This window comes from Cyprinus carpio, chromosome B9 (assembly GCF_018340385.1).
Source record: "Cyprinus carpio isolate SPL01 chromosome B9, ASM1834038v1, whole genome shotgun sequence".
NCBI classification, from domain to species: Eukaryota; Metazoa; Chordata; class Actinopteri; order Cypriniformes; family Cyprinidae; genus Cyprinus; species Cyprinus carpio.
In genome coordinates, this window is record NC_056605.1 from 33,713,890 (window position 1) to 33,858,068 (window position 144,179).

Below are 144,179 nucleotides of genomic sequence, written 5' to 3' on the forward strand. Positions count from 1 at the left end.
CACCAGTTTTGGCCATATTTCAGAGCTGCAACATCACTGGAGTGCCCAAAAGCACAAGGTGTGCAATACTCAGAGACATGGCCAAGGTAAGAAAGGCTGAAAAACGACCACCCCTGAACAAGACACACATGCTGAAACGTCAAGACTGGGCAAAGAAATATCTCAAGACTGATTTTTCTAAGGTTTTATGGACTGGTGAAATGAGAGTGAGTCTTGATGGGCCAGATGGATGGGCCCGTGGCTGGATCGGTAAAGGGCAGAGAGCTCCAGTCCGACTCAGACGCCAGCAAGGTGGAGGGGGAGTACTGGGTTTGGGCTGCTATCATCAAAGATGAGCTTGTGGGGCCTTTTCGGGTTGAGGATGGAGTCAAGCTCAACTCCCAGTCCTACTGCCAGTTTCTGGAAGACACCTTCTTCAAGCAGTGGTACAGGAAGAAGTCTGCATCCTTCAAGAAAAACATGATTTTCATGCAGGACAATGCTCCATCACACGTGGTCCAAGTACTCCACAGCGTGGCTGGCAAGAAAGGGTCTAAAAGACGAAAAAACTAATGACTTGGCCTCCTTGTTCACCTGATCTGAACCCCATAGAGAACCTGTGGTCCATCATGAAATGTGAGATTTACAAGGAGGGAAAACAGTACACCTCTCTGAACAGTGTCTGGGAGGCTGTGGTTGCTGCTGCACGCAATGTTGATGGTGAACAGATCAAAACACTGACAGAATCCATGGATGGCAGGCTTTTGAGTGTCCTTGCAAAGAAAGGTGGCTATATTGGTCACTGATTTGTTTTTGTTTTGTTTTTGAATGTCAGAAATGTATATTTGTGAATGTTGAGATGTTATATTGGTTTCACTGCTGAAAATAAATAATTGAAAAATGGGTATATATATTGTTTTTTGTTAAGTTGCCTAATAATTATGCACAGTAATATCGTCATCTGCACACACAGATATCCTCCTAAAATAGCTACAACTAAAAACAAACTAAAAACTACTTCCAAAACTATTCAGCTTTGATATTAATGAGTTTTTGGAATCATTGAGAACATGGTTGTTGTTCAATAATAAAATTATTCCTCAAAAATACAACTTGCCTAATAATTCTGCACTCCCTGTACTCTTTAAAAATGCATTCACTTTTACAGTGTAGATGAGCAGAAGCACATGCACATTTTCCTCATTGCAAATGTTTGCACTTACTATACTTGCTCTTGTTTCAGTCTGCGCGTGTGGTGCATGTAATAACATCCTAAATCATCTGCACACTTCCTTGAGAAGCACATACTGGGAATGTATTTCTCGCATTTCTCAGTATGTCCCTGCATAGAGAGGCGTGTGTCTAATCGTGTGTTGTGCGTCGACGTTTCCTCTTGTTCTGCTGTATCGCAGGTTAGTAACGTGTCTCCGGTCTTCAGATGTTCTCATGCTCTCGTGGGATGTGGGATCTCTCAGCGGCGCTGGTGTCCTCATGTGGAGTCAGTTATGCCGTATTTTGACCTCGTGAAGGTCGTCAAACCCTTTTTGTTGTGAGAGTTTTATGTTTTTTGGGTTTTTTTTCTTGTGATCTATATGTTATTATGTGTTTTGGGAATTTTTGTACTTTTTAGTACTTTAAAAAAAGAGTATTTAACATAATATACTTAAGTGCAAACTGGATGTAATGTTTTCATACACTTAACTGCATGTTATTCAGAATTGAATGAAAATGTATTAGAGTTTAAACTTATATTAAATGCAGTAAGTTGTTTTTTGCCCCACTTTTATATGTAATTTCATAATTACTTCTATTGTCTTTGAAATAAGGTTAAAGAAGAAATGTGTGGCATAAACACAAATCTTTAAGTAAATTACTCAGTTATTTAATTGAATTTTTAAAGAAATAATAATAACTGAAATATAAGTTTGATTTACACACAACATTAAGTTACATTATTATTATGTCAACAGAACCCTTCAAAATAATGTTTGCAACTTAAGAGGTTTAATTAAATCAATACATTGGAGTTTTTTAACTTGCAGCCTTGCATTAAGTTGTATGTGTGTGTTTATTGTGTGTGTGTGTGTGTGTCGTGATTCAGTTGTTTAAAGCGTGTCTCCATCAGCGCTCCTCTGTTTCTGCTCAAGTTCAAGGCCTGATGATTAATGATAATAATCACCTCAGCACTGAGAGGTAATTAACACCACGGGCTCATTATCTGTCACACCTCACATCCTGATACTATTTTGCAATTTTCTGTTGTCAAAGGTATGAAAGGTTTGAGATTCCAGCAGCTGCTTCCCATTTAGTCCCAATTAAACCACTGAGTTGTGTTCCTGTCAGAAGAAAGAAGCAGTTTTGTTTTCTGTTGCCAACTGGGTCATAGCATAATATCCACTTACAATAAACTTTTAGATGTTGAGCTTCCCTTTAATAGATAAAAAAAAATTAACAGACGTTTGACAATTTTCTTTAATCAGAATCATGATGAACATTTTCACTGTTCAGAATCAGCACTGATTGTGTGGTCGAAACGACATTTAAAATATTTTTGGAGTTAAATGGCTTGTCTTTTGAAGGCTAATTTAGTCCTAAATGCACACAAAGTGTAGGATAAGTTCAAAACAATAAAATAAAATAAATGAACTATAGTTTAAACTGAAATTAAATGCAATTAGTGGGACTTTGGAGTGTTGTTTTTGACATATTTAAGTAGGACTTAAGTACATCTTTATATGCAATTTCATTATTACATCTATTGGCTGTGATTTGTGGTTAGGGACGTACTGACAAGCATTCATGCTAAACTAAAAAATATTTTAACGCCATTTCTCATGTATTTAAATGTGTTTGTAATTGCACATTTGTAATGTTTAGTACAATCTAGTACAAAATATATATTTATTGCATTTAAATATTTATTTAAAAATGTACTGTCAATGTAAAATGTAATATGTAATACAATACATTAATATTATATTACATGAAGATGCAATATAATACTTTACACATGCTTTTATATGTTAACATCAAAATAAAACACAATCAAAAACACATAAAAGGCATTTGAATGGCGAAGGCATGGAGAAAGTTTCTACTCTGAATATAACAAGAAAGAAATTGAAATCTGTGATGTTAACAGCCCTGATAGTTGAAGAACAGACCTTTCAGAGATCCAGCACTGGATCTCTTGACTATAATAAAGCATGCTGTGTAGCTGCTGATGGTTTTGTGACGGTCTCTCAGGTCTCTGTTTCTGGCAGCAGCGAGGCTCAGACTCATTTACTGCAGAACCCCAGTGTAAATATTTATCTGTCATTTCACTGCCAGCGTCTCAAAATCCTCCTCGTTCAGTCTGTTTGCTTTATGATCGTTTGTCTGTCTGTTTTTCATGTTTATATCACCTACTCAGCAGAGGTGGCAATCAAATCTTTCTAAATCAAATCTGTTTTGATTTCTGTTGAGGACGGTGGTGGTATGTTGTTAAGAGAGAGTCCATCAATTCCTGAAATGAGAATTTAGGCCTGTGTGTGTGCTGGCAGTTCACAGCATCTTCTACATCAGAACCACAGGAAAAGTGACAATCGTAGTTCAGTTTGATAATGAAGTGCTGAAATTAATACTGTAATAACACAACAGTGAAAAAAAAAAAGAAGAAGAAGAAAACCTCAGACTCACACAAAATGTTTGTAGACTTTATTTACGTTTATGCATTTTACATTTGTGTATTTAGCAGACACTTTCATCCAATACAACTTAACATAGAGCATAAACAATTCCTAACAGAGCTTACAATATTCATAGTATACAATACCATGTTTAGGGCCCTACGATTTCCACAGTGAGGAAAAATAAACAATAATAATAGTGATAAATGAACGCAGTTGATTCGATTTTTTTGGTCATTAAAATTTAGATAGCTTAAATTTTATTAAATTCCATTAAGATGGAATCCAGAAAAAGTCAAATGCAAAAAAATAATAAATAATAATAATAATTTGAGGGGAAAAAAATGTATTTTGTAAAATGTTTAATTGTTTGTGTCATGATTTCAATTCATTTTACGTGCTTTTTGAGTACTAAACATTTTATTTAACCATTAAAACAGTACAGAAACATTTTAACACTGGAAAAAGAAAAAAAGAAAAATGATCAGGAAAAATCAAAATAGGAATTTGGACAAAATAAAACTGATTTCATAAGGCCATATAACATCAGGTTTATTAGATTGCAAGATTTAAAAAAAAAGAAAAGAAAAAAAAGTCTAATTCAATATATATATATATAGGGGAGAAAATGTTATTTTGTTAAATTTTTAATTGTTTAAGTGTCATGATTTTAACTCATTATACGTGCTTTTTGAGTACTAAACATTTATTTAACCATTAAAACAGAGTACAGAAAAATGTAAAAACTGAAAAAAAAAGAAGAATAAAACTAAAATCTGGAAAAATTTTAATATGAATTTGGAAAAAAACAAGGCCCTGTAACATCAGGTTTATTAGAATTCTAGATAAAAAAATAAAATAAAAAAAAATAAAAAACACCTCTGTAGAGCGGAGGAGAAATGCATTGCTTTTGTTGCATGTGTGTTGTTGTTGAGTGATAAATGCTGGTAGAATAGCTGTGTTCAGTTGATTCTTGAACGCTGTGATGGTTTCACCAGAGAGGAGCAGAAACGCTGAAGGGTCTGGAGCGTGTCTTTGTGATTTGTTCTGAAGGAACAGCAAAGAGTTGCATGATCAGAAGTTCTGTCCGTCCACAACTAAATACTGATTACTGATTATTTCACAGCCATAATAACTTGGATACCTAGTACAGTAGCTGCTAAAACTCTGGATATGTGGTATCTGGCAGAGATTTGTTCTTGTTTTAAGCAAACACTTGGTTAAATTTGATCTTTTATGTTCAAGACTGAATGTTAAGTTATTTTGCTATGTGTTTTATGGATGTGTCTTTAAGAATATACTGAAAAATCATTTGTAACAATTTACTTAAATGTAAATCTTGTTTAAATTAAAAGGCATATCTTTTCACAAGTAGATGTAACGAAAGTTAAAATGCATTATAATTTTTGCAGATTTATTTTTGTTACTTCTGAAATTGGTTGTTTTAATGCATTTTACTTTCAGAAATTGTAATAAGGAATATATATTATAACTATATAATTATTCATGGGATCATATAATGCATTATAATGTGTGCATTAGAATGCATCAAAATACTTTCATAATGCGTTATGTATAAAGACTTCAAGTAAATTCTTATGCAAATAATTTAATAATTTTGCACCAAAACAGTAATGATTTACTTTTATATGACCTTTCCTTTTGCTGTATATTATATATTACAGTATATTTTCATCTATGTATTAGTACAGAACAATTTCCATCTAAAAAGAATGAACAAAAAAGACTGTTTGATTCGTTCATAGTTTGATATTGCGCCTGAACCCGGCTGCTGAAACTCTGCTGGATTCTCTGAAGGATATTTTTTGGTAGGATTGTTTGGTGGTGATGTTGAGTTTGTGCTGATGTTTTACACCCGTCTCAGCGAACACGCAATCTCTCAAAGCGGTTACACCCAAACACACATCTTCTGACCTCCACACACAACACACACACACACACACACACACACACACACACACACACACACACACACACACACACACACACACACACACACGTTTAACACGTAAAGACACGACAGTTCACGTGAAATGAAAATGCAGTCAGCATTGACTCAGCCTCATTCCCATTCAGTGGTTTTCTGGGCCCCGATGTTCACACAATTTAATTTGGAAAATGGCATGTTTTTCTTTCAGGATCAGGAAGTTTCGTGACAGTTTCTCAATGCAGCATTAGATGGATCACTATGATCCTGATACAAAATGTCCCAAATATGCCAGAGCTCTAAATGAGGCCACAGATCTCCCATTTTCAGTTTCTTTTAAAGAATAATTATCACAATTATATATTTATTGCGATGAAACAGTCATCAACGTTGAACCATTTAAAAGTGCATCTCTTTTTTGCATGTGCACAACCAGTCAAAAGTTTAGTTTTTATTTATTTATTTATTTTATTATTATTATTGTTGTTTCTGAAAGACGTTTTCTCTGCTCACCAAGGCTGTATTTATTTGATCAAAAATACAGTAAAAGCAGTAAAATGGTGAAATAGTTTTACAATTTAAAATAACTGGTTTCTATTTGAATGTATTTTAAAATGTAATTTATTTAGAGCATATTAGGATCAATTTCTGAAGGATCATGTGACACTGAAGACTGCAGTAATGATTTTTGCATCACCGGAAGAAATTATATTTTACAGTATATACACATGTAAAACATTTATTTAAATCATAATAATATTTCACTATTTTGCTGTTTTTTACTTTTAACTTTTAATCAAATAAATTGGTGAGCACAAAGGGATTAATTCAAAAACAGTGAAAATATTTATTTATCGTAAACGTGTGACGACTTGTGTACAAACAATAAAAATATATATATTTTTCTTCTTTACTGAAAGGCATTATAGATAACTTTCTACTTAATCACTGCAGTGTGTAAACAAAATAGAAATGTGTATGCGAAAATAAATAAACAAAAAATTCTGGGATCAGGATAATCCTGATTTGTTTAATTTATTTATGTTTTAATATATTTTCCAATCCTTTTAAAAAGCTTTGAGCAACACATACTGAAGGTTTAATCCAGATAAGAACCAAGACTGAATTGCATGATCTAATCCAAGTTCATCATTCTTCTTGTTTTCTTTTGAACAGCCCATTTTTTATGATTTGATCCGATCTGATAGCAGAAATCTAATTAAATGTCTTTTGAACAATGGTCTGTGATGTTTTGCATGTTTGAGGATCTGTTTTCCATTCAGTGAAGTGGATGATGTGTACTGCTCCAGAAAGCTTTTTATATTGTCTTAAATGAACTTAAATGTCATTCTGTTTCTCAAACACAACACATGATTAGGAACATACACTGTAAAAAAAATAGTATTAGTGTGTTTGACAAGAAATTACTGTGTATGTCTTTCTTCAAAATTACTATATAATTACTTTATGACACGCTATGTTTTCAGTGTAGTTCATATGAGCTAATGTAATAAATTCTAAGGGGTTTTTCACTTTTTTTAAAGCTTGATCAGTACAAGTCTCCATCCACAATCTCAGACGTTCTGCCTAACATCGGATGACTTGAGTGAAGTCTGTAAGTTTAAAGTCTGTAAGTGTGTACAGTATGTTGTTCAGTGAGTTTCAGATGCTGTTGACTCTTGGCTGCTTTTATCTTTTGCAGATCGTATGGTTTATGTGCATCAACATGCTCCTATAAACCCTGTTTTAGGCTTGAGTTTAGGGTTTGGACTGGAGTTTGAGGTCAAATAAGAGTACAGATGCATTGAATGGCACATTCTTGATCAGTTTTGATTTACAGGTCTGTGTCTTCTCAGTTCTTTCATGCACATATAAACAGACCTTGTAATCATCTTGCAATCAATATTTAATTGTTTCATTGTTTATTAAAGGAATAGTTCAGATTTAGTCTCGCAATCCAGCATTTTTAATTACACAAACTCAAAACTGACAGATAATATTATTTTGATTTATGCCTGATATGAAGAGCCAGGCTAGAGTTATTGCTTTATTTCTGCTGCGGTGGAAGAGAAGATTATCAGTGAATAATGACTTGTTTGTGTCTGATTCTTACACAGAGCATCCTGTGAGCTGGAAAACACTGATTTATGATGCTTTTTGTTCTTCTGCTCATGTCTTCCAGTGAAGGATGATAATCACAGGTTTGGATTTCCATTGACTTAACCGGATCTTTAAGCTTAATCAGTGCATTCTTGGTAATTTAAGTAATTCAAAAAAAGTTAATTGAACTGTGAAGACCACGTAACACAAGTTAATGATAATATCTAGGGTTATTATCATCAACTAAACATAAAACTATTTCAATTAAAATTCATTATTTCAAAAAATAAAATAAAATAAAAGAATGAAAAACCTAAACTTATTTTATTTCCGCTAGTTGCCAAGGCAACATTTCTCATTTCTGTTTAGAAATGTTTGTTCTTCAAATAAACCATCATGTTTGTTCTTAAAAAAAAAAAAAATAATAATAACTGAAATAAATTTGTATTTAAAAATATTACTTTTAATAATAATTTAATTATTAAATATTATATAATTATTCAAATTTCATTTTAATCTGAAGTACTGAAAGAACTATAACTAAATATAAACTAAAGCTATTAAATAACACACACACACACACACACACACACACACACACACACACACACACATACATATATATATATATAAATAAAAAGTTGTTTTTTTTGTGTATGTTTTTTTTTGCCCAAATAAAAACTATATATTCTATATATATAGTTATATATATATATAATATATATATTTATATATATATCTATATATATATATATATATATAAATATATAAATATTAGTTTTAGTTTAAATTTAGTTTTATTTTAGTTTATTTAAATGTTCAGTTTTGGTATTCTCTCTCTCTAGGTGTGTTTGTGTGTGTGCACACTAATAAAATTGCACAACAAAATTACTTTAAATTACATTTAAATTTTATTAAACACAAACACAAAAAACAAAAGATAAAAGTAACATGTAATTCAAAATATTAACAAAAATATAATAGTCAGTTTTTTTGTTTGTTTTGTTTTTTTGACTCAAGATTATGTTTGAATTTTTAATAATTTATAATCTTTAAATGAACAGATTCTCTAAGGCTAAGACTAATTTGATAAAGAAAGGTTTGTCTCATTTGAAAACCAATGTCTTTTCTCTTGTTCATAACCATTATAGAAATGATGGATCTAGAAATATCAGTCTGTTTTCTGTTTGCAGATATTGGTTGAAGCTGTCAGATGGTGAGACTGTTTTTTGATTAAGAACCATCAGCGTTTTAATGTCATATTCTGATTTTATAGGATTCAAGTGTCTCATTAGAGAAAGCAAAACAACAAACAGCCTCAGTAATGATATTAATATGGTCTGCAGCTCATTAGTTTTTATTAGATGGAGATCTCTGTGATTTTCCTCCAGTTCTTCTGAGAAGATGTTGGCCATCTGCAGGTTTCATCTGCTCTGCCAATGAGATGAGACAGATGCGTTAAACATAAACAGAAGTAAATGACCCTACACGTTAAACGGGATCGCATGTCAAGGCCTGATCTGAATGACAGGTCTGTCCTTTACTAGCATTTTTATTCATCTCAGAGGAGTTTGATCAGGATCTTCATAAGGACGTGATCAGTCAGAAACACACATCATTCACTGTGAGCCTGCTGAGCAAATATAACAGGATTTTCACTAATGGAGTATTTAAAGGCCGTGCATTTAGCATTATTTAGTCATTCTTATGCACAACGTGAAACCACTAAATTGGCTTATTGCTATTATGGAACATCTGAAAACAGTAAAAAAAATAAAATGCAAAAATGTTTGATATATGTGACCCGGCAGCACAAAACCAGTCATAAGTGTCAATTTTTCAAAATGGAGATTTATACATCATCTGAGATCTGAATAAATCATCTTTCCATTGATGTATGGTTTGTTAGGAGGACAATATTTGTCTGAGATACAACTATTTGAAAATCTGGAACCTGAGGGTGCAAAAAAATCTAAATATTGAGAAAATCATCTTTAAAGTTGTTCAAATAAAGTTCTTAGCAATGCATATTACTAATCAAAAATTAAGATTTGATATATATTTACTTTTGGAAATGTACAAAATATCTTCATGGAACATGATCTTTACTTAATATCCTAATGATTTTTGGCATAAAAGAAAAATCTATAATTTTGACCCATACAATGTATTGTTGTCTATTGCTACAAATATTCCTTTCCTACTTATGACTGCTTTTGTGCTGCAGGAACACAAATAATTAAAAAAGGTAACACTTTACAGTCAGGTTCCAGCATGAACAGATGCAACTTTTGATTTTATTAATTTATCAGTAAATGTTGAAATTAACATTAACCAAGAATATACGTTTTATAAGTAATTTTCATTGCCTGTTCATGTTATTTAATGTGTTATAATTATATTGATATAAATGTATTGCTTATTGTTCGTTACATGATTATGAATCTGGAATTACGACTCAGAATTGTGAGAAAGAAGTCCAATTTGTAAGATTAAAAAAGTCAAAATCAGCTTTATTTATTTTATAATTCCATGGTGGGAGCAAGTTATAAAATGTAGCTCATTCAATCAGAACATAATTTATATATCATATGTGACTATAAAACATTATATGACTATAAAATGTGAATTGCTTGAATCTCAGTTGCTAATTAAAGTACTTATGTAGAAAATGTCTTGTGCAACTCTTCCTAAAGTAAGTTGCATTGCAAAGGAATTATCTGCCAGGAAAATAAATGCAAATAAAAATAATAGAAAGGGCTTGTGTATTATTTCAGTGCTCTATAGTGATTTAACACACAGCTCTGTTGTTGTTGTGTAAAATAGGTAATAAAAGCAGCAGTCCGGTGTATTTTTAACCCAGTGTTTGAATCAGTGCTGGACCAAGAAGCGTTCACTGAACCGCTGACTAAACAATCACATCAGTACACTACATACTTTCATATCCACCTTCCGTTTGAAAAGATGCGAATGCTTTTGGTGTTTGAAACAAATAGTGACCAATAGTTCATTCTTTGCCACAATTATTTCTAGTAAAGAATGGTCTCGGATTGCAGAGGGTCAGCAGACGGACTTCAAATAGACTGCGGTGTAATCACGACTTTAAAAGACAATGTTTCTAACTTGAATCAAGTTATTAGTTATACATACTGATGTCATAAATGAATATATTTGTTTATGCATGAAAACATCAGTTTGTTTTAGTATTATGATCCAGTGCAATTGCCTTGAAACAAACTCCAAAACTTCTCAAAATGAATAATAAATGCACTCCTCGTTGTTAATGTTATGCATTAACCAATATGACCTCATTTCTAAAGTGCTACCTTCAAATGATCATAAAAAATCTCAATGTGTTTGATTTTATGCATGAAAAACTGTTTCCATTTGAGTATTATGTTCTCGTGCAATTGTCTTAAAACAAACTCTCAACAAAATTGCTCTAAATAAAATCATGTGATCTGTTCTGTGTGTGTGTGTGTTTAATTGATGGTGTTTCAGTAGCAGAAGCAGTAGATGGGTGCTTGCACTGTTTTCAGAGGAGGGCTGAGGATCTGAGGGGGTTTCTCTTGGTTAGCTCCTCCTTACTCAGGCTTGGCTTTCGCAGTCACTTCTCTCCAGCTCTACTCTTGAGTTTCTGTGCAGACAGTGAAGCACCTCACAGAGTTTATCATATGAGGCTTTGAAAAAGAAACCTGCTTTTATACCTGCTTTTTTTACCTGCTGCTGTTTGGTTCTGTTGCATTTATCAAGTATATGAAAACAGGGTGAACATTTATAAGGATGCTGTGATATTTTATTCTGGTGTGAAGCTGATCTAAGAGAGAACTGCTTGAAGGAAATGAAGGCTCGGAAGGCAGTCATTCACAAGAACATTAAGGTAAGTTTCATTTCATTTCATTCTGTTTTGTTTTCTTAGAATCCGCTCCGTGGTTTTAAGTGAAAACTTTACTTATCGAAATGTTTTTTTTTTTTTCTCTTGGTTCTGTTGCTGTATTGCACATATATAATATAATAATAATAGTAATATTTTAAATATTTATTTGTCATTAAATTTATTTATATATGTTTATTCATAAATATAATTAATTTCATTTATAACCATTTTTAAGCCATTGCAGTGCGCACCGAAAATAAAAATGTCACTTAAAAATGATTGTATATAAATTAATTAGTTTTATTCAAAATATTTTAAATATTATTTAATATTGCTGAATAAACCTATATGCATTCATTTATACTGACAACATTTTAAGGGTTAAATTGGGTAGAACAAATTTCTATAAATACTATTCTATATATTTCTATGTGTATAGATGTATATACTAAATTATTGTGGAATCATGCATTCAGTCTTTAATTGCTGATGAATGACTGTTGGGCTCTTTTATTTGGCTTTAGCTGGCTTAATTTAATTCCTAATGAGCTTTTGAAACGAGTTATCCTTAAGGAATGCAGAAGGAATTCTTGCATAGTTTAGAACTAACCCAAAGACCTTGAGGAGTCAAACAAGATCCTGCTGAAGGAACTGTGCGAAAAAATAAACTTAAGATAGTTCAGTTAATCCAGTAGGATAGTGTTTGATTCCATAGATGTTGATAGATACTGTATTTAAATTACTTTGTGTTGTAGCTCAAACAATAGTGGACTGTGCTTGCAATGCCAAGGTCATGGGTTCGATTCACAGGGAATGCATGAATTGATTAATTGTAAATATTAAATGGATAAAAGTGTCTGCCAAATGCATGCATGTGAATGTTTTTGTGGACACCTGTTGGCTGTGTGTGAGGTGTGATTCTGTGTTTCAGCACTAGAGGGCCGTGAAGGCTTCAGAAGCAGGCATCATGGGCTCTTCATGCATGAGGCGGATGCTGATGCTGATGCTGATGCTGCTGGTCAGTTTTCGTGGCTCCGGTGGGGTTTGTCCACGGCTGTGTGCCTGCTCTGCTCCTGCTGAAGTGCACTGCACCTTCCGTGCACTCCTGACCATTCCCACGGGCATCTCCAGACAGGTCCAGCGCATTAACTTTGGGTAAGTCATGGCAGAAACTGGAGGTTCATCATAGGATCGTGTATATGAAATATTAAGAAATTGCACGCATTTTACTCCTGTAAAGGTAAACTTGTCAGTCAAGCCACATTTATTTCAGTTGAACTTATGCAATACAGATTGTTTCAAAGCAGCTGCACAGTAATTTAATGATGCAAATTTGATAAGTTATGAAACTAATTACAGCAGTTCCACAGAAAACAATATTCAGTTCAATAACATACGAGGTATTATCAAGCTCAATTCAGTTCGTATTTTGTTCTCATCTGATTATTAAATACTAATTGTCTTTTAAACCATTTTAAACATTTAGTTTCTGTACAGGCTCAAACCTTAAAGTCTTGATTTAAAAGAGAGAAAAAAACAGTTAATGTAACACTCATTGACACTATAAGTAAGTTGACATATTTGACTGACTATTATAAGAGGCGCAAGACAAAAAATTTATTTCAGCAAAACTTAAACTAAAGCGATTATTAGATTTACTGAAGAAACTGAGGGCAGTTCTATTCAAGTAAAAGTATTCTGGTCTCAGGAAAAATCTCGGGTCTCTCGTGTATGTAAAAATCTTGAGTCTTGCAAACTTTAAGACTGTATTAGTGTTTAGGGGTGTGATTGCAGGATAGAATTAAAAGAAAAAAGGCATTATTAGACAGTTTTCAACCACATATTTGAAATCAACATGCAAAACCACTGCAAAAAAGAAAATAAGACTTTTTGCTCAAAACCGCACAGTTGCTGAGATATTGTAGACCTTGAGACAACTTCTATGTGACAACTAGCCCCGACCTTACATACTATATATGTGTACGTAAAAATTTAGCATTTATATTTATGCATTTAGTAAACATTTTTATCCAGAGTGAGTTACGAAAGAGGAACAACAATAATTTTACACTTCAGCATAAACTTTGTTTGAAAACAGTATTGATAACAATGCATTTGCGCTCTAACAGGTTTAACACTATAAATCACATCTCAGACGTCTCCTTTGCTGGCCTTCGAAAACTAGAGCTACTCATGATGCACGGCAACAACGTGCAGAAAATACCTGAAGCTGCTTTTCAGGATCTGGTTTCATTACAGGTAAAACCACAGTCATCTGGTGAAGCGCACTATAAGTCCTTAATTTACGTAGTTCTAATTAATTAGTTCTAACTTAAAAAGATTCAAAGTAAAACTATGGTGTTGTGTTAGATATCAAATGCTAAACAGACTACAGCTGTAAGCCATGCCTTGTTTATGTCAAAATGACTCAGAGTTCACTGTGTTTCCTGCAGGTTTTAAAAATGAGCTACAACAAACTACGAGTCATTACCAGTCACACCTTCTCTGGTTTGACGGCCCTTGTTAGACTCCATCTGGACAACAACCGCATCGAGTTCATCCACCCGGATGCGTTCAGTGGGCTGACCTCACTGCGTCTGCTCCATCTAGAGGCCAACCATCTACAGAAACTCCATCCTGCTACTTTCAGTACGTTCTCGCTGCTGCAGCGTTTCCCCGTGTCCACCCTGAAGCATCTGTACCTCTCTGAAAACCTCCTCAACATGCTGCCCAGAAACATGCTGGAGAACATGCCGCAGCTGGAGAACCTCTTTTTATATGGAAACCCATGGAGCTGTGACTGCCGGATGAGCTGGTTACAGGACTGGAGCGCACGAAATCCAGGTAATTAAACTGTTTTTGAGTGCTTTAGATGATCGGTGTCCAGATATCACTCTGTATAAACTTAGATATCAACTATATCTGAATTTCCTGAAGGAAATCTCTGTGAAATTTTAGGTCAGCTCAGGTTGTAGTCTTTGGTTCTGTGTAAATAAAATGCTGCCAAACATATTCAGAATTTAGAATGCAAATAGATTGCAATTTAATTTTCGAAAGAAATAAAGAAAATTTTTCACAAACTTCTATTATAATAATAAAAAATGATTTGTGTGTGTGTGTATATATAATTACAGTACGTGTGTGTGTGTGTGTGTGTATATATATATATATATATATATATATATATATATATATATATATATATATATATATAGGATATATATTAAGTATAGTCAAAAACAATAAATTTATTATTAGTCTTATTTTGTGTTTTTGTGTAAACTTACTGTTTAATGCTCAGTTATTTTTAATTTTTATGGGGTTTTAATTATTGTTATTTATATTGATGTATGGTTTGTTAGGAGGACAGTATTTGGCCTAAAATCTTTATCTTTCTAAAAAATTTTGAAATTTTGGATTTTGGGGTTGGGAAAATTTTAAATATTGTGAGAATTTTTTTTTTAGTTGTTTGTATGAATTTATTTGTTATGAATGTTTATTACTAATCAAAAATAAAATTTCGATATATTTACGGTAGGAAATTTACAAAATGTCTTCATGGAACACAATCTTTTCTTAATATCCTAATGATTTTGGCATAAAAAAAATGAAAAAGATCAAAAAATGATGATTAGAGATGTTTGAAAATTTAGAACATTGAGTTAAGAACAAATTCCATCTTCTAAAGTCTGGATTTGTTTTATTTTGCTAGGAGTGATGAAATGCAAAAAGGACAGATCATTTGCCAGCGGTCAGCTCTGTCCACTGTGCGCATCTCCTAAACACCTTAAAGGACAAGACATCTTGGATCTCAAAGAGTTCATCTGCTCTGGACCAGCTATCAGCTCTCCAGGAAAGAACGTCTCACATGAGGACAACATGAGTGAACTTCTGCCCATTGACAGGATCAAACCACCTTTTGGAAACGTCTCCCTTGGTTTATCCGACGAGCATGGGACTAAAGTGGACTTGATCTGCCAAATACTTGAACCAAGAGAATCCACTAAAATCAGCTGGAATTATACAAAATCTCTGGAGATCGCTGCTAACGTGACTCTCTTCTTTGACCTGGAGTGTCCTGTGGACAGAGACAACTATGAGAGCTTTTGGAGGCTTCTTGCATACTATAGTGAAGTGCCTGTGCATCTGAGAAGGGATATAATGCTAAGCAGAGAGCCGGAGCTGAGCTATAGATACAGACAGGACATCGAAAGGGACTCCTATTTTTACACTGGGGTCCGAGCCAATGTTGTAGCCCGTCCATCTTGGCTCATGCAGTCCTTCATGAACATCAAATTAAACAGGCCTTATTCCTCCTCCAAGAGTATGAGACTCATTCTTAACACTCATCTGACTACCACCACAGACAAGGAGCCTGTCAGATCTTGGGTCATGATTGAACATGACAATAAAACCCAGACGAGCTTCAGTTCTGTTGTGGGTGGTATGGTTGAAATGGACTGCCGTGTGCAAAGCTCAGGAAACGCTGCTGTTCACTGGATGACCCCCGATGGGTCAAAGATTAAAGCTGTGTTCGACTCGACCAACAAAAGAGTGACTGTTTCTAGCAGTGGCAAACTTCACATTAAATCTGTCGAGCACAGAGACTCTGGAGTTTATTATTGCATTGCTGAGGTTGCAGGAGATGTTGATGTTCTGCCTTTCCGTTTTTCCGTTATAGAGTCCTCAACCCCACTTCCAGGTGAAGAATTTGGAAACGCTTTAACAAAGTTTGTTGGCGAGTCTGCATCTTTGCCGTGTCTTACTACAGCGACTCCAGATGCTGTGGTGAATTGGATATTTCCAGATGGCAGTGTACTGAATGCCAAAGCCAATTCATCCAGGGCTTTAGTCTTTCCCAACGGGACTTTGTTCATTCCTTATAGTCAGCTCAACAATAATGGATATCACAAATGTGTCGCCATGAACCAACATGGTGTGGATGTACTGGCTACTAAACTAACTGTTATGAGACGGAAAGGAATCCAGCCACTGCGACAGTATCCAATCAGGCCGCAGTCTGCTGCGGGAGTGTCCACTAAGGTAAAAGCCTATTTGGAGGATGTAGAGGAATCTTCCGGAGATGAAACTCAACTACCAAACAGAAGTTTTATTAATCGAAGGAAGGGTCCAAATGCAAGAACTCAAGGACGTTATTTTGGCAACATACGCCATAGGCGACCCTTTAGAAAGGGCATGCATGGCCAACCAACCAGAACTGGCTTAACAAACCAAAGAACTGTTAATACCAAGAACAATATAGACCCTCAGAAGTGGGCCGTTCTTTTGGCCAAAATTCGTGAGAAGACCTCTCCGAAGAACTCATCAGTTAACATTGTCCAACATGGCGCTGCAGAGATGGTGAATGTAGATCGTCCGGGGTCGATTGACGACATTGAGAGTTCTTCTGGAGACTCCAGTCCACAGGAAGAGTCAAACACTTTCAGCACGCCACACCTAAGGGATGTTTACCACAGGCATGCAATTAAACCTCATATCAAGGGACAAAATGATAACGTATACATAACAGCCCCTCCAGAATTACAAACTAGCTCGGACAAGGTGCCTTACATCTCAAATCCCACATCTGGAAACCATTATGTTATGACAGAGGTGAATGTTGAAGAAAGAGGGCATGTGAGCACTATAAGTGCTGAAAATGACCAAGTAAATTCCAGGTCTGTCATCAAACCGGAGTCTGAGAAAGAAAATGAGCTTAATTTCTCCGGAAAGGCCAGCGTCCAGTCACAGATTGGGGGTTTTGATTTTGGACTGCCTGACAGCAATTCATTTGCTACCACATTAATCCCACGTGCTTTACAGAGTTCAGCACCGTCCAGAGCAAAAGATCACTGGAGCTCCAGGAGAAGATTTGTAGGTAGGCAAAGAACAAAATTAAGACGCCCGTTCTCAAAGCTTCTGACAAGAGGACCATGGTCAACCTCTACAGCTGCAGGAGTTCATGTTCCAACTTTGAAAGCAGATCCAACAAGCCCAGCTGAAGATGCAATGATCTATCCAACTTCTAGAGCTAATGATATCATTTACTCTAGAACCCCATCTGGAGACACATTGATTCATTCAACTACAACTACTGCTCGCATTTACTCCAGCACCTCATCTGGAGACACATTGATCCATCCAACTAGTACAACCACTGCTCACATTTTTTCCACAAATCCAGCTGGAAGCTTGTCAATCCATCCAACTATCCCAGTAACCGCTCACATTTACTCTACAACCTTAGCTGAAAGCATGTCAGAATATCCGACTATTAGTCTCACTTATCCTACTGTGCCGAGGGTATTCCCAAATGCTATTAATGAGGAAAACACCATGCACCTCCCGGATGAGAAAACTGGTTCAAAAATCCACAAAGTGAAGGCAAGCAATTTCCTTCAAATCCAACAGATGCCTCCAAACTCTAGAAGCCCATCTGCATCTCTCCCCATGAGCACAACATCAGAGTTAGAGAATGAAGACATTAGTTCTTTTGAGGAGGAAGAGGACACAAGCATTGCATCTGCAAAGGAGATGAATGAGTACTTGGTTCCCACGAGTGTAGATCCGACATCTCGACTTGGCGTCGAAACGTTCCTACTGACAACTGCCAAGCAGGAGTTTCACAGGCATGCTTTTACAGCGTTACCAAAGGCCAACAAAGAGATTCATCCAACAGAGATCAGCTTTACTTTGGACACAGATGGGCTGGATATCTTCCACATGCCTGAATCACAGTTCAGCAATGTTGGAGAGAACGATACGTTGGAAGTAAGTTCTACAGAAGAATCTTTAGTCACCTCCATGCTACGACCCCACGACTACCCACTTTCACAACCAGCTGAAAGCTTTAAACAAGAAGAATCCATTTACAACCAAGTATCTATTACTTTGACACCAGAAACACTGACAGAATCCATAATATCAGTTGGGACACAAACCAAGTCTTTCGTCACAAGTTCACAATCGCCTACTCAAACTAATGAGATTTACTTCTTACAACCAAACTCTGTTTCTAAGCCAGACCAGGGGGAAAGGTTTGTCCATGAACTTGAACCTTTGATTCCTCCTACAACACTGAATACTTCGCCCACAATTACATTACCAGCAAGTACAGCCATAATTCCCAATACAACCCAACTCATTGGAACAACAACAGCACGTACTACACTGTCGACAGCTGCTACTACTACTTGGCGTACTTCGACTACTTCAGCTACTACGATGACGAATACTACTACTATCACTACTGTACACTACTACTACTACTACTACTACACCTGCAATAAAGTCAACACCCAGTTATCTCTTACCAGACAATAAAATCCCATTTATTCAAGAAATCCTGGATTGAACTACATTGATTCCAGGCACAGGGGAAGATTTCCCAGCACTAACCACAGGTATCCGTACTATAACAGTAGAAATCCTTCTGTGAATATTAGACCTAATATTATCAGAAAACCTTCTGGCACCACCTCACCTATGGATTTAAACTCTCTCAACAATGTCAAATCAACAACTTCACCTAAGATATTGACAGCAACTGCTCGATCTGCCACCTCAAGTTCCACAACTGCGTCAAGCACCATACAGCCAAACAACCAAATTCAGATCGATGAACCAGTGAACAGACAGTCAGGTGCAGTTCTGTTTCCTCAAGGACCGCAAACTCTTCCTGTGCAGCAAATGAGGCCCAGGATCACTGCTGCCAAACTCCACACAGTCACTGTGAATGCTGGGACAGATGTGCAGTTACCATGTGATTCTGTGGGGAAGCCAAAGCCCCTCCTGACCTGGACCAAAGTCTCCACAGGGTAACTCACATATGACATGACAAGTATGTACAGTTACAGTACATTATATGCAGAAACTGGAGTATCATTTTGATGCATAAACCTTGATATATTTTACAATAGAAGATAAATGTGTTTTTCTTACAGGCTTCCCTAAAGGTGATTTGTGTTTTATTTTGCTTTATTTTGTTTTATTTAATTTTATTTACATTTTTTTATTATTATTTTTTTATTTAATTGAATATTAATTGCTTGTGGTTAAGTTGTCACTTCATGTTTTTCTGCACGTTGCAGCATGCATGCTGCATATATATATAAATTTAAATTTATATATATATATATATATTCGTACTTGATTCCCTTTTTCTTTCTGTATTACTTGTCTTACACCATATATACATAGAAATATAATATTAAAATGTAAAGATATTATATGTTTGTGTGTATATTACTTTACAATATATTAATTATAATATAGAGACTAAACAGAGGTTATGTAAAGCTAACAATATGATTGGTGTTTTTGTACAACCTCTGTGCCTACAAATGTAAAGCATATATTATATTTCTAAATTCTAAATATTTTTATTTAAAACATCTGTTGTCTTATAGTTTATATATATATATATATATATATATATATAGAGAGAGAGAGAGAGAGAGAGAAGAGAGAGAGAGAGAGACAGAGAGAGTATTATTTTTTTTATTAATTTTACACCTTTTTATTTGTTTTCACTCTCTATTCTTTTTTGTTTTTTTTTTGTATATATGTGTCTTAATGACTACAAGCAGCTTTTCATTGGGTTAAATTCATTCATCTCTCTCCCTCATCCTTTAATTTCCACAGGAGCCGTCATATCAACAAATACCAAAATCCAGCGATTTGAGGTCCAGTCCAATGGGACGTTTGTCATCCATAGCGTCCAGCTTCAGGACCGTGGGCAGTATTTGTGCAGCGCTCGCAATCCACAAGGCATTGACAAGATGATGGTAACCCTAGTGGTGGTGGCCCACGCGCCCAGGATGATACTTCCACATCATAAAGATATAACAGTCTATCAAGGAAACAGTGCTTTCTTGGAATGCCAAGCACAAGGTCTCACCCCAAACATCAGCTGGGTGCTTCCGGATCGATCGGTGGTGCGAGCCATTAGTAACAGCCAACAGAAGGTCATGCTCTTCACCAATGGAACACTTCAAGTCAAAAACACCAATCACCTGGACAAAGGCGTTTACAAATGCATAGCGAGCAATGCTGCTGGAGCCGACATGCTTTCCGTGAGGCTCCAAATAAAAGCCTCACTCCCACAATGCAAGAGCAGATTCTGGGAGAGACTAACTACACCGTCTCTGATGGCCAATCAGCGTTCATGCACTGCACCGCTAAAGGCACGCCCAGTCCCACCTCCGCTGGGTCACATTACCGGCGTGCAGCTTCACCCCGCGCAGTTCATCAATAGCAATTTGTTTGTTTTACCCAATGGGACGCTATTTATTCGTAACCCTACAGAGAATGATTCTGGTAATTATGTATGTGTGGCTGTGAATTCGGTGGGTGTTTCTAAAAGGACAGTGAATCTACAGGTGAAGAGGAGCTCCACTACGGCCAGAATCATGTCCACTTCTGCACACAGTATTGATGTCCGCTATGGAGGTCAGCTGAGTCTCAACTGTTCGGCCACTGGAAGCCCCAATCCCAGGATCATCTGGAGGACGCCGTCTAAAAAAACTGGTTGATGCATATTACAGGTAAAAGAATTGCATATTACTACCATTATTATTGGAGATGCAGAGAATTAAATTTTTTGGCCGAAGCCGTAACCGAAACAAAATGAAACACTGGACGAACGAAGGCCGGATACTGGACACTGTTCTTCACCCCCTCCCCCCCCACCCCCCATGTCAGTTTTTTACACCATTGCATAAATTAAATAGTCTAAATATGTTTTTTTACTGTTTGTCTTGCTTTTCAAAGAAAAATTCAATTACAAAACAACAATTTAAAAATAATTAACACTGAACATTTTTAACATTCTAGCAGACATATCAACAAAGCACAATTTCACTTAAAATTAATAAGTTAGTAAAATAATATTTTTTTAGCCATTTTTCAAAACCCCCTCCTTGAATTAGGCGTGTATTGTTTACTGTACAAATAAATGCAGCCTTCACTGTAAAAAAAAAAATCAAAAGTTGAGAAAACTGAAAAGTTTAAGGCAACCAGCTTCAGGAGATTTTTTTATTACAACTTTTTATTTTTTACAGTGTTGCTTAGCAGAAGGGGCTTTTTTAAAAACATTAGAAAATATTGCAGATCTCAATTTGAACACCACACATATGGATTTTACTGTCTCTGGCTCTCTTTGGAATTCTTTTGATTCTCTCCATATATACGGTTGGTTACAGAGCATGATTAACTGAATAGCAAAACAACATGAAGAGTAAATTAATTACAGAAGACAGACAAATCAGAAGAAAATAAATGGATACAGAGGGAAGACAAAAAGAATGTTAATGAAATGCAGAGGAGAAAGCATAGTTCTTCTGAATTAACAATATTTTGTTAGAAACCATGAACACCAGTGGTCTGTATGATCTGCTTTGGCTTATGATGCTTTTGGGAAACACAGCCTTGATTTAGTAAATTTGTGGTTTTGGCATAATTGCAATTTTTATTACACTTTGATAAAACGTCATGTGGTGCTACTAAAACAGAAATTCTTTAATATGTGCAACTTTACAGATGTGCAAATAGGCATTGTTGACATTTAAATGTGAGCAGTAGTTTGCTTATATTTGGTGTTTCTGACACAAGAAATCAAAGATTTCAGAATGTCTTTTTTTTGTTGTTGTTGTTGCTTTTCACTAGAATGAAGTTTTGAGTTCATAAAATAATTATCTTGATATGAACCAGAGCTCAAGCACATTTTAATGGATTGTAATAATTCTGCTGCCAAGAGAATATTGGTTTGCTCTGTTGATACCCTTGAAAAGGTTTTAATAAGTTAATCCAAATTTAGTTTTAGAATTTGTAGGGGAAAAATGAACTCTTTCCCCACTAGCGTTGTTAAGAAAAAGTTGCCATTATTGATAATTTTTACAGAATTTTCATGGGCCACAGAGTATTTTGAATATCTGAACATGCAATATGTCAAAAGAACTCTGCTTAATTAAAAAAAAAAAAAAAAACATTATTCTAGGTTACATAACTTAAAAAAAAATAAACAAACAAACAAACGAAAAACCTTTTTAACCGAAAAGCTGAGCAAATGGCGTTTTTGTCAAAGACTATGTTCGGATCGCATTTAGATCGATGATTTTAAACAGAGATGAAGGAAAAGCATTTTTAGTTCCATTCCAGCTTTTAATAGCCCGTGCATGGTTTTTGCCATGTCAATAGCAAAAAAAAAAAAAAAAAAAAAAAAACTGGCATAGTCTTAAAAAAACAAGCAAACTTGATATGAGCCCTTTAATAAATAAGTTGTTTTTATATTTTCGGTTCAATAAATGCTTCTTTTTCTACTCAAAAGAAGTTTTGAATTCTGATTTTTTTTTTTTTTTTTTTTTCATTGTGCAATGAACTCTTTAATCTCAAAAGACCAAGGAAAATTTGATTCCTCAAAATATAATAAATGATACATTTACTAGTGTCACACTTATCAGAATGTAACCACTTTTTATTGCTCATTTCAGCTTTGATCGCAGAATGAAAGTGTTCAGCAACGGCACGCTCACCATCACGTCAGTGACTGAGAAGGATGAGGGCGACTATCTCTGTGTGGCCAGAAATAAAATGGGTGATGACTACGTTCTCCTTAAAGTCAATGTGATGATGAAAGCGGCTAAAATCGACTACAAGTCACTGAGCGATCGTGAGGTTTCGTACGGAGGAGAGCTGAAAGTCGACTGCGTCGCTTCTGGTCTTCCCAACCCAGAAATCACTTGGAGTCTTCCGGACGGTACCATGGTTAACAGCATCCCTCAATCTGATGATAACAGGGTTCGCGCCAAGAGATACGTGATGTTCGATAATGGCACCTTATATTTAAACGAAGTCGGAATGGAGGAGGAAGGCGACTACACGTGCTACGCTGAGAATCGGATTGGGAAAGATGAAATGAAGGTTCATATCAAGGTGGTGGCGGATGCACCGATCATCCGAAACAACGTTTACAGCATCATCAAAGTTCCTTATGGAGAAAACGCCATCCTCAACTGCAGTGCCAAAGGAGAGCCAACTCCCATAATCACATGGACGTCTCCGGCTCATCGCACCATAGTGCCAGTTTCCGGCAAGTACCAGATCGCCAACGATGGCACTTTGCGCATTCAAAAAATCCAGAGGTTTGACAGAGGGAATTACACATGCTTAGCTAGGAATGTTGTGGGAATTGACAAGAAAGTCTTTCATGTTGAAGTCCTTGCATCAACGCCTGTTATAAATGGATTTGAGAGTCCTGGGATTGTTCGTAAAACTGTTGTAAAGGATCAGCGCGTGCTTTTAGACTGCAAAGCAAACGGAAACCCAATTCCAAGGATCATATGGGTGTTTCCTAACAACATCGTACTTCCAGCACCGTACTATGGCTCACGGATTACGGTTCATCGCAACGGCACGCTGGACATCCACGTGGTGCGGATAAGCGATTCCGTTGCGCTTCTTTGCATTGCACGCAATGAAGGAGGAGAAGCCAAACTCCAGGTTCAACTCGAGGTAACCGAAGGAGTTGAAAAGCCATGGTTGCGAAATCCGCCTACAGAGTCCGTCCAACTCTCAGACGGGATAATAAATCTAAATTGTTCCGTAGAAGGAAAACCATCGCCGGAGATCACTTGGATTCTTCCTAATGGGACGTCGCTTCTTAAGGGAACTAGTATTTTCCGTTTCCATCATCGATTTGATGGCACTTTGGTTATTAGAGACCCGTCGGTTTCTGAGATCGGACGGTATCGATGTGTCGGGCGCAACAGCGTTGGATACGTTGAGCGAACCGTGACATTAGAGTCCAATAGGAAACCGGAAATCACTAACAAGTACAGCTCGCTCGTCGTCAGCATCATAAACGGCGAGAATCTGCATCTCAACTGTTTGTCCGGGGTCAACCATTACCCAAACTTACCTGGACTCTACCAAACGGAGTCATCTTAACCCGGGCAAACAACTGGACGATATTCGGTCCTACACAATGGCACTCTTGCTGTCCAGAGGACCTCTGTGTACGATAGAGGGATGTACCTCTGCCAAACAACTAATGAGCATGGATCGTCCAGCCTGTCGGTTTCGGTGATTGTAATTGCATATCCGCCACGGATAACCAAAGGACCCTCGGTGCAGGTGCGGACATATGCTAGTCCAGGTGTGGCCGTTCAATTAAACTGCGTTCCTCTCGCTACGCCTAAAGCCGAGGTGGTTTGGGAAATGCCTGACGGTCTTCAGCTGAAGGTCGGTGTCCAGCCGCGACTTTATGGAAACAAGTATCTCCATCCTCAAGGTTCACTGGTCATTCAGAACCCTTCCAGCAGAGACAATGGTGTTTATAAGTGCACCCCAAAAACGTGGGTCGGTAGCGATAGCAGATCAACTTACGTCTATGTGTTTTTATGCAAACTAACTTTACAGACAAGCCCGAAGAAACTGCATTAAGACTGTTCGTAAAAAAATAATAATCTTTCGGAATCACTTTCAACTGACTCTTGTAAATATGAAAGAGTGATATTTTAATCCACTTCGTCTCTGGAGTATCTGTACATTAATGGATGTTCATTAGTGCTCTTGGGAAGTACACTGATAATCAAGCTCGCATGGAATTTGCACCAATAGAACTGCAAAATTCACTAAATTCTACACATGCTTGTTTGTTTATTTGGTAACACTTAAAGCCTTTGTTTAATGCATTATAAAAGTAGTTTTAATGCATTAATTATTCCTTGTAGTAATGCATTGCCAGTTAAGACTTTATAACACTTATAAATTCATTGTTACACTATGCATTTTAAATTTGGTAATAATTTACAATGCACATTATGAATAATTATAATGCATTACACCCTTTAATAACCTTTTACAATGCATTTTACATAAAGGCTTTAAATAAAGTGTTACCATTTATTTAATATCTTTGCTATTTATATTGTGCTTTTAGTTATCAAGAAGCATGAGCTCCATTTAGCACATTTTACCATGATTTATTTAATTGGTAATGCTTTACAATAATGTTCAGTTTGCCAACTACATTGAGCATCAGCTAAGAGTATTGATTATATGATTTAGAATTTATTTTATTGTTAGTTGAATTTCATAATTTACTAATATTATTGAAATCAAAAGTTGTATCTATTAATATTATTTAACGCACCTGAACTAACATCAACTTACAGTGAACAGTTTAAACTGTTTAAATTAACACTAAGGAAGATTAAATAAATTCTGTAACAAATGCATTGCTCATTGTTGCAGTGACTAACGGGACTTTTTTGTAAAGTGTAACCAATTCATTCATAGAATCCTGATTTTTGCCCCTACATTATTTTCACATTTTGCATGCATTCATTTAGCAGATGAACATGCATGCATTTATTAACATGCATGCATTCATTCATTTAGCAGATGCTTTTTTTTTTCTAAAAAAAAAAAAAAGAACGGGAAAACGTCAGAAAGAAGTCTTAAAAATGCAATAGAGAAAAATTTCAGTCGTTTTATTAGAAAGCTAATTAAAGCCAGCATCCTGACTCTTATTGAATTGTTCTTTAATAGTAACTTCTTTAACAGCCACTCATGCACATCTTTTGAATGAAAAGCGCTCATTGCATGAAATAGGCTGCACTGAACAATTTCTGCTGCAAGTGATGATGAGTGAGGACATGAATCCAGATGTTTTCTATACAGATTCTTTTGCAGGAGTAACAGATAAATTGTATTAGCATGCTGCTAAGATAATATGCTCAATAGCCTATGCAGCATAATATTTGGGTGCATTTTTATATTCATATTCTTATGGAATATACTGGTGCTTTTTGCTATTTAAAGGATTTTCTAATCGTTCCTTCAGCTTTTTTTCACTAGTCTATGCATCTCAGCACACAACCTTTTGAGACAGGTTGTGAGACACAGCTACTAACAGCTATGCTTGGCCAAAATGAAAATATTGTGAAAATGTTTTATTCTATTAAATCAGGGATTCCTTCCAGTGCACATTATTAAGTTTTCTTTTTTCTTTTGCCACATTAAAAAATGTTGCACTTCTGAGGTTGAGAAAATGTCATTCTCACCTCAGCACTGTGCCAAGAGCTGATTTAATACACAAATCTGTATTTGGATCTGTTTATTCCGTCTCTATATATCATCTTTCACTTATTTTAATAAATTATTTGTCTTTTTGTCTAAAAACTAACCCACATCCACAATTTTATTATTTATAAACACAGCAAACAGTACTTTGGACTGGCTTCATTTTTAATAAATACTGTTGTCATACTTCTTTGGTAATTTGTAAAGATTTGGTGCTTTATCTTTTCCCCAAAAAAGAATAATAATAATAATTATAATAAATAAATAAATAAATAAATAAATAAATAAATAAATAAAAATGATGTACTGTAAAGCAAATTTTAGCAAGAACTAAATTTAGATGATTGTTGTCAGATTTTATTGGTAATTTAATTTGACACACATATACTGTACTATACTAGTATGTCTACTACTTTAGATGTATATATAAAGTCTAATGCACACTCTGCTATGCAGTATATTTTCCCCCGCAATGTTTATTTTTTTTGTCAAACTGTATAGCGTGGTGGTCAAGAATGACAGCACAATTTATTTTTTTTTTTTTTTTACATCAGTCTGCTCATGTGACGTATTTTTTATTATGATTTTGAAATTATAAGACAGTCCTAAAAGGAAGAGTTCAGCCAAAAAATTATATTTGCTGAATTTGTTCTCACCCTCAGTTCATCCAAGATATAATAATATAAAAAATATGCTTTGTATATTACAATGCACTGATAATCACCAACAACACACACTAATGCACATAATAATATTTAGACCTAAATTGAAAATATTTGTATTTAAATTTCCAAATTACACAATGTTGACATAAACTGAATAATAAACTTAATGTGATGCATATTTTTCAGTCAGTTACCAGCTTTGTATATTTATCATCATTAAATTCACTTTCATTCACTCTCATACATTGTAACTATTGAATATTGCTTGTTTCACAGCTATTAGTCATATTTTAACCATGTTCATTCTTTTTAATTATATAAATGTAATTGTTTTTGCAGTTATTAGGATAATGCTGATTCAAAGCTGTTTGCATAAATGCATTTTGAAAATAACATTATTTAAATAAAACAAATAGATGCATAGTAATATGCATAGTTAATATGCACAGATAAATACTAAATAATAAACATTACAATGTTTTCCAGAGTGCAGACATCTTGTTTCATTTATGTATGAATGACAAATATCCATAACATGAAGTTTATTTGTTAAAACTGTCCAAATGCATGGAAATTTTATATGCAATTCAAATACATAAATCTTGAATTTAAGCCAAAATATTTTCTGAGTCACAAGTTTATTTTAAGTGGCTTGCCCATAAAACATTTTTCATCTCCTCATCTCATCTCCTTTTCCATTCCCAGGGTACATTTCTCTTAATATTTAATGATTCATAAACAGCCGCTCAAGCAGAACTAACCTTGACTTGAAGTAATAGTGATGACAACAGCTGTCAGGTTTATTATAGACTGTTGTAACTGGTTTATATGCTTATTTCAGTTCCATATGTAGAGCGATAAAACATAGATTTACTAAAAACAATTAGACTGTTTGAAGTTCTCTTCATAATAAGTCATAATTGAAAGAAATGAGTTCCCACCTCTTACAGGTTCATGTCTAAACCAGCCTGAAGAGTTCTGATGGTTTAAGAATCATAGATTTATGGTTAATAAGGTCAAAAGCAAGAGTCCAAGTGGAAAAGCAGCTGTTTCTGAGTCACACGTCTCAAATTTATGTCTTGTTCCTCCCAAAATCCTGCCCTAAAGTTTGCCACTCATCTCTGAAGCATCATTTAGTCTCGTTGGTTTAATGGATAAATGCTTTTCATCAGAACAGCTGCTTGAGTTTCAGTCTCCTTTACTGGATCTCAAGGCTTCTCAAGGTTTTTTTGCACTACAGATCTATATTATTTACAGTCAAATGGCAAGTAATGCTAAATAATAATAATATGTGATAGTGATTTTTTTTGTACTTCAAGTCAGCACCTTTTAAGGAGGGAAAAAATCACTAAATAGGTATGCAAACAGACATGCTTTTACATGCAAAAGGTGATTTTTCACTTGCATTTTTATTTTTTCCCATGCAGTACAAATGTCTTAACATTCTCAAATCAAGCCACATTAACTTGAGAAGCAAAATGGCTCATGATAATTACTCTTGTTTTCTGAAAAATTTATCAATATAAACTTATTTTATGCCTGAATTGAAAAAAAAAATGATAATATATATTTTTAAAAAAATATCATATTTTTAATGCATGAATAATGCATTGTATGATCTCGTGAATAATTGCAACCATAGTCATAATACATTGTTCAACTTTAAAAATCAAATGCATTAAAACAAACGACAACTTGACAAACTACAATTTCAGATGTAACAAGAAATCTGCAAATATTATAATGCATTTTAACTTTGGTTACAGTTATTTGGTTACAGTTATTTTACAGTTATTTTATTCATTTTGATTCATTGTCTACGAAAACAGAACTCCTTTTGTCATTTTGCTTTGCAAGTAAATGCATCTTGATTTAAGAAGCTTTTGTATATAATATACATTATGCATTTATAATATATAATGCATTATAAAATATTTATTGCATAATGCACCTTATAATGCAATGTATTATCTCATGAATAATCATCACCAGTTATCATAAAAAATTATAATGTATTAAAAAAAATACAAGCAACCAATTTCAGATGTAAGAAGGTGTCTGCAAATATTATAATGCATTTTGAATTTGTTTACAATTATTTATGAAACAATATAATGCATTGCAATGTACATTATGAACACCTAGTAAAGTGTCACCAAAATATGTCAATGGAGCATGAGATTTGTTTAGATTTCTGATGCCATTGCAGATCTTTTTTTTTCTTTTTAGCATAAATTCACTTCATTTTGATGGTTTTTTTTTTTTTTTTTAGAAAACAAAACTTCTTCCATCATTTTGCTTTTCAAGAAAATGTATCTTGATTTAAGGATTTTTGCACTGTGCAGTATTTTGTATATGATGCAGATAAAGTACAATCTAAAATAAAATTCAATTAAAATCTGTCTTCCAGGAACGTTGTCATTTAAAGACTGATGAGTTTATAATGTGAATCGGTTTGAAATCACTGTTCAAGCAACAATTAATCCATGATAATCTTGACAGAATGTTTAATTATAGAAGTAAGTAATGCAAATATATTGTTTGTCTCACCGAATATCTGCAAAAATGCAGATGCAAACGTATCTCATTGACCCTTTTTACTGGTCTTTTTATAGGCCTAGTTCATTTCGGATGATTGATTTAATTTACAGTGTTCTTGTGCTGTTCTGGTGTGTCTTTGGGATGCATTTTGAGTTTTGTTGAAAAGACAAACATCTGCAAGGCTTTAGAGATGTTGGAAAGTCTGATCTTCATGAAAAGCTTTTCGAAATCATTGCATTCGCCCCTTAACCGTCCTGATCAAGCGTTCGTGTGTCTACTGAAGCTGAATAATCAAATACTTCCTCAAAGTGATGTTCAAACAGATTGTTTGAGTTTATAACATCCATGCAGATGTTGTTCAGATGCACTTCAAAGATCTCCTGGTCAGCAGTAAAATAAAAACTTGAGTTATTCAAAAAGTAAATTGAGCGTTGATATAAAATTTCCTTGCGATGATCTGGGGATTCATGGTTTTTCAGGCAGATCAAGTCATCAGGATTGAGTTTAATGGACTGAATGTGTATGGTTTTGCAGAAACTCTCACCCTGAGACACAAAGAAGAAACTGGAATGATGGGTTTGCATCTGTGTGTGTTTGATGCAGGGTTGATTTATGTGGCTGAATAATGCAAAAGCAGCTCATTTGTGACACCCACAGTTTTATCCGCTATGTTCCTCAAACGATCCACAAACATCTCATAATCTTCATTATGAAACTGGCAGAATGTGTCACAGACTTTCCCATGCAGCAGACTCAACTTTGTAGTCTGTGCTCCCACGGATAAGAAACAGCGAAACACAAGATTTGACCAGCTGTATGGACTAACAAACCAAAAATAGCAGATCAGCTGGTTTAAAAATGTGTCTACTTGCTCCAGACTGAACAAAATGTTCTTTCTCAATATTTGTCTTACATGATATAATTATATCACATTTATATTTTATAATTATGTTTAATATTATGGTTTATGACTCAATTTTTCTGATTTTGTGCCAAAAAAAAAAAAAAAATGGCTGAATAGTACTACTTTGTGTTAGTATATAATAGTGCAAACTGCTTTTTCAGAAGAGAAGCCTGACTGCAGTTTGTAAAGCTACTAGTTATTTAAAGTAGTTAAGCAGTTTAAAAGTAGCTTCAGCACAAGTTTTGACATGGAGACTGAGAACTAAACAGCTGAAGTAACAAGACCACACCGAGAGCTGTATGTGTAGTGTAGTGTAGTGTGTGTGTGTGTGTGTGTTTGTTTGTTTGTGTAGTGTGTGTGTGTGCATTTGTGTGTGTGTGTGTGTGTGTTTGTGTGTAGTGTGTGCGTGTGTCTGATTGTTCAGTCATACCTTAGCTTATTCACATTATCAACACCTCTCTTCACTCTGGTACATTTCCGAAAGTATTTAAGCATGTTTGGTAAGCCCACTGCTTAAAAAAAAAAACATCTCTAAATCCAGCACTTTTAGAAAACTACAGACAGGTATCCCTTCTTCCATTCATTGCAAAGACACTTGAGTGAGTTGTGTTCAATCAACTCTCTATGTTTCTTGTACAGAACAACCTCCTGGACAGCAACCAATCTGGCTTCAAAAGTGGCCACTCAGCTGAGACTGCCCTGCTCTCGGTTACTGAAGCCCTGTGACTGGCAAGAGCAGCTTCAAAATCCTCAGTACTCATTTTGCTGGATCTGTCTGCTGCTTTTGACACAGTTAATCACCAGATTCTACTGTCCACCCTCAGAAAGATGGGCATCTCTTGAACTGTACTCCTGTGGTTTAAGTCTTACCTCTAAGGTAGGTCCTTCAGGGTGTCTTGGAGGGGTGAGGTTTCTAAGTCGCAACAACTTGCTACTGGGGTTCCTCAAGGCTCAGTACTTGGACAACTTCTCTTCTCCATCTACATGACGTGATTAGGATCTGTCATTCAGAAGCATGGCTTTTCCTATCACTGCTACGCTGATGACACTCAACTCTACTTCTCATTCCAACCAGATGACCCGACGGTAGTTGCTCGCATTTCAGCCTGTCTGAGTGACATTTCTAGCTGGATGAATGACCATCACCTTCAGCTCAACCTTACTAAGACTGAACTGCTGGTGGTTCCAGCTAACCCATCGTTTCATCGCTGGGTTCGTCAACCATAACTCCTTCCAGGACGGTCAGAAACCTAGGAGTTGTGATGGATCATCAGTTAAGCTTCACAGACCATATTGCTACAACGACCCGGTCCTGCAGATTTGCCTTATACAACATTAGGAAGATTAGACCCTTCCTGTCAGAGCAAGCCACCCAACTTCTTGTCCAAGCTCTTGTTTTGTTAGGAATGGATTATTTTAAGACTGGCCTGGCGGGCCTTCCTGCATGTACTATCAAGTCTCTACAACTGATCCAGAATGCAGCAACGAGGGTTGTCTTCAATGAGCCAAAAAAAGCTCACGTTACTCCTCTCCTCATCAGGTTACACTGGCTACCAGTAGCCACTCACATCAAATTCAAGGTACCTATGCTTGCCTACAAGACGACCACTGGCATGGCACCAATATACCTAAACTCACTAGTTCAATCTTTTGCACCCTCCAGAAGCTTGTGTTCTGCAAGTGAACGACGCCTTGTGGTGCCATCCCAAAGAGGTTCAAAATCACTCTCACGGACCTTTTCCTGTACTGTGCCCGGCTGGTGTACTTCAGAACTGATACCAAACTGAAATTAAAATGTATAACTGTAGACATATAAAAAATACAAAATGCACATCAAAATAACTAAAACTTTAAAACTACTAAAATTAAAATGAAAACAGAAAATAAAAAAATTATTCAAAATATTAATAAAAACTACAGTGTATAGTGCTAAAATAACCCTGAAGCAGCAATATTTGTATGTTTCCAGTTGCTAATATTTCTCTCCTCAAGCAAACACAATTTCTGCAATCTGTGCACACACTAATTAATAATTAAAGAGATTCAATCCTGCATTTAAATGCAGTTATTTTGAACAATGAGCCACATGAATGCCAGAGACACAATGACAATCTAGCTGCCATTTCTCATTTGTGTTTAGGTTTAACTAAAATAGTACTAAAATAACTCAAACAAAAGAAACTAAAACGATAATAAAAAATAATAAAAAATACAAATAAAATTAAATAAAAATTATAATAATAATTCAATAAAAGCAAACATTTATAAAAATTACAACAAATACAAAAAATATTTCTAAAACTAACCGAAATTAAATTGACAACAGAAAACAAAAAAATAAGAACTAATTTATACAACTTGAAAAGAAACGATGTAAGTATGTCAGTAACAGTGGCCCACCTGCGCTGTTAAATCCAACAGAACCTGCTCTGGTTTTATCGCTGAGGGTCTCGTCTCAGGTTTCTGTTAAACTCAGAGAGGGTTAGACACACACACTTCTCATTTTCACATCAAAACATCAGCGCTGCTCAGGAGGATGAAACACACCAGCGTGTGTAAAAACACTTCAGAAACACATCACTGTTTTTCTTCTTACCTTTAAAAAGCCTCTGCTTTGTTCTTTCTTCCTGAGGGTTTGCTGCACTGGTTTCCAGAGTCTTTGGGAGTTTCCAGGAGCTGAGGAACATGTCATATTAGTTCATGTTTGCATTGATGGCCTGGTTTGATTGCATGATTAGTTGTGTTGATCATAGTTTTTGAACATTCGCTGAAGTTCTGGCCATGCAGCTGTTTTTCATCCCTATAAACACACCAAAATATATAAATAAAAAGTTTACTACTTGGGCTTGACATTTCTGAAGTTATTGTCATTTATCATGCAGTAATGAGCTTTTTCTTCTGCCTTTCTTCTTGTTTCTCAGACATCAGTTTTTTATTGCACTTTTAATCTATTTTTCTTTGATTTTCATTTTCATCTCACACAGATTTTCATTGTTGTTTCTGGCACTCAGATGACTCATTGTTAAAATTAACTGCATATAAATATGGAATTGAATGCTACTATGCAGACACTATGCAGTCTTTAATTTTTAATTAGTTTTTGTTTTTATATTTTCTATTTTTGTTTTAATTCTAGTTAAAGTCTCAGTATTTTGTGTATTTTCTCTATTCTATTAGTTTAGGGTTTTTTAATATCTGTAGTATTTATGTATTTATTTATGTATTTATTTATTTATTTTTGTTTAGTTTTATGTCAAGTTAAAATCAGAAATGATGCCTTGGCAAATAGCTTTTATTATTTATTTATTTATTTATTTATTCTATTTCAGTTGGTAGTTTTAATATTTAATCATTTATTTATTTATTTATTTTAGTAACATTGCTCATCCAGAGAGACACATTTAAAGGAGGAGAAGATGTTTCTTTGTCTTGTGATTCTCTCTTACAGCATTAACAGAAAGCCTAACAATGAGACACAGATGGAGTCGACTCTTTAAACAATTAAACAAATCTGGAAGTGATTTCATTAATGTCAAGTAAGACATCTGTAAAGAACAATTACTAACAGTTTCTTTCATCTAAATGGTTTAAATCGATTAATCAGCGTGTTGTGATGGTTTGTTGTGTTTGTCTGTGAAGAATCGCTCAGGAGATCGTCTGAAGTCAGGGTTTTGTTCAGTGTATTACTGCTGTTTGTTAGTTTGCTGAGGTTTGATGCTTTAACTCATTACAGTACAGAGCTGTATTTCTAATTCATTCTTAAGCTTTTCTCAGAGAAGATCAGCATTCTTTTAAAGGTGTTTGGTTTCGAAAGGATCTGCTCAATACTGGTAACATACGACAGCACAACAATACATGAAGTATGAAGAATATCATATTCATAGTGCTCTGATTCTGTACTTCTCATTGTTATGATTATGTTATTATGAGGTTTCCAGAGCATTCTGGGAGGTCGTTAGGTTGTTGCTTTGCACAAATAAATAAAAAATCTTTAAAAAATTTATCGAATTAAGTGAGTTGCCTAAAGCAGATAAAATATCTGTCAATGGGTTCCAAAAAATAATCTTGTTTTTTTCAGAAAAGCTGACTTTTCTGACTCCACTGGGAGATTTTATTGCTCATGCTTTAAGCAAAGAACACACTTAATTATAATCATTTTACAGAACGAAATAATATCGTAAATCATTTTACTTCTCTAGTAACTGTAACGTGATTTAAAGTAGGATTGTTTAGAAATTTGCCCTGAAAAACAATAGGAAAATACTGAGGAAAAGTTTTTTTTTTTTTTTTTTTTGCAGTGATTTCTGATTTATTATTTTATTTAATGATTAGTAAAAGTCAGTTGAACTTCAGAAAGCATTCATGTTTGCAGTTAGTGTTTCTGAGCATGACGAGAGACTTTAAAGGCGTCAGATGCTTTTAAACAAAATCACGCAGTATCATGTTTTCTGTCTTGATTCATTGGGATCTTGACTCAAGTCTTGCTTTCTCTTGTTTTTCTTGAAGGTAACAAGGTTCTAAGAATAATTGCTGCATGGTTTTCAGTGTCTTAATGAAGCACAGCAGCTCAGACATTCTGATAAACAACTTACAGAAAGAAGAAGGTCCTGCAGGCTTGAAACAGCATGAAGGTGAGTACATGATGATCTAGTGCTTTAAAGGCCTGACAGCTGAAGTTTGAGTCCTGAAACTCCACAGAAGACATGATGACAGGACAGATGGACTTCTGTTCTGAGTGTGTCAAAGCTGTCCAGAGGTCAAAGGTCAACAGTGAAACCAAACTGTCCTCTATAATTTGCTGGGGGCCAGAAACACAGAAACAGTGCCCGGTCAAAGCTGTGTTGGGAAACCGAGAGGACTTGAATATGATGCATTAGAAAATAAAATATGATCTTTAGAGCCATTTCCAGCATCATCTTGTAAATTGCTTTAATAGCATAAAAACCAGTGTTCGCGTTAGACTTTAATAACATTGTCTGTCATTTTTACGGATAGGGTTGTAAAAATTCTGTCATAATCTGTTATTGCTCATAATTTTATTTATAATAACACATTTAGTTGCTTTTATTTTTGTTCACATTTTCATTTTTAATCATGAACCTGTAGGATGAGCTGAGACAAAACCAAAAGCACACCCGCAGCGATAGCGGAGGCCATTAAAAACAACTTAATGTCATTTCTGGATTTTAATTGACGGACGGCCTGCAGATTTTTCCATCACTGCTAAATAAATTCTGTACATGATGGCACATTTTCAGTTAACGTGACCTCTGGTACAAACATACACTTTTAGTCAAAATATTGGAATAATTAATGCTCAACAAGGTTGCATTTTTGTGATCAAAAATACTGTAAAAATGTGAAATATTTGTACAATTTAAAACAGCTGTTTTCTATGTGAATCTCTGTTAAACTGAAATTTATTTCTGTGATGTGCAGCTGTATTTTCAGCATCATTACTGCAGTCTTCAGTGTCACATGATCTTCAGAAATCATGAAAATATGATGATTTGCTGCTCAAGAAACATGTTGTATGTTGAACACAGTTGTGCTGCACAATATTTTTGTGGAAAGTGTGATACATTTTATTCTTCAGGATTCACAGATGAATAGAAAGTTAAAAAGAACAGCATTTATTTGAAATAGAAATATTTTGTAACATTATGTCTCTGCTGTCACTTTTGATTCATTTAATGCATCCTTGATAAATAAAACTATTAATTTCTTCTTTTTTATTGTAGATACACCAAACTTTTGAATCACAGTTTGTATCAGATTCCACAAAAAATATATTAGACATGATTTTTACATATTAGAATGATTTCTGAAGATCATGTGACACTGAAGACTGGAGTAATGATGCTGAAAATTCAGCTGCACATCACAGAAATAAATTACAGTTTAACAGATATTCACATAGAAAACAGCTGTTTTACATTGTAATAATATTTCACAATTTTTACAGTATTTTTGATCAAATAAATGCAGCCACAGTGAGCAGAAGAGATGTCTTTCCAAAAAATGGAATAAATAAAATAATAATAATAAAAATCATCATCATGATTGCAAACTTTTGGCCTGTACTGGCTGATGTTACTCTTATTGTTATATAATTAGTTACATATTAATTTAAATTGATTGTAAATAAGGCGATTAAAACAGGTTTGAGCTGCTAGAGCGTCTCCTTCAAAAAGACTCAAAATATTCTGGTAAACACTTTCCTCTGGAGTTCAGCCGTATGGAAGTGATATTGTGTTTGATTGAATTACACACTGAGTTTGGTTGTGAATTCTTTTGAAATGAAGAGCGAAGCAGATGTTCATCGATGACATGGAAAATATTCTAGTAAATACTGAATACAAAAGAAACTCCAGCGTGCGTCTCGTTTTGAGCTGGCTCCTGAAATCCTTCAGAGAAACCAAACACTTGTTTTAGGAAACATCATCCACTTATTGTTGGACAGATCACCAGTGCTGCTGGATACTGCTCGAGCAAAATCATAAATTAAATTCAGTCGGATGTCTTCTGATACATGTGTTTATTGAAAATGTTATGCTTTACATTAAGCTTTAGTATGCATCATAACACATGTAGTGATGCATTAAATCTTTCACTGTCAGCATTAACCAAATATGCATTATAATATTTACAGATTCCTTGTTACGTGTTTGTCTTGTCCTTATGCATTTTACTTTCTTACACTGATTAGATGCATATTATAATGTATTATGACTGTGGTTGCAGATCATTTGATGCATTATAACATACAAATAATTAATGTATTAAAAATACTTTTATAATGCATTGTATATAAAGTAAAATATTACCAAAATGTTTCATTATAAATGCATATAGGTTTGGTTGCATAAAATCAGGATTATGTGATGAGTTAACGTAAAAAAAGCATAAAACTAAAACCATTTTTTCTTACTTTGAATAAATGTTAAAATGAAAAAAATATATATAAAATATTATTAAAATATATTATAAATATTATAAAATTACTTTAGCTTATTTTATTTCAGCTAATTGCCAAGGAAATATTTCAAATTTTAATTTATTTTAACTAGAAAGTGCTACAAAATGACTATATAGATAAAAATAAAAACTATATAGACATAAAATAATAATAATTAAAACAAAAATGCAACGAAATTACTAAAACTTTAACAAAAATCAAAATGAAAACTGAAAAATATGAATATAAAAACTAATTCAAACTCAGTGATCCTATAAATCAGCATTGCACAGAATTGCATGTTTCTTTTGACCACATTTAATGTTTATTTCTGTCTAATTCTACTGCTTTCACAATATAAAAACAGCGGTTCCAGACACTGTAAAATACAGTAAAAATGAATGCATATGATGATGTATTCAGCCTGGGCTGTTATTAATCAGTTCATAGCTGTATTGAATTACATATGTTATGATGTCCAGCAAGATCAGAAGGATGAAAATCATAATATTATCAGCAGCTTTGAACATCAGTGCCTCTGAAACAAATGCTGTATTTGAGTCTTTTTCCATTTTTATTAGTTCTTTTCCTCACAGACAGAGACTGAGACGATATCAAAGACATTTTTCAGCTTCCCGCAGATTTTAATAGGCAACCAAAAGTCAAACTTTAAAGGTTTAAAGACAGACAGAAATGAATTCATTACAGAAGCACAGGACAAAGATTTGGTGTTAGTTTAATGTGTGCGCAGATGGACTCTGCTTCAGTAATCTCAGATACTGATAGAAGATGTGTTTCTGTCTGAATGAATGGATGGATGTTCATGAATGCAGCAGGAATCTGAAGCTCTTTCAGACTCATCAGATCTTTGATTGAGGCGCTCAGTAATTTCTTTGCTGTTTTCTGATAAACCTGACATTAAAGAGCAAACAAACTGTAGTTGTTGCGTTGCATGTCAGCCAGATGTTGTCTTTCATGTCTAGAAGAACCTGCTTTGTGGAACAGAGTTTATGTTGTTAAAGATGGAACTCAAAGCTGGTTTTTATATATATAAGGTGGTTGTTAATGGCATATATGCAAGAAAATAAATATGTTTTTCTTAATAAAGATAATAAGATATTAAACTCAGAATGTTGAGAAGTAAACTTGCATTATATATCTTGCAGTTCTGAGGGAAAAAGTAAAAATTTGAAGATGTAAACTTGCAAGTCTGAATTGTGAGATAAAACCTTGCAATTGTGAGAAAAAGTGTTGATAATCAAAAGTTTCTGACATGAGGCTAGACAGAAATCAGTGCTGCTTCGTCGTAGTATAAAAGCGGTTATGAATGGTTCAATAGATGCTAGAAAAGAGCAATAATTCAATATGAAAATGCTAGAAGAATTATTGTATATGCATATAAAAAAATCTTCAGTTTAAAAAAAGCAGTTCAGTAGCGCGAGTGGTGTTGGTTGAATTAATAACTTCAAAAAATGAAGTAGAGGTTGGTTCAGTTGTTTTGGAGTAAATGTCAGTAAAACATGTTGCCATGAAAATAATAAGAATTACAAGATATTAAACTCAGAATTATGAGGCAAATGACAGATTTGTGAGATGTAAACTTAACTTGCTATTGAAATATTATAACTACCAATTTAGAGAAAAAAAAGTCAGAACTGCGAAATGTAAAAAAAAAAAAAAAAAAAAAAAAAAAAAAAAAAACCTTTACTAGTTCAACTGTGAATAACCTACTCTTAAAGGACATTCTTCAGAAGGAAATGAGCATGTGCGGTGTTTCAGTGTGCAGCGGCCTCTGCTGGACAGAACACACTCATCAAGAGCATGTTCACGTTCAGCAAGCTTAATAATCAAAGGTGCACATCATTTTTTCAGCCTGGTTCTCATAAGAGAACCTGGAGATTTGGTTTGGTCCTCACACTGCATATAGCGTGACCCATTAAATATAAAAAAATATATACAGAATATGATATAAAAAATATTAATAATAGTTATCATAGTATTAGACTTTATTTATTTACTATTTTAAATAACATAATAAACTAAATAATAATGTGTGATATTATTAATAAAAATAAAATGTAGGCCTGGTATTAAATATAAATATAATTATTTAATAGTAAAGTTAAAAATAAAATGCAAATATTTACTACTACTTTCTTTGTTTGCCTCTTTAAGAAGAAGCGCTTTATGTATTCCCCAGTTGTTAGTTGCTTTGGATAAAAGCGTCTAAATATAAATAAATAAAAGCGTTTTCATCATTTTCGAACTTAAAATCAGCAGGCTTTTATTTTGGCGGGTTAGATTTAGCGCTGCTGCTGATTAAAGAGCTTCAGTGAATGAATGTCACAGTTTTGCATTGTGCTTTGAAAACGGCATGGGATAGCCTAGATTTATACTTTCAGTTTGCAGCTGTCAGCCATGTCGGGACGCAAATGCGCTGTCAGGACTTACGTGCTCTTTTTTTATTTTGAAAACATTATGAAACATTTTAAGTCACACATACCAACTAAAACCACGCAACATTACAAAATAGCATCCGATTTTAATTCTATTTTGATATGGTGATCAAATAAAAGCAACTAATATGATTTCTCTCTTTAAAAAAAATGTTTAATGTACAGATATTTCCTAACTTTAATACTTTGCCCAGTACATTCAGAGATAAAATAATGAAGACCTAAAAGTATACAGGACTGATGCTCTTCATATTAAATCACATTCCCCTGGAGCTCCTTCTGAGGTGTTCTTCATTAATGCCCTTTATTTAGGATCGTCCTGACATCAGCTTGAGTTCTGCGTGGAAGCTTATTTCAACCACAGAAGAAAATTATATATATATATATATATATATATATATATATATATATATATATATATATATATAAACTGTGAGTTTATATCTCATGCTGTGTTCACACCAAACGCGAATAGAGCGTCTGGCGCGAATGATTTCGATGTTAAGTCAATGTAAAGACGCGTTTACGCGCGTCTGGAGTTCTCGCGGCGCGAATGAGGCGTTTAGCGCGGCGCGGTAGACGCGAATTCGCCTCATTCGCGCGTCTAGTTCGCGCGAATGACGCGAATTGAGCGTCTGGCGCGATACGCGCGTTTGGCGCGAATGTGCTTTTTGTGCATTTATGTGTTTGACGCGAATTCGCGTCTGCCGCCCGAGTTGAAAAATTTGAACTTTGGCGTCAATTCGCGCCGCGTTAACCAATCAGGAGCCTGCTCAGGAGTCACTCATTCAACATGGAGGAACGAATGATATTGTCAGTGAGCAGTCACCCGGAGCTATATGACAAACGTTCATATTTCTATAGACAGGAATAAAAAGAAACTCGCTTGGAAGAGTGTGTTGTAAATACACATTTAACTTTTGAGTCACGTACATGTTTATCGACCCGCGGCCTTCCCGTCGTTTTTTACAAGTATTTTCCCCCTACTTTTCGCTAACAAGATAATGTGTTTATTCAGAGGATGTGTGCAGGAAAAAAGTGGAAAAGCCTCGAATGCTCGATCAACATCAGCCATCATACACACAAACAAACCGCCTAGCACTTGCCCCTCCCACAAGAAGCGGATTTCGCCTCGGACGCGCGTCAATTTCGCTTCAACTTTTGCTTTCTACGCGCGTCTATTTCACTCTAGATGTGCGAATGCATTCAAAATGTTTAAGCGACAAACTAGACGCGGTAGACGCGAATTTGACGCTCTATTCGCGTTTGGTGTGAACGCAGCATCACTATTCAGACTTTTCCCCCCTTGCACTTGTGAGTTTTTATCTTCAGTTGCAAAATGCAGAGTTTTTCTCAGAAATGCAAGATTAGCCTACATCTCATTATTTTTTTAAATTTTTTTTCCTCTCAGAATTCTGCATGTGAATGCGGTCAAGTCAGGAGTCTAAACATTTTGGAAAAAAAATCATAATTGTGAAATATGAACTAAATTCTGATAAAACAGTCGACAGTGAACTTGCAATTAAGAGTTTATAACTTGCAATTCTGAGGAAAAATGTCAATTGCGAGATGTAAATTCAGAAAAAAGTCAGCTTTAGAATTACAAGAACTGTACATCTTGCAAAGTTAGAACTGCAAGATAAAAACTCAATTACAATTTAATAAACTCACAATTTTGAAAAAGAAAGAACTGCACAATTCTGAGGAAAACTTAAAAAAAGTGATGTGTAAACTTGCAGTTATGAGATAAAATGTCAAAATTGTGATATGTAAAATTGAAGTATGTTTCTGAGAGAGAATAATCTGAATTTTGAGATATAAACTTGCAATTGTAATTTTATAACTCAGTTTCTGAGAAAAAAAAAAAGAAAAGAAATGCAAGATGTAAACTTGCAATTAAGAGTTTAAAGCTTGCAATTGTGACCAACTTGTGATTCTGAGAAAAAAATGTCAGACTTGTGAGATTTAAACTCAAAACTGAAAACTCAAAAAAAAAAAAAAAAAAAACTCAAAATTGCAATATATAAAAACTCACAGTTGCAGTTTTATAACTTGCAATTCTGAGGAAAAAAGTCAAAATAAGTCATTAAATGCTTATTAGTTATATAAGTATTTTAGGGCTTTCAAATGATTAATCATGATTAATCACATCCAAAATAAAAGTTTTGTTTACATAATATATGTGTGTATACTGTGTATATTTATTATGTATATATAAATACACACACATGCATGTATATATTTAAGAAGAATATGTTATGTTTATATATTAAATATATTTATATATAATATAAAATATAAGAATATAAATATATAAATGTATATACATGTAAATATTTTCTAAATATATAATTTATGTGTGTGTATTTATATATACATAATAAATATACCCTGTACACACATATATATTATGTAAACAAAACTTTTATTTCGGATGTGATTAATCGTGATTAATCATTTGACAGCCCTAAAGTATTTATATGCGAGCAAAGCTTCTTCTTTGCTTAAGCCAGAACTGTAAACTCATTATCATATGGACAAAGAACTGTAGAAATAAATAAATGTGGAAAAATACAATTATACTTAAACAAATAAAAGTAGAGATGCTAATTGATTTATTTTATTTTATTTGTAACATTTCCCTGTAGATTTATTCATGCATTTATTTATTTGTTTTTGTTTTTTTAGATTTCTTTGTATATTTATTTATATGCTTATTTATTTATTTATAACTTTGGCAGCCTTGGCATTCCGTAAAGACCGTGTTCAATCAGAAATTATTTAATATTCAAACTTAAAGTTTAAAGTTTGATTCATTTCTGTGAATTTGGTTTAAACTCTAATTTAATTGATCGATTCAAAACTTTTTGATTTAAATAAAAGCAATGAGACACACACTACCCTTTCAAATGTTTGGGGTCGGTAAGATTTTTAATGTTGTGTGTGTGTGTGTGTGTGTGTGTGTGTGTGTGTGTGTGTGTGTGTGTGTGTGTGTGTGTGTGTGTGTCACTCACTGTCGGCTGGGTGCCAGCATACAGCACTCAGAGACATGCCAGGGTGTTTCTGGGTGGTTGCTAGGGTGATGCCAGAGTGTTGCTAGGGATTTCTGGGTGGTTGCTTAAGTGTTGCTAGGTAGCTACGTGATTGACTAAAGATTTTTATTTAGTAGCTAGGGTGATACTAGGGTGTTTCTGGGTGGTTGCTAGGGTGTTTATGAGTGGCTGCTAAAGTGTTGCTAAGTAGTTGCCATGGTCTATGCTAGAGTGTTCTGGGTTGTTTACTAGGGCGTTGCTAGGGTGAATGCAGAATATTGATAGGGTTTTTGGGGTGGTTGCTACAGTGTTGCTAGGTAGTTTTGTGGTTGCTAAAGTTTTTTGGTGTGGTTGCTAGGGCATTGCTATGTTGATATTAGGGTGTTTCTGGGTAGTTGCTAGGCTATACTAATGTATTATGTAATATTGCAGTGCTCCTAAACCTCAAAGGGTAAGTGTGTTAAATGCTTTGATGTTGTGGTGTTGTACCTGTCCTCCGGCAGCACTCCGCCTGCCAGCTTCACCACTGAGGGAGAACATCCATCAGACTTGTTGGTTCTGCCGCTTTAGACTTTAACATTGTCCATCATTTTGACAGACAGGGGTAAAAATTCCGTCATAATCTATTATTACTCGTCATTTTAATTTTCATCTTTTAATTATAATAGCCCATTCAAGTGCTTGTATTTTTGTTCGCAGTTTCATTTTTAATAATGAGCCTACAGGACGAGCATAAAGACTTTCTGCATTTATTTATTTATGATGAGAACAGATGAACAGAAACTGTGTCACTTTTCATGTTCAACCGCAGTGATAGCAGAGGCCACTAAAAACAACAAAATATGCAAAAAAAATAAAATAAACACACACACACACACACACACACACACATACACAAAACCCATTCAATTTCTCGATTTTAATAGCTTCTCATTTTAATGACCCAATATCAATTCTTAAATCCCAACCGATTCTGTTTTCAGTTTATGCATGAACAGTACAGTGCGCCTCCCATCCCAAGTTTTGTACGTTGTTAATTAAAAACAAATAAATACATGCTATTTATTATTATTATTATTTTTATTATTATTATTATTATTATTATTATTATTAAAATGAGTTTTGATTGAGTAACTTGAAGATCTGTGCAGCTTGAGCTACAAACTGGTGAACTGATTCAATTAGTTCACTAAAAAGAACCTGTTCAAAAGAATGATTCATTCACAAACAGGACCGTTTGCCAGAGGCTCTTCATAAGACCTCAATATAACATCAGGAGCCACGGGATTCATTTTGCATTGCCTGTTTATGTTTTTTTTTTTTTTTTTTTTTTTTTTTTTTTTTTTGGACTCTCAAAGTCCCGGTAGCCATTGACTTACACTTTATAAATCACCAAGGACCACAGTTTCAGCTAAAAATCTTCTTTACTGTTCTACTGAATCCAAAAAGTCACCCACATCTTGGATGACCTGAGGGAAAGTAAATAAACAGCACATTTTCATTTTTGGGCGAACGATCACTTTAATTGTTATATTTGATTGATGAATTGATGCTTTCTTCTTTTCTCGTCACTTAGAAATCATCCAGTCCGCTTCTTCCACGTTGTCCTCATACAGCCCATGTTTGCTCTTTCCGGCAAAGCCCTCGGACACAAAGAGGGGCGTGTGCACATGTGCCAATGACAGGAAGAGCAAGAAAGGCTTGTCTCTGTGTCTGACATCATAAATCACACCATTCATAATCACCTTAAACCAAAACCAAAGAAGTTTCCCACCGCAGGCAAAGAAATGAGTGCGTGGGAAACACAAGCAGACGTAAAGCTGATTTGTCGGGACAAGTCTAACATTTTCTGCATTACCACATAATGAAGCAGGCATGCATGCAAATCACGGGTGAATCTCACCGAACACGTCAAGAACACATGCACAAATTCAGCACAGGTAAATAAGAAATTATAGTTTGAATGAAGAAAATTAATCTTTATTAAAGTGCCCCATTATGGATTTTTGAAAATGAGCTTTCATGCAGTGTGTAACACAGCTCTAAGGGAATGAAAACATCCGGCAAAGTTTTAAATCTGAAAGTGCACCATGTATAAAGTTATTGTCTCTCAAAAGAAAGAGTCGACTGTGAATCATTGAAACAATTCGTTTTTAATACGAATCCCAAGTTGAAGTCAATATGAAACATTAGCATATTGCCCGTCTATGAGGCGCCGCGTAGGATTTAAATCAAACTTCGCTTATGAATACATGTATAAAACACGTGCATATACACCTATACATTACTCACATATACATGCATACTACGGGACGTTCACAAATACATATATGAAATACACATGCACACTAATATGAAATCGATACCAATAACATATAATGTTAACAATGAATGCATACACACTTGTGAATAACTTGCGTATACATATAAACTTGGACGCGTGCATACACCAAAAGACACTCGCATATATGTATAAGCTCGATCCATGCATATACACCTACACACACTTGCGCATACATATAAACTCGCTGCATACAAACACAACTGCACATACTCGCATATACATATAAACTTGATCCGTGCATATACACCTATTAAACACTCGCACATAAATGTAAACTCGATGCGCGCATACACATCCATAAAACACTCGCGCATACATAAAAAATAACATTTACTAAAGTATACAGTTCAGATAAGAAAGACACATGCTTTATTTGTGTACATATATATATGCAAGTGATTTTGTATGTAGATGTGCGTGAACTTTTCAGTTTAAACGGAAGGCATTTCAGTGTAAAAGGAAGGCATTTCAGTGTAAACGGAAGGCATTTCAGTGTAAAAGGAAGTCGTTAAAGCGTGAACGGAAGTAACCTGTCTATATACCGGCATTTGCAATCATGGATAGGGATCGTTCTACAACTGAAGCAATTAGCATTTTGCGAAATGTTCTTTCTTCGCCCGCTATTATAATAACACGCAAAACGATGCCAACATCATCCGCCGGTTGAGTTCACGGACCATGATATCACACTCGACAGCAGTTAATTGGCAGTCTCGATCTAGAAAAAGGTGAGAATTTAACTTCTATGCAATCTTCATGAAATGCATCCAAACGCTATGCAAATTACACACACACAGAGAGAGAAAAATGTCCTGCCTCTGTAGTTAAAAAATATAAAATGTGTTCCCAACTAAGTCCCAGTTTCAATAGTGAGTTTACCCATTTTCAGAATTAAGGATGTCAAGAAATTTTAAATGTGATTAATTAAAGTTTGCTTTTTGTTAAACTGTATTTGTTTTTACAGGCCAAGGACACAATACCATCGGACTTTTAATAAGGATGTTATACTGTTGACCTCCCCTGACGATAATGTAGTAGTAAAGCAAAAGAAAAAACAGCACTTGCATGAGATTGGACACATATTAAATGCGTTGAATTTGACAAAACATGGGATAGAAATCATAGAAAAAAGTGGCACATGATTTAAGGTAAACAATATATATTTTTAAGATGTTATAGTTATTGTAAATGTTTTACTGTGTGATGTATTATTTAAGGGTTTATTAGGGGTTTATTTATGAAGGGTATTACAGTAAACTTTTGAATGGGGTCATTTTTATAAATTCAGTTATTATTTTTGTCTTGTAGAGTATATGTAAACATCTCATGTGAAATAGCTTATTCTGGACAGAACTAAATAAAAAAAAATAAAATGCAATTTTCATGATCCCTCAAATTTTGTTTCAACTATTAATATTTTGCACATTCTGCAAAGGGTATGTAAACTTATGAGGGAGGTTGTGGTCTAATGGTTAGAGAATCCAAAAGGTTGTGAGTTCAAGTCTCGGGCAGGCAGGGATTGTAGGTAGGAGGAGTGAATGTACAGCGCCTCTCTCCACCTTCAATACCACGACTGAGGTACCCTTGAGCAAGGCAACGAACCCCCAACTGCTCCCCGGGCGCCGCAGCATAAATGGCTGCTCACTGCTCTGGGTGTGTGTTCACGGTGTGTGCGTGCACTTTGGATGGGTTAAATGCAGAGCACGATTCCCGAGTATGGGTCACCATACTTGGCTGTATGTCACGTCACTTATGAGTACAACTGTATATGGCCTAAAATAACCCTAAACCCTATATGGAAGCCCATATGGGAAAGAAAAAAAGTAAATCAATTAAACTTCATAAAAAATAAAAAATAAAAAAAAACACAAACACACTCCAGTCTTACCAAGAGTAGTGGTCTTAAGGGATTTACGTACAAGGCCTTCAGCTTGAACACCTTTAAAATCAAGCTGCTATCCAGTTCCTGACCTTCACTTAAGGTGTAATGGGCTTGTATGGGATACATCCCATAAGTATTTCCAAACTGCACACAATTAAAACCAGTGGTACTAATAAACCCTTAAATAATACATCAGGCAGTAAAACATTTACAATAACTAACATCTTAAAAAAAAAAACAAAAAAAACATTTACCTTAAATCATGTGGCACTTTTTCTATGATTTCTATCCCATGCTTTGTCAAATTCAAATGCATTTAATATGTGTCCAATCTCATGCAAGTGCTGTTTTTTCTTTTGCTTTACTACTACATTATCGTCAGGAGAGGTCAATAGTATAACATCATTATTAAAAGGTCCGATGGTATTGTGTCCTTGGCCTGTAAAAACAAACACAGTTTAACAAAAAGCAAAACTTTAACCACATTTAAATTGCTTGCTTGACATCCTTAATTCTGAAAATGGCAAAGCTCACTATTAAAAACTGGGACTTAGTTGGGAACACATTTTATATTTTTTAACTATAGAGACAGGACATTTTATTCTCTCTTTCTGTGTGTGTGTAATTTGCATAGCGTTTGCAGCTATTTCATGAAGATTGCATAGAAGCAAGTTAAATTCTCCACCTTTTTCTAGATCGAGACTGCCAATTAACTTACTGCTGGCAAGTGTGATATGGTCCGTGAACTTTGCCGGCGGATAATGTTGACATCGTTTGCGTGTTATTGATGCTTTTGTATACCAGGGGTAGAAGCCGAAACAAAGTGCGGAATTCAGATTGTGTTTCTGACTGCAGTTGAGCAGGCAACACATCGATTTTAAACTGATAAATTGGTAATTGATCTTATAATAGTGGGCGAAGAAAGAAAGAAATTTTGCAAAATGCTAATTGCTTCAGTTGTACCACGATGCCTGTCCATGATTGCAAATGCGGTATATAGACCAGACAGGTTCCTTCCGTTCACGCTTAAACGACTTCCTTTTACACTGAAATGCCTTCCGTTTACAACTGAAATGCCTTCCGTTTAAACTGAAAAGTTCACGCACATCTACATACGAAATCACTTGCATATATATATGAACACAAATAAAGCATGTGTCTTTCTTATCTGAACTGTATACGTTAGTAAATGTTATTTTTTATGTATGCGCGAGTGTTTTATGGATGTGTATGCGCGCATCGAGTTTACAATTTATGTGCGAGTGTTTAATAGGTGTATATGCACGGATCAAGTTTATATGTATATGCGAGTATGTGCAGTTGTGTTTGTATGCAGCGAGTTTATATGTATGCGCAAGTGTGTGTAGGTGTATATGCATGGTTCGAGCTTATACATATATGCGAGTGTCTTTTGGTGTATGCACGCGTCAAGTTTATATGTATACGCAAGTTATTCACAAGTGTTTATGCATTCATTGTTAACATTATATGTAGGTGTATCGATTTCATATTAGTGTGCATGTGTTATTTCATATATGTATTTGTGAACGTCCCGTAGTATGCATGTATATGTGAGTAATGTATAGGTGTATATGCACGTGTTTTATACATGTATTCATAAGCGAAGTTTGATTTAAATCCTACGCGGCGCCTCATACCCGTCCACTTGTTGGCGATTTCGTGTTGGTCTGAATGAAAATGCAGATTCATTCTTTGCCACTAGGTGCTGCTTTTGAAGCAGTAAAAATATCGGTTTCCACTGTAACTCTGTAAAACAAAGCGCTCACAAACACTGCTTTATCAGACAACACAGGCATGATCCAATCAGATCAATCACCACAGATTAGCGTCACGCAAAGGAGGGGTTTGGAAAAATTAATCGTTGAGCAAATTGTTGGGAGTCGTTGAGCAAGTAAAGTAAAAATAAATGCATATTATTAGACAATGAAAGTGTTTTTTTGACCTTGCATGCATGTCAACCTGTTGTTGGGGACTCCCAAAACCAAAATATGAACTTTTCATAACCCATAATAGGGGTACTTTAATTTATTTACAGACAATATACAAATTATTGCAGTATTACAAAAAACAAAAACAAAAAAAAAACTGTTTTATGTATATTAGAAGTTACTTACTAATATATTTACTTGAAGTTCCCCCCTGAGATAAATAATTATCACATTTGCATGTTGACGGTTCTCTGATGTTGGTTAATGGTCACATGACATGCAGGTAAACAAGTTAAATATTTTTATTTTGATTGTTGTTAGTTTAACAAACCCTCTGGAGTTTTTTCAGTGCACTTCATCTGTGAGAGGCACGTTTTTATTATGAATGGAAGAGCTTTATTTTACTACTTTTGGACTGTTAAAAAAAATAAAAATAAACCCACCTACTGCCATTCTAACGGTTGGAAGAGCACGATAATTTTTAATTAATGCTGTCAAACAATTAATCGTGATTAATCGCGTCCAAAAGAAAAGTTTTTGTTTACATAATAGATGTGTGTGTAAACGCACGCACACACACACACACACACACACACACACACACACACATATATATTATATATATATATATATATATATATAGAAAATATTTACATTTATTTATATTCATATAGTTTATATTATATATAAATATATTTTATATTTTATATATACATAATGCATATACACAGCACACACACATATATTATGTAAAAAACTTATTTTTGATGCGACTAATTGTTTGACAGCACTATTTTTAATATAACTCCAGATTTAGATTTGAAATCTGGAGTTACTTTAGATTTTTTTTGGTGCATATTTTATTTATTTGTTTATTTATGTGTATTTAATTTTTTAATTTTGTGTATTTATTTATTTTATTTTGTTTGTATTTTTTATTAATTTATTTTTTATTTTTGTGTGTATTTTATTTGTTTGTGTTTTTGTTAATTTTCCCTCCTTAAAGAAGAATTAAAAAAAAGTGAACACACAGTAAAAACTCCTAAAAACTTATAAAATGATATACATTATATATTTCACCTCCTCCTGCCCTCAAATTAAGAGCAGCCAGTGGAGGAATTTACCAAAGGAGGAAGCGTGATTTAAATTTCAATGTAAAAGTGTCATAAAACCAAATAAGATAACTCATGAAAATACTGCCAATAACATGTAAGAATGAAGGAGGGAAATGTGCTTATTTGCATGGAAAATAATGTCACAATGCAAAATATCTTTAATAGTTCACCTAAAAATTTGCATTTAGTTTTCCTTCTGTCCAAGCCTGAATTACTTTCTTTAAGGGTTATTATCATTAACTAAATCTAAAACCATAAAACATTTTAGTTAATTGAAATACAATAAATGATAACTTTAACGTTATCATGAAATAAAAAAAAATAATAATATTTGTAAAAATTCTAATCTTCATGTAGTTTAACTAGAAGTACTATAATAACTAAAACTGAAATTAGTAAAAAAATGTGAATAAGTACTAAAATGATTATATTAAAATGATTATTATATATATATATATATATATATATATATATATATATATGTGTGTGTGTGTGTGTGTGTGTGTGTGTGTGTGTGTATTGCTCTGTATCATGGAATAATATAATATATGCATTATATCACTATGTAAATTACTGTTACTTTAATTAGTATTATTAATAACATTATTTTATATTTTTATCTCCATTTATATTTAGCATATAATAGATTTTTTTTTTCTTTAAATAGGTGAAATAATAAAGGGTACTTCCTCCAAAGAAGGTTAATTGCTCCTAAAAAAGACATTTCATGTATTTGCAGTCCTGGTTTGTCACTGCATTATGCAACTTTGTGCAATAAAATACGCACATGGTTATATAAATGTAACCACCCTTTTATTCAAACTCAACAATTATTTACAGGATTTAAAAAACAAAAACAAAATCAAAAGAGACGTCCTACGAATTTTATTTGGTCAGACAACACAATTTTAAAGTGAATCATTCCACGGTATGAGATTTGCTTTTTCTTTTTTGTGAATCAAACAAAACTGTGTGATTAATGACACTTTTTAAAGTAACGAAATGAAATGCCTCTCCCAGAAGGCTGTCGAATTACACATGCATACACGCACACACACATCCCATCCCTCTCAAACTATGTGAAAATACATTCAAAACAATTATTAACAGTCCTAGTGCTAGTCCAGAACTGTAGTCGAAGCAGTAGGAAGATGAGATATTATGAAAAAGCCCTAATCTGCGTCAGGAAGATATTTGTGCTGACGTTCTGTTCTGTGAATGTGTTTGTGAAGTTGACTCAGTTGTGAGTATTTCCTGTGTAAAGCAGTTCACAGTCGCTTCACAGGACTCGGCTGCTTCACTGCTGGAGTTAAGATGAGTTCAGGAGAGTGCTTAAAACTGCAGAAGAAAAACAAAAACATCACAAATACAGTAAGCCCTTCACATCAGTGTCATGTGACTGTAGTTTATGACAGCGCTTCTCAACTGGTTTCCCTTCAGGACACGGCTGGACATCACATGTCCACCAGCACAAAACTGGGATTCTTTATTCATTGTATAAAAATAAACAAAACGTCTTTATAGTCAAACACTGAAATCTATTAATATTACAGTATATAGTATTATGAACTGGACAGGCCTTGTTTGTTAGATGATCGATCGGACACATAACCTTCGATATCAACAGCAAAAGAGAGGATGTGTTTCTCCTCTGTTCTGAGAGCTAGTTAAGTGTTTATTTTGATGTCCAAATGGTACGTGATTATATGATATATTGTGTTTCCATCACTGTTTCTCCCTCATGAGCAGATCTGAGACCCATCAGTCTGGAATGTTACTAGGGCATTGGGGAGTTCTTGGTGGTTGCTAGGTAGTTGTGGGTTCTGGTTGGTTGCCAGAGTGTTGCTATGTAGTCATTTGAGGGTTCTAGGTGGTTGCTAAGTAGTCATTGGTCTCCTGAGTGGTTGTTAGGTATTTTGACCAGTTACTAGAGTGTTGCTAGATAATAGTTATGGGGTTCTGGGTGGTTGCTAGGTAGTTGTGGGTTCTGGTTGGTTGCCAGGGTGTTGCTAAGTTGTTGTTAGCGGGTTCTGGGTGATTGCTAGAGTGTTGCTAGATAATAGTTATGGGGTTCTGGGTGGTTGCTAGGTAGTTGTGGGTTCTGGTTGGTTGCCAGGGTGTTGCTAAGTAGTTGTTAGCGGGTTCTGGGTGATTGCTAGAGTGTTGCTAGATAATAGTTATGGGGTTCTGGGTGGTTGCTAAGTAGTCACTGGTTCTCCTGAGTGGTTGTTAGGTGTTCTGACCAGTTACTAGAGTGTTGCTAGATAATAGTTATGGGGTTCTGGGTGGTTGCTAGGTAGTTGTGGGTTCTGGTTGGTTGCCAGGGTGTTGCTAAGTAGTTGTTAGCGGGTTCTGGGTGATTGCTAGAGTGTTGCTAGATAATAGTTATGGGGTTCTGGGTGGTTGCTAGGTAGTTGTGGGTTCTGGTTGGTTGCCAGAGTGTTGCTATGTAGTCATTTGAGGGTTCTAGGTGGTTGCTAAGTAGTCATTGGTTCTCCTGAGTGGTTGTTAGGTGTTCTGACCAGTTACTAGAGTGTTGCTAGATAATAGTTATGGGGTTCTGGGTGGTTGCTAAGTAGTCATTGGTTCTCCTGAGTGGTTGTTAGGTGTTTTGACCAGTTACTAGAGCGTTGCTAGATAATAGTTCTGGGGTTCTGGGTGGTTGCTAAGTAGTCATTGGTTCTCCTGAGTGGTTGTTAGGTGTTTTGACCAGTTACTAGAGCGTTGCTAGATAATAGTTATGTGGGGGTTCTGGGTGGTTGCTAAGTAGTCCATTGGTTCTCCTGAGTGGTTGTTAGGTGTTTTGACCAGTTACTAGAGCGTTGCTAGATAATAGTTATGGGGTTCTGGGTGGTTGATAAGTAGTCATTGTTCTCCTGTGGAGTGGTTGTTAGGTGTTTTGACCAGTTACTAGAGCGTTGCTAGATAATAGTTATGGGGTTCTGGGTGGTTGCTAAGTAGTCATTGGTTCTCCTGAGTGGTTGTTAGGTATTTTGACCAGTTACTAGAGCGTTGCTAGATAATAGTTATGGGGTTCTGGGTGGTTGCTAAGTAGTCATTGGTTCTCCTGAGTGGTTGTTAGGTGTTTTGACCAGTTACTAGAGTGTTGCTACATAATAGTTATGGGGTTCTGAGTGGTTGCTAGGTAGTTGTGGGTTCTGGTTGGTTGCCAGGGTGTTGCTAAGTAGTTGTTAGCGGGTTCTGGGTGATTGCTAGAGTGTTGCTAGGTAGTTATTTGAGGCTTCTAGGTGGTTGCCAAGTAGTCATTGGGGCTCCTGGATAGCTAGATAGTTGTTACGTGTTCTGATTGGTTACTAGGGTGTTGCTAGATAACAGTTGGGGGTTCTGGGATGGTTGCCAGGGTGTTTCTAGGTAGTCATTTGATGGTTCTAGGTGGTTGCCAAGTAGTCACTGGCGCTCCTGGATTGCTAGGTAGTTGTTGGGTGTTCTGACTGGTTACTAGGGTGTTGCTAGATAATATTATAGATAATAATAGATAATAGATAATAATGATATGGAGCTTCTGGGTAGTTGCTAGGCAGTTGTTGGGTGATTCTGGTTGGCTGCCAGGGTGTTTCTAGGAAGTAGTTAGGGAGTTGTAGGTGGTTGCTAGGCAGTTGGGAGTTTTAGTTGGTTGTTTGATGTTGCTCTGAAGTTTTTAGGGCTTCTGAGTGATTACTAAGGTACCCGCCAGCTGGGTATCGAATGTTATATAAATAAGATAATATTCAGTGACAGACATGATTTAAAGGTGAAAATGAGCAGTGGACGGCTCACCCTGTGGGTCGCTCTGCGTGCCGTTCTCTTCTTTGGCGCTCTCCGGGTCACCTGAAGAGAAAGCATATGTTCTCATCACACTCGCTGCGTTATCTGAGACTCAGATGTTCATGTGAATGAAAGTGTAAACACCCACACACCTCTCTGGACCTTGAAGCACAGTTTCTTCTTCTGATAGGTGAAGTATCCGGTTATGGCTCCAACAGCTGCTACTGCGATCCCACAAACAACACCAACAACTGTACTGGATCCGCTCTCTGCAACAGAACCACACACACCAGCTCAGTCGTGTGTATATATGCTTACTCGCGTGTTCTGGGTGGTTGCTACAGAGTTGTTAGTGAGTTCTGGGTGGTTGCTGTAGATGTGGCTTCGTTCCTCTTCTTCAAAGCAAGTCTGTGGGATTTTCTTAACCTGTTTTATTGTCCAGCAGGTGAAAAGATTTAGTGTCTCTTATAAACAAACCCCTCACACTGAGCACTGAGCACTGGACACTGCTTCATGTGTTCACTAAAGTCAACAAACAGATCAATGTTAAAATCACTATTCTCTTTTCTTATAATATCAGTGGATAAGAAGAGACAATATTCACATAATGGTCCACTAGATGGCAGTATTATATTGGAGCCGCTTCAGGTTTATATTGAAGCCCATTTCTGCCACAAATTGCTTTGATGAAACAATATTATGACAGAAAATAATTAAATAGTTAAAATTATCCAATTAAAAATAATTATGAGATAAAAAAATCTAAATTATGACATACTAAGTCTCTTGATTAAAAATCAATTATGACAAAAAGACAAAATTATATGATTATGACGTTGTTGCAAAAAACTTCAACCTTTTGTTATAATGATATACCTTTTTATCTCATAATTTAAACATTTTATCTCATAATAATTTTAATTTTAAATTTTTTATTTCTTCCATGAAATATGATATTAGTGTGTTTTGTGACATCAATCCCCACAACGATAATTCATCATTTTGACTTTATTTCATTATGACAGCAACTTTTTATCATAATGACTTTTTGTCCATTTTTTTAATTATTTTATTTTACAACTCATCATTTTAAGTTTTGTGTCAACATTTTGACTTTTATTTAGGCTGTTCCACATTATTTTCTTTCTTCCATTAGGCGTGTTAGATTATTTTTACTCAGATTTTTTTTTTTTTTTTTTTTTTTTGTTTTGTTTTTTTTACTCTCATAATTGTTTTTTTTTTTTCTCATAAAGTCATAATTGTGACTTTTTGTCATAATTATAACTTATAAGTTTGACTCTTTATTTCAATCTCTCTCTAAACCTGCATTATTTTGTTTCTCCTATGAAACATGTTAGGTTATTGTAGCCAGAATGCTTTTATTTCATAATTTCGATATTTTATCTCATAAAGACTTAGTCTGTCATAATGGTGACTTTTTTTTAATAATTGTGACTTTTTATGTACATTTCAAAAGAAATGTAAAATGTGTTTTAACTACAGAAATTTTTACGTCGGTCAGTTTCTGATGTTTCCAGGTTTAGGGGATCCAGATTGGTTTCTGCTTCAGCATTTATCACAAGCACTAATGCAGCAGTGGCACTTATCAATAGTCTACCCACAATGCTCTGCTGCAGAGAAGCATCAGTACGCCTGTCACAGTCGGCCCCAGAGCCGCAGGATTTGACGGAGCGCAGCGAGACTCCACACACGCAGTGACAGGAATGTTTGTGAGGGAAAAGACAGACGGACAAGACTGAACCTGATTTACAGATCCTGCAGGAGATGAAAGAGAGAGAAAGTGCTGCTCAACAGGAGCTCATGTTCTTTAAACAAGGCTTCTGACATTCACTGATAATAAAAACTGACCCATGACTATTCTGTCATCAGTCACTCTCTCTCATGTCACTCCATTCACATTCATACATTTAGCAGATGCTTTTATTTCAAAGTGACTTACAAAAGAGGAACAAAAGCAATTTGTCAAAGAGCCAACGATATTCACAATATATTCTGACTGACATCATCTAACATGTTTCACAGGAGACAGGAAATAATTAGGTTTATTTAGATTAGATTAGATTTAACACAATGACAATAAAGTCTAATATAATCTAAATTAATCTTATATGTCTTCCACAAAACATCATGTTTCCTAATCTATACTTTTTTTCATATTTATAACATTTTGTCAATTTCATTTTGAAATTTAGATTTTTTTATCATTCAAAATGTATACTTTTTATGTCATAATTGTAATTTCAACATGTCACAAGCCTGTATTATTTTCTCAGCCACCAAAAGGGTTATTCATCATTTAGACTTTTATTTTTACTCATAAATTATTTGTACAAATTTTTACATTTTGATAGATTTTTTTCTTTATCTTGTTAGTGACTTTTTACTCTCGTAATTGGCAGTTTGTCGTCATTTTGACTTTATCTCCTAATTTTGATTTTTAAATCTTTTAATTTTAACCTAATGTCATGAATATGACTTTTAATTTAAACAAAACTATTACTTTCTCTTCCATGAATCGTTAGATTATTTTAGTCAGAATGTTTGTGTTTTATAACATCAATCCAAAAAAGGATAATCCATGATTTAGACTTTCCATTTCATAATTATGAAAATTGTCAAAATTTTGACTTTTCTCATAATTATGACTTATGTCATATTTTTTACTTTTTATCTGGTAATTTAGAAGTCATATTTTTAGCATTTTGTCATAATTTTTATGTTTTTATTCCAACATGCCACTCCAAACCATATTATTTCCTTTCTTCCATGAAAATATTAGAGGATCATGAAAGAAAGTTTGTGTTTTAGAACGTGAGATGATGCATGCGTTAAATGCTCAGTGTTAGGGGTTTGTTCTTATGAGTAACCCTAAATCTTTTCACCTGCTGGACACTGAAACAGTTTTTAAAAAATCCCACAGACTTGCTTTGAAGAAGGGACCTGAGCCACATCTACAGTCCTTAAGATCAGAGAGACACGAGGGGTGAACAACCCAGAACCCCCAACAACTACCAAGCAACACCCTAGTAACCACCCAGAACCCTTTTAATTACCAAAAACACCTAATTACCTAGCAACCACCTAGAAGCCTCTAATGACTACCCAGCAACACCCTAGTAACCACCCAGAACCCTCTCAGAACTCTTAGCAACACCCTAGTAACCACCCCAAACCCCCTAACAACAAGAATCCACCCAGAACACTCCAGCACTTTGACTTTCTCACAAATGTAACATTTAAGAAATGTTTGTTTCTATGATGTAGTTGAAGGATATGATACCGTTCGGCTCAGAAACGGCTCCAGCGCTGCGAGCTGTAATGAAAGAGAAAACATAACGAGATTCAACACAGATATTGCCAATAACTATTGCTGTGTGCTATGAAGAAAACACAAATACCCTGCTTGCTTTATGTTAGATGCTTTCTGCTGCACACATTTAGCCAATGTATTGAGTATAATGCATTGCTTACAATATTTTTATTTTATTTTTTATTTATTTATTTGTATTTTATTTTAGTTTATTTTCAGGAAATGTTTTATACATCAGTATCTCTGATGCCTAGAAGCCCAGAGCTGAAATCCTGATTATTCTATACATTTATACTATTAAATATGCTTATAATATATAAATTTTTTAATCAATTACAAAAACTGCCTACCGAGGGATTAATCTTTATTGTCTCAAGACCTTGAGCAAGAACAATTAAGCATTATAATTTAGGCCAGATTCAGTTTACTTCATTTAACCTGAGAATAATGCATAATAAGATTAAAGGCGTTAAGACTAAAGTATGCACTGCAAAAGATCACGTAAATATGATAGAAAACACAAAGTGCCGTACCTTTGCCTTGACCTGCGCTGTGCCGGTCCGCACCTCCCACTGCATTCTCTCCTGTATGCAAATATATAATTATCATAAAGAAACTCTGAAATGTATTGATTCTATACTGAATATGGAAACTTCATTCATTCAGAATCGAGCTGAATTTGTACACTGTGTTTATATATGATATAACTTCAAAGCGGCTTTTAAGAGAAACATCCCATGTTTATGGACATGCTAAAATTTGAATGCAGTAGATTGTTACCTGGATCCTCTGGTTGTGCTTTCTCTTCTGTAAAGTAAATGATAAATGACATATGAACAGTCTGCTGATAGTGTTTATTACAGTAAGTGTAACGCTGACATACCGCAGTTAAAGTGGTCAGTCTTTTAATTAACACTGCTGACTCGCCGAACCAGGAGCAGCAGATAAATGAAGTGTGTGATCACTAACAAGGAACTGAGTACAGTAATCAGACACACACCACTGAATCTGTTCCAGTTCAGTCATGCGTTATGTGAGTGCTTGAAATGCACTCAAACCATCGAGACACAGGGATTGTTTCATGCGCAGGGCTGTGTGATGCGTCATGTGTGTAAAGTCATTGAACGAGGCTAACGAGGTTTGGAAATTACACTCAGGCACATATTATATGACTGTCAAGAGATTGGAATAATTAAGATATTTCAATGTTTTTGAAAGAAGTCTCTTCTGCTCACCAAGGCTGCATTTAATGATAAAAAATATAGTAAATATTATTGTGATTTCAAACAGCTGTTTTCTGTGTGAATCTCTGTTAAAGTGTAATTTATTTCTGTGATGCGCAGCTGTATTTTCAGCATCATTACTGCAGTCTTCAGTGTCACATGATCTTCAGAAATCATTCTAATATGATGATTTTCTGCTCAAGAAACATTTCTGATTATTATCATTGTTGAATGTTATTCTCAGAAATAAATTACAGTTTAACAGATATTCACATAGAAAACGGCTGTTTTAAATTATAATAATATTTCACAATTTTTTAAATAAATTCAGTCTTGGTGAGCAGAAGAGACTTCTTTCACAAACATTAAATAATTGTAATTATTCCAAACGTTATGGCTGATACTGTACATTTGTTCTGTATAGAGAAGCTCAAGACTAATGGATGCCGTCTTTGTTAAATGATGGAGAATGTAAGTATAATTCATCATTAATCTACTACAACACAGCATTACGGTAATAACTGTAACAGTCAGGGATCGTTTTATTTTCCACTGTACTTCCAGATTTGTGATGATCTCTTACCTATATCTTCAGGGAACGCATCAGCAAGATCAAATCCTACAGAATGAACTGGAGAAACACAGAAGCACATGAATGTGACGGACAGTGAAACAGCAGCAGGTGAGATGATCTGACCCTAAACACTTATTAAAGGACAGATAGTCCGGCGTCAAACCTTCCACTGCGTCGCCAGAGTGCACCGGTTCCTCCAGTACAGCGGTCACGTCTAGGAAAAATACAGTATGACATTCAGTCCACAAAATAATAATAATCCACAAAAACCATCCAAGTCACACTTCACAACAAAACCTGTCATTAGATTATTTATTCTCATGACTATTAGGCTTTTTCAACCAAATTTTTCATTTCTGTAATTTTACAGTACTGCAAGTTTTTAATTCCTATTATTGTAATTATTATTATTATTATTATTGTTATTATTTCTATTTTTCTTAACAATGAATCTCATTTAATTACTAAAATACAATATAAAATCAACATACGTAAACTACAGAGCAACAAACATACCATAATGTACAAACACCTCAAAATAAATTAAATAAATACTGTATTTAAATTAAATAATAGGTAGTTTTTTTCATATGTCAGTCATAATATTTTGGAGGCAAAATATGTTTAATTTTCACAAAAATAATGTAAATATAAATGTAACAAAAATATATGTTAATCATAAAAACTTTTGTTGTTGTTTATGGGCATGGGAGAAAATGTGCTTATTGTAAAAAAAATAGTAATAATATTAATAATGTAAATATATAATATAAATGTACAATTTCTTTTTTTTTTAAATTAACATGCATAATTTTTTTGTTAAATATAATATCCATTTTTTTTTCTTTTGATTATGGGCAAATAGTTTTAGGGAAGAATATTTGATGTCAAATACGAGTTTATTTGAACATTCCCAGCATTCACACACACAACCAGAGGGGAAACATTCCTCTGAATTTATGATGTTTATGAATATGTGAAAAAAAAAAAGACTCATATACATTTTGGTATCCAATTAAGCAATGTTCTTGATGCATTTTGATCTGTCACGTGGTAGAAACTCATCAAAATGAGGCATTAGTCAACAGAGAGATCACCCTCATCCTCAAAACCATCATCAAACTCCAGCAGACTGAAGAAAACACAACCCTGACCACATTAAATACGGGCTCTGGGTCTCGTGTTTGGACTATGAACGTGTTTGATTGTAAAATTACTAAAGCAAAAGAAGTTTAAAAAGGTTTTCTTATGAAGCCAAATATGTCGTCTGTATTTGAAATCTTTTTTTTTTATTTTTTTTTTTTATAAAGATTGATATGACAATATTTATATAATGCCATAGTAATGAGTTGACATAGTTATAGTTTAACTGTGGCAATAAAAGAAAAACCTATGTAAGGAAAGCAGAGTTTCTGCCTGAGGTCAGACTGTGGCTTTGTGAAGATCAAACTGAGATAAAGACGACAGTAAATCTCTGTTTCACCTTCTTCAGTAACTTCAGGATCTCCGACAGGTGCATCGGCTTCTGAAAGTCAAAGGATTCAGTTCAAATAGTCTCAAAACAGAATAATACATAAACATACTGCTAATACGACAGAAAGTGAGCTGCGTACCTGTTTTAGTTGCTTAGGTTTAAGTTTAAATAAATGTGTAATCCAAATAAATAAAAATTATGCATTCAAATCAAATAAATAAATTTAAAAAATATTTTTTGAATGCACAAAATTTGATATAAATGCTTTAGAAGTTAGTTTCAAATATAAATTGTCAAAAAAAATCTTATTTATTATTTTTTTTTTTAAATGTACTGTATATATCTTAAAATGCAGTGTTAGTTGCTTTGGATAAAAGCATCTTCACTCATATTCAGACAATTATTACAAGCTTTATGTTTGAAACCATTGTCCATTATGATAAACAGAGATTTATACAGAAAGTGCTGCTGTATGAATTTTGTTCCCATTATAAGGATGAGTTTGGGAGGAAACGACCTGAATACCTTTTAGTGAAAGTCATTTAAAAATGCCACAGAGTTTGACTGCCAAAACAGAGTCTGCAAGAGTGAAAACAGACACTGGGATCGAGTCTGGCGTTTCTACCTGCTTCAGCTGGAGCTTCTGCTTCTTCTTCTTCAGCAGCAGCAGCAGGTTCCTCTTCAGCTGATGGAGCAGAACCAGAGAAACACATGATGTTTGTTGTGCTTTCATTTGATAACATCAGTCGAGTGTGAACGACACCATTATTCACATCCAAGTGTTTATTGAGCACTGCTTTAAACTCTGCATCTCTTTTATTACTCTCATCTTTTTTTTTCAGTTTTCATTTTTGTTTTAGTTTTGGTGTGCTTTATTTGGTGTGTTTTATTATTGTCATTTTATTTATATTTTCAAATTATTTTTTAAAATATTTCTATTTAGTTTTTATTTATTCTAGTTTTAGTTTTTATTAATTTTAGTGTTTCAGCTTAAACATATTTCAGTTAGTTTCCAAGGTTTGTATCTACTATATTTTAATATATTTGAGCTTTATTTCAAATACTAAAATTATTTTTTATAATTTTAGTTTTAGTTTATTATTATTATTATTATTATTATTATTATTACCAGTTAACTTTAGAAACTTTAGTTCTTTAACAAGTTTATTTCAACAGATAATTTTTTAGTTGCCAAAGCAAAATTTCTGGTTTTAAGTTCATTTTGTTTCATGGTTTAATTTCATTTCATTTATTTCATTTCAGTTCATTTCATTTCATTTCATTTTATTTTTTATTTTATTTTTAATTTAATTTAGTTAAAATTTTCAGCTTCATTTTAGTTTCTGAACATGATTTTTTTTTCAGTTTCAGTTAGTAATTTTAATGATTCAGCTTTAATTTATTATTATTTAATTTATTAATTTATTTTAGTTAGTTGCCAAAGCACCATTTAGTTTGTTTTTCAACTAATATTTATATTAGATGTTTATTTTAATATTTTTTTTTTTATATTCTTCAGTTTTTTTTCCCATTAGTGAATGATTTTTTATATTTTTAGTTATTTTATTTCCAGTTAGTAATTTTAGTATTTAAACTTGAACTAATTTAGTTGCCAGACCAGCATGTCTGATCTTCTGCGTCTGTTTTTTCAGCGAAACGGCAATAGAGAGGAAAATACGTCATAGTCCAAACCACACGATTATTACAGGCTTCCCAGCCCACCGACCGATGAATTTCTATGACTTTTCCAGGCCTTCATGGTTACAGGATATTTGAAGGATTTTTGAAATCATTTCATTAAAGATTGCATTCAGAAAGAGCAGCTTCTGGCTATGAAATATTTCAGGGCTGAGGACATGTTCTCTGCTAGAAACTCCTTTTTTAAAATGTCCTGATCTGTCAGGTTTCTGTGGCTGTTTTGAATCTTTATTCTGGGTGTTGTGTGTTGTTTTTTTGTTTTTTGTTTTTGTGTTTTGATGTGTTTATGTTTATGTTGTTTCTTTTGCTTGTTTTTCTTTGGCGTTTTTGTGAAGAGGCGTCTGGGGTTAAAATGATTTGGGTCGACACTAAAGCACATCTTGATTTTCTTTGGTGACTGAATAATTGGTGAAACCTGTAGTAAATGAAGTGTACCTGTGTCAGGGTTTGTGTCTTCAGCTTCAGGCTCTATTAACACAAAGACAACATATGTAATGCTGCGTTATAAAGATAATGCATTGACTAACAGACTAACTGTTTATTCTGATTATTATTATCAAATGTAAATAAATGTAAAATGTATATATATTGAACATTGACATTTTGTATGCATTAAGCCAGTTAAAGCAGTTCATCAGTGATTTTACCACAGAAAACAAGGGTGCCTTTGCATTGTGCAAAAAACTATATTATTTTAGAATTATTGATGTACTATTTATTTTTATTCATGTTTTGAATAAGCTATTATTTTTATATTTTACAATTTTAGTTTTATTTTAGCAATTTTATGTGCTTTTGCTTTATTTTTATTTTATATTTATTTTATTATTTATTTTTTCCATTTAAGTTTTTATTTATTTCCAGTTACATTAACTTTGTTTCATCTTGTTGCCAAGGCAACATTCTGGTTTTCATTTTAAGTTATCTAATATTTATTTTTTTATATATATTTTTTCCAGGTAGTAATTTTAGTGATGAAAGGAGCACTTAAAACTTAAACTTTTCAGTTAGTTGCCAAGGAAATGTTTCCGTTTTTCATTCATTTTCATTAAAGTTTTTAATAAATATTTATTTTTTATTTTATTTCATCATTATTTCAGTTACTGAAAATCATTTTTAGTAGTTTTATTTACTTGCAGTTAGTTTTCACGGCTCGCCTGTGGCGGAGACGAAGGAGTGCGGAAACTAAGGGAATTAACATCAACAGTCTTTATTTATCAAAATAACAGGCAGGAACACACACACACATAGACCGAGGGGTTGACGAACAATACCGGACACTCGACATTGAAACACACAGGGCCTAAATTATGGGACTAATCATGAAAATAAATGGACACACTTGGAACTAATTAGGGAACACCTGCGACTGGAGCCGACACTGAAGTGGGCTCAGGGGCTGGAGTGGATATCAGGGACTGGAGCCGAAACTGGAGCAGGCTCAGGGACTGGAGCCGACACTGGAGCGGGCCAGTGGCTGGAGCCAACACTGGAGCGGGCCAGTGGCTGGAGCCAACACTAGAGCGGGCTCAGGGGCTGGAGCCAACACTGGAGCAGGCTCAGAGACTGGAGCCAACACTAGAGCGGGCCAGTGGCTGGAGCCAACACTGGAGTGGGCTCAGAGACTAGGAGCTGGAGCCGGACACTCAGGGACTGGAGCAGACACTCAGGGCATGGGGCTGGAGCCAACACTGGAGCAGCGCCAGTGGCTGGGGACTGGAGCTCAGAGACAGCAACTGGAGCGGGCTCAGAGACTGGAGCCGACACTGGACAGCTCAGGGGCGTGGCAGCCAACACTGGAGCAGGCCCAGTTGGCTGGAGCCAACACTGGAGATGGCCAGTAGACTGGAGCCAACACTAGAGTGGGCTCAGGGACTGGAGCCCACACTAGGACAGGCTCAGGGGCTGGAGCCAACACTAGAGCGGGCTCAGGGGCTGGAGCCAACACTGGAGCAGGCTCAGAGACTGGAGCCAACACTAGAGTGGGCTCAGGGACTGGAGCCGACACTAGGACAGGCTCAGGGGCTGGAGCCAACACTGGAGTGGGCTCAGGGGCTAGAACCGACACTGGAGCGGGCTCAGGGACTGGAGCCAACATCAGGGACTGGAGCTGACACTGGAGCAGACACTGGAGCAGGCCAGTGGCTGGAGCCAAAGTTGGTGGAGCCAACACTGGGGCGGGCTCAGGGACTGGAGCTGACACTGGAGCAGGCCAGTGGCTGGAGCCAACACTGGAGCGGGCTCAGAGGCTGGAGCCGACACTGGAGTGGGCTCAGGACTGGAGCTGACACTAGGACAGGCTCAGGGGCTGGAGCCAACACTGGAGCGGGCCAGTGGCTGGACCCAAACTGGAGGGGCTCAGGGACTGGAGCCAACATCAGGGACTGGAGCTGACACTGGAGCAGACACTGGAGCAGGCCAGTGGCTGGAGCCAACACTGGAGCGGGCTCAGGGACTGGAGCTGACACTAGGACAGGCTCAGGGGCTGGAGCCAACACTGGAGCGGGCTCAGAGACTGGAGCCAACACTAGAGTGGGCTCAGGGACTGGAGCCGACACTAGGACAGGCTCAGGGGCTGGAGCCAACACTGGAGCAGGCCAGTGGCTGGAGCCAACATCTGGAGCAGGCCAGTGTGGAGCCGAAACTGGAGCGGGCTAAGGGACTGGAGCCGACACTGGAGTGGGCTCAGGGACTGGAACCGACACTAGGACAGGCTCAGGGGCTGGAGCCAACACTGGAGCAGGCCAGTGGCTGGAACCGACACTGGAGTGGGCTCAGGGACTGGAGCCAACATCAGGGACTGGAGCTGACACTGGAGCAGACACTGGAGGACCAGTGGCTGGAGCCAACACTGGAGTGGGCTCAGGGGCTAGAGCTGACACTAGGACAGGCTCAGGGGCTGGAGCCAACACTGGAGCAGGCCAGTGGCTGGAGCCAACACTGGAGCAGGCTCAGAGACTGGAGCCGACAATGGAACAGGCTCAGGGGCTGGAGCCGAAACTGGGGCGGGCTCAGGGACTGGAGCCAACACTGGGCAGGTGCAGGGGCTAGAACCGACACTGGAGCGGGCTCAGGGACTGGAGCCAACATCAGGGACTGGAGCTGACACTGGAGCAGGCCAGTGGCTGGAGCCAACACTGGAGGGGGCTCAGGGGCTGAAGCCGACACTGGAGGGGGCTCAGGGGCTGGAGCTTACATTGGGGGCTGGAGCCAACACTGGAGCAGCCTCAGGGACTGAAGCCGACACTGGAGGGGGCTCAGGGGCTGGAGCCTACACTGGCGCGGACTCAGGGACTGGAGCCGACACTGGAGTAGACCCAGGGGCTGGCTCCCTCCATAGGAAAGACGTGGGAACAGCAGCCCTCTCTGGGCTTGATGCGGGAGTGGCCGGCGGGCTTGACTGAGGAATGGCCCGTGGACTTGACTGCGGGGTGTTTCTGGATCGAAGCCGGATACTCTCCAGACACCGGAGGATACCTGCCCTCCAACTCAGTCCAGTGGTGTCTGAGAGGTCCACGGGCCGATGGTAATTGGCCCCAATCCAGAACAGAGAGTTGAGCGTGAAGTCATCCGACAGCGTCTTGGCTGTGAGCCCGCAGAATTCCTTGGTGTACTCCACAAACGGGAGATACCAAAAACTGTTTATTTTAATTTTAGTTAGTTTTAGTAATTTAGTTTTTTTTTTTTTTACACTTTTTATCAGTTTTTTAATATGTCTATATAGTTTTTATTCCTTTTTATTTTTTAAGTTTTAGTTATTTTAGTATATCAATATATACTTTTTTTAAGTTGACTTTTTTTATTTTATTTTTAAGTAACATTTTTTTATGCTTTTAATTTGAGTTTTACTTAATAATTGCCCTGGTCTCAGTTTCAGCTTTTATTTTTTTCCAGTTAGTAACTTTAGTGTGTCAACTTATTTTAAGTAGCTGCCAAGTTTAGTTTTTTCATCTTATACAGTATCTATACTTTATTTTTATTAATATTTTTATGATATTTCAGCTTTTGATTTTTAATAGCTATATTTTATTAAACACATCTTACTCAAGATAAAATCACTGTAAAGTGTTTTAATTTAATGTCTGTATTGTTTAACCTGCAGGAGCTGCTGCCTTTTCTGCTGTTTCCTCAGGTGTTTCCTCAGGTGTTTCCTCAGGTGTTTCCTCGGGTGTTTCTTCAGGTGTTTCCTCGGGTGTTTCCTCAGGTGTTTCTTCAGGTGTTTCCTCAGGTGTTTCTTCAGGTGTTTCCTCGGGTGTTTCTTCAGGTGTTTCCTCAGGTGTTTCTTCAGGTGTTTCCTCAGGTGTTTCTTCAGGTGTTTCCTCAGGTGTTTCCTCATGTGTTTCCTCTGGTGTTTCTTCAGGTGCAGGATCTTCAGCTGGTTTTTCAGCATCTGCAGCTGAAACATAAAAATCTTTCAATCAGACACGTTTGTGGAAGCTCTCCTCACTGACCATAAATCACATAATCAGGCGCTAAATCTCCTGTGGCTGTGTTTTCAGCGTATATAATATCTATATGTTACATGTCGGGACAGTTCTGTGTTTCAGAAACATCCAGTGAGGGGCTTTATCAAGAACAAACTTGTTCTAGACCCTTATTTCAGCTTTAGAGGAATGCTTCATTATGAGGATTGAACGACACTTTACATGCAAGAATTCAAACTAAATTTAAGACTCTATTCACCGATAATCTTCTTCTCAAATTCACAAATGCAGGTTTGTTTCCACATGATACGTGAAAATCAGTGGTGTTTCCCATCACATGATTTCAGAGGTCACAACTTTCTCTAACATTCTTTAAAAGTTATATCAATATTAGGACAAAATGTTCTTAAAGTAATGTTTATGGAACATTTTTATTACATTGTTTAATATTTGTCATTTTTTGCCTACACCACAGTGTTCACATTCTCCCTCTTGTTTGCCGTTGTCCTTAACAGTTCTGTCTAATACGGATAGAAGTCTGTCTAATAATCCAATATAACTGTTAAACAAAGGAATTAAAAAAAGTAGTATAATTATTGCTTTTATATTATTAGTAATAGAAAGGCAAATATTATAATACTTTGTCATTTGCTGTCAGCATTCAGCAAATATGCATTTACTGTACATCATTTAAACAAATCTTTGAATGGCTAATGAAATTTAATTTCACAAACCTTGCAAACTTAGTTGGATCCAGTTGTGAGATTTTTGTAAAGTGTGCATTTGTATCCTGCGTGTTCTTTACTTGACTTTCAGTCTGTGCAAATTGAATGCTTTAAACATTAAATTCGAGATTTTAAATTATGCTGTGCTTTATGCATTTGCCCACTGTCATATTCATGTCATAGATTTTATGTTTTGATGATTAAATTCGAGATTTTAAAGTTACCTTGGCTTTATTTGGAAAAAATATGATTCCCCCAATGCACACGAGATTTTAAATTATGCTGCGCTTTATGTTTTTTTACAGTTTAATTTTTTTTTAATTTTAATTTTATAATTTATTGATTTATTTGTGATATGTTGTTTGTAGTTTAAAGTGTTTATTTTACAAAATAATTTTAAATCAATTTTCAAATGATTTCAAATTTCTAATATCAATTAAAATAAATATAATTATATGGCTTTATATCAGCCATTAGCCACCCCTGCTTTCTAAGATATCGGCATCGGCAGTCAAAAAAAAAAAAAAAAAAAAAAAAAACAATATCGGTCGACCACTAATTCTTATACCTTTATTAATATTTGATATACCCTCTAATAATGTTGAGAAATTTTCAAAATGTCCTTACGATGTTATTTGTACTTGATGAACATCTAAGAAATGCTTTTGTAAACTTTAAATAACGTTACAATCACATGGACATTTTAACTTCCTTAGAATATTAAAAATAAACATTCAAATGACGTTATATTTTTCTGGGCTACAAATAAAATTAGTTCAACATTTAAGAAACATTTTTGTAATCTTTAAATAGCTCTATAGTCTAAACAAAAAAAATTGACATTTTAATGTTTATAAAAATAAAATAAGTGTTGTTCAAATAAATGTTAATTTTGAGTAAAAATTACAATTAGTACAAAGTTTAAGAAACATACTTGTAACCTTTAAATTATGTTCATAAAGTTTAAGATTTTCATCCAATATTTGATTTTGGCTTTATTTCATTTACTAAAAATTATTTTTAATAGTGTTCTTTTTTGTTATCCCAGATAAAAACTCCACTTACTCGTGAAAAAATAAAAATAAAAATTGCAGTAAAATCACTGTAAAAGTTATAGAATAGTTTAAAAGTTTAAAACATTGGTTATTTACTCATCCTCATCCAGTTGTTTGCTATGCTTTCATGATCCAAACAAGCACTTTATTCCCAGTCTATTGAAGTTTTTGTGATGTTTTATGTGAAGAACCGATTAAATTTCAGTCACTATTGATAATCTTCCTCTCAAATCCCAAATGCCGTTTTGTTTCCACATGACATGAGAAAATCAACAGTGTTTCCCATCACATGTTTCCCATCACAACTTGAAATACACTTTTCACTGTATGCAAAGACAGAAGCTTCATGCATGCATCTTTTTTGTTTCAGGGAAGAAAATCAGTCGGGTTTGGAACTACATGAGGGTGAGTAAAAAATGTATGGCAATATTTGAAAGGTGAACTATTCCTTTAAACTTGGAGGAAATATATCTGATATTTAAATATCTAAGCAAATAAAACAAAAATGCAAGCATTTAATGAAGTCATGTTGATCTGTTTCAGCTCTGCACAGGTCTGGCAATAACAGACACTCAACTAGTTACTAAATCCAACTAAAACCTTAGAATCAGTGCCTTTGATAGTCAGTTTTAACAAAACGTTCACTTTCATGCTCTGAACAAAGATGAAGTTCAGAACAGGCCGTTCCTGAAGCCCAGACTTTTTTGCTCCATGCTTTACATTCGGAGAGAGCCAGAAATCACTGCCAACGCTTTAAAAATGGTGGGGAATCGTAATGATACAGGCACACATTTAAAAAAAAACCCTCATTCGATCGTATGATGCCACTGTTTGAGAACATTTTGAGGCCATTTTACAGAACAAAGTCTCTTCTGCTCACTAAGGGTGCATTTATTTAATCAGAAATACAGTAAAAATTGTGAAATATTATTATATTCTAAAAAGGCTGTTCTCTATGTGAATATCTTAAAATGTAATTTATTTCTGTGATCAAAGCTGAATTTTCAGCATCATTACTCCAGTCTTCAGTGTCACATGATCCATCAGAAATGATTGTAATATGCTAATATGCTGATTTCTGATTATTATCAATGTTGAAAAACAGTTGTCCTGCACAATTTTTGTGGTTTTTTTTTTTTTTTTTTTTTTTTTTCGGAAACTGTGATACATTTTATCTTTCAAGATTCACAGATTAATAAAAAGTTCAAAAGAACAGCATTTATTTGAAATAGAATTTATTTTTTCACATCATAAATGTCTATAAATTAATAATGTGAAACTTAAAATGTTTAAATAATAACTAATGTAGATTTTTCAAATTTTGTGACCTGCAGTGTATTCAGTTCAATCATTTTATATATTATTTCTATCACTGTTAATCTCATGTTGTGTGCTGATGCTTTCATATGTAAGTTGGAGATAAGATGATATCTCTTTCTCAAGGGTTAAATTTTCTATTGCTTTGGGATAAAAACACCTGTTGAATTCATGCTGGTCAGAAATCCTGGAGAAAATACACAACTAATGAACTCATTTCACCATCACTTTCTCCTCTGCCTCCATCTGCCTGATTGCTTACAGAAGAGTCTGTTAATGACTTGGCTTTGGCTTCAGACTTATTTCTGTTTAATCAGATAATGATGAAATCTGCTAAACAGACTGGATCCAAAAATCACGGCTCTGGCAGCAGGAAACATGACATATATGAATTCATGAAGGGTTTCATGATCACATACACACTTAATAATAAAGATAAAATGTCATAAGAACTGTTTTTGGTTCCTCAAAGAACCTTTCAGTGATCAGTTCCTAAAAGAAACATTTTTATCTTAATGTGAAGAACATTTTAATAATCTAAAGAACCTTTTACTGTAAAGAAACTTTTGTGTAATGGAAAGAGTGGAAGCATGCATGAATGTCAGTGAAGAACCTTTATTTTTAATAGTGTTTATTTAGATTCTTAAGGTTCATTTGTACTCTAAAAAGAAATTGAGAGAATTTACTACCACCGCTTAAATAAATGCATGGTTTTATAAAACTTGCGTAAATGCAGTTAATTAAACCTTATTACATTATTTTGATGAGTTCTTTTGACATCATAAAGTTGATCATTACATCTACTTAATATTGTGCAATTAAAAGTGTAAACTGACATTTAGCATTTAATTTTTTTATTTTTTTATTATTGTAGTAATTTAATGAACTTGTAGCTTGTCTTGATAACTTTGAAAAATGATGTGCAGTTGTGCTTTGTATAGCACTAGATAAGTAAATGTTGAAAGTAAGTGTTATCTTATATGTTTCTAGTGAAGGGTAAGAGCTGTTATATTTGAGTTTCTGTTATGAATTTATGCTTGTGTTTGGCTCCATGAAGGTTTAGATCACATTTACCATATGAGCAATGACTGCACTAATACCAGTGATAAACAATGGCTTAGTTATTTATTAAGTTTATATGAGTTACATTACAATTATCATGTGCTCTATGCGGTTCATTTTAACTGAAATAATAGATCAGAGTAATTGATTCCAAGACCAATGCTTAATCATGTTTTTGTGAGTAATCTACTTAAAAATGTGTGTAAACTTAATGCATTGATTTTATTAGAAGCTGTGGAAACATTGTTTTCAAATGTTTCATTTTTGAAAGGTTACAAAAAAGTTTCTTCCAATGTTCTACTCATTTATTTTTAACCCAAATATGTTATTCAAATGTTTATTGCTAAGGATATTAGTCCAGTTTTCTTTAGAGAAGCTGTTTTTTTTTTTTAGTTAAAGGTTATAAAAATGTTTCTACTAACTTTTTTTTCACCCAAAATGAAATGTTACCTGAATGTTTAGTTTTAATATTCTAAGCATTTTCTGAATAATGATTTTTTTTTATAATTATTATTATGTTCATCAAATACAAATAACATCATAAGGATCTCAATAACATCACTGTCGATCTCAGAACATTTTCTCTCAAAGTTATGAGAATGTGTATATTACATATTAATACAGTTAAACACGTTTTTTTTTTTTTAACATTAGTGAAAGTTTCTCAGTTATGATATGAACGTACTAATAAAGAGAGCACTTTGCAATCCTACAAACGATGGATGTGAAATCAATCGGTATCCACTATTAGCACCATGAAAATGATCTTGTGCTGCTAGTGATATGGTGTAATATCACCGTTCTCAACTGTTTTTCCTTCAGGACTCAGACAATACAATACCAGACCCGTATTTAATATTGCCCAGCTCGTATTTCCTTCTGTTTTTGGTTTTATTGATGGTTTCTGAGCATGAGGGCATAAACACTGTGACCATGTTGACTTCTGTCTGATTTGACTACATTTGCACACTCTCACAGTCTCTGACGTCAGCGATGAAGGTCGAGAGTTCTCATGATTCTTTTTACTTTTTATCCTAAACATGCATGATTTGTGTTTTTGTTTTTTGCATTTAGCATCAAGATCTCCTGCTGTAAATTCAGTTGCACAAAGTTTATCATCACCTTCATCAGGAACGGCTGATTCCTCTGGCACAAGGTCATCTGCTGGAGAATCTGGATATGAAGATAAAAAGGTAAATTAGCAACCCACGTTTATCATCTTTATCATCGGAATAAAAAAACGACACAGGTGCATGGCAGGTGATATATACTGGACCCCGTCAAACGGGTTGAGCTGAATAAACACAGTGTGAGATCTCTGTTATGAGAAACTGTAAAATAAACCTGACGTGAGAGCCGTAAAATCTTGCTGTTGCTCCGTTTTATTGCTTTGGCTCATCAGAGAGGGGTGTGGTCAGAGTTATTACAGCACAAGATATGATGGAAACGTGAAAAACAACAAAACAAAACAGGCTTATATCACGCGAGCTTTATCCTAAAGAACTAATAGATGCACAAATATCTGCTTCATTCATAAAACCGGTCATACGTTTGGTTTTCATGACTTTACTATTATGGATTCACTATATATTAGTACTAAATTGTTCATTAATATTTAACAATATACAGTATATCAACCAGTATGTGATATTTTATATTTTAAATTAGATATTGAATTGTGCATGCTCATTTTCCCTTATTTTTATATTTATGGTCATCTAAAGTCAGGGTTATTACAGTTTAATAAAACTTAAGCCATTAAAAGAAAATTCAACATACTTGAGATAAAATAAATGTTAACTAATATAAATAAAATGTAGAAAAACTTATTTTATTTCAGGTAGTTTCCAAGGCAGCTTTTCTAATTTTCCTTTTCAAGATGTATTTATAAACAACAAAAAATAGCAAAAAAAGTCAAATAAATAAAATTACTAAACTTACTAAATTTAACATGAAATCAGAAAATATAATGACAAAAAGTCATCAAAATATTAACAAATCCATTCATATGGAAAATGCAACTAAAAATTTGCAATTCCTTTTGAAAACTGTCCGGAATATCCTTCCATACATTAACAATATCTCAATGATATTAAAATACTTAAAATTAATGATTTACGGCACCAATAGTTTAAAATAACATATTTATTCCATGCACTACATTAAAATGTTGTGATGCATAAAGTCACTAGTTACATTTAAAACAACTGATTTTAGTTACTAGTGTTTTGTTTTTCACTTCTATCATAAATAGGATAATAAATGAGTTTAATGTGCCATTTATTGGTTATCAGTCATAGCATGTAAAGTAATTATCAAATGTAAAATGAAAGGTATCAAATGTAACGTAAAATAATTATTTTCAGTATTAATCAGAATTTTGATTTCAGTGGACATCCATCTAGCCTACTATTTTTCTAAAATGTGGGAAACTGATGCATCCAAACTCTTGACTGCTTGTCAACATTGTAATGAAGGAATATGTTTTGTGATATGATCTTAAACAGATGCATCTTCAGTTTCAATGCAAATGCAGTGGTATGTTTAGTCCACCATTGGTTTTGTTTGATTTATTAGCCGGCTCACTCGATGGACCTCCAGTGCTTCATGCATCATGTCTTCATATGCCTTTTGTGTTATAAAATGACGCAGATGCATTATGTAACACCTTCTTTCAAGGTTGTCATGTTTCAGCGGCTTTTGTGTCGTCGAATGGAGTGAAATCCTGCATGCATTTGCACAATTGCTAATGACTTAAATTATTTTTGTCTCTCAAGCTTTTAATTTCCACAGCCGTTCTTTTATTTGATGCCGTTGGCACAGTTGGTAGTTGTCAGATTAAGAGACACAAAGGAAGTTTACTCTAGAGCAGAGAGAAGGACAGTCGGACAACACACCTGTCCACACAAACACCAAACAAAGAGCTTCTCTCTGCGCAGCAGAATACTGAAATCCAGGGCTGTGGCCATGCATGTGCCTCGCTGCGTCTCTCAGATTTGGAGAGAGGCACGCAAACTCTCTCGGGTGCATCAAAAGCATCCCTAACTCCACCATATTCTCCATACAGGGTGTGGTCTACATCTGGGACTGGATTGAATTTCTGAGACTACACCTCAGTCTTTCTCAGTTTACAGCAGTGAGCGAAATGCATGTTCTCCTCTACATCTGGAGGAAATCTGACACATTAGCGATAAACAGGCCTGTAAATCACCAAAGATCATATTTAGATGGGATTTTTAATGACAGAAACTTTTTAATCCAGATCCCGAACATTTGGTTACATCCTGTAAACGTTTAAAAAGTGCGAAACATTAGGATGAAGTAATTCTGAGACTCTGAGCGGCTGAAGCTGTTAGTCAAGAACACAATGTACAAAGGGGGAAATGCAGTGAGCTGTGAAAAGCTGGGTAGGCTTTACAGCTTCAACAAGTCATTTCTGAGGGTTTTATTTTGTGACCAGCAAAAATTCAACCCAGACTGTATGGATTTCCAATCATGCATGTATAATAATAATAGTGCTTCTGTCTCAAACATGTGATCTTAGAGCTGACATACAGACTCACTCTATCAAAATCAGAGACATGTATGCTTCCCATTTCATCCAGAAGTCTCTCTTTATATACAAAATTAATACATTATAGAATTAAAATGTTCAATTTAAAAGTATACATCACTTCATGAATGGGTAACACTAAACAAGTGTTTAAACATAAAAAAGAGAAACTTTCAAATGTTAGTATCTCTTGTTAGTAATCTCTTAAATGTGATTTTAAACTAGTTTAAGTAAACCCTTACCTTGCATCTTGACTCCAGTCACGATTAAACTCCCAAGGACGAAAATCCACAAGCACGACCTCATTGTGTCTTAAATGAAAGCTAAACAGGGTCCGAAATGTGTTTCCACTTTTAGCGCGTGTAGACTGAGGTGTAAGTATAATTCGCGTGCGCTCGCATGTGCAACTTCCCCGCAAGCTTTTGTTGTACAAACTTTACTTTACTGGGTGTGCAGCTCTGAGTCCACCGCCCACCCACATGTGGGACTGACTTGTGTAGGATCCAATTGCAAGTCTGTCTCGCTGGTTTCTCACTGAAGTCTCATGCACGGAGGATGCACTGGGAATCCCTCCCTCGCTTGACACATATTATGACTCGACTAAAGCACATAGGTTTGCGTGCCGTATAGCGCAGTGCATGACGTTTCCGCTACTGATGCATTTTCTTTTTCCTTTAGAATTAGTGTTTAAATACACAGCAAGGTTTCTTGACCTCCATGAACATCCACCCAACCCCCCAAATAATACGTCTCAATATACGTTTCCTAAACGTTGAGAGGGAACGTAATGAATGGAGCTGGTTTTAAACCTAGCGAGCTGCCTACTTAAGCAGCGGCTTTGGGCTTCAGCGTTGGCTTTCAGCTCACTAGAAACCCACCTTTGCCTGAAGTGCTGGGCTTTTCAGACACAGCTCCATTCATCCATTTCGCACCTCTGGGGAAGTTCCCTCTTTAACGTTCAGGAAAGCTTTTTCCAGGAAGGCTTTTACTGTTGAACTTGAGCCACCCAGCGGGGGAACGCAGCAGCACGCACTCGAGTTCAGGAGTTGAATGTCATATCTGTCTTCAGGCACGTTTTGTTGCTCAAAACGCAACCTGTGCTAATTCTTTGTTTACACGGTTAACTTATCAGAAGGGCGCGGTGCGGATGAGGCTTGATCCGCTAACGTTAGTAAACAAACAGGACCAGTTTTTTTGAGTAGCCGACTCTGCAAAAAAAAAAAAAAAAAAAAAAAAAGAAAAACCTGTTGGGGTTACTTAAGTGATTGCTAGTGCATTTCACAACTAATCGCAAATAAATGGCAAGTATGTGAAATTTTGAGGTAGAAAAACTGAGTATTTTCTCGTAAAACATATTTTAATAATGATTGTTTTATCACTGTTGAAGGCTATTTTCACCTGGTGGTAAATACAGGTTCGCAAACAGAGACTGTATGCTGACAACGCAGTGCCAATATACACCTCATAGTTATTATTATTATTATTTATTTATTTTTAATCAGCATGTCTCAGTAAGTCAAGGGCGTGCATTTATGTTTAAACACGCTTGCAGACAGGAATTACGATAGCTTCCTGAGGTAACCATGGCAACAGTACGACTTGAGCGATTTATCGGCTAAAACCAAAACCTTGCGGATATTTGACACTTTATAGTTTTATATTTCGTAATCATGACTTAGTAAGTCAAGGGCGTGTATTTTCATCTAAACACGTTCGCAAACAGGAATTGCGATCACTTCAGGAGGCAACCATTGCAACAGTACACAACTTGAGCGATTTATCGGCTAAAACCGAAACCTTGTGAATATTATACACTTTATAGTTTTATATTTCATAAACATGTCTCAGTAAGTCAAGGGCGTGTATTTTGACCTGGCATTAAATAGGCCCCATTTACACTGCATGGTTCAAGTGACCCAATTCCGATTTTTTCCTCTCATGTGGCACAGATATTTTTGTGATTTAAAATACCTGTTTTCTATTTTGAATATATTTTAATTTATTCCTAATAATGAAATGATTATCTAAATTTGAAACTTAAAGTCCAAGTCAAAAATTAATCTGGTATTTAGGATTGGGCATTTGGTATTTAGGATAGGGCATTTTGTATTTAGGATTGGGCATTTTGTATTTAGGATTGGGCATTTTGTATTTAGGATTGGGCATTTTGTATTTAGGGTTGGGCATTTGGTCATTTAGCCATTTAGGATTTAGGATTGGGAATTTGGGGATTTAGGATTGTGAATTTGGTATTTAGGATTGGGCATTTAATCATTTAGCCATTTAGGATTGAGGATTGGGCATTTGAAGATTGAGGATTGGGCATTTGATGATTGAGGATTGAGGAGTGTATGCAAATTAGGAGGCGTGGCCCAAATACTGGAGGCTGGGTTTGAAATGGCTGGTGCGCAGAGGCCCCTTATGGACAGCAGAGGGAGCTCCCAGTGCTAAAGGAGCACACTGTAATGAAGCCAAACGGAGCGAGTGAGCGGCTTGAGCGAGGACTGTGTGATAACTTCAAATTAATGACAGCTTTGTAACATTTGTGGCCTCAAACTGAGCGTACAACTGATGCTTGCGCGCGCGGTAAATCACCTCAGCGAGATGAAAACAAAATCGCACGCGAGGAAACGGGAGCCCGCAAGCTCATTTCAAACTCGCGCGCACGTGACATGTTCTTTGTAGTGATGGGTCGTTCGCGAATGAGCCGACTCTGAGAGCCGGCTCTTGTAGGTGAACGACGAGAGCTGGCTCGCATATCTGAAGAGCTGAATCTATTTAAAAAAAAGTGAAAAAAATATATATATATATATATATATATATATATATATATATATATATATATATATATATATATAACCTATAGAAATTAAATCATTATGTAATAATGAAATAATGGATGCATTTTATTTTATTTAAAATAATTTACTAATTCAAAGAACAAAAAAAATATTATATAGGCCTAAAGGCGCACATATTCGTCTGAACAGCCTCACATTCTGTTCCTGTCAATCATACACGAGGTGTCAACCAATTATATGGCATGAGGGGGCCGGGCCATCACACACACACACACACACACAGTATCAAACTCGGAGAAGAAACAGCATCAGCCCCTCGAAAGTAAGGCAGCTTGCATTTCTGAATGCAAATCTCTCATAAAATAAAAAATATGATCATCATTGTGTGTGTGTGTGTTCATGCTAGTTATACAAAACATAATTAGGGAGATAGTCCATGCTGGTTATATAACATGCCAAAAAAGAGGGACCAGTTTAATCCTTTCAGTTATTTATTTTTCTTTAATATTGGTTCTATTATGTTGTTAAGATTCAGATTGTATTTGTTTTGTAATGTTTTTGTTTCTATATATTAAAAAGTTGTAATTTAAATGCAAATGTTTAATAGTATTCTTTTTTTTCATAAATCAATGCATTTGTGAAGAAATTGTGAGACATTGTGAGTATGATTTCATTTAATAATTTACTAGAATTGTTTTCACACCTATCATAGTCAAAACATTATTGTTTTTTAAAGAGCCATTTGTGAGCCAAAAGAGCCGGCTCTTTTCAGTGAGCTGAGTCAAACGAGCCGGCTCACGAAAAAGAACCGAAATGCCCATTTGCGCGCAATACAAGCACTCGCGCGCGCATGATCATTCCCCAGCTGCTCGCGCTCGATCTTCTCACCTGCTCTCTCGAACAATTTTATTTTTGTCAGTCATGCGCGCGCGCGAGGGCTTGTATTGCGCGCAAAGAACATTTCACGCGCGTGCGAGAGTTTGAAATGAGCTCGCGGGCTCCCGTTTTCTCGCGTGCGATATTTGTTTTCATCTCGCGGAGGTGATTTACCGCGCGCGCAAGCATCAGTTGTATGCTCGGTTTGAGGCCACAAATGTTACAAAGCTGTCATTAAGTTGAAGTTATCACACAGTCCTCGCTCAAGCCGCTCACTCGCTCCTTTTGGCTTCATTACAGTGGGCTCCTTAGCACTGGGAGCTCCCTCTGCTGTCCATAAGGTGCCTCTGCGCACCAGCCAATTTCAAACCCAGCCTCCAGTATTTGGGCCACGCCTCCTAATTTGCATACACTCCTCAATCCTCAATCCTCAAATCCCCAATCCTCAATCTTCAAATGCCCAATCCTCAATCCTAAATGGCTAAATGATTAAATGCCCAATCCTAAATACCAAATTCCCAATCCTAAATCCTAAATGGCTAAATGACCAAATGCCCAACCCTAAATAGAAAATGCCCAATCCTAAATAGAAAATGCCCAATCCTAAATACAAAATGCCCAATCCTAAATACCAAATTAATTTAAGTTTCAAATTTAGATTTTTAGTTTTGGTTTAAGACTTTTAGTTTTAGACTTTTAGTTTATAATCTGACCAAATAATTCCTCCATACAGATCGGATGTGACCGGTGAACGTGTAAGCAGGAAAAAAACGGCATGGATTCCGATTTTCTCAGATCGGATTCAGGCCTCATTCATATGTGGTAATAAATCGGATATGAATCGGATACGTGCATTTGCGTGTGCCATGTAAGCAGACAAATCGGATATTCCCAGTAAATGCGAGTCGTACGTCATTAAAAAAGTGACGTCAACTCAGGTGGACACCACCAACTGAGATCACATGACTTATTATAGGCGTGATAGAGGACGAAGGATACACACAGTGGAGCAATGCGGAGGTTTCATGTCTTTTAAGTCTTTGGGGCGAAGAGACAGTGCAGGCAAAAATGCAGGGTTGTTACAGAAATAAATAAGTTTGAAGACATTCACGAGATATGGGGAGGCACGGTTTAAGCGCTTTTTTCTCCGCCGTACGAGACCAATGTTTTGCTGATGGTTGATTTTTTTTTTGTTGACTTTTCAATATATTATGGAAAGCAAAACACTGTTTAATTTTATTTGCATCTGCATCCATTGTCTTTTCGTGCTGTTTTACTTCCTTTTCCGAGTCAGAACGTCTACGTTTGGTAGTTTCAGCAGTGTATAGTGTAAATGCAAAAATCAGATACGGGTCACTTTTAAAAAATGATGTAAGCGGGTTGTCAAAAAAATCGGATATATTCAGAAAATCGGATTTGGGCATCAAGACCTGCAGTGTAAATGCAGCCGGCTTGCTAAGAGAAAATGCGATCGCATAGAGGTAACCATAGCAACAGTACATGACTTGAGCGATTTGCTAAAACTTCATAATCGGACGGAACTTTGACAAAACAGTGCCAATATTTGACACTTTGTAGTTAGAGTTTTTATAAATGTATCTCAGTTAATCAGGGCACGTATTTACAACTAAACACATGCTTGAGAACAGGAATAACGATCCCTTGAGGTAATCATGGCAACAGTATGCGATTTGAGCGATTTATTGGCTAAAACCAAACCTTCCCATTATTTTGCACTTTATGGAGAGATTTATCACAAACATATTTCAAAAAGTCAGTACAAGGGCATGTCATTTTAACTACCATTAAACAAGTGCTCCCAAACGGGAATTGCGATTGTGTGAGGAGGTAACCATGGCAACAGTACGCAACTTGAGTGCTTTGACAGCATCATCAACAGTGCCAGTTGAAACTTTGTGGTTTAATTTATCATAAACTAATATCTCCGAATCAAGGGTGTGTATTTTCACCTGGCGTTAAATAGATGCTCTGGAACAGAATTTGCAATTTACCAAAGTTGACAAAAGAGTGCCAGTATTTTAAACTTTATAGTTTTGTAAGTATTAACCTAGTATTTAACAAATGCTTGCAAAGAGAAAATGCAATCGCTTAAGCAGGTAACATCCAATCACAATGCGCTATAGATGGAGCGATGAAGTATTTTGCTCCGCCATACAATACCATATATGCCTATTTCATGTGTATTTATGATTAATAATGACTGTTTTTGATCATTTTGTGTTGAAATTATGTAATAAAATATAATTATTTAGGCCCTACAGTTCTTGAAACATCAGTTGTGCCAACTTTTTTTGCATGAGCAGTTTCAGGTAAAATGGGCCAGCTGTTTCAGGTAAAATGGGCCAGTCAAACTGCAAAGGGAAATAGTAATTTATCATCAATTTTAATTTTAAAACACAACTGCTTATACAGCCACATAACATTTAAACTGCATTAAACAAACATATTCATATGTGCCGTTAAAAAAAAATACTTTTTGGGTGCAAACCCACATATTCAAATGTGCAATTAAAAAAGTCCATTTTGTAACAACATAGATCAGTGAACTGATGTGTGTGTGTGTGTGTGTTTGTGTGTGTGTGTGTGTGTGTGTGTGTGTGTGTGTGTGTGTGTGTGTGTGTGTGTGTGTGTTTGTGTGTGTGTGTGTTTGAACAATACATTTAGAACGAAATGTGCAAATTACAAAAATTCACATTCAAAATTTATAACTGATTTGTGTGTGTGTGATGAAAACATTTTTCAAACACAGTCTTTGCAAATGAAACCATCGTCATCATAGATACCCTTCTCTTCACCACAGCTCTCATGAAACCAGGCAGAACATGGATCACATTTTACCCATTCCTCAGTAGCCTTAGGGTCATTTGGGTCACCATAGTGGGTGTTGCAGGCTTTGCAAGGTGATTTGCTTCTCTTGCCCTGCTTTTTTTTCTTTTGGTTCTCTTTCCACAGATTGTAGTTGTTTGGCCTTACTTTCCCTCCCTGTTTTATCTTTGTATCCTTTCCTCTCTGGTCCTTGCTCCTCATCTCTTTTCTCTCTTTGTGTCTCTTCTCATTTCCATTGCATTCCTTTCTCCTCACCTGTTCTCTCACTTCCTGTCTCCACTGTTTGCCTCCTCTTTATCTTTCCTCCTCCTCTCACTTCCTCTCTTTCCTTTTCCCTCTCTTCTCTCCTCTCGCTTCCTTCTCGTTTGCCATACTCACTGTAAATAAAATATCTACTACCATTATTACTGTTGGGGGGGGGGGGGTCATGGTGAGTGTGTGTGTGTGTGTGTGTGTGTGTGTGTGTGTGTGTGAGAGAGACACACACTCACACTCACACTCAAACACACACACACACACACACTCAAACACACACACAAACACATGTGTATGTGTGTTTTGTGAGTGACACAGATGATGGCCCATTTTAGCTGAAACCATGTGGCCCATTTTACCTCAGTGGGTTAAGTTAAATTGGGCCGCCAAGAAAAACATCACTTTTTCAAAAAATATGTTCCTATACCAAACTAACAACATTATTTCTGATTGATGCCATTAAGACCGATATTATGCATAGTTTTTTTTATGTGCATGTTTGTTTTTTTTATATATTTATCATCCTTATAATAGTTTAGTTAGATTTGGTATGCCAGGCTACTTACCATGCAGCTTTTCTGGTGCAGTCTTGATAAGAATTATTGCCCCGCCCACCATAGCAACCATAAACCAATCAAATCACCTGTTACTTGTCAAGCACAGTTAAGACAACAGTTTGAAATCCTTTGTAGTCATTGGTTCTAAATTCCAGAGGGGCTGGGACCCCCAAACCTTAAATGGCCCATTTTACCTGATGGCCCATTTTACCTGATATCACAAAGAAAATGCAATCGCTTAAGCAGGTATAGCTATAGCAGCAGTACACGAGTTCGGATGGAACTTTGGCAAAACAGTGTCAATATTTGAGCTTTATAGGGTTTTTAATCATAAACATATCTCTGAAGTTAGTCAGGGCACGTATTTACACCTGGCCTTAAATGCACACTTGCGAACAGGAATTGTGATATGTTTTTCTCACAGACCTCAGAAAGTCAGTACAAGTTAGTCAGGGCGCGTAATTTTACCTGCTTTTAAACAAGCAAATTACTATCGCTGAGGAGGTAACCATAGCAACAGAAGGCGCTTTATGAAAATGTCATAATCGGATGGAAAGTTAACAAAACAGTGCCGATATTTTACATCCATAGATCAGAAAATATTTACATCATAAACATATCTCAAAAAGTCAGCGTTTTGTTAAAGACAAAAGTCTAACGTTAATGTTGCCTAACAGGATTCTCCGAAACCAACTAAAAGTTTTAACCCTTGAAAGTATAGCTGTATCAATGGACACAGTAGTAGGCTCCTATTATCTCAGATAAAAAGAAAAATAAAAAGAATAATTGGATTTGTCATAAATGAATCATGAGCATTCATAACGTTCTTTCTTTGTTCTTTTGTTTAATTCCATCATTGAGGGTCAATCTCTGTGGTCTCCCCCCTTAACACGAGGCTTCATGGACAATTCCAACTGATGAAGTTTGAAAAGGCGAATCAACCTGTTCCACATCAGATCCAGAGCCGCTGCATCTGCTCTCCAGTCCGAGCATGATCAACACCGGCCGGCTTTCTCCAGATGATCGCTCATGATGCGCCTTCACCGGGAACGCGTGTGAATAATACGCTGGAAATGTTAACGTCAAAAGCCAAAGGTCTGGTCTGATGGTGAGGAGCGAGCCGAGCATCCATGCGCCTCAGCGGACTGTTGCGAATTGCTGAAATGCAGTCTTTCATCTCACCAGTGACTAAGGCTATCCTTGTAGCTCTGTTTATTTTTGCCATTTTGCTCATCCTCTATGTGATACTGTGGTATATATGCAGAGACGTGGACTGTGATCACGGCATTTGATTTTGGAGACCGAAGCTGCGGATCCGCGGAGAAGTCAGGGTGACCCCGGTAAGTGCGTCCGCATGCCCTTCAATCACACGTTATCTTAATGAAATCGCCACACAACAGTGGTCAGAAATCATTTTTTGTGAGTTATGCATTCGTTCGTTTTCCATTATAGCGCGCTATTGCACGCGAAGTGATAGATGTGTCACTCTGCAATGACTCCAGGCTCACCATTACTAATGAAACGGAATGCACTTGAACGGTTTTTCACGAAAAACAACATTTGAATCGATGCGTTAGCTGTTCCTTCAATTTTGGTTCCATGCACGTTCCGGGAACGTTAGTTTATGGTTATTAAAATACATTTAAAAGAACATAATGTCTGGATGGATTGGTTACCGAAATAATAAACGCGAAGCGTGCACTAAGTGCAGAAATTGAAGGAATAGCGCAAATTTTAATTCCCAAACATTTCAATGCAGATTCAATTGTCGAAAAGTAACTAGTTAAACAAAAGTCAAACAAGATGCAGGAAGGTTATGAGAAATAAACAAACTGTTGTCGCAGGTTGCAAGATATGCATCTACTGTAAAGAAGATTTTGATAATTAATACTGATTTTGAGCAAATGCTTGTTTTCCAGTAGTCTGTTATCATGCACTTTTGTAGTGAAGAAGTGAGGGACGCTGAGACTGACCGCAGCTTTGCAGCAGTTTATTGCATTCTGTGCTCTTTGAACTTGTTAACAGCATCTTATTCTTGCTGCTCTGGGACTTGAGGAGACAGACAGCGTGTAATGGTTTTCTGCTTCCCTATGGAGATCCTAAACAACACTTTTCTTTAATATTACCCTTGCTGTCTTAATTGAATAATTTCTCGGTTAATAAACATGAGTTGAGGCGCTCTAAACTCGAAGTGAACCATGCACATTTCACGCGCTACATGCTCGCATTATTGGTTAAAATAGCGATTATGGGTTGCGAAGGAGAACCCAAGGGCAGATGCAAATTGCCACTGCAGTGTGTTTGAGAAGCACTGTTGAACTCATCTCAGCAGGGTTCATGGCATTTCATACGCTTTAATCATCACAGCCACTTCTGCATCGACACCAGTCGAACAGACATTTATCTGCGCCAATTTATTCATGCAGATGTCAAAGTCTTTTGAGTGAGATGTGCTGATTGGTGTATTAATTGAGAACAAAACATGCAAAAGGCAGAATGGATCTCGGTTGATATCATTGTCGTGCCTGGAGTGGGTTGGAACAGGAACAGACGGAGAATTAAGTGTCACACTGAAAGACAGAAGGAATGTCCCTAGATAAATCATATTAGTCCACTGCCTGCCGTCTGTCTGTCACTCAACAGGTTTTGATGGGTATGTTGAGGAATTCATTTAATCACTGTTCCTTCATTCAGTCCCTTACAGAAGCAATGCATTACTGGTAATGCTTAGTAAAACTATATATACATGAAAACCTCTGTATTTGTGCATTAAAGCACAAGTGTCTAAAGGAAACATTGCTGTAGATGTGCATCACTAAAATGTACGAAAGCCTATTTCCCAACATGGGATAAAAAAATAAAAATAAAATAAAAAAAGGGGTAATTGAGACTTTGGATCCCACAATTCTGAGAAAAAAGACAGAATGGCAAGAAAAAAGGTTCTGATTTAAATCTTGTAATTCTGACTTTTTTTTTCTTGTAGTTGCAAATGTGTATGTTGCAATTCTCAGTTTATATCTCACAATTCTGAGAAGAAAAGCTAGATGAACTCAATTCTGAGAAGAAAAGCCAAATTATGAGTTATAAACGACTGCAAGAAAAAAAAGTCAGATTGTGTCTTGATTACTTTATAATCTATTCCATGGCAGAAAAAAAAAAAAAAAAAAAAAAAAAAAAAACAGACCTGCAAGCTGTAAATTCAGAATTCTGAGAAAAAAGTCAGAATGACCAAACTCAGAAAAAAAATCATGGTGGAAACAAGCTTCCATGGAAAAGTCATTCTGCCTACACTCTCATCTCAGTTCAGCGGATTGTGAAGGCCTTGCCAATCGGATAGTTTCACGTGTTTGAATGATGCAAAATACACAAGTGACTTTAACCACAATGTTTTATTATATTTTAAATATACAAATGATAAACTTGAGCCTCCAACCCTAAACACTGCATAATTTAATATATATATAGTGCCATGAAAAGGTTTTTGCCCCCCTCCGATTTTTTTTTATTTATTTTATTTTTTTTGCATATTTGTCACAATTAAAATATTCAGATCATCAAACTAATTTATTATACATTATTATTATTATTACACAAAGATAATGCAAGTAAATACAAAATGCAGTTTTTTTTTAATGATGCTTTCATTTATTAAGGGAAAAAAGCTGTCCAAACCTGCCTGGTACTATGGGGGGAAAAGTAATTGAACCCTAAATCTAATAACTGGTTGTGCCACACTTCTCAGCAACAACTGCAGTCAAGTGTTTGTGATAACTGGCAATGACTCTTTTACATCGCTGCGGAGAAATTCTGGCCCACTCTTCTTTGCAGGATAGTTTTAATTCAGCCACGTTGGAGGGTTTGAGCATGAATGGACTGTTTAAGATCACGCCACAGCATCTCAATCTGATTTAAGTCTGGACTTTATCTTGTCCACTCCAAAAGCCACGTTGGAGGGTTTGAGCATGAATGGACTGTTTAAGATCACGCCACATTCAGATCATTGTCCTGCTGCAGACACCAAGTGTTGTGCTTGAGCTTGTGGTCACAAACTGACAGCTGGACATTCTCCTTCAGGATTTTCTGATTGAGCGCAGAATTAATGCTTCCATCAGTTATGGAAAAGCAGCCCCAGACCATCACACTACCTCCACCATGTTTGACTGTTGACATGATGATCTTTTTATGAAATGCTGTGTTGATTTTACGCCAGATTTAACGAGACACACACCTTCCAAAAAGTTCAACCTTTGTCTCATCAGTCCACAGAATATTTGAGGCGAGCCTTTGTGTTCTTTTTGGTCAGCAGTGGCTTTTGCCTTGGAACTCTCCCATGGATGGCGTTTTTGCCCAGTCTCTTTCTTATTGTTGAATCATGAACACTGAGCTTAACTGAGGCGAGTGAGGCCTGCAGTTCTTTAGATGTTGTTCTGGGTTCTTTTATGACCTCCTGGATGACTCGTCGTTGCACTATTGGAGTAATTTTGGTAGACCGGACCAGGGCCGTGCACGGGGGGTGGCCCCGTGGCTAGAGCCACTGCACCTTTGCCCTCATCGGCTGAGGTGCCCCCTTACCAATCCCCCATCACCTAAGCTCAAAGCTGTCAGTTACCGCTCCGCTAAAGATCCGCTGATTCCGCTAATCCGCTCCGTGCTTCGCAGGCATCACTCAGCATCTATGTGCTGCTCTTTGGAGAGTGGAGACCACAGCCCCCGAAGGTCGTTGCATTAAGAGGTAGATGCATTACAATCCACATTAGTCAGTGGTTGATCCGCTGAATTAGGAATTAGTTGGTAGTTTGTTTGTTTGTTTTTGTTTTTGTCGGCAATGACTCGCCTTCTAAAAGTGCTGCACAAAATATCCATGTTCTTAGAATTAGAATGTCTAATCAAATTATTGTACATGATCAGATCTAATATAGATAACACCAAATTTGCTGTTGTTGGCACACTTTGAAGACAGAAAATCCAAAAAAAAAAAAAAAAAGCCTTCACAAAAAAGAAGACAGAAAGAGAAAGAGCGAAGGGAGGCTGCTAAAGTATGAGGAGTATGTGTGAAACAGGCGTGAGTCTTGTCGAGGTTTTTTTTGGGAAGCTTGGTAATTTCACAGTAGGCATACACACAGGTTCGAAGACTCGTTCTCGTTTCCCCTACAGTGCAATTCGTCTAGGTATACATCCACGCTAAACTATCACGGTGAAAGTCATCATAGCTGCGTAGTATAGACCCAGCTCCCAACCCAACTTTGAGAATAGATTAACGGCGATGATATTTTTTTTATCGCCCGATAAGAGTCTCACGTTAACGCAAGCACGTTAATGCCGATAACGGCCCACCACTAATATATATATATATATATATATGCTGGAAACTATAAAATAAAATTTCTAATACTTATAGGGGAGAGTGGGGTAAGATTAGCCACTTTTTACTTATGTGGTCCTCAAGATAAGGGAAAATTATGCAAAAGTACAATGAAAGTATTCCTATCATGTTAAATTATCAGAATGTATCTATGACAAAGGCTTCTAAAAATATGGCTTCTTATAAAAAAAAAGTGTTCCCATTGCTCAGTTTGCCCCGGGTTTGGGGTAAGTTGACCCGAGTCGAGTCAGTGGGTAAGATGCACGACCATCTGACTGAATCTGATTCAAACCTATGTGAAATAAATAATAATTTTTAAAACTAATTTAATAATTTAATATTACAGACTTTTCCTTTTCCTAAAGTTAACTTTAACAACATAAAACCAACCAAATGAAGTTTAAATTTCAATATTTAATTGTTTGCATTTCTGAAACAATATGTTGAACTCCAAAGTTGTAGCCTTCCTAAAATCTTCCTAAACAGAGTTTGTTGGCCATTAGTGACTACAGGTGGAAAGATATTTTTATTTATTTATATTTTGTTTTCATAGCAAATATCTGGTAACACTGACAGAACTTAAACTGATAGTAATCAAAAGAGCCCACAGACATGTTATTGCTGACAGGATACCACATACGGTAAGGCAAATGCAGAAAAAAAAAAAATGATATTATCTGTCAGAAATGTTATCAACGCTCTCAAAACAGTAGCATATAACACTAGTGCAGAGATCTGTAGAACAAGTATGTTATGTCTATGCTATGTCATATTGTAGTTACATTTTCACAAAGTCATGCCAACAACATTCATAAGGGCACTAGACAAAATCTCATCTATATAGCAATGGTTATTAATGAAAACTATAACAGTAATAGGCCTATGTATTAATCAATGAATAATAAACAACTGATACAATTATTTACCACTAACCTAAAGTAATGGTGCAATGTGATATGTGAATGGTGCCTTCCATTCCCCCAGTGTTTCTCCTTTTCACAGTCTGGCAGAAATTATGGGTGGTTCCAAAATACATGGTCACATGACAGTAAAACTGTACAGATGCCAAGATACAGGGGGTGGGCTTCAACTTACCCCATTCTCCCCTACTTCCACTTTATATGAGACAGAAGCAGGCTCAGAGAGTGAGGGAGAGCCCACTCTTATCAAAACATCTACAATAAAGTTAATTATTACAGCTGTCTTCCTTTTAATTGTAGCTTTGATATTTGTAACAACTGGATCATTTGTATTAACAAGCACCCACCCTCCTTTTGTGCCCCCTTCTTAGTCCCCCTTCCACTGCCCCTGAAAATGTCTGTGCACGGCCCTGGACAGGACACTCCTGGGAAGGTACACCACTGTTCCAAGTTTTCTCCATTTGAGGATAATGGCTCTGACCATGGTTCGCTGGAGTCCCAAAGCCTTAGAAATGGCTTTATAACCCTTTCCAGACTGATACATGTTAACTATTGTGTTTCTCATCTGTTCTTGAATCTCTTTAGATCGCAGCATGTGTTGCTCTTTAAGTATGCTTCACTGTGTCAGACAGCTTCTATCTAAGTGACTTCTTGATTCATCAGGCCTGGCAATAATCAGGTCTGGGTGTGGCTACTGTAATTTAACTCAGCTTTGTAAAATAATGTGGTTAATCACAATTCTTTCATGATTTAACAGAAGGGGGCAATTCATTTTTCACGTAGGGCCAGGTAGGTTTGGACAGCTTTTTTTCCTTTAATAAATGAAACCATCATTTAAAAACTGCATTTTGTATATATTTGCATTATCTTTGTGTAATAACAAGATTTATTTGATGATCTGAATCTTTTAAGTGTGACAAACATGCAAAAAATGAAAGAAAAAAAAAACAGGAAGGGGCAGGGCCATATATTATATATATATATATATATATATATATATATATATATATATATATTATATATATATTTTTTTTTCTCCAAAAACATATATATATACACATACACACACAAAGCTATTGTGACTTCATTTATGATATTATTGTTGTGGAGCCTAACGGAAAATATCAATGCTTACTGTCACTGTACTGTCCTAAAAATAAAGTTTCCTAAAGGGTGCTTTTTTTTTTTTTTTTTTTTTTTTTTTTTTTTTTTTTTTTTTACAGCAATGTCATAGAAGAACCAGTTTTCAGTGATTTTTAACTGTCAGTGATCGGTTCTTAAAATAAGCATTTTTTTCTTGGTGTAAAGAACACTGTAATCTTTTCTTTTTTCTTTTCTTTTTTTGCACTCTAAAGAACCTTTAGTGATTCCATGCATGTTAAAGGTTCTTTATGGAGCCATCAATGCCAATAAAATAACTTTTAGTTTTAAGAGTGTATGACACAGAGTTCAAACATTGTCAAAAACCCCTCAGTGTTTTATGTAAAATATATACAGGCTTGGAATGACATCAGGGTGAGTAAATGGTGACAGAACTTTTATTTTCTATCTAAAAGCCTTGCCTAATTAATCCTCAAAACTCGTTAAAAACAGTCCATTTCAATAGAAAAACTCCATTTACTCCAAACTTTGAGTATTTAATAATTAATACTCGTAACTCGTTAAACAGATGCGTTGTGAGCTCTGAGGATATTAATTGATTGTATGCACTTTTGTTGAACCTATCTGTTGGTATTAATTCAACTTATTGTAAAACAATCATGTTTAATAGCAGAATTAGTGAAAAGAAAAAAAAAGTGAAGTGATTTTTTTAGTTTCTCTTTTGGTACTGCAGCCAAACAAAATATGGGGCCCAATAATACACCCGGCACAATGCGGCGCAAGCGTTTTTGCTAGTTTCAGCCCGACCCACACTGCGTTGTTTAAATAGCAAATGCATTTGCACCCATTTGGGCGCTCATGGGCGTGCTGGTCTAAAAAAAAGATGTGTTCAGGCGCATTGTTGGTGTGTTGGTATTTTGAAGAACTGAAAATAGTATGTGAAGTAGATCATGTTATAAATTGTGTTGAGTTTTTTTTTATTTTTTTTTTTTTGTTATTTGTTGGTTGTGTTAGTATTTAGGTGCATAGATCAAGTCAAACCTGGTCTAAAGTCTGGTGCAATATTTTTTCTTTGTTATTTAAAAAAATGAGAAACTTACATTCCGGCATGTAAATAGCGAAACCGCCATGGGCGCGAGTGCAACTGGCTTTTAAAGGGGATGGCAGATGAGACTCTGATTGGTTTATTGCACGTTATACCCAAAAAACACCCAGGAGAATAGGGACAACCCATTTAGACCATGCGCCCAGGCGTGCTGACCGTTTTCCCATTGTTAAACTAGCAAAAGTGGATTCGGACATGTCCTGAAGCGTAATAAGCGCCTATAGGTGGGTGCACAACGTGTCCTGAGCACTCCTGCGTCTTGCGCTTTTTTGTGTTATCAACTTCAAATTTGGAACACAGCTTGTTTAGATTTATGGCTTTGATTTCCATGCAGTTTTAGAGTAAAACATATATAAAATATATATTTGATATATTTTTTAAAACATATTTCTGTGCATTTTTTTATACTAATAAACTTAAACTTCTATAAATTTTTTAGTTTCACTTTTTTCACTTCTGCAGTAATGTGCCAAATTTAATTTTTAAGTCTATGCCACAATTGATTTATTTTAAATGAAATGGATATTTTTGATTTAAAACATTTGAGTCCACAGTATTTGATCTTTGTCTGATTTACTTTTTTCAAATCAAAGTTAATGTTTGTTTGGTTTGTTTCATGGCTTATAGTGCTTTAATGAAGACTTTTTTAAATCCCTGTGGGCAAAATACTTACAGAACAAATGCTGCTGAAAAAGTGGGCAGCACTAATGCATACATTTTGGCTGCGGGATGAATTTGTGTTTTATATTTTGTATTTTTTGCTCGGCGGTGTGTGTTTACACTTTCTCTGTGGGCTTGCAGGGAGCTTGTGTTTGGTGGGATAGATGGCAGATAAGGAACTCCTGGAAATGTCAATCATAGAAAGTGGGCCAGGAAGGGTTCTCTCGGGAGGAATCCGAAAGCCGTCCGTGTATTCGTCACTAGCGAAAGCACCAAACACTCAAAAAAAAAAAGAAAAAACTAATGTATTAGGGGTGCGTGTCAGTCGTATTGCTCTCATTCTCAATGCTGGGCTGGCGTGACATGGAGATATAATAAAGTCAGACATGGATGCGGGTTATAAATAGAGGATATGAGTCAACTGTTATGTAAAGTTACATTTTTAACTGCCTGTTTATGGAAACGGATGTGAATCGGGCATATTTGAATCTGGAGTAGAAATTGCTCTGAATTTTTTTTTTGGTTCATGAGGCGCTTGCAATTGCATTCATGCGCTTGCATTGCACACATGAAATTTTTCTTTTATTTAGCTACTGTTGAGAGGAAAAGTGTCCAGGTAACAGTTATACTGGGATTTGAATAACTCACATTGGGTCAGTTTCAGGGTTTCTGCAGATTTTAAAAACTCTTAATTCCCCCTTTCACAAATTAAGGTCTAAAATTATTTTCTACTATATGATTTTCTTTACTTGGTCTTGAAATGTCTTAAACTATACCTGGTATAAACTTATGAGACATGAATTAATGCCAGATGTATAAATGGTTAACCTGATTTTCTTTACTTGGTCTTGAAATGTCTGTACATTTACTTGAAATACACATAAACTGAATAAAATAGAAACCAAATAAATCACTAAATAATAAACGTTTTTTTTTTCAATTATTTGCCATGGTCTCATTATATAGTTTAACTTGATGTCCTAAAACTGAAATAACAGTGAATAAAACTATACAGACATATTTAAAACTAAATAATAATAATGAAATGACAAAAACACAACAAAATTACTAAAACATCAAAAAGCTTAATTTAATATATAATTCAAAATATTAATAAAAACTGTAATAGTATCTCAATATCTTCAGTTCTTCTACCAAATTTGGTGTTCCCAGTCAAAAACCTGCTTGTAAATCTCTCATTGTTTTCTTTCAATCAGCACAGGTTTTGTTTCTTTTTCATTGATCAGTAATAGTATGTCTATATTTTTTATTAGCTCATGTGAGCATTTCAGTTGTTTTTAATGCCTCATGGATTTTGGGTTATTTGGTGTTTTCAGCAGTGTTATTTCTTTATCATATGAGCTATGAGTTTAATGTACCGCTGTTTTAGTTTTTTGAGTTCTGAGTGTTTGGATGAATTTTTATAATGATAGCAAAAAATTTACTTTATTTCACAGTTTTGCGCAAGGGTTGCGATACTGGCGGGCTTTGAGACGTTCAGACAGCTGATGGATCTGGGAGTTCATGTCATAATGGGTAAAGTCCAGTCATACATCAGTTTCATTATCGTAATACAATCCACAGGCATTGAGCTTTGAGTCTCCGGTGTGCAGAAATGACAAAATTCAGTTTGCATCGTCTCATTAAGCCTAAGAAAATGTTATTAGGAGCTGGTTACAATAAGATTGTGGGGCTTTCAGACGTCTGAGTGTGGCATTTGAGTCTGGCTTTGATTTATGCTTGTAATAAATGGTGGTACAATTCAAGAAATACTAAACTTAGCATTTATCATTAAATATCCGGAAAAATAAGTATATTTGTGGCATAGCGCAAATATACCAAAAACAGGGTTATTATAGTTAACTGAAACTAAAACCATTTTTGTTACTTAAAATAAACTTAATAAATAAATAAACTTTAATAAATAAATGAAATACATTTAATGAAATAAATTAAAATGTATAGAATTAAAAATAAACAAATAAAAAACTTTTTTATTCATAAAATAACATTTTATTTTTATATTGATAATATATTATTTTGTTAAACTTTTAAAATTTTCATTTAGTTTATCTTGATGTACTAAAATAACTGAACTGAACCTAAAATAAAAATGAATGAAAACTATATAGACATTTTTTTTTTATATTGATAATTATTTAAAATGGCAAAAAAAAATCAACAAAACTAATACATAAAATAACTGAACTGATCATAAAATATAATTGAATTTTAACTAAAATTAAAATATTAAAACAAAGTATAAAAATAAAAACTAATAATAAAAGATACAAATATAATAGTTGTTTTTCATCCCACAAATAATACTTATTTTGCGCGGTCATTTTTTATTATGAATTTTTTGCATGCAAATTTAAATGGAAAATGTTGCATGTATATATATATATAGAAGTTTTTATTGTGAATGTTTTATTTATAGATAGCACAGTATACGCAGATGTTATTTTAGCATCTTCATGATATTATAATAGCATCTCAATGAATATATTTCATTCAAAAGTCAACATTTTGCCAAATTAATTCTCTAATATGTAGATTTTGGTTTTGAAGCATGCAGTTTTATGAGCTGTGCAGTGGTTTTGGGTGCCGTGTCTGCTGCGCTCCCTGGGCTTCAGCACTGTTAATAGGAGCAGATAATTAGGTTATACTTTTAATTCCCTGAAGCCAGAAATATTACCTGGCAAATTACTGCCTTTGGGCTGCTTTCTTAATTACCAACTACTCTTATTGAGACACTGATAGTGACCTTTCTGTGTTGTAGTCACGATATCGATATGTGGAAGATTATAAAACAGACAGCTTGATGCTGCTGTAAAATGCAGATAAGCACACAACTTTGATTTAACATGCAGTTGATTTATTTACAGCTTTTCTTATGTTTTTGTATGATATGTTCAGCATGCAAAGGTTTAAATTTTTGGTCAAGAGTTGTTAATAATAAAAATAAAAATAAATTATTTTAAGAAAATTATTTTTATTTTTTTTTTTTTAGATTTTATTAAACTGCAGGGAAGGAAAGTTTAATTTTATTTTATTTTTTTTATTTTTTTTTTATATTGGAGTAAAAAACAGTTTATTTTATTTTAATAATAATTAAAAAAAAAAACTATTAAAATATAAATAAAAGCATCTATGAGAGTAAAATAAACCAGGAGTTGAAATGTTTTTTTTTTTTTTTTTCAGTTGCTGTTGTATCTACCAATAATACATAAATAATATTTATTTTACTATGATTATTTTTAAAATATTTACTACAAAATTAAAAAAAAAATAATACATATAAATAGCAGATATAATGCATCTGCATAAAGATACATGCAGTGTTATTTCAGCATCATTGAGATATTATTTTTATTTTTGAATCAGTTTTTATTTTTTTTAGTTTTTTTTGTAGTTTGTTTTTTATTGTTTTTATTGTTTTTTTTAATTTTTTTTTTTATTTTTTTATTTCTTTAGGTTATAATGTTTGCAAATTAAATGTTAATATAAGGCACATATAATGTACATGTGCTTCTGTGTGTGTGACTGATGATTGTCCATATTGTGGTCTCTCTGTACTGACAGTAAGGCTCATGTCAGGTCGAGCAGCTCGAGGAGGCTCAGAGACACAGAGTGAATACTAATGGAGCTGCAGTGCATTGATCGTGTTGAACTAATGAACAGAATGTCAGTAACAAGCTGAAGAGAAGGTCAAGAAAACAAGCGTGGAGTACATAGTGTGTTGCTTGCAAACCATTATGATGTCCATCTGTCTCTTCACCTGAAGACGCTTTAACAGGCGATTAGGGCTGGGGATTTGATTCAATTTTGATTCACAAGCTTGCGATTCAATTCAATTCGATTTGACATCGATTCTTTTGGATATAATGGCAGCCCTGTACGGTACTTCATTTTTTCAATTAAATTAATCTAAAACCAAAACAATAAACTCTTTCATTAAAATTAATATTTTAAAAATGATTTGAAAAACAAATATTTAAAAATTAAAGGGGGCAGTTTTTATATTTCAAAATTTATTATAATTTTTTAATGATATTTTTATGTTTCAAATTCCTTTTTTGTTTTTGGAATAAAAACTTTTAAAAAACAATGCTATATTTTTTCTTTATTTTTTTATTTTTTTTTTAAAATGTTTCAAAACTAAAAATGTTTTCTTTCAGGGATTATAACAATTTTAAAAAGGTTAAAAAAAATTTTACCCATTCTACCTAATTTTTTTTTTTCCCCAACCAGATTTAAAAAATTTTCATTTTTCTTTTCAAAATTTAAACGTTTTTTGGGTTAAAAAAAACTTTTCCCATCACATTCTATTTTTTTTTTCCCAAAAAATGTGGCATTATTTGAATTTTTTATTTTTAATATTTTTGTTTGGGGGGAAATCGGGTGGTTGTTTTTTAGGTTGTTCCCATGCGGGCCGTTGGGGTGTTTTCGGGGTTATTTGGGTGTTGCTAGGGGTTTGCTAGGCTCCCGGGGATGGTTTTTGGGGAAATTTGTTTGGGGGTTTTGTTTGGGTTTTAAGGAGTGGTTCCTGGGGTTTGTTTATGCAGTTGCTAGGTACCGGGGGTTGGGCTAAGGGCACCCGGGGGGGTTCCGGGAAAAGGTTTTTGGGGAGGTAGGTTTGGTAGTGTTGGTTTTATTAAATATTAATAAAGTTAAAAAAGGGAATTAAGAATTTTTTTCCCCTTAACATTTATAGTTTTTTTTTTAAATTTTCCCTTTTTAGCTGCATTAAAAACATTCAGAGATACGGGAAAAAACAGGTTTAGTAAAAAATATGTAATTTAGTGCACTTTTAAATTTTTTACAAAATGTTTTCTGGGTTGGGATTTTATTAGGTTTTAAATGGTTATTAAATTTTTGTTTTTTTGAAAATTTTTGCCAAATTTTTTGGGGAAGCTTTTTATTTGATGTCTTTTTTTTTTGGGGAAACCTGGAATTAAAAGGGGGATTGTTTTTTAAATTAAAAAAAATTTGGTTTTTATTAAATTGGGGATTGTTTGATTTTTTGTTGATTTAATTATTCATTTCAGGTTTGATTTTTTTTTGGATTTTATTCCCGGGTCCATGGAATTTCAAATGGGATTTTCAATAAAAATTTTCCCCAAACAAAAATTTTTTAATTTTTTTATTTATTAATGGGGGAAGTTTTGGGTTTTTTTGGGTTGATTTTACTTTATTAAAAATTTTTTCAAAAGCACGATTTTTGGTTTTAAGAAACAAACCGTTTTTTCCACTTGAAAGTCAGGGTCAAAATGGACAATGCTTTTTTCAGGGGAAACTTAAAATTTGGGGTTCCCTTTTGTTATTGGAAATGCAAAAAAAAGGTTTTTTTGGGTGCTTTGGGGAAAAAATGGGGGATAAAAAGAAAAATTTTTTAAAAAATCCAAGGGGATTTTTTCCCCAGCCAAAAGGGGCCTTTGGAAAGCCCCCATTTTGCGAAAACCTTGTGGGGTTTGTTTTTGATGTTTTGGTTAAGCAACCCTTTTGGTTTGGAAAAAGTTTAAGGGTTTTAAAAAAAGCTTTTTATTAATAAACAAAACCCCGGGGGTTCTGTTTCCCTTGAAAAGTTTTTTCAAAAAGGGGGGTTTTTTAAAAAAATAAAAAAATTTATAAGAAAAAAAGGGTTTAAATTTTAAATTTTTAATTTTTAAATATAAATTTTTTTTAAACCTTTCCAAAATTAACCCTGCAGGTTGTGATTTATTTTTAAAAAAATTAAAAGGGCCCTTTTTTTAAAAAAAAATTTTTTTGGATGTGTTTAAAAAGAAATAAACCCCCAAAAATAGATTAAAGGTGTGGGTTACAAAGGTTGGTTTGCAAATGTAAATTTTGCATGTTATATCTGTATCATGCATATTTTATTAAATTATACTAAAATTTTTAACATGCATAGTAACCCATATTTGGAAATAATTTTTCAATTTCTATATTTATGTAAATATATTTTGCTTTGAAATTGTATGCTTTGTCTAAAATCCATATCCTTTTTAAATTTATTTAAATTTTTATTATGCATATACATGTACATATTTATATAAAAATTTTAATCCCTATATCTTTAACAAAAAACAATTAAGCAAAAAAATTTTATTTTAAAAATTTTTCCCCAAAAAATTTTCAGGGGAAATTTTTTAAAAATTTAATTTTAAAATTTTATATCCATATAAAATTTTGAGGAATATTAAAAAAGCTTTTAAATTTTATTATGAATTTCCAATATTTTAAAATTAAAAAAAAATGAGCAAATGAATATTTGTATTATTTTATGTAAATTTAAATTTTTTTCCAGTTTAATCATTTAAAATCATTAAAAATAAATTTTTTTTCCCCAAAAAGGGGAATAGGAATATTTATTATTATAAAAAAAATTTTAAAACCATATTAATTTTAAAAGAGAAAGAAAAAAAAAAAGAAAAAAAAAAGAAAAAAAAAAAGAAAAGAAAATATGTTTTAAATTAAAATTTTTGGGGGTTTTTTTATTTTCATAAAAATATCCCTGTACAATACTTTTAAAAAAAACCTTTTTTTGGAGGAAATGTTTTAATCATTTCCCCCCAAAAAGAATGAATATTAAAATATATCTTTTTTATACCAAATCCATTTAGTTTCTATAGGGCATGTAAAATTCCATATTTTAAAAACCAAAGTATGTTATTGTGTATTTTTTTTTAATCAATATCTGTATGCTTTTAAAATTTATTTTTAAATGCACATACTATATGGAAAGTGTAAGTGTAGCATGTTCTTCTGAAGATGAATTGTTGTTTTTGAAAATGCAACTTTGTTTAATGCTGTAAACTCTGTTAAAAGGGATCTTTTTTTGAAGAGGCCCTCCAGCAATCTTCCCTGAGTTTAAATGCCTAAATTTTCCTGCTCTTACCCTGCTCCAGAAAAAAGTTTTGTCGAGAAAGCCCTTCCAAGAATAATCCCCCAAAATCATGAAAAAATTGAAAAATTTACTCGGTTGGGGGTTAAAACCGGCTTCTGTCTCAAATCAAGTGTGAGAAAGTCATTTTTAAAGTTGACTTGATACTAAAACACTGACTGTTTGATTAAAAGGTTCTTATGTTCATGGGAAAACCGGAATCGGGAAAGTTACAAGTTGTGGTTTTCCCGGGGGTTTTTTTTAGTATCTTTAAAAGATATTGTTATTGTTTTTGCTAATATTTAAAATTAGTTTTTATTTTAAAATTAGTTAATGTTTTAGAAATTTTGTTGTGAGTTTTTGTCATTTTTTTAAATAGATTTTTTTTTTGTCTATATATATTTTTATACATTTATTTTTAGATAGGTTTAGATTTAATTGTTTTTTTTGTTGTGTGTTTTCATTTATTATTTTTTATTTCTTTATAAGTTGCTTTTTTAACATTAAATTTTTCAAATATAGTGTATTTTTTTTTTATTATTATTTTGAATTATATAAATAAAATTAAAAAAATAAAAAAATATTTAAAAATTTTTTTTTTTTTTTTTTTTTTTTGGTTTAAAAATTAAATTTCTTTTTTAAAAAAAAATTTAAAAAAAATTTTTTTTTTTAATCCTTTTTTTCTTTTTTTCATAAATTAAAAAAATTATATATTTTTTTTTATTTCCCCGTGAAAAACTTTAACTTTAAATTCTTTTTACATAAATATGAAATAATTATATATTTTTTTTATTTGTTTATTTTTTGTTTTGTTTTTTTTTTTATGTTTTTTTTTTTTGTTTTTTTTTTTATTATATTTTCCAGGCATGAAAAAAGAAAAGAAAAGAAAAGAAAAAAAAGAAAAGAAAAGAAAAGAAAAGAAAAGAAAAGAAAAGAAAAGACATAAGATCTAAAACAAACAAACAAACAAACAAACAAAAACCTGTGGAATAATTTGGTCTGAATTTGCTACTGTGTTATTAATTTTTAATCTCAGTCTCCATTATGCAGCTGATTATATGATATAATTCAGAGTTATTATATGCTGTAATGTGTGTGGCTGAGAGATAATCTTTGACACTTTTATCTCTGTGCTGCTCAGGACAGATCAATCATATCATTATTGGCTTTTAATTGAGTAGTTTGTCATTAGTTTGGTGTCTGAAACAGACCTGTTCTACAATCAGAATCAGGAAATGAGAGTATATTGAGGTGACCTCGTTTGGACTATGCAAATTAGATGCAAAACAGGTGCTTCCTGTTATTCTCATTGGCTACTGCTTGATTTTCTTATGCTGCGAACTCACTGACTTTACTGTTACATGATTTACAGCTGTTTGCCTGATTTAGAGTTTCCAGTCAAGAAATTACTGACTTTTTAAAAGTTGCTTGTAAATATCTCATTATGCTATATTATCACCAAATATTGGATTCAATTTTATTATCAATTTGTTTTCTTTCAATTAGCACAGGTTTAGTGTTTGTTTTAGGAGCTGATTGATCGTAGGACTCAATATCAACTCATGCACCTCAGTTTTTGAATGGAAAAAAAGCATTATTTGTCAGTAATTTTGGCAATAACTCACATTTTCAGAAAAAAGAATATCCTCTTCGACCCGAACACAAATGACAACAAAGTTAACAAATGATTGCTTGATTACAATTAAACACTGTGACTCAAAAGGATTGATTCATTTTTATTGACAGGGTGTTCATAAAAAAATAAACATTTAAAAAGTTAAAAATTGTGGTTTTCAACAGTGTTGTTTTATTCATTTACTTTTTATTCTAATTTATTTTATTAGTTGTGTTCTTGTATTTTTTTTTAAAGTCTATATATTTTATTAACTTTTTTTATTTCAGTTTTAGTTATTTAGTGGGTAATTTGCAATTCATTTTTAGTGCAAATTTACATTTAATTAAAACTGTAGAAATAAGAAAATAAGATTCCCAGGTGAACCTGTCAACATGCAGTTAAGGGTTTTATCCACGTGGAACTGATTGGATGTTGAAAGCATTGTCATGTGCTTGTAAAAAAAAAAAAAAAAAAAAAAAAAAAAAAGAAAAAAAGGATTTGATGCTGACAACTGAAAAAGAAGAGTTATTTCATTCTGATGAAAGCTTATGAATCCAAACATGTTTTTCCTGTGGACTCGCAGTACACTTCAAGCTCTTTACAGTTGCCTCTTTGCAAAGCTGTACACAGATACAGAAATCTCTGAAATTTCTGACAACAGCAGCTTTCTGAGGAAAACACATCAGCACAGTTCAATGGAAAGAGAGGATATCTTCTCCACATGTGTCTGGCAGAAAACATCTCCTCAGTTCTGTAAGAATAACACTGTTTTTGAAGCTCACTGTCGTCACCGTCCTCTGAAGGGCGCTTAAACGAGCGCCAGACACCCTTCGGGTCCAGCCGAACATCTCAGCGATGGCCAGAATAATAATAGAAGTCATTGTGAAGTAAATAAGGAACGCTGCGCCTCTGTAATGCAGCGAATGCTTCGATTATATGCTTTTAGCTCACGCTCAACTGCAGAACTTCGTCCTGAACCTGCAGCACGAATGAATAACATGTTTATTTCTGCATTAAATAGGATATATAATTTATTTATTTTTTTTTTATTTTATTTTTTTTTGGTATACATGAAATATCCAGATGCCACTGTAAAAAAATAACTTTTTTTAGATCCTTTTTTTTTATGCTTTGGCAACTTGCTAAATGTATTCATTCATTCATTCATTCATTCATTCATTCATCCCAAGTTAACGTTATTTTATATCAATTAATGAAATGATTTTTATGGCTATAGTTTCATTTTTAGTTACCTATTAGATTGCTACAATTATTATTATTTTTATGTTTTTGCATTTATTTTATCAAAAATACAGTAAAATAGTCAAATATTATTGTAATTTCAAACATCTGATTTCTGTGTGAATATCTGTTAAAATGTATTTTTATTTTGTAATTTCATGTGATTAAATAATACATTAATAATAAAAAATATTAGTATTAATGTAATTATTATTATTATTATTATTTTGAAGTCATATTAATAAACATTATCACAGAATTTATATCTAAATTGTGCAGACCTATATACAACTTAAATAAAGACAGACATGAATAAAAGTATTGCAATTTTGTAGGTTTTGTTTACAGTAAATTATTGTTATTATTTATTAATATTTTTGTTAATATGATTGTTTTTCTTAAACACTTTTCTATTTAACATAACTTTAACATAATTTTATTTTGTAAATTGTATTATTTTTGTAATTATTATTGTTATTTATTAGCCGTATTAATATTTAATTTAGCCAAATTGCACAGCCCCAACACAGCAAACCTGGATCACATTTTTAACCATAAACACAATTTTTATCTGAAAAATCACTATTTTTTTCTCCCAATTTCTGCAGCCCTACTTTGAATGCAACGTATAATGAATTGTACAGACCCAATAATACATACAATTATTAACATGACATAATAGGACAATTAAGAATAGTGTGTGCATGTCTAAACAACAGCAGAAATGTGATTTCCTCATGAACATTTACTCAAAATGTTTCATCTGTCTGATGAAACAAGTGTCTATCAATGAACTGGAGTCTGAAAACAGAAGCTAGGGGAAGTGTCTTCTTTACTGTCCGTGTTTCTCTGCTTCTTATTGTTTGTCCTGCTATCAGATCAGACCAGAGGCGTTTTTGGGTCACGGTGCAGTAGTTTGCTGTTATTTTGGTCATTGTCACCTCAGGCAGTCAGAATGACGTCAGTCGATTGTTACTAGACCCATTTCTGATTAAAACACTATTTATATCAGTTTAATCCTGATTATGTGTGCTCAGAGAGTCTGAACAGTGCGGCGGTTGATTGTGAGGAACACTGATGTTTGTGACTCTGAACACCTCCGTGATCTTCAGATGTTTGTGTGGTTATTGAGTGTGTGATTTGTGGTGGTAAACATAATTATAATCATGAATAATAATAATCATAACAATAACACTAATAATATAATTATTTAATGATAGGAACAATAAAGCAGTGGTCTCCAACCCTGCTCCTGGAGAGTTACTGTCCTGCAGATTTCAGCTCCAACCCCAATCAAACACACCTGAAGCAGCTAATCCATATATATATGTATATATATATATATATATATATATATATATATATATATATATATATATATATATATATATATATATATATATAGCAACAATATATTTAATGTATTTATTAATAGTAATAATTAGATAATATAATAATAATAATAATAATAATAATAATAATAAGTATTTATATAACACCTTTCTACCCAGAATCACTTTACAGAAACAGAGGATGTATCTGGCTTGAATACAGTTTAATAAATTAATTGCATTGCTGATTATGCTTAAATGGCTCGTGCTGATGCAAAATCATATATGACCCCTTTAAGTCTAACATCTACCAGTCCAACTTCTACAGTACTAATCCAACAGGTATTAGTCCAAGTACCCATTTTATTTAAATATATAGGTATTTATGGGCGGGAGCGGGACCAAATAAGATATATTTCTGCGGGAGCGCAGGTCTCTATTTCATGCCAGCTGCTGTTATGCTGGTTCCTGAAGGTCGAACCAAAGACAGGTTTGAGACTTATTTCACCACTAACTATCTAGACCACTTTCTGCTGACCCGCCTTCTGCTGGACAGCTTGGTGCATTCTGGGAAGGATGGCTCATGCTCGAGGGTCGTCAGCATCTCCTCCTCTGCACACTTTGCTGCTGACGCCCGTCTGCAGGATCTTCTCAGCATGTGAGTGGAAAAACACAGCACACGTCTGCAGTGGAAATCAGTGACCCGAAGCCAGACATAATCTGCAGATCTAGAGCGCAGAGATGCTGAAATAAATCACAGATAAGAGCCGTCTGGCCTGGAGCGAGAGGTTTTGCATGTTCTGTGTCACATGTGATGCTGGTGATTGGTTAGTCGTGTTCATGCCTCATATCATACATCATAAACACTGGAGATATGGCTTCATAAATCCTGTTCATGAATCCTCCTGCAGCACAAACGCCCTGTTCCACCTTCAGACCTCAAACCCATTAAACACTTACATCCTCAGAAACGATCAGTGTAAACTTGACTAAATCAATCCCTCTACTTATTATTATTATTTTTTTTTTTATTATTTTCTTAATTTTTTTATACTCTTTTATGATCCTCTTTTGTGCTCCTCTTTTGAATATGTCTGATATATCTGAAATTGGATTTTAAAATAATAATAATAATTGAGGGTAGATTAGTTTTAGATTTTTTTGTTGTTTTTTGTTGTTGTGATGGTAATTTTGATAATGTTTTTTTTTTATGTTTATGTATAGTGTAGATAATTGTATTTATTTATTTGTTTACCTTTGATTATTTTATTGTTCACATGTTTCTCTTGGTATCTGGCATGATCTATCTATCTTATCTATACTCCATCTATCTATTGTTCTATTTATCTATCGTTCTATCATTTGATGCGTGTTAAGAGTCTCAGTCTATCATCACATATATCATGTGTCATCTGGAAGAGATTCTGCTGTTCTGTTTATACTGCTGTAAATGTATTTGCAGAGCAGGCAGGACTGTTTTGCACGAGTGATGAATAAATAAGCAGTAATGTGAAGAGACAGAGCATGGTGTGAAACAGACAAGTCAAGAAGACTATAGTTGCAATACCACAATTTGCCACTTTAATTTCCAGCAAAATGACTATTTCTTATGATATAGAGTCAGTCATAATGTGATATTAGACCTGTGTCATAACTCATATTTTTATTTTGTCTTTGCAGGTATTTGATTCTAAGCATGATTTTATTTTGTTAGTTTGTTTTCATATTTCAGTCAGGTGAAGGCTGTTTGCAGGGTTGGGGAGTAACGAAATACATGTGATGTCATTACGTATTTAAAATACAAACTATGAGTAACTGTATTTCTTTATAGTTACATTTAATTTAATTTTAGTAGATTTGTTGTGTTTTTGTTAGTTTTGTTAGTTTTAGTTATATATATATATATATATATATGTGTGTGTGTGTGTGTGTGTGTGTGTGTGTGTGTGTAGTTTTGTTTTTTAATTTTTTTTTTAGTAGTAGTTGTTTCCAGTACCGCCGTTCCCTAAACGCAGAGTACGCAGTTTGCATCGGGCACCATCCTAGTTGCTCAAAAAAAAAAAAAAAAAACTTTGTTCTATATTAATATTAACATATGAATATAGATAAATACAAATATAAACATTAACATATATACATAATTATAAAACATGCATTTTACAGTAATCACAGAAAAAGTAAAAAAGCCCAAGATGAAGCCCATGCATCCCCTCCAGGTACATTAATAATCCTGTGAAACTTTTTTTTGTCGTTTGTAAATTTATACATTTATTAACATTTTTTTTAGTTTTATATTGTTTTTTTTTTATTATGTTGTGATTTTTGTTGTGATTGGCTTCAAAAAAGCGGGAGTGTGCCTTTGTAAATTTTGAAATTTGGAATGCTCCAGCAGTTGATGTGAATAATTGTTGATTTTTGGAGTGTCTATTTATACTAAGTGCAAATCACCCGCCTTGTTGGCAGAAGCTATTTACACTAGCTCTGCCCACCTATGTGTGATTGGGATAGTCAACACTACAAAAGACTAATAGCAAACAATAGCTTCAGTGGCATAGATGATAAATTGTGTGCCATATCATTTTGATGGGATCGACCCGAGATTGAATTTTTTTTTCTCCCTTTTCAAATCTCATATCACATTGGAAAGGTATTTATTTTCAATAAAAATAAAGGAAATCGAAAAGTTGGAAACATAGTATCGGGTAGGGGTAGGGTAGGTGTAGGGAGGGCTTTATTGTCCCAATAAGGGGACATCCATTTTTTTTACACTCAAATTTACAATTTACACTCAATATGTTATTATTGCATACTGTTTTATAATTTACTACAATACTGAGGTGCAGACAATTGCCCCTATTTGAAATAAGTATCATAATTAGCAGAAAATCCTGCTATTTTATCATAGTGTAAACAGAATCTATAGCTATTTTGGATAATTTGCAGTATTTGGAATATGTATTAGAAATTAATGCTATTGTCACTTAGTGTAAATAGCATCTATCGCTAAGAAAATATGCGATTTTTACTTAGTGTAAATAGCCTCTATCACTATTTACACTTAGTGCAAATAGCCGCTGCCATTGATTTTTGATTCAATTTATTATTGTTTATTTTGATAATATTTAATTTTTTTATTGTTTAAATTTATTATTGTTTATTTTGATAATTTTAGTTTTTTTTTTATTTTATTTTATTTTATTTTTTGCTGTAGAGCTACAATTAAAATTTGTAAATAATACAATTTAATTACAATTTATTTATTTATTAACTTTTATGTTTTATTAAAGTTCTGTTTTGACCCATATAGTAAATGTTTTTTGGGGTAGTGGGCACAACAATACATGTCTGGTTGTTTTAGTACACAAAGTTAATCTAAAACAAAATTAAAATATAAAATTGTTAAACTTAAACTTAAACTTAAAATGTTCTGAATGTAATTGACAGTATTGTGTATTACTTAAAAAACTCTTTACAGAAGGTTCCAGCACCTATAAGCTTCCTGAATTTCTGAAATGTACTATTTCTAAAGTGTTTCTAAATATGCTATTGCTACACTTCATGGCAAAAATTGCACTGGTCTGCTAGACTTGGTTGAACAAAAAAATAAACTATTTTGTTGCTTAAGCTTATGTATTCAGTCATTATTCAATGGTATACTATAAATCCATGTGAAAAAAAATTACTTCTCACTGTTCTCAGGTCAAATATTTATCTGCGATTAAAATGCGATTAATTTCGATTAATTAATTACAAAGCCTCTAATTAATTAGATTAATTTTTTTAATCCAGGAAGTCCCGGCCCTAATATATATATATATATATATATATATATATATATATATATATATATATATATATATCAGAAGATCTGGAGATTTTTCACATATAATGAGATACTATAATGAGACTTTAGGGGAATATATGTTTAATTGTCTTAAAAATAAAGGCATGATACAAAAACAATCTTTATTTCCCTTTCACATATTTTCTTCTCTTTGAGTTTGATTGTGCTGTGAATGTGCCTGATCATGATTCATCAGTGACTCAGCTGGGAATTTCTAAATCAATAAACAGTGCATTGATTCCAGCAGCCGCACAAAAGCTCGTCATGTTCTTGATTTAATTAAACGGGCTGTTTGTGTGTGAAACCCTTGGGGAGTCGAGATCCTCAGAACCGCCTTCATCTTCCAACAGACATCTACTGAGCAAATCCAGATCATACAGAAAATCATCTGATGAATTCATTTCTCCAGTCATTTCTGTGTGTTTCTTTATTAGCAGGGTGTTAAATCAGAGCCGGAAGATTGGCGCTCATTTGTTGCATATCTGAATGTTTGATATTTTTAACGTTATTGTTCGATGACGCTATAAACCTGAGAGATTCATAGAAAATGTTATATTAGTAGCATGAGATTTTCTATATTTCTCAGTGTCTTGTGCAGTACTTTCTGTTTGGTGGATTGATGTAAAATAGTGATCAAATTTCACCCTAAAATTATAGGAAATAAAAGTTGCATTTTGATATTATATTTTTTTGCATCCTTTATTTTTAATGACATGTTTTCCCATTAAAATTCTCATTACTTTAATTCTTGTGGACATTTTTCTTTTAATGTTTGTAATTTATTTATTTATTTATTTATTTATTTATTTATTAAGCTCTCCTCGTTCTCAGCAGTCATTCTCACTTTGCTTTAGATTATCATATTCTGTAAAACAGGATCAATCTCTTTATTAGTGTCATTTTCCTAAACTAAATATTAAAATAATTATATAATTTTTAAAAATCCCAGTAATTTAGTTAAGTTACCCACTTAACATATTTCTATAATAATAATAATAATAATAATAATATGCTAAGAGTTCAATCATAATGCAATGATTGTTTGTATTTAAATCTAATAATAAAAATACTTAGTCAACTAAAGTTAACGTAAACCATGAAAAATCATGTTATGTTATTACATAAAATTAACTTTAACACACACACACACACACAAACACATACACACACACACACACACACACACACACCAGGCACATGATATATTATTAAAAAATAAGAAACAACTAAACAGAAAAAAAAATCTAGACCTTTAACTAAAATTTAATGAAAATAAAAATGGTAAAAATAAAAAACGATTCCAAAATAGTTAATACATATAGTCTGAGAATACTAAATAACTACGAATCACAAATGTCAAATGGGAGTTCACTGACGAAAAAAGCAACACTGTCTTTGCATATTATTGTAAATAACAGCACTATTCTAGCCGTGCCACTGAAGAGTGCGACATGCTCTAGTTATGACCATGTTAATGATGTCATGTAACCACTCATTTAGCAGACATGAATATGTTGTCGTGGCAGAACGCTGCTCCTTGTGGTGTTGCTGTGGATCACTGATTGAGTGAAATATTCCAGGAGGGTCATTAGCACATTAATCCATGCATGAATCACGTAAGCGTGTTGAAATCATCGTGTTTCTCTGTGCTGAAGTCTTTCTTCTGTTCCTTTGGTCCGTCTATACTGTCCTTGCGTCTGGGATTGTGGCCGGTCTAGTTTTAATAAGAGATAATGATTGGATGTGAGTCGAAAGTAGGCCGCTCATGCTTTATTTTTAACAGGAACAGCTTCTACAGCTTCCTTCTGGGTGATGAATGCTTTTAATGTCCATATACTGCTGTTAAAATCTCCCCGAACTCAATCATTTAGTTGCTGAGTTTGAAGTTCATGGATGTTGATTCAGAAAGATTACAAATCCTTTTAAAAATTTTGACTTCAGTTTTTTGCAACAGGCCTTCAGTCTCATTGTTCACAACTAAACATAAAATAATTAGATAATATACCCACAATAATAATCAAATAAAACCACATGATATTGTAACTCTTTGAATTTTTAATTCATTCCATGAAATATAACATGTACCCACTATAATAATAATAATAACTATGTTATTATTTTTTTTTTTATTAAATGTATTAATTATTGTTTATTTTAATTGTTGTATTTTTTTTATTTTTGTTGTTTTCTATTTTATTAATAATAATAACAATATGATTTTTGTTTGTGCTTTTTATAATAAAGGACTCCTTTTATAATTTTAATTATTTTATACTTACTACTTGCCTTTTTCCCCTTTAATAATATTTATATATGGTGCTAATGTATTATTATTATTATTTATTATATTATTATTGATTATTAGTTTTATTATTATTATTATATAAGGGTGATAATTTATTATGAGTACACTGGCTCTCTTATAAAAATATTATAATTAAAGTGCTAATTAATTAGCTTATTTATTAATTTTATTATAACAAATGCTAGCATTCTTAATATTCTTATTATTAATTACTAGAGGGATACATTTTTAGTATTATTATTATTATTATTATTATTATTATTATTATTATTATTATGGGATAATTCATTATTATTATACTGTCTGCTCTTATAATAATAAAGTGCTATTTTTTATAATTGTTATTATAAATTATATCATAATAAAGGGTTACATTATTATTATGATTATTATTATTATTACAAGGGGAAAATTATTATTATAAAAGTATTATTATACTTAAAGTATTGTTTTATTGTGTTTTTATTATTTTTTTGTGTTTTTATTATTTTTTTTATTTAAATTATTTTTTTTATTGGATTTTTATTATTCATGGCTATAAAAGTATTATTATACTTACATAAACAGTCCCTAATTCAGCGCCTGTCAGCGATCTCTAATATATCTACAGTAGACGGGATCCGCTGGTAGAGACGCGGGCTCGGCTTCGGTGAAGAGTGTGAAGCGTATGATCATTGTAGCCAATTACAATGACATATCTATTGGAGCGTGTGAACAACACATTGGCCATCATGCATGTTTAAGAATCTGCTAAAACAGCACCTCGAATACATGTTGTTAAAAAGACTTGCATCTGATAGATAGTTCTTTGAGAACACTATTCCTAAATGCATACTGAGACTGATGAACATTGTGTTTTGATCTCCAGCTCTGGTACTGACTGTCGCTTCTCCTGATCTGGAAGGACGTCGGTGGATTGTTTTGCGTGTATGAAGGTCCTCAGCAGTGTCTTGCGATGAAGATCTTCAGGCTGGACTCGATCTGCTGGAACCTCCAGGACTCGTCGAGCTCCCATTTCACTAACATCAGTGGCACTGAAATGGACGAATAGGACTGACAATCTCACACACGGAGAGAACATGGTGAGGATATGTCGGCATCACTTTTCCTGTCCCAGTCATTTATGGTTCTTCTGAAGGGCTCGGCGCTGTTGGAGGATCCACTGTGAATGTGTCCTTTCCCCCCAAAAAAGCTCCTTTTCCAGCCAAATCCTCCTGACTCTAGTTCTGATGCTGTAAGTTCTGCTGTTACTTCATTCTCTTCACACCAAACCTCTGCTTGCGTTTTCTTTTGGGCTCCTGATCTTAATTATTAACCAATAACACCTTCTTAAAAAGTCAGACATGACAGACTCATTCCCTGTTATAATCCATGCTCTAATTGTGAAGGAATGATGGGCGATCAGTGCACATTATCTCAATAAAATAATATGTTTGTCTTTCGTTAATCGTTCATCACAAAAGGAGTACACTTGTGTTTCCCCAGCTAACTGCAAACGTTCCGATTAAGACAGGCCTTTCTCAGAATAAGGGTTTATGACACATTGGTAATATATGTTCTCGTAATGTTGAGAGGAAACGTTCTGAGAACAACAGTTTCTCGGAGTGTGGCTTAGGAAGGTTATTAGTACGTTATATGTTCGATAAATTCATCAGTAACAAATGTGGATGTTCTCGTGAACATTATCAAAATGATTGAACAGAATGTTGCTCTAATGCAGTGGTCCTTCTGCGTAACCCCCTCATGCTAAAGTATTTATAAAAAACAACACATCATTTGTATTCAACCTATTGTATTTATTTTTTTATTTTTTATTTTTTATAAATTACTAACTGATGCACATTTGATGCACATGCGCACTAATTGATGCACGTTAAAATAGATGCAACCCTCCTCTCCTTCTACACGTTTAAGCGTACCTGTTTGCCACCTTACCTTATATTTTTCAGTCTCTTTTATTGGAGCACGCGTCCCGTGGTACGTAAGCGTCGCACTTGCCTCAACATCTCTCACTTGTTTTATTCTCCAATTGATGTGCACATGAGAAAACAGACAGTGAAATTCTACATTTATTTAGTTGATATTTTGATATGAAAATATAGCGCTACCATTTTTTGTACACTAGAGCGGGCACGTGCTTATATATTTTGCCCGTGACAAACACATGCTTGGTCGAATGTTACGCGATATAATTAAATTAACGGTACATTTGAGTATTTTTGTTCACATTCACACTGCTCTAATGTTTTTATTACCAAGAAAATAATGCGTATAACAACATCAACTGTTTAAATGTTGAGAGAACATTCAAATGTCACATTCTGATGATGTTTTAAAAATGATAGAATGGAACATTCCTCAAACATTTGCATAACCACAAAGAAATGTTCCAAGAAAATATAAAAAAATGGATGTTTTAAACACTGAGCGAACATTTAAATGTAACATTTTCACAATGTTTTCTAAATGATAGAATGAAATGTTCCTTTAACGTTTGCAAAACCAAGAACAATTCTTAATTCATAAAAATGTGTTTTTTTAACATGTGGTAATAATAATAATTAATAAATTACATTTTCATGATTTCAAAATGATAAAATGGAATATTCCAAAACCAAGAAAGAAGCATTCTTTATAAAAATGGGTACATTTTCAAAACGATTGAATGGAATGTTTATCCAATGTTCACATAACCAAAAAGAAAAATTCTTAATGCATTAAAAAATCTGGACATTTTCACATTTAAAAAAAACATTTATAAAAATATTTTCACAACTTAGTTAATGTTGGCAAAACTGTTTGTTAGCTGTTAGTCTTTTGTTTGTCTTTCATTATGATTAAAATGGTCCGCAATCAGTGTTTTATTGTGGTAAATCACTGTACTGCACACCCTCTTGTGCTTTAAAAAATTGCGAACAGCAATATGATCAAACATACCGAAAATCAATCAATAGTTACATTTATTAACATTGATAACTAAGTTATCAACTATTCCACCAAGTGTTGTTCATAAATGCAATTTTTTACAATGAAATTAACATGCATTTGATTTACAGCGGGATTCAGAGTCTTTTTATGAAAACATCCATATTTTCATGTTCAGAACTCTTGTAAAGAACTCATTTTACCTTCACATTTATAGAAAAAAAGCTATGATTTCCTTTGAATCACTTCAGTGAATGCGATCGAGATGGATTTATTGATGATTCCTTCTCAAACAATCCATGATGTCTGAACAAATGCTTCATTTCATTCACAAGACTAAAATGCAGAAGCATGATTCAGTATATGACAAGCACATATCTTTTTTTCCATAACACTCACACTCAGTGGTGCCAAATACAAGTGCTTATTTTTTTTTGATTATAAACTTTGAGTGAAATTGTTTGGTTGTAATGGTTGACTGTAACCCAAACGAGTTTCCCCCATGTCTCACTGTCAGTCTAAGAAACTGAAAGAAAGCAGGTGAATTTTGGAACTACGAACTCTGAATATTGATTTCGAATTTGCCTAATATAATAACAGCGTTGCATCATGTGTTGTCTAAAGGTTTGTTGGTTTTGTTTCTGAACTCATGCTGTAAGCGTAGCTCTCTTTGATTCAGGTCTGCTGTGTTATATTAATTACTGTAGGTGTTATTAATATTCTGTACTCTGATGTCAGTGTCATGTGTGTTGTGTTCACATGTGTTCAATTCTTCAGGATGAAGTGCTGATCAAAGATGATGGTTCATCTTCATGTTTCAGAAGCTGTTAGGATTAAAACAATTTGCACTGTAAAAAAAAAAGAGAGAGAGAGATTTGCTAATGCTTTTATGAGTTTGCATATGAAATGCACTTTATCAAGTATCATTTTGAATGCAGGTGGCTGTGTGACATTGCACAGGTAAATCTCAAAATAAAATAAAAATAAATAAAAATACAAATATTTCATCCATAAAATAATAATAAAATAAAAAATAAAGAAAAATAAAGCCACTTTTATTTTATTTTATTTTATTTTATTTTATTTTATTTTATTTTATTTTATTTTATACCATTTTCATGATGCTTTCCTGGATTGTAAAGCATTTAAATATCATACTTGGTCTTAAAAAAAAAAAAAAAAAAAAAAAACAGTGTTTTGAGGGAAATGTCATGAAACTAATGTCTCAAAGCTGAAAATAATTCTATTATTTTTATGTTCCTTTTTTTACTTGATTTTGAGGTTAAATGTGTCCTTCATATATTTTTTTTCCATTTTGATTCACCTGTACATTTTAAATACTTGATATTTACTCTTATTAACTGTGAGTTCAGGCAGAATGGAAGGAAGAATTTAAAATATATGTGATTGCAATTTGTTGCTTTTATTTTCAGCATTTTCTTGCAAACAAACTATAGCATACAGTATGAAATCTAGCTGGTCAGTGTTTAAGCATCAAAATTATTTTGCATCATTTTATGAATCCATATGTGACTTTCTGGAATATTTTACAAAAAAATCTAAACAAATATGAGATTCAGCCCATTTTGTTTATACGAGTTATGCATCATCATTGAATTATAATGTTGATGATTATGGCATAAAGGGATTTCTGTTGTGACTGTGATTCTGAAGATGTTCAGTGTTTTCTTACAGAAGTCATTTAATGTGCTTTCATTTGTTTGTTGTTAATGAAGACATGATTACCCCTTGATTACCTCTTCTCTGAGCCCAATTCACATGCAATAAACTGGTAAATATACCAACACTTGTTTTGTTTTGTTTTTCTCTGTGATGAAAAAAAGTGAAAAAGCCTCAATCATCCTGTCTGAATATTCCATATCAATGTTTGCAATAATAATAAAAACATGTTCAGTTTCTTTAAGAAGTCTGGCCTCCGTTAAATACTCCAAACTTTGCTTTGATTCTTAAAAACTTACTAATGTTTTTAAAAGTTATATAAATGTTAGACAAAAAATGTTCTTAAAGTAACGTTTATGGAATGTATTAATATGTCATGTACATTCTCATAACACTGAGAGAAAATGTCCTTGGAACAAAATACTCAAAATGTCCTTATGACTTGAACATTTAAAAATTGTTTTTGTAACCTTTAAATAGCTTTCTAATCATGGCAGAGAACTAGACATTCAATGTTTTTACTATGTAAAAAATAAATGGTCAAGTAACAAAATTTGGGGTGAAAAGGTTAGTAGAACATTGTAAGAAACATTTTGTAAACCTGTAAACAATATTCTAATCATGACAAGAAAACTAGACATTTTAAGGTTCTTGGAATTAAAAAAAAAAATAAACAATATGTAAATAATATTTTGGGCAAAAAATAAGATTAGTAGAAACTCTGTAATTTTTTAAACCATGGCAAGAAAAACTGAGCATTTTAGTGTTTCTTACAATATACACATAAAACTCTAAAGTAAATAAAGTTACATTTTGGGTGAAAAAGTTAGAATACTTTAAGTAATATTTTAATAACACTTAAATAACATTATAATCATGCAAGAAAATATTTGTTGAACATTAAAAATAAACAGTTAAATAACGTTATTTTTTTGGGCAAAAATAAAGTTAGTAACATGCTGTGCTAAACAGTTTTGCAACCTTTAAATAATGTTATAATCATGACAAAAAAAAACAGAACATTTTAACATTAAAAATAAATGTTAGAGTAGCATTAAATTTTGTGAAAAAGTTAGTAGAAAGCTGCAAGAAATGTTTTAACAATTAAACAACATTATAATTGTGGACAGAAAACTAGACATTTTAAGTGTTCTTAAAATATTGAAATATATGTTATATTTTGGGGCAAAAATTAAGTGAATAAAAATGGTGTAAGAAAGGTTTTGGTAACCTTTAAATTTTGTTATCACAACAAGAAAACTGAACATTTTAATATTCCTAGAATATTAAAAATAAATATTCAAAGAACGTTATATTTTAAGGGGGAAAAGTTAGCAGAACGTTGTGAAAAAAAAAAGTTTTGTAACCTTTAAATAATGCTAGTATAATCACAACTTCTTAGTATTACTAACAAACATTCAAATAACATACAATTTTGATTGAAAACAAAAGTTTGTAAATGTTGTAAGAAACTTTTTTATAACCTTTAAATAGCGTTCTAGTCAAGATGACTGGACATTTGAATGTTCTTAGAATTTTGAAAATTAACGTTTAAATAATGTTATATTTTGGGCAAAATTAAAATTAGTAAAACTTCTTATCATGGCAAGAAAACTAGACATTTTAATGTTCTAAGAATATTAAAAATAAATGTTCAAATAATGTTATATTTTGAGTAAAAAAGTTAACAGTGCATTGTAAGAGTTTCTGTAACCTTAAAATAACGTTCCAATCAAAAAGAATGTTCCCATGTTTCAAAACCTAAATGTGTTCACTGTGTTGAAGCTTCAGTCACTCTGATATGAGCTAAATTCAGCACAAGAAATGCATTTTATAAGCATCTATTTTTGGGAAGAACCTGCTAAACTCAAGCGCCTTTAATGTTTCAGCTTGAGAAACGGCTGAGAATAAGCTCACAGATGTACAGAAACACACACGCGTAATGGAAACTCTGTGCCGTGACTCTATTAATCAGCAGCTCCCGCTCTAATTGCAAACAATAGCCAGCAATTAAATGTCAAGAAAAGCACAATTAAACATCATTAGCGCCTGCGCTCCTGTTTAAAGACTCCAGATGTGAGCTGAGCGCTTGACACGACTCAATTGTTGCTTTTATTTCATTTATTCTTTCACACAAGTGTCTGCGTTTAGAAAGCGTGCAACAGGAATAATTACTATGTTTCACTGTTATTATTAGACAAGAAAAGAATCCTGCGTACCAAAAGACGCCAAAGGCACAAACTTATTCAAGGAAATAAATAAATACAATTATAAGGAAACTGACTTTTTCTCACAATTCTGACTTTTGTCTTGCAATTAAAGCTCATAATTCTGACTTGTCTCTGTCATTTGGACAACTTTAAAGATGATTTTCTCAATATTTAGAATTTTTTTGCTCCCTCAGATTCCAGATTTTCAAATAGATGTATCTCCGCCAAATATTGTTCTATCCTAACAAACCATATTTATTAAGCTTTCAGATGATGTATAAATCTCAAAATTCCTAAAATTTACCCCTTATGACTGGTTTTGTGCTCCAGGTGTCACAATTCTGAGAGAAAAAAGACAGAATTGTGAGGATACAAACTTGCAGTTACAAGAATAGGTAATAATTGTGAGACAAAATCACATTTTTTTCCCCCATGGTAAAAAAAAAAAAAAAAAATAATCTAAATTGAAAGAAAAAAATAAAGGTAATTCTAAAAAAATTTGCATATTGTGATAAAAGTTCATTATTTTCCAATAATGTAATGATAAAATTAAACTTTCATATATTTTAGATTCATTGCACACAATACCAACTGAAATATTTCAGGTCTTTTATTGTTTTAATACTGATGATTTTGGCATACAGCTCTATGAAAACCCAAAAATTCCTCAAAAAATTAGCATATCATGAAAAGGTTTCTCTAAACGAGCTATTAACCTAATCATCTGAATCAACTAATTAACTCTAAACACCTGCAAAAAAGATTCCTGAGGCTTTTTAAAACTCCCAGCCTGGTTTCATTACTCAAAAACCGCAATCATGGGTAAAGACTGCCGACCTGACTGCTGTCCAGAAGGCCATCATTGACACCCTCAGCGAGAGGGTAAGACACAGAAAGAGTTTCTGAATGAATAGGCTGTTCCCAGAGTGCTGTATCAAGGCACCTCAGTGGGAAGTCTGTGGGAAGGAAAAAGTGTGGCAAAAAACACTGCACAACGAGAAGAGGTGACCGGACCCTGAGTGGGAGAAGATTGTGGAGAAGGACCGATTCCAGACCTTGGGGGACCTGCGGAAGCAGTGGACTGAGTCTGGAGTAGAAACATCCAGAGCCACCATGCACAGGCGTGTGCTTTTGAACCAGAAACAGCGGCAGAAGTGCCTGACCTGGGCTACAGAGAAGCAGCACTGGACTGTTGCTCAGTGGTCCAAAGTACTTTTTTTTTCGGATGAAAGCAAACTTTTGCATGTCATTTTCGGAAACCTCAAGGTGCCAGAGTCTGGAGGAAGACTGGGATAAGGAGAAGGAAATGCCCAAATGCCGGAAGTCCAGTGTCAAGTACCCACAGTCAGTGATGGTCTGGGGTGCAATCATGTCAGCTGCTGGTGTTGGTCCACTGTGTGTTTTATCAAGGGCAGGGTCAATCCAGCTAGCTATCAGGAGATTTTGGAGCACTTCATGCGTTTCCATCTGCTGGAAAAGCTTTATGGGAGATGAAGATTTCGTTTTTTCAGCACGACGGTTGTGCCAAAACCACTGGTAGAAATGGTTTACTGACCAGGTGGGTATACTGTGCTCAATTTGGCCTGCCAACTCTCTCCTGACCTGAACCCCATAGAGAATCTGTGGGGATATATTGTGAAGAGAAAGTTGAGAGACGCAAGACCCAACACTCTGGATGAGCTTAAGGCCCGCTATCGAAGCATCCTGGGCCTCCATAACACCTCAGCAGTGCCACAGGCTGATTGCCTCCATGCCACGCCGCATTGAAGCAGTCATTCTCTGCAAAAGGATTCCCGACCAAGTATTGAGTGCATAACTGAACATAATTATTTTTTTGAAGGTTGACTTTTTTTTGTATTAAAAACACTTTTCTTTTATTGGTCGGATGAAATATGCTAATTTTTTGAGATAGGAATTTTTGGGTTTTCATGAGCTGTATGTCAAAATAATCAGTATTAAAAACAATAAAAGACCTGAAATAGGTTTCAGTTGGTGTGCAATGAATCTAAAATATATGAAAGTTTAATTTTTTTAGTATCATTACATTATGGAAAATAATGAACTTTTATCACAATATGCTAATTTTTTGAGAAGGACCTATGTATATATATGTGTGTGTGTGTGTGTGTGTGTGTGTGTGTGTGTGTGTGTGTGTGTGTGTGTGTGTGTGTGTTGTGTGTGTGTGTGTGTGTGTGTGTGTTGCAAATAAAATTGGATGGTTATTTATACATGCACTGTAAAAAAAAAAAAAAAATTAATAATTCTACCATAAAAATACAGTGCATCATTTGAAGTTTTACAGCTTGAACTTAATTTAACAGTAAAAAAACATATGTATAATAAACTGATAACCACCTTAAAAACACGTGATAAAGAAAAAACAAGCAGCTTTTAAATTTTAAATACTAATGTATAGAAGGTGCACAATACTAAACACTCAATTCAACAAAAATGTAACATAAAACCCTTATTTACACACCTGGTGTGACAAAATTAAGAAGAAACAATGATTTCAATGAAAAAGAAGAGCTGTCATATAATTTAAATTAATGAGTTTTCACTGTAATTTGTTATATTTTTTTGTAACGCAAGAAGTATTCAAATTAAAGGTTTACTTTTTTATAGTGTGACTATTGGTGAGTTAAATTGAATTCAGTCAGAGTAAATCTGACCCCCATGATACTAAGCATGGTATAAAACATTTATTGCTATGTTTGCTTAAATGTTCTTTATGGTTTGATTATTTTACTGTTAAAATGAAACCAGCTGGTCTGATTGTCCTGTCAGAGAGAACAGCAGAAATAATCAACAGACATGCATGTATGTGAAATTATAAGGCAAAATGAGAAGGTTTTACTTGAAGAAAGCTGGAAACACTCTCTCTTACAGTCGTCGAGATGTGGCTTTGAGAAGAAACATCAGACCGTCTCTCATAGCACTGGACATGAATAACGTCAGACGGACACAGAAAGCTGATGATAATGATAAAAACACACTGAGTGAATCTGTGACGCACCGAAGCCTGGAGGTCACAGGAGTGACATTTACATGACATCGGCCCGAGGATCAGGCGAGCTGCCACAATCATCTAGAGCGATAGTTCACCCAGCATTATTAACACACCTTCTGTCAGTACAAACCTGCACGTCTCCTGGTCTGAGCTGCTCTTTGCCATATGCTGTAGAAGATTTAGAAAATGTTATGTATGAACATTTTCAGTTGGTCCAGCTGAAGTGCCAGTGTTAAAATACTAAAAATATTTCACAGTATTACTGCTTGAGCAAATGCAACTTTCTGTATTTTGGATCAAATAAATGCAGGCTTGGTCAGCAGAAGAGAATTCTTTACAAAAACATTAAAAATCTTACTGTTATTGGACTGGTATTGTGTCATGTTGAAATATGAACATCACATACCTCATATTACTTTTATATCGAATTGCTGTCTATGTTATACGTTAGAACATAAAAATAAAAAAAAAACATCCTGGCATCGTGAAACATTGAGATGATGTAAATGAAACTTCATAATGTTTCACTTGATTATACATTAAGTCAGGAATTATATTTTGGAAAAAGTCTAACTAGTAAAATGTGTACAAGTTATATGAAAACCAATACAAGTGGATTAATAATAAAAAAGACTTACTCATGTTTATGATCTCTGCTGGTTTAAGCCGCTTCATTCTTTTTTCTGAGGTAATCCAAATCTTATTCCTCTCAGCACATCTTCTTGAGGTGAATTATGTACCGGTATTATTCCTCTCAGCGTGAAGCAGACAGTAAAATAAAAAAAAAACTTGGAGTACAGTCTCGCTGCTTTGTTTGCTGTCATGTGGGTGTTTACACTCCGCGTGCTTCACATGGACTATTGTAATATCAAAAACGCGTTGGCATGTTCGCATTAGATATAATGAAGGGAGACGTGAAAGACGGACATCGCGTTGGTTTCATATGGATTACGTTATCACAGAATATTTGTTTGGTAGCACTTTCTTAGTTTAAAAGTAGACATGCCAGACTTTCTATAGATATATCTCTGTGTTGAGTATTTGCTGTGTTACAGTTCATTTTAATGACGCGTTTCTAAACGGAAATCACACAGAACCAAGGCGGCAGACAACGCACCATGTTTGTTTTCTTTATTTTATAGTTTTGTTGTTATTATATGTGTATACAAATAAAAGTAGACTCTTTGCAGATTCGATTGATGTATTGCTCTTATCTGTACGATCAAAACTGAAAGTGTAATTTAAGTTATTTTCAGGGTTATCAGGAGAAGATGTCACAAAATGCTTAACCGCGTTTATCGACTCCGGTTAACCCTCTGAGGTCTAGGGGGTTTTGGGAGCCTGGAGAAGTTTAGACATCCCCTGACTTTTGTGCTTTTTTTCAGTTGCTTATAAACATATACATAGCTAAAGTCTAATAACACATAAATAATAAAGTTACAATAATATGTAAATAGACCTTGTTGCCTAAAATTTTTGTTTCTAAATGATGTGAAAATCATCTTGTTTACTCACTCACAGAAAACAATAGATTGATTTAAATTTTCTAAGACACTTTTTGTTTCAAAAGGGCATATGCGGGTAGGCGTCAACTATCATGAATATTTGTGTGATTCACACCTGAGAAGACAAAGACCCACATAATGAGCCTTTCAGTCAGGTATGTGACCAAAGGGGGAAGAGTTACAAGAAAGAATGTGAGGACAAAATAAATGTATATATTTTATGTTTGTAGGTTATTTTAGAATAGTTATTTAATTATCCCACAAAATAACTTGAGATTCACTTGCAGGTGCAGTTAAACAGTTTATTAGGAACAATCAAATCTGACTTTCAAAGCTTAATTTTTAGCATCATTACTCTAGTCACACAATCCTTCAGAAATCATTCTAATATTCTGATTTGCTACTCAAAAAAACATTTGTTATTATTATTATTTGATTAATTGAACAGTAGAACAGTATTGTTTGTAACATGATTATTGTATTTATCATCACTTGTGTGCTAAATAAAAGTTTTAATTTCTATATATGCGGACTCCCAGCTTTTGAATGTTATAGTTTATATTGTTACACTTGGAGTAAGACTGGAGTAATGATGCTGAAAATGTAGCTTTGATCACAGGAATAAATTAAATTTTAAAATATATTAAAATAGAAAGCAGTTATTTAAAGACTTCCCGTTCACATCATTTAATTGTGCTGTGTTATTTTTTTTTTCAGAGCAGTCAATTATTTTTGACCTCCAAATTTTTTGCAATGAGTGTTGCAACTATTTCTTTAACGTTTTAAGCAGAAGTGTGCAAAAAAACAACCGATCATGGTGCTCGCAACTCCAAAGTCATGATGGTTTGATCCCATGTGCTTTTGATTATGAGTAAGTATCTCTAGATAAAAGTGTATGATGACAAACTAATAACATTTTAACAATGACTAAGTGGGTCAAATTTACTCAAATTATGATGTTTTGGGACCCACTACGTCATGGTTAAAAGAATATTAGAAATTTAGTATCCATATTCCACAACATTTCAGTGTCGACACATTGTAAGCACTTTTTTTTTTTCTAAAATAGCATAAAATAAATAAATAAATAAATAAATAAATATTTTAAAAACATTTATCAATATTCGCTAATATTTCAAATTCTGTTTAAAAAATTAAGTTTGTGGAGAAAAAAAAGATTTTTTTTTAATAGTTGTTGAAATAATCATGTTCTCATTTTTTTGTAATGTATATTAATATTAAAGTTTTACTGTTTTTAATATTTTTTTCCACATCCACAAAAAAGACTAATATGGACTAATTTCAGTCTAAAAACAAATGATTTGGTTATAATAAAAAAAAAAAAATTAATTAATTAATAATAATAATAATAATAATAATAATACAAATAACTAAACTGCATCAGTCTTTGTGTTGTCAACCAACAAAAAAACATTAAGTTTGAAGAACTTAATATGTAGCAGAAAAACATGATTAAAAAAAAAATGATTACTCATAATAATCAAGCTGTTCCAACTAATTTCAGCATAATTAAGAATTGGCCTCAGGCTTCTGTGTTCTGGTCATTGACCTGAAGATGCATTTAAACAATAAGAGACATTCACTTGAATAATGAGGAGAATCTCAGCCGACTCGTTTAGTATTCAGAAGAACTGAATGAATGACGGATTTCACACACACTCTTCTGGAGGCAGGTTAATTATAGTCGTAATCAAGCATTCAATAGCTGCAGCATGATCACAAGTGCATGACTAATGGAGTTCAGCTGAATCTCACACAATATGATCTGACTGAATGGAAAAAACGCTCTGTCCTTCTTTCTGGGTGGATCTGGGAGTCTTTAACCAGCACCATCCGACTCATGCATGAAGATGGTTTGCATCAGCTGCTATTACCTGCAGTGAGGACGTTTGGGTTTGAGTACATCACTTAAATTTTGATTTTGCTAATATGTATATGTTTTATTTTATTTTATTTTATTTTTTGAAGAAAGACTAATATAAATAATATTGAAAACCAAAATTTTAAATGTCTTGGATGAATATTTACTGAATAATCCAATATGACATGACAAATTAAAATGACAATTTTCAGCTGAGATTCAGAGCCAAATTAACGGAGGGTAAAAGCGACTTCAGAAAGATAGCAGCATCATAATGCTACTTTTCCCCAGAGATTGATAGCTCTATTAGTCAAATCTGTTGACTTTAGCAATCTTTGTTGCAATACTTGCCAATGGTGACAGTTCAAAAATGTTTCACTTTTTGTGTGCTTTTCCCCAAAGTTTACATTGGAACTTGCTACTGCTTGGAACTCAAGAATAATTATAGGAACTTAAGAATAATTAAAGATATTGAAACATCCTTTTAGATTCTGGTTCTTAACAAACTATTCTGTTGGTATCTTCATTTTAAAGGCCCAGTATGGTTCAGACACAAACATATGGGGATCTCAATGCGGCTGCATGAGAAATTTGTTCAAAAATGGAAAAAGCACATTTTGAGTTTCTCAAAGTTTGCATGCCTGTAACTCAAGACATTTTAAGGATATCTTAACATTCTTTTAGATTATGGTTCTTAACAAATATTTGTTTTAGTATGTTCATTTTTAAGGCCCAATATTGTTCAGGCCCAGAGATATGAGGATCCCAATGTGGCTCCGTGAGTAAATTGTTCAAAAATAGAAAAACAACACTTTTTTTGTTCTTTTTTTTTCAACATTTGTGTGCCTGTGACTGAAGAAGTATTAAAGATATCTCAATATCCTTATAAATACTGGTTCTTTAACTTTTCAGCTGGTATTTTACCAATATGGTTCAGTCTCAGAGATATGGGGATCTCAATGAGACTCTATGTCAAATATTTTACCAGTTTTCAATGGTTGAAAACCAAATGTTGGTTACTTTGCGTACAGATGATACTTAAAGAGGAGTGTCAGAGTATCTATTCAGGATTGAGCCTGTCCTCGGAGGACAGGAGGCCATCAGCAACATCTTTAGGAGTTTGACAGAGCATACAGTAACGTACCTTTGTTCTTCTCCAACCTGAGCTGTGGGATGATGACAGATGAAGCTCATTTCTTCACCATCATCTGCTCAGGAGGTCACAGCGGATCTTCACACATCATGTGCTGTAGAAATGTGTCTTTAGTGCCAGTGAGAGTTAATGATCATTTTGGCTTCAATTTTAATCCAAATGCAGCCCATCAGCTCTATAACACATCAGTCATACGGAGGAGAACATCATCCTCAGCAGAGACAGAAAGAGCAGAATGAAATCAGAACAAATTCTGGATGAAATGGATTTTTACTTCTCTGAAAATGATAGATATTTCTGCAGTCATGAGCTCTGCTTTATTAATTGATTACACAGAATGATCAGGTAATGAAGAATAATTATAACTTTAGTGGTAAAAGGGAACTACTGAAGTTATAAACAAATGTTCTTCTAGTAAAATTAAAAGAACATAGAAAAATTAAAATGAAAACTGAAAATATAAAACTAAAAGCTAATTCAAAATATTAATACATTTTTTTTTTACATTTAAAGTTATCTGTTGTTTAATGATGTTCTCAAAATGTAAACTAAAACTAAAATAAATAATATATATAGCCATAAATAATAATAATAAATATATATATATATATAAAACTGAAAATATAAAAATAAAAGCTAATTCAAAATGTTAATAAAACATATCCATCAAATGTGTTCTTCATGGAACATTTTATTTTCTGAAATGTAATATTCCACTAACATTTTTTAAATGTTTCCAAAATGATAAATGTAATGTTCCCACTAACGTTGGTATTTATGACCACCAAAAATTATATTTTTAAAAAAGAACATTCCAGAAATATAATTTTCATAATATTCACAAAACATTCTATAAACATTTTTTGTTAGCTGGGAAGGCAGTAAATCACAAAGTATAGAGTTATACATTTATGATAATATTTTAAAAATGAACATTAAAAAAGGTTAGTGTGAACGAACGCTAATATAGTTATGATAATAGTTACTGCTTTAGGTGTGAACGGCCTTTACAGTGTGTTCTTCTGAATATAATAAATGAGAAGCAGTTCCTAAACACCCCCCGCACGTGTCTGGCGGCTCTATCCATGATCTTAAAGCATTTGCAGAAGTATTTAAGTAGCTTCTGATTTAGTTTCTCTGTCTGTGGATTAAATGTGGATCTTCTCAGCGTCAGCCCATCTCTGGAGCTTAACTCACATCACAGCCTCTGCCTGCTGATTTATGGATATTAACTCCATTTCTGACACACATACTTTTTGCTATTTTTGCATATAGTATTTAAAAGTTGCCGAATGTGCAGCAGACATTCAGGAGTACTGTATCCCCACAATGCAATGCGCTCAACCTGACCAAAGCATCATGGGCCCGGCTAGCAGAGAATGTTCCCATAATGTGTTTTTAAAGGGTATGTAAATGTTAGGACAAAACATTCTTGAAATGTTTATGGAACGCGAGTATAACACTATTAATATTTGATATATGCTGTCGTAATGTTGAGGGCAAAGTTCTCGGAACGACCTTTTGATTTTATTTGTATATTTTTAGAACTTTTTCATTACTGTGTTCAATAACATTCAACATTTTCTATATGATAGAATAGAATAGAATGTTCCACCAACGTTTGCATAAACAAGAAATATATATATATATATGCTGAAAGAATGTTAAAATGTAATGTTCTCATAACAAATGTAATATTTTTATTAAGTTTTCAAAATTATAAAATTGAATGTTCCTTTAATGTGTGCACAACCAAGAAGAAACATTCTTAAAACATTAAGAAAACATTCAGAAATAAAGTTTTCAAAACGGTTTCAAAATTAAATTGAACATCCACATAACCAAAAACTTTGTTTCATTTGAATAATTTTAAAAACACATTCTCAAAACATTTTCATAATGATAAAATGGAATGTTCCACTAATGTTCACATAACCAAAGTTCTTTCTTTAAATATATAAAAATGGGTGATTTAATTGTTGAGAACCTTCAAATGTAACATTCTCAGAATGTTTCAAAATGATCAAATGGAATGTTCCTCTAACATTTAACACTTGAATTTCCATTTGTGCTCCACAGATGACCGGAAAATACTCTGATTGACATTTACATTTAGTCATTCATCAGATGCTTTTATCCAAAGTGACTTACAAATGAGGACAACAGAAGCAATCAAAATTAACAAAAGAGCAATGATATACAAGTGCTATAACAAGTCTCAGTTAGCTTAACACAGTACACGTAGCAAGGTTTTTATTATTTTTATTTTTAATTTTATAAATAAATAAAAACACAAAGAATGGAAAAATAGAGTAAGCTGGTGTTAGAGGCCTTTTCTGCTTTTGTTAATTGTATAATAAATAAAAACAAAATGCATAGATAAAATACAAAAAGACTGGAGAAGCTTTTTTTTAACAAAAAAAAAAAGAGTGCAAGTCTAAAAGGGGCAAGTTTTTTTATTTATTTTTTATAAAGAACAGAATTAGAGTACAGAGGAGTACTGGGTAAGGACTCAGCTGCTGGGATTGAGTTGAGCAGGTCAGTCCTCCAGGAGGGAACATTTAATGTAGAAGTCTGTGAAAGTGATTTTGTGCCTATTTGGGATGAACAATAAAGCGATGTTCACTTGCAGAACACAAGCTTCTAGAGGAACATAAGTCTGAAGTAATGAATTTAGGTAAAGGGGTGCAGAGCCAGTGCTGGTTTTGTAGACAAACATTAATGCCTTGAATGTTATGCGAGCAACTATTGGTAGCCAGTGCAGATTGATAAACAGAGGTGTGATGTGCATTCTTATTGGCTCATTAAAATTGATCTTGCTGGTGTGTTCTGGATTAATTGTAAAGGTTTGATAGAACTGTCTAGAAGACCTGTTTTAGCAATGTGGTCTGAGAAAGTCAGCTGATAATCATAATGTGCAAGTAATGTTTTGTATGGATGAATAAACCTGCCGGAGCTGAAAGTGTGCAGACTGACGTCTCTGACGAGTTAGTGCTGTACTCTGAGTCTCAGCTGCTTCAGTCGGCGTGTCTGGACCTGTGACATGATTCCCCCGAGGCGTCCACCAGCCACAGCTGAGACACTCCATCAAACATCAGCACAAAAGACACGATCTGTGGGATCATCAGAAAGAGCCTGAAGCGCAGAGACTCCAAGAGGAATCTTCCATTGTCAGCACGACAATCTAAGTGGCATTCAATGGCAGAAACTCCAGAAAATCATTCAGACACACCTCTGAGTTTAAACAAATACAGACATTAACTCACAATAGTGGAAAACCAATAGCACTTACATAGAAAATAGTTCATTGTTTAAGCTGAAAAGTCACTAAATCATGTTCTTCTGATGTTATGGTTGCTTAATTATGGGACTAATCCACAGTTCCAGGCACATTAGTCCCTTCTGACACACAATAAAACATTTGCTTTGCATGTTGCAAAACAGCAATATTAGTACAAGCCACACAAATACATGTCTGTAACTTAAACAACAATATTAATAGTGTTATGCAGTGTTGTTTTTAACGCATTTCATGTGAAGTGTGTTTGATTGTGAGGTTTTTTTTTTTGAGGGTAAGTAGTAGAGTTTGTTCATTACTTTTTAATTCAGAAGGAAATATTTTTCAAATAAGTAACTCCAGTTACTTTGTTTCTCATGCATTGACTGACAGCTCTGGTGTTGCCATGGTGACAGAAATCAGGAGTGAGTTCAGAGCGTTGTGTGTGAACAGGATCTTAATGTAGTTCTAGACTAAATATGAACATGTGTTTACTCATCTCACTGCACAAAAACACATCCAGTGTTCCTAAAATAAAAATAAAAATAAAAAAAGTCAAATGCAAACTCTTTCTTTAAGCTTTCTTTCCTTCAGCCTGAGGCTTATTCATTTCACTTTTGGTGTTAAGGGGCTTTTACATTTGCCAAAACTAGAACTTTTTATATTTAAACCAAACAATCAAGCGCAGCACAGATTTAAAAAGTAACAAAAATAATGTAATGCATTACTTTACATAAAAAGTAACTAAGTACCATAACTAGTTACTTTTTAGGGAGTAATGCAATTTTGTAATGCATTACTTTTAAAAGTATCTTCCCCCAACACTGCTGTGAACTGAATTGAACCAACATCGCTCTGAATAATGACTCCATTGTCTTCTCTGTTGTCTGCTGCTTTAGAGCAGAAACTGAATTTGTCTGATAATTGATGGATTTTGCATAAATTTTAATGTTTTTTTTTTTTTTCTGTTTATGAATGTAAAGTAGCTTTGAAACAATTTGTCCTTTATAAAATATTATCCACCTTATTCTTATTCTTACGCCTATGAACGAAACTTTTGGTTTATTAGCCGTTGTAGGGAAATAAGAATAACGATGTGCAGTAAAGGGTAAAACTGTTTGCACTACAAACCAGTGTTCATAATTAAGATAATACCTTAAAATAATATGGTAAGACTCTTCAAAGACTCTGACTTAAAGAGAATTTTAAGAAATTATAACTATTATAAATTATGAGAAATTATTTATGACATTACATCACATTTCCCCCAAATTCATTTCAGTGTGTCTTGATATTTTACTTTTGTTGTTATTTATAATTTTTATTACAGTTTAAATAATTATATATATATAAAAAGGTATTATTTAAATGATAAAATATCTATTCATTATAGTAGTATTTTTTGTACTGCATTCATGCTGATTTTAATTTAAAAAAATGCATTTTTAATTGAAGCAATGTTAAAAAGTCTGAAATGGTTAATTGTATTATATTCATAGAAAAAGGTGTCTATGTAAGATGTTTTGTATTGTGACATTTATTAACAATTAAGAACATTTAATATCAAATACTTATTACTGTAAAGTGAAACAGTAAAGTTATTTATATTATAAAATATCTATACATCACAGTAGTATTTGTTGTACTGCTTTCATGCTGGCATATTTCTATAGTGCATTATACAACACTGTTCACTGTAAAGCTCAATAGAAATAAAGGTGACTTTAAAGTAATTAGCATTTGAAATTATTTTTTATGTTGATGTTAAAATACAACCTCAACTTTTGAGACCCTTGTATTTCTTTCTGAGTACTGATATGTGTAATATTATTGATAATTCATTCCCAGCAGGAATTGCTGTACGCAGCAGAGCTCTGATTAGTGATCTAATTATTCTGTGGATCTACTGTACCGGTGTTTCTGTGCTCAGAGCCGCTGGAACAGTGAATCATTTATTTACAAACCTGCTCGGTTTCCTCTGTTTCACGTGGATCAGGAAGTTCAAGGTAACAGAAACTCTGAATCATTTATACCAGAGAACTAAAAGTGTGTGACTTCCTCAGAATAAACCCCGAGGACAATTCTGCCACACCCAACGCAAGTCACCTGATGTTTCTCACTCAATCTCTAGAAGAAATACAAACAGACCTGAATGAGTGAATAGCTGTCATAAAATAAGATTCAAATGCTATAAATGTAATGCAAGAGCAGCTCAGATCATTTGATGTTGATGAGAAATTCAGATCTTTGACCTTTGATTCTTTATCAAATCTGAGCACACTTTGAGACATGTGTTGAGATGTTACGAACATTCCCATAACTTTCCAGAATTATTTTTAAAGGTTATGTGAATGTTAGAACAAAACATTCCTAAAATAATGTTTATAGAATGTTCTGATAACTTTATTAATATTTGATACATGTTCTTGTTATGTTGAGAAGAATCTGTTTAAACATAAAAAGGAGGGGCTTATAGGTTGACAGAACATTCAGATGTAACGTTCTCATAACGTTTCCAAATGATAGAATAGAATGTTCCTCTAACTTTCGCAAAACCAAGAAGAAATGCTCGAAATATGAAAAAAAAAGTGTAAAAAAAAAAAATTGGTTTTAAATGGTTTAAAATTAATGAAATGTTCCTTTAATGTTCATAATATATTTTATATATATATATAAATAAATAAATAATGGGTGAATATTCAAATGTAATATTTTCGTAATGTTTTCCAAATGTAAAAACTGATGTTTTGAGATTTAAAAAAAAAAAAAAAAAAAAAAAAACAATTTTAATACAGTTTTCACACAACGGTTTTCAAAAATGATTTTTTCAGTAACTTCACAAATTCAATAATAAACAACTTCTACACATAAAAATATAGTTTTTTTAACGTTGAGAGACCATTCAAATATAAAATTTTTGTAACAAAATGATAGAATGGAATGTTTCTCTAACATTCACATAACTAAGTAGAAACATTGTCGTTGCATTAAAAATAAATTGGGGAAAAAAAAAAAAAAAAAAAACATTCAGAAATAAGGTTTTCATAACTTTAATACAGCATATTTTTGTTAGCTATTCCTCTCAATATAAACATGAGAAAATTTCAGAAAAAAAAAAAAATCTCCATGTAATGTAGGAGAAAGAAATCAACTGCAGATTCATTTGAAATAAACTCATTGAATTTATCATGCGAGGTAGATTAAACAAAGGTGTTTCACACAGTACTAGTCAGTATGCAGTGTGCACTAGTGAGTGAGTGTGCGTTGAGCTTCTCTCTCTGAATCCTGTTAGAAGTGTAAATCAGGCTTAATCTTCAGCCTGGCATCACTAACACAGCAGGGAATATCTGGGGTCATGGGGTCTTTATGCAAAGCTCAAGCAGAAGAGCCGAGACTTGCTACTGCCAATACATCCATAACATGCTGCTGTGAGCATGTAAGAAATATTGCTGCTGCAAATATAACATACATGAAATAACCCCCACAAAGCAGGAGACATAGAAGGAACAATACAAGCCAAAACAAGAACAAAACACCCCCCAACAAGCAGATCTACCGCCAAGACATATGTAGTGCTGCTGCTCCCAAGAGCCACATGTATTGCTATCTAGGTTTGCCTGGGCTAACATGCCGACTGGCTTAACGCTAGTGGCCTATGACTATGTGAGCCTGGGCTACCACGCCGACTGGCACTATGCATGATGTTTAATAAACAAAATGGATATATGTTGCAATCCCATAGATAAGACCCCAGCACCCACCTGAGCAAATATCATAATTTAGTAATTTGATTACTGCTGTTACTTTCTCCACTTCATCTGTCCCAGTGGCAGCATAACAACTTGTTAATTCATATTTGTTCAATGAAGTGGAAGTGTCATACAGCCAATGTGTGTTTTTCTTACGAGCCAGAATACATTGCTTTATCATGCAGCAGCCAATCTTTGCGGTCAAATAAGCCTATTGATATGACTGCAATAAGCATGTGCTTCTGACGCTGCGTGCAGCTGAAATCAACCATACACTCATCACAATGAAAACATCAACCTTAGAAATAACGAACGTGAACACTCGAATAATCGCCGATGTATATGGCGAACCCCGTTGAAATGCATATACTAGAATGCTTATTTCATTTAACCTGTTTCATGTCCATTATTATTGGCGTGTCCTTAGAACGATTACATGCTCTAAATTGCATTTTGCTCCAGCTGTATGAACACAGATGCTAAATGCTGCTGCTAATATGCTGCATACAACGCAAACTGCTAACATGACACTTTGTTAAACTTGATTATGGTTGCTCGTTTTAGAATTCAATTAGTCAGACCACGCAATACACACAAAGATATGGATTAGAAGAGCGTTCACTTATCTTAGATTTTGAATTCGCTGTTCTGAAGCAAGCTGCACTACTACAGCATATTTCTAGTCATATTTGAATGTTGAGCAGCAAGCTCATTGGCTACCAATACAGGAGAGAACCAATCAGCTGTGCCATGTGATAATGATGTCATTTTTTTTTTTTATCAGCTACCATTTGGCCATATTGAGATGATTAGCATTGGTTGATATCTGTGCCATTTAAGTGAATAAATATTCAATTAAGTCAATATTAAATTTTCAGCATTCTAGATGTGTGATTTGAGATGTTCCAAGGAGCATCTTGAGATCCCGAACATCTGACCATGTGACCAAACAGTCACATGATTAAAGGGTATGAGAGTCTGTCTATATGTCAATCACTGTAACTGAAACAATGAATTCTGATGAATTTTACACTTCACAAAGAGTGTTATGAAGTATAAATATGGATGATATATAGTTTACACACAGCACACACATTTCTGCTGTAATTCTAGATGTGTGTCAATTCATGCAGTATTAAAGCAGAAAATGTAGAGAAACATTCACTGCTTCAGAAGATATACGTCTGCTTGACATTCATTCCTGCTTTACTTTACATTTGTAACATTTCTCTTTGACAAAACACAAATTCTGACTCCCATATCTAGAGAGCAGACTCACTAATAAATAATAATTTAGTGTATTAAACATCAGGATTTAAATGAACACAATATTTATTTCAAATTCACTAAAACACATTTAAAACAGTGCATTGTTTATTTATAGGTTTTAGATGTGAGACTAGACAGAATGATTCCTGCCATCATTCATCTAGTACAGGGAACATTCTCACAACGCTCTGCATAAAAAGAAACTTTAAAATAATAACAACAACAAAAACACAAAACAAATTGTCTAAAAATGAAACTAAAAATAAACTTAAAATATAAAAATAAGAGCTAATGCTAAATATTATTATTATTATTTTTTAAATCAGTCAAACAAATGTTCTTTCAGGAACTAAAATAAATGTTTGTTGTCTTCAATAATGTTCTCGAAATGTAAACTAAAAAGATAAAATAAAAACATTGTAAAACATTTCAGTTGAATGTTCATCTAAGATTTTTTAAATGTTGCTCCTAGTTTCAGAACATTCAGAGAACATTCAAAAGTAACATTCTCATAATGTTTAAAAATGATACAACGGAACGTTCCCTTGACATTCACATGATCATGAAACCATGCCTTTGATCATTTAAATGTTCTGAGAACATTCAGAAATAACATTGTCATAACTTAGTGGGATTTTTTTTTTATTTTTGCCAGAATATTGACAAAACTCCAGTTCAGTGTTACGGTGTCATTTATAAAACTGAATTCTGAGCAGACAAAGAGTTCTTTCTGAACTGTGAGGGACATCAGCGTATGATATGATGATATGAAATCCAGCAGATAAAAAAGCGGGTCACAAACAGCGTCTGATTCCTTCCCTGCGGACACACATCATGACTCTCATGTGATGCAGATGGACGGCTGTTATTTCATCAAAAGACACTTGTTTTCTTTCCTTTTTTTAATACGCTGCCCACAAGAAGAACATTCCTCACACATTTATTCATATCAAGCACTTTTTATAACTGAATTCATGTTACAGCACACAGATTCTACACAACATACATCAATTATGATTAAAAACAATACCTCAAACATTGTACTAATATTGTAATAAACAATCCAACACACAAACTAAAACTATATGGTGAATATTTTTCAAAATATATTTCAGCAAAAAAAAAGAAAAAAGAATTCAGATTAAGCTAAATAAATGTTAAATGTTAAAAATGAAAATACATTAAATTCATGGTCTTGCAAAAAAAAAGTGAAATATGATGTTATTGATTTGTTTTTATTTTTTCCCCCTGTTCATTTTAAATATTTTAAAAATATTTTGTATAAATTCACCTTCTTGAAATATGGGTTGTGAAAGTAAGGTTTTTATTTTTCAATTAGTGGATTTCAGGTTAATGAAATTCAGCCCTCAGTATTTAAGATGCTAAATTCAAGCTAAAAAAAATCAAATAAAGATAAATAAATCATGATTATAAACAATTCGTTAATAGTAAAAAATTAATTAATTTAAAAAATCATGATCTTAAAAATAAATTGATTTTTTTCCTGTTAATTTTAATTACAGTCAAACCAAAAATTATTCAGACACCAGATTTAATTTTGGATTTATTATTATTATTATTATTATTATTATTATTATTATTATTATTATTATTATTATTATTATTATTATTAACTAGTGGGTGCAGGACACTTTAATTAATTTATGTAAGTGAAGATAGCAAAATACAGTAAACTGTGACAGATTATACCCAAAAATTCTTCATACAGTGGACTACTAGTAAAATTTGGGACCAATAATGATTCAGACACTTTGACCTGACCATGTTTTGCTTAAGTGTTTTCTTTAATTGCTAGTGTGATCTTTTTACACCACAGACTGAACAAGTTATCTAACATTATCAAGATGAATTTGTTCTGACACAGTTTAACTCTGAGCTCTTCTCATATTTTATTACCATTTTCTAAACTATAACGAATAAACTGTGATATAATGTGAGAAATGCTGAAGGTGTCCGAATAAATTTTGGATTGACTGTATCTGAATTTTTTTTTTTTTTTTTTTTTTTGATGAATTCACATCCTTCAAATCTGGGTTTTATTATTCAGTTTGTGGATTTCAGGTTGTGAGATTCAAATTGTTCTAAATTGAGGTCGCAAAGTTCAGGATACTGCTGGAAAAATAATTGGTGTAGAAATTATTTAAATTTTTTGCTAGTAAATTTCACAATTACTTACAAAGAAATGGCAGCTAGTAAATTTCACAATTACTTTCAAAGTGTTGTCTTAGTAATAATTTTTTTTTTTAATTTAAATTTGAAATGGGAAAACTTAAATTGTATTATTTTGTAAAATGTACTTATCTAAGATCTCTTACATGAACAACCTGAACAATGTACAACACGGTAAATGAAGTCACTCATCTGTTAAAGCCTGAAAACAGACGGAGGTAAAAAACATTTCAGCTTCATGACACATGGTGTGTTTATTTGTGGGCCAGGATGGCGTCGTATATCTTGCCGGTGTTGTGGATCTGGATGTGTGTGAATCCAGCAGCGCTCAGCAGACGACTGTAATCTGAAGCCTTGCGCTCACGACCCTCCGTCTGCACCAGCATGTTCAGAGAGTAGAGCTGCGCCGTCAGAGGACCGCTGTTATCCTCATACAGCAGAGCCTCCACCAGCAGCACACCTCCACCTGCACACACACACACACACACACTGTTATCCTCATACAGCAGAGCCTCCACCAGCAGCACACCTCCACCTGCACACACACACACACACACACTGTTATCCTCATACAGCAGAGCCTCCACCAGCAGCACACCTCCACCTGCACACACACACACACACACACACTGTTTATCCTCACACACACGAGCCTCCACCAGCAGCACACCTCCACCTGCACAGACACACACACACACACAGACACACACACTGTTATCCTCATACAGCAGAGCCTCCACCAGCCAGCACACCTCCACCTGCACACACACAACACACACACACACACACACACACACACACACACACACACACAGACACACACACACACACACACACAGACACACACACTGTTATCCTCATACAGCAGAGCCTCCACCAGCAGCACACCTCCACCTGCACAGACACACACACACACACACACACACAGACACACACACTGTTATCCTCATACAGCAGAGCCTCCACCAGCAGCACACCTCCACCTGCACACACACACACACACACACACACACACACACACACACCACACACTGTTATCCTCATACAGCAGAGCCTCCACCAGCAGCACACCACCTCCAGCACACACACACACTGTTATCCTCATACAGCAGAGCTTCCACCATCAGCACACCTCCACCTGCACACACACACATACTGTTATCCTCACACACCAGAAGCTTCAACCAGCAGCATCGCACGCACACACACACACACACACACACACACACACTGTTATCCTCATACACCAGAGCTATAGCCAGCAGCACACCTCCACCTGCGCACACACACACACACACACACACACACACACTCACACACACACACACACTGTTATCCTCATACAGCAGAGCCTCCACCAGCAGCACACCTCCACCTGCACACACACACACTGTTATCCTCATACAGCAGAGCTTCAACCAGCAGCGCACGCACACACACACACACACACACACTGTTATCCTCATACACCAGAGCTATAGCCAGCAGCACACCTCCACCTGCACACACACACACACACACACACACACACACACACACACACTATTGAGCTCATCTCATAGACTCCGTATCAGGCTAATGACATGTTCTAATGACACGACCCCTAAACAAACCCTCACAGAAACCTGTGCAGAACACTGGATTTAAACACAAATATGATTTGGCTGAATTATGAGCTTTTTTAACTAGTAAGGACACATAAAATATCCTCATTTATTGGTTGTCATGATGTTTCTCTATACAAATGAAGACATTTGGCTCCCACACACAGCTACCTTAAATAAATGGGAGTGTTGCATAGACCTCTATTGTTTTTACATACTAAGGAAGCCTGTTTCTGGCACAGGATTGTAAAAAAAAAAAAAGTAATAGCGAGTCTTTATTGCAGTAAATTGTGAGAAAAAAAGTTTCCTATCTGTCGGTCACTAAGAGACGACATGGGGGTTCACTTGGGAGCCCCAAACCTCTCTGACTTTAAGAGAGTTTTCCTGATGCTCTCATCTCACAGGTTGGCCTGTTTGGCAACATTGTCGAGGACTTTGCCCAGTAGTTCTCAGCAGTACAGAAACAGACTGAGGCAATCCAGCACATCCTGCTCCGACATGATCCTCCGTCTGCTACTGTTCTGTCACAGGCCCCACCTCAGTCTGCCCGTCGCCGAGGGCACCCCCCTGTGTTTTCCTGAGCACCTCTGCTCCATGCTGAGACAGTGTCAAGGCCAACGCGACAAACCTCTCTCAGGACTGTGGCGCCCCTTGTGTGCCAGCTGGCCCCTAAGTCCTCTAGAAAGATGATAAAGCAGCCCTGACATGGGCAACCAGGAGATGTGGGAAGCTGCTCTTTCTCAGAAGATGGTGAGGACAGTGCCACTCCTTCCCCCGGAGGAGGGCCAGGTGGAGAATCCTGTGTTTTGTGTTTTTTCTTTTCGGCCGCTGGTCCAACAGACCCATATTCTTGAAAAAGAGCAGTTTCCTTTTCCTCTAGGCTATCAGGCATGTGGGCTGACAGTGAGCGATGTGCTGCCTCCTCACTCTCGCCCCCACAATGGCCCCTATCGGCAGCACCAAAGAGATCGCGGCTCGGGAACGCGTTGCCACTCCAAGCATCTCTGGCCAGTCCCTCTGAGGACACAGGAAGTCCTGCTGTGATAAGCCAGGACACGATTCCTTCTGTGCCATCCAGCATGACGTCCCACCGCTCCACCACCGCGGGTGCATCGATTGTCTTTTTGGTGCCACTTGTACGGAGTTTGGAGGCATGGCTTGCACTGCCCAACCCGTTCCGCTGTTCGACTCAGCTACATGATTCAGTTCACCAAGCGACCTCCCAGGTTCAGTGGCATTCTCGAGACTTCGGTGGCAGACTTCGGTGGCAGTCCGAGATGCCCCTGTCCTGCGATACGAGATTGCTGTCCTACTGGCGAAGGATGCACCCTCCAGCTGAGATGAAATCAGGGTTTTACAGCCCTTACTTCATCGTGCACAAGAAAGGCAATGGTCTTCCCTTCAGCCTGACCCTGGGGAAGAAAAATCTCATCATCAGGTTCTTGAGGGGTGCCAGAAGGTTAGATCCTCATAGGTCACCTCTTATGCCCTCCTGGGATCTCTCTAGTGTCCTGGCTGGCCTTCAGAGGGATCCCTTTGAGCCTCTGAACTGAGCTCAAGTTCCAGCTCGGGCTGGCCTACTTTCACATTGTCCTGAGACCCCAGCCTCGATACATGACCAAGGTTCCCACCACACCCTTTCACGAAGCTCTGAGCAGCTCTTTGTCTGCTACGGAGGTCAGCAAAAAGGGAAGGATGTCTCCAACAGGGGGCTGAGCAGTCACAAATTTGTGCTGGGGCGTTGGTAAGGTTACAATCTTTGTGTAGCATTTGTCTGACATGCAGTCACTTGCCAACATTTGCAGCGCTACAGGGCTGTGACGGGGTTCGGGTTGTGGTGCTTTACATGTCACCACGACATAACTCATAGTGACGGACAGATAGGGGACGTTTAGGTTGAATGTTTAACCCTCGTTCCCTGACGACAGATAGAGAGACGTTATGACACCATGCGCACAACCTCGAACCAGCGCTGGTTGCCAGGACAAGTTCTCGGCTCCTCAGCATAAAACCCGAAGAGTGGATGCCTATTTATACCTGTATTCAAGGAGAGTGGCTCAGGTATGCAAAATCCACTAGCCAAATTTCATTGGCATTTTCTCTGAAAGACAGAGAGGATTGGGGCTCCCAACTGAACCCACTATGTTGTCACGACATAATGGCTCCATTCCCTCCATCAGGGAATGAGGGTAACGAACATAACCAAGACATTCTTTTTATTTTTACTTATTTTATTTCCTGTGCAAGGAGTATACTTCCTAAAATATTTAGATGTTTAAATTAATTAATGAATTTATTTATTTATTTATTTTTCATACCATTTTTGCAAATGGTAAAAAGGAGATTTTGTCATGTTTAACTAATTTCTATATGGTTAAGTACACACACATGCACACAAATCCTTCATGAACTTTCATCCTCAGATGACACATTCATAAACCAAGCGACGCAGTATCATCATGTATCATTTATGATCACTTCTGTTGGCTTGTTTCATATTTAACAGGCTGAATGTGTGATTAAACAGAATAATTCAGCAGAAAATCTAAATTCTGTCATTCTTTCAGTCAGTGACGGCACACATTCGAGTGAACTGTACCTTTAAGAGGGTGAATTTGAGGTGAAAGAGAGCCTCCTATTGTTGTGAGTGGATGAATTATATAATGAGCTTCTGGTGGTTTGTGCTGTAGTTTAGCAGAACTAGGCCCGAGTTTGTGATGAGTGTTTAGTTCGCTCGTCTTTTTTATAGAGTCAAGAAGCAGCACACACACACACACACACACACACACACACACACACACTGTGCTTTAGCCTCTCACACCTTCTCAGCAGCTGAACAGGTGTGTATAACAGTGAACAGACACTTTCCCAGCAGCCTTTGCTCTAGACTCATTTCTGCTGTTCATTTCTTGCACAGAATTTCTTCAGTATATTCATTTCTGATCTGAGCTAAACTAACACCTACAGATGAATTACAATATGACTAATGATCTAATGCAATAAAAAGAAAATAAACATGCATGACTGTGTCCTTTACATTATTAATGAGCCAATGAACTACTCATCCCATGATGCTTTGCCAATTTAGTAACTGAATTATTGAGTTAAACAATTATAAGACTTTTTATTATTTTATCATGATTTTAAGATTTTTTATTTTTTTTTTTGTTTTTTATTTTTATTTGATTTTTTATTATTTTATATATATACATTGGTGAGAGTAAAGATTTCTAATGAGTATTTACAAATATTTCTTGATGAGATTTACAAAAAGATTTCTATTTCAAAGAATCCTGAAAAATAAAATGTATCACGGTTTCCACAGAAATATTGGGCAGCACGACTGTTCTCAACATTGATAATAATCAGAAATGTTTCTTGAGCAGCAGATCAGTATATTAGAATGATTTCTGAAGATCATGTGACACTGAAGACTGGAGTCATGATGCTGAAAATACAGCTGTTTGACAGATATTCACATAGAAAACAGCTATTTTATATTGTAAAAAATATTTTACAATTTGTACTGTATTTTTATATTTGATATATTTTTACATTTTAATAAATGCAGCACTGCTGAGCAGAAGATACTTCTTTCAGAAACATTTAAAATCTTAATTTATGTCAAACCAGTACTGTATGTCAGTCATTTGAGATTCAGTTACATAATTTGCAATGATTTATGGAATTAAATGGCCCCTCTGAGCTCTTAGGATTATGAGCAGTTAAGTTCTCCACCAGAAATTTAGCAATTATACTTGTGTCTCTACAGGAGCAAATATCAAAAATCTGTTCCACTTTGGAAAGAATGAAGAATAATATCCGCTGGGTTCTCTGTACTGTGTGTGTGTGTGTGTGTGTGTGTGTGTGTGTGTGTGTATGTGTGGTTGTTTGTTTGTACCTGGTCTACAGGACTGGTAAATCTTGGCCAGCAGCTCCACACTCCGCTGGTCAGTCCAGTCATGCAGAATCCGGGCCAGAATGTAGAGATCGGCCTGCGGGAGCTCGTCCTTAAAGAAGTCTCCTGCCACACACACACACACACACACACACACATACAGGAACAAACAATCTACTGATGCATCACTGTTCAGACAAAGCAAGAAACACTCATGAATCACAATTATCAAACATATCATTAGAATGTCAAATCATTTTCATGCAAGACTCACACTGACTGACAGCATTGATATTATTGTCAAGGATTAATCTGTGCATAGGTTTCATTTTTGGGAAAATAAATATCTAAATTTCATAACTGCAACTTCTGGTGAAAAACAAACTAAACAACAACAACAAAAATGCACAAAAAATAAATAATACAAAAACAACAAAAATAAAAACAAAAATTGTAACGAAATCATTAACCAAAATAAAAAAATTAAAAAAGAAGAAAAAAGACAAAAACTCAGAGCAAAATTATAAAAACTTTACCTAAAATTAAAATACAGAAACTATAAAAAATAAAATCTAATTCAAAATATTAACAAAATCTATAAAAGTATATCAATGATACAAAAGTAACAGAGACTTTACACTGAGCTCATAACACAAGATTATTACATCATCCACTTTGACTGAATTTTGGAAATGTAATATACTGTACATTTCTGTATGGAATGAATAACTTTTATGATGCTTTATGGGATTCTTTGCTCCTTTCTGGATCATGACAGCTGTGAACTATGAACTTAAAAGCTGCATGAAGATTCTTCAGAATTTCTGCTTTTGTGTTCCAGGAAAGGTTTGAAACAATGTAAATAATGACTGATGTTCTTTTAAAAAGATAATACAAGCTGTGTTGCCAGATTGGGTGGAATTTGAGTTATATAGTTATATATTTGATTATATGGATTAAAATGAGTCTGGATACATTTTGGTGTCAGTTCTGGATTGGCTAGATTTATATCACTTTCTTTTGGCAGTGAATGTTTTGGGTGGATTTTGGAGAGATTTTGGGTTGGGAATGGTCGACCCGATCTGGCAACCCTGAATACAACCATCATAAAGAGGCAAATGCAGCACCGGCATGACATTAACCTCAGCGAACGTGATGAATCAATCCAGAACAGAACAATAACTCCTAACCCTTCAATGGTATGATTCCCCTAAGCGCGCACTCACACACACACACACACACACACACACACACACACACACGTACCTTCACAGAAGCAGATCCGCTCATCTTGATTGGACACAAAGTGCTGCTGGGATGTTCTCACGACCTTGGGAAGGTCAAAGATGGTGACGGTGGATTCGGGGAAGGCCAACACACACTGTTTGGCCAGAGCGCCGCTGCAGCCTGATCAGAGGAGAGCAAGAATAAGCTTCACACGAGCTTCACACCGCGGGCCACACATTAATATTCTTCAGTCACGTCTTCCACAACCATCTGGAGCCTCGGGAACACAGGGCAAGACACTGTCCTTGAGGAGAAACTTTATCCTGACATTATTAACTCCCATATAAAACTACCATTCTGTCATTATTTATCATCCTCGCTCTAAAAAGAAAGGCTACAAATGTGGGTTTTCACAGCACTGTGATAGAAAAAAACATTTTTGGTTTCCCAAGGAACCTTTCAGTGAACAGTTCCTAAATGAACCATTTTTTCTTAGTGTCAGCCACATTTTAATAACCTAAAAAACATTTGTCCACTATAAAGAACCTTCAGTGGTCCTATTGATGTGAAAGGTTCTTCATGGAACTTCAACTCAGTAAAACAAGTATGGTTTTTTTATTATTATTATTATCTTTGGTTTAACCAAATATGAACATTTTGCTGCAAATGTGCTCATCCTCAGTTCATCCCAGATCAGAATGAGTTTGTTTCTTCATCAGGTTTGTAGAAATGTAGCATTGCATCAGTGTCTCAGCAATGGATGCTCTGCAGTGAATGGGTGCCGTCAGAATCACAACAATCCACAAGTAATCCACAGCACTCCAGTCCATCAGTTAACATCTGGAGAAGACAAAAGCTGAAACAAATCCAGCATTAAACTAACTATTCCTTTATTGTCTTCCTTTAACTGTTCACCATTTCTTGAAAGTTTATTCCATATTTAATTGTTTTATCCATCTTTAATCCATCTCGATTTTAAAGTGCCCCTATTATGGATTTTTGAAAATGACCTTTCATGCAGTGTGTAACACAGCTCTAAATAAATGAAAACATCCGGCAAAGTTTTAAATCTGAAAGTGCACCATGTATAAAGTTATTGTCTCTCAAAGAAAGAGTCGACTCTGAATCATTGAAACGAGTCATTTTTAAAACGAATCCCAAGCCGTTATATGTTGAAGTGATGAAACATTAGCATATTGCCTGCCCACTTGTTGGTGTTTTCGTGTTGGTCTGAATGAAAATGCAGCTTCATTCTTTGCCACTAGGTGTTGCTTTTGGAGCAGTAAAAATAGACAATGAAAGTGGTTTTTTGACCTTGCATGCATGTCAACCTGTTGTTGGGGGCTCCCAAAACCAAAATATGAACCTTTCATAACCCATAATAGGGGCACATTAAATATTCCAGCGGTGTGACAAATGCATTTTTAAAAGTGCAAGTATTTCATGTAGTTTCTCAGTTAACACTGCATGTACAGTGACAATAAAGTAATTTAAACATGCAGCTTAAAGCGGTTTATTAAGTGTGTGGTATTCCTGTAGGACTGTTCTGTCAAACAGCAGAGATGAAGTAATGTGTGTTTGATGGAGAGTCATCTGCGTCGTGTTCAATCTCACTGAAGGCTCATTAGCGCTCCACAAACACTCCACATGTTAATGTCTCGTCATCATTAGTCCAAACCACAGCAGACTCTACAGATGATTCCCTCAAGGCTTCTCCTGTTTAACACGTCAGGCCACACAAATCAGTGTAGATCCGAAGCGATTAAACCCACAGAGACCAGAGGGCCTTCTCAATAATTGAAGGGAACACTTTCAAGACGCTTCATAGAAGCAGAGGAAAGACAGTGTGACGGACACACACACACACACACACACACACACACAACAAATATCTTATCGACTCCAAACCTTTTAACGTTAAGATTATTTTTATGCAAAGTAATAACAGATACATAAATAGACTTTGCAAAAGGAAGAACACATTTCTCATATCGTGTATCAATGATGTCAAAGGTTGTGTGTTCAATCAAACTCCAGTATTTTGGTACAAATTAATCTGTCACTGTTAATATATCTAACACTAATGCCTGCTCAGTCACTGCTGTTCATGCATTTACTCAGTTCTCAGTAATTAACTGTGGAACAAATAAATATCAGTGTTAGGTTTGGAGAACAAGCTGTTCTGTGTCTTAATGGAGCTTCTTTTTTTGAAGCATCAGCTCCATCTTGTGGTTCTTTTCCCATTCATTCTCAAATCTGTCTGCAAGCTCCTGATTGCAGTCACATGTCTTAGTTTCCTAAGTGTTTTACCTCCGAGATCACAGATGCATCTGAACGGCGACAGATCGAACGCTGTGATCACATCACGGCCGCAGATGTTCCAGATAGAGTTCATCAGGTGCATGAACTTCACCATCTCCTCATCAGACCTGAACACACACACACACACACTTCTAGTGCAGGGATTTTATTGTTAACTAACACTAAAACTATTACTATTTATTTATTTATTTATTGCTTACACTTTATTTTAAGGTGTCCTTGTTTCAGTGTAATTATACTGAGTAATATTAATTAACTACATGTACTTACTATATGGTTAGGATTAGGGTTTGGTTTAGGATTACTTGTATATAATTATACTTGATTAATTGTTATTGTTATAGTAAACAAATGTAACGTGCATAACAAGGACACCTTAAAATAAAGTGTTACCTTTTTCTTTACTCAAATAAAATAAAATAAAAGATAAATATTACACAAAAACCTAAACTGAATGAAAATGACTACTTTTGCCTTGGCAACTAAGTGAAATAAGTTAAACTGAAACACCAAAATAACCAAACTAATCCTCAGAAATGGGATATTAATAAATTCACCTGTACATGGCTTCAAACAGGTCTTTGGAGTTCACGCCGAAAGCCTTCTCATACTGGTTCTTCCCTTCTCTGAGGAGGAGAAGTCATGAGAGAGAAGAAGGTTGACAAACATCAGTCAAGATGCAGAGTTTGTTCACAGATCCATCAGGCTTTGATGGCTCATAAAGTCTGATGCAGTGAGAATATGGAGGAATATGGTGCAGATGCTGATATTGATGTGATGAAATGTAAATCAAGGAGTTCTTTATAACAGTACAGCAGATACTGACATTAAATGTGACCCTGCAGCACAGAAGCAGTCATAAGTAGCACAGATATATTTGTAGCAATAGACAACAATACATTTTATGAGTCAAAATTATCCATTTTTCTTTTATGACAAAAATCATTAGGATATCAAGTAAAGATCATGTTCCATGAAGATATTTTGTAAATTTCCTACCATAAATATATCAAAAGTTAATTTTTGATTAGTAATATGCTTTGCTTTGGACTTCATTTGGACAACTTTAAAGGTGATTTTCTCAATATTTAGATTTTTTTGCACCCTCAGATTCCAGATTTTCAAATAGTTGTATCTCAGACAAATATTGTCCTCCTAACAAACCATACATCAATGGAAAGATTATTTATTCACCTTTCAGATGATGTATAGACCTCAATTTCACAAAACTGACACTTAAGACTCCAGGGTCAGAAATGATCTAAGTATCAGTCTGTGCTCTGTACCTCCAATAATCTGTCTCAGTGAGATGAGATGTAATGATCCAAACATATAATGCAGTGATTGAAAGATGAAGAAATAAAGGCTCCTCAGAAGATGTGAGATGTTCTGGAGGCTTGTGAAGATCATTCCTCCGCTGAGGAACAGTGAAAGTAAAGCTTCTGGAAACAAACGCTCCTCAAAAGATCCTGATGATCAGATTTGAGACTCTAAAACATGATTGATGGAGAATCAAGTAAAGCTGAGATGCTTCAGTCCAGTAAGTTTTCATCTGGAGAGATTACTGCAGTTATTTTGACCTTTACTTGATCAAAATCAGTTAAGAAGACACATGAAGTGTTTCTACAATTACTGTAAAAGAGCTTTTACTGGATTAAACATTCTAAACTATCAATCAGACGACAGAAGACACGAGGAGATTGAGTGAGAAACAGGTCTAACAGCAGAGTTTTGGTCATTTAGAGATGTTTGCGTCTCAAATCTCACCGGACGGCGTCGCTCAGGTAATGCCAGCACAGGTAGATGGTTCTGGAGCTGTACTCGATCGACTGACACAGAGACCTCGGGCTGGACTTGAGCAGGAACAT

The 144,179-nt window shown here is 34.5% G+C and overlaps 4 protein-coding genes across 4 annotated transcripts in view; 1 reads left to right on the top strand and 3 right to left on the bottom strand.

Moving 5' to 3' along the window:
- Nucleotides 1-9,936: 9,936 nt before the first annotated feature.
- On the top strand, nucleotides 9,937-25,012 carry LOC109083503 (matrix-remodeling-associated protein 5-like). The gene is given in 15 exon segments (XM_042730456.1): nucleotides 9,937-11,575; nucleotides 12,504-12,727; nucleotides 13,702-13,831; nucleotides 14,026-14,416; nucleotides 15,285-18,741; nucleotides 18,815-18,894; nucleotides 18,897-19,389; nucleotides 20,217-20,700; nucleotides 20,703-20,772; nucleotides 20,775-20,786; nucleotides 20,789-21,090; nucleotides 21,092-21,117; nucleotides 23,062-24,461; nucleotides 24,464-24,521; nucleotides 24,523-25,012. Coding segments are annotated over 14 exon segments (7,581 nt in total). The 5' UTR covers nucleotides 9,937-11,575; nucleotides 12,504-12,539.
- A 26,281-nt stretch (nucleotides 25,013-51,293) lies between these two features.
- On the bottom strand, nucleotides 51,294-61,666 carry LOC109067761 (CD99 antigen-like). Its single transcript, XM_042731948.1, has 10 exons — nucleotides 61,495-61,666; nucleotides 60,879-60,920; nucleotides 59,559-59,609; nucleotides 59,405-59,452; nucleotides 58,379-58,405; nucleotides 58,132-58,182; nucleotides 57,569-57,601; nucleotides 54,420-54,536; nucleotides 54,280-54,330; nucleotides 51,294-51,840 (listed from the first exon to the last, which is right to left on the bottom strand). Exons 1-10 carry the CDS (start codon nucleotides 61,610-61,612, stop codon nucleotides 51,812-51,814), a joined length of 567 nt encoding a protein of 188 aa, XP_042587882.1. The 5' UTR covers nucleotides 61,613-61,666; the 3' UTR covers nucleotides 51,294-51,811.
- An 808-nt stretch (nucleotides 61,667-62,474) lies between these two features.
- Nucleotides 62,475-75,259, bottom strand: LOC109067758 (endoglucanase-like). Its single transcript, XM_042730457.1, has 5 exons — nucleotides 74,946-75,259; nucleotides 72,273-72,323; nucleotides 66,664-66,963; nucleotides 62,876-63,035; nucleotides 62,475-62,622 (listed from the first exon to the last, which is right to left on the bottom strand). The coding sequence occupies exons 1-5, from the start codon at nucleotides 75,007-75,009 to the stop codon at nucleotides 62,475-62,477; spliced, it is 723 nt and encodes a 240-aa protein (XP_042586391.1). The 5' UTR covers nucleotides 75,010-75,259.
- Nucleotides 75,260-133,400: 58,141 nt separating this feature from the next.
- The window catches only part of asmt (acetylserotonin O-methyltransferase), a gene marked incomplete at its 5' end in the record, with an annotated part of 11,931 nt that continues 1,152 nt past the window's right edge, over nucleotides 133,401-144,179 (bottom strand). Inside the window, 6 exons of the mRNA XM_042730458.1 lie at nucleotides 133,401-133,726; nucleotides 138,766-138,888; nucleotides 140,029-140,169; nucleotides 142,300-142,418; nucleotides 142,869-142,937; nucleotides 144,079-144,179. The exon at nucleotides 144,079-144,179 is cut by the window's right edge and continues 29 nt beyond it. Coding sequence (XP_042586392.1) covers nucleotides 133,515-133,726; nucleotides 138,766-138,888; nucleotides 140,029-140,169; nucleotides 142,300-142,418; nucleotides 142,869-142,937; nucleotides 144,079-144,179 — 765 coding nt within the window. The remainder of the gene's footprint in view (nucleotides 133,727-138,765; nucleotides 138,889-140,028; nucleotides 140,170-142,299; nucleotides 142,419-142,868; nucleotides 142,938-144,078) is intronic.

Bases quoted from the DNA above. Each gene is read 5' to 3' on its own strand.
- LOC109067761 (XM_042731948.1), bottom strand. From the start codon at position 61,612: ATGTTATCAAATGAAAGCACAACAAACATCATGTGTTTCTCTGGTTCT. The intron at 58,406-59,404 runs GTAAGAGATCAT...TTTACTTTACAG, and splicing joins TGCGTTCCCTGAAGATATAG to AAGAGAAAGCACAACCAGAG. The intron at 58,183-58,378 runs GTAACAATCTAC...ATTTGCATACAG, and splicing joins AGCACAACCAGAGGATCCAG to GAGAGAATGCAGTGGGAGGT.
- LOC109067758 (XM_042730457.1), bottom strand. From the start codon at position 75,009: ATGAGGTCGTGCTTGTGGATTTTCGTCCTTGGGAGTTTAATCGTGACT. The intron at 66,964-72,272 runs GTGATGATAAAC...TTTATGTTTCAG, and splicing joins ATCAGCCGTTCCTGATGAAG to CTGCAGATGCTGAAAAACCA. The intron at 62,623-62,875 runs GCAAAAGAAACA...GTAACCATGAAG, and splicing joins AAAACGCCAAAGAAAAACAA to GCCTGGAAAAGTCATAGAAA.